The sequence below is a fragment of the Salvelinus alpinus genome, chromosome 27 (assembly GCF_045679555.1).
Source record: "Salvelinus alpinus chromosome 27, SLU_Salpinus.1, whole genome shotgun sequence".
Taxonomy (NCBI): domain Eukaryota; kingdom Metazoa; phylum Chordata; class Actinopteri; order Salmoniformes; family Salmonidae; genus Salvelinus; species Salvelinus alpinus.
Genome location: NC_092112.1, coordinates 13,611,718 through 13,729,791, shown reverse-complemented (window position 1 = coordinate 13,729,791; position 118,074 = coordinate 13,611,718). Strand labels below are relative to the sequence as shown.

Below are 118,074 nucleotides of genomic sequence, written 5' to 3'. Positions count from 1 at the left end.
TGTTGGGACAGCTTTATGTAGGCCCTAACAGTTTGTGGGCACTGTTTGTCACCGTTATAGTGCAATGAATGTATTGTTCAGTGTTGTTTTATGTAGTGGCTTTGCTGGTATGCATCCACATTTTTTTGTTTTGTTTGCCCCACCAAGATTGAAATGCTAAAATCACCACTTCAGCATACAATGACATTCTAGACGATTCTGTGCTTCCAACTTCACAAAGCGAGGTTCATTCAGAAATGGTTTGTTGAGATCGGCGTGGAAGAACTTGACTGGCCTGCACAGAGCCCTGACCTCAACCCCATCAAACACCTTTGGGATGAATTGGAACGTCAGGCCTCATCGCCTAAAATCAGTGTCCGACCTCACTAATGCTCCTGTGGCTGAATGGAAGCAAGTCCCCGCAGGAATGTTCCACCATCTAGTGGAAATCCTTCCCAGAAGAGTGGAGGCTGTTACAGCAGCAAAGGGGGGACCAACTCCATATTAATGCCCATGATTTTGGAATTACATTTTCGAAGAGCAGGTGTCCACATACTTTTGGTCATGTAGTGTATCTGTGACCAACAAATGCATATCTGAATTCCCAGTCATGTGAAATCCATAGATTAGGGCCTAATGAATTTATTTGAATTCACTAATTTCCTTATAAGAACTGTAACTCAGTAAAATTGTTTAATGTTCAATTTATATTTTTGTTCAGTATAGTTGATGGTCCGTGCCCTAGACCCTACGCACTTGTGGATGTGACAGGTGCAATCTATATGGTAATAGTTCCTACTTGCTGATAGGCTGGGTAGAAGTTTCACCCTATTACATAGACCCGTCAAATAATCTCAGATTTCTACAAGTGAATAGGTGTAGGGTCTACGGGTTGATTTGGGATTGGGCCACCGTCCTCTCTCCTCCTTTCTCCATTCTGTCTTCTTCATGACCTGGAAACTGGTTGAGGAGTGTGTGTGTACTTTCTAGCGGATCACTTTTGTCAAGCTGTTGACCAATGTTGGTCACTGCCTTTCAAAGTGTGTTGCATTATGTGCAGGGGCAAAAGTAAGGTGGCACGGTCGGGAACGGCATCCCAGCGATGTGGTTCGAAGAGAACACTGAAATTTGAGTGGCCGACACCGAGATACGCACGGCCAGAGTGGACGCATAAATTCTTTCCTAATGACAATCAGCAAATGTCTTTACACTTTTTGGTGTTTTCAAATGTCATTACACTTTTGGGTGTTTTCAAATGTCTTGCGTAACAGCTCTCTCTTTCCATTCACCACTGTTAGGAGGCTGTGAGCTCAAGGTTTTGGGACAATTACAGTTTTGTTTTGGCTCTGTACTACTACTCCAGCACTTTGGATCTGAAATCATATAATGACTATGTGATTAAAGTGCAAACTGTCAGATTTAACTTGAGGGTATTTTCATCCATATCAGGTGAGCCGTTTAGAAATTTCAGCACTTTTTGTACATAGTCCCCCCATTTTAGGGGACCAAAAGTAGTAAAAAGTTAAGTATTTGGTCCCATATTCATTGCACTCAATGACAACATCAAGCTTGTGACTCTACAAATTTGTTGGATACATTTGCTATTCGTTTTGGATGTGTTTCAGATTATTTAATGTATTAAATAATGTATTGTGTCATTTCGGAGTCACTTTTATTGTAAATAACAAAATGCTAACCTCCCCTGTTATTGTAATGGAGAAATGTTAGCATGTTTTGGGGGTATGATATTTGTGCATCTGAAACTTTCTCACAATGGTGTAAAGTACTTAAGTAGTACTTTAAAGTATTTTTACTTAAGTCGTTTTTGGCGGTATCTGTCACGTCCTGATCTGTTTCACCTGTCCTTGTGCTTGTCTCCACCCCCTCCAGGGGTCACCCATCTTCCCCATTATCCCCTGGGTACTAATACCTGTCTTCTCTGTTTGTCTGTTGCCAGTTCGTCTTGTTTGTCAAGCCATCCAGCGTTTTGCCTCCGCTCCTGCTTTTCCCAAGTCTCTCTTTTTCTCGCTCTCCTGGTTTTGACCTTTGCCTGTCCTGCCCCTGAGCCTGCCTGCCGTCCTGTGCCTTTGCCCCTACTCTGGATTACCGAGCTCTGCCTGACCTGACCCTGAGCCTTCCTGCCATTCTGTGCCCTTGCCACTACTCTGGATTATCGATCTCTGCCTGCCTTGACCTGTTGTTTGCCTTCCCCTGTTGCTGTAATAAACATTGTTACTTCGACACAGTCTGCATTTGGGTCTTACCTGAAACCTGATAGGCATCTGTAAATTACTTTACTATTTATAATTTTGACAGCTTTTACTTCACTACATTCCTCAAGAAAATAACATACTTTTAGCTCCATACATTTTCCCTGACACCCAAAAGTATTAGTTACATTTTGAATGCTTAGCAGGACAGGAACATGGTCCAATTCACGCACTTATCAAGAGAACATCCCTGGTCGTCCCTACCGCCTCTGATCTGGTGGACTCCCTAAACACACATACTTCGTTTGTAAATTAATGTCTAAGTGTTTGAGTGTGCCCCTGGCTATCAAGTGCTCAGCATATGTGGGAACTCCTTCAAGACTGATGGAAAAGTATTTCAGGTGAAGTTGGTTGGAAAAGTGTGCAAAGATGTCAAGGAAAAGGGTGGCTACTTTGAAGAATCTCAAATATATTTTGATTTGTTTAACACTTTTCTGGCTACTACATGATTCCATATGTGTTATTTCATAGTTTTGATGTCTTCACAATTATTTTACAATGTAGAAAATAGTAAAAATAAAGAAAAACCCTTGAATGAGTAGGTGTGTCCAAACCTTTGACTGGTACTGTATATAGGAGGTCCTTGAACTTTCATGAACTTTCAACTGCAGTCGACTGGAAATGTCTGCAATTGCTCCTCACCAACTGCCACTCGAAGTCGGAACCAAAGCATTGTGGGAGACGACCTTCCGTTTTCTTTAAAGCAAAAGGCACTGCATGCTCATAAATGGTTGACGTCGCCACCTATCATTGGTCATTATCAATGCATGTTTACTGTTTTGGGTCGATGACTATTTAGAGCTTAAATACATCTTCATCCTCACAACCTTTGCCTTCGGAAAATATTCAGATCCCTTGACTTTTTCCACATTTTGTTACGTTACAGCCTTATACTAAAATGGATTAAATGAAACAATTTCCCCCGCAATCTACACACAATACCCCATAATGACAAACCGAAAACATTTTTGCAATTGTATTAAAAACAAAAAACAGAAATACGTTATTTGCATAAGTATTCAGACCCTTTGCTATGAGACTCGAAATTGAGCTCAGGTGCATACTGTCTACATTGATCATCCTTCAGATGTTTCCACAACTTGATTACAATCCACTTGTGGTAAATTCAATTGATTGGACATGATTTGGAAAGGCATACACACGTCTATATAAGGTCCCACTGTTGACAGTGCATGTCAAAGAAAACACCAAGCCATGAGGTTGAAGGAATTGTCCATAGAGCTCAGAGATAGGATTGCATCGAGGCACAGATCTGGGGAAGGGTACCAAAAAAATTCTGCAGCATTGAAGGTCCCCAAGAACACGGTGGCTTCCATAATTCTTAAATGGAAGAAGTTTGGAAACACCAAGACCCTTCCTAGAGCTGACCACCCGGCCAAACTGAGCAATCAGGGGAGAAGGGCCTTGGTCTGGGAGGTGAACAAGAACCCGATGGTCACTCTGACTGAGCTCCAGAGTTCCTCTGTGGAGATGGGAGAATCTTCCAGAAGGACAACCATCTCTACAGCACTCCACCAATCAGGCCTTTATGGTAGAGTGGCCAGACGGAAGCCACTCCTCAGTAAAAGATACATGACAGCCCGATTGGAGTTTGCCAAAAGGCACCTAAAGGACTCTCTGACCATGAGCAACAAGATTCTCTGGTCTGATGAAAACAAGATTGAACTCTTTGGCCTGAATGCCAAATGTCACATCTGTAAGAAACCTGGCACCATCCCTACGGTGAAGAATGGTGGTGGCAGCATCATGCTGTGGGGATGGTTTTCAGTGGAAGGGACTGGGAGACTAGTCAGGATTGAGGGAAAGATGAACGGAGAAAAGTACAGAGAGCTCCTTGATGAAAACCTGCTCCAGAGCGCTCAGGACCTCAGACTGGGGCAAAGGTGCCCTTTCCAACAGGACAACGACCCTAAGTACACATCCAAGACAACGCAGGAGCGGCTTCGGGACAAGTCTCTGAATGTCATTGAGTGGCCCAGCCAGGGCCCGGACTTGAACCCAATCGAACATCTCTGGAGAGTCCTGAAAATAGCTGTGCAGCGACATTCCCCATCCAACCTGACAGAGCTTGTGAGGATCTGCAGAGAAGAATGGGAGAAACTCCCCAAACACAGGTGTGCCAAGCGTGTAGCGTCATACCCAAGAAGACTCAAGACTGAGTAAAGGTCTGAATACTTATGTAAATGTTATAATTAAAAAAAAAATATTTGATAAATTTGCTACAATTTCTAAAAAACAGTTTTTGCATTGTCATTATGGGGTATTGTGTGTAGATTGATGACGAAAAAACCCCCAATTTAATCCATTTTAGAATAAGGCTGTAACGTAACAAAATGTGGAAAAAGTGGGTCTGAATACTGAATGCACTGTAATTACATAGGCCTACTTGTGATCCATGTGATTTATAACATACATTCATAGACCTACTACAGTGCCTTCAGAAAGTATTCAAACCCCTTGACTTTTTTTTGTTACGTTACAGCCTGATTTTAAAATGGATATGTTGTGTCACTGGCCTACACACAACACCCCATAATGTCAAAGTGGAATTATGTTGTTTGCATTGTTTACAAATGAATACAAAATGAAAAGCTGAAATGTATTGGGTCAATAAGTATTCAACCCCTTTCTTAGGGCAAGATTAAATAAGTTCAGGAGTAAAAATGTGCTTAACAAGTCACATAACAGGTTGCATGGATTCTTTGTGCAATACTAATGTTGAATGAACACCTCATCCCTGTACCCCACACATACAATTATCTGGGAGAAAGCAGACATTGAATATTCCTTTGAGCAGGGTTAAGTTATTAATTACACTTTGGATGGTGTATCAATACACCCCAGTCACTACAAAGATACAGGCGTCCTTCCTAACTCAGTTTCTGGAGAGGAAGGAAACCGCTCAGGGATTAAATCCAACGGGGACTTTAAAATAGTTACAGAGTTGAATGGCTGTGATAGGAGAAAACTGAGGATAGATCCACACCTTTGTAGTTACTCCGCAATACTAACCTAAATGACAAAATTCACTCTGTCACATGATTTTATTTCAAGTAGGATAGCAGCCTACACAAGAAATAACTAATATTGATAACCATCTAGATGTCACCTTGATACATACAGTCTACTACTCAATGGGGAGGACATGAACAGAGAAAGCTTATCGCTGTTCTGTGTTCACTATTAATTAGGGATAGCCCCCTTTTTTTCCCAATTTTCGCCTATAATGACATACCCAAATCTAACTGCCTGTAGCTCAGGCCCTGAAGCAAGGATATGCATATTATTGGTACCATTAGAAAAGAAAACACTTTGAAGTTTGTGGAAATGTGAATTGAATGTAGAATATAACACAATAGATCTAGTACGAAAATACGAAGAAAGAAACAAACTTTTTTTTTTCTTCTACCACCATCTTTGAAATGCTACAGAAAGGCATCACTCTGGTTGTAATTCCGACAGTGTCCACAAGATGGCAGCAGTGTATGTGCAAAGTTTCAGACGGATAACTTGAAGTATGAGCAAACTATATGTCTTTTAGTGTGAAGTCACCCAGGTACATTTGGGCAAATCGTGAAGGAGACATTCACATTACATTTTTCTGCAAGAATATCGTCAAATCTGTATACTTGGACTTTGATTTATCTTTTCCAGTATTAGTAGCCATATTATAAGTTAAACATTTGCAAAACACCCAGATTTCATAACTCTGCATATTTTTATCATTTTTGTCCAAACGGAAAAGGCTTGCTGTCACACAAGGTTAGCAGCTACACTTGCGACAGATACAGGGTTCCCCAACACTCCCGTAAAGCACAGCTCATTGGCTATCTAGCTAGATTTGTTTGACCCTGATTGGTGCTTATTTGAGAAAGTTACATTCGATCAAGTGAAGACCGCCCGCGTCATTGGTGTGCCATGAAGGCGTTGCTCTCTGACCAAATTTGGTGTCCTATAGGATATACTACACCCCTAATGATACAGTGAAGTCTGGTTATGTTCTAGGATCTCTGAGGAATAAATACGAACGTGATTTGATTGGTTGAAACAACCTTTAGGGTTAGACTTTCACAGATTCCTTTCTTTGCAAATTGAACGAGTGGAAATACAAAATCGATCGTGCGTGCTATATGGACCTTTTTAGGATATGAAAAAGGATTTTATCTAACAAAACAACACTTCATGTTATCTCTGGGACCCTTTGGATGATAAATCAGAGCATGATTTCAGAATGTAAGTACACATTTCACCTTCAGAGGTGAATTTATCAAAACTATCGCGGTGAAAAAAGTGTTTTGTTGTTAGGAGCTCTCCTCAAACAATAACATGGCATTTTTTCGGAGTAATAGCTACTGTAAATTGGACAGTGCAGTTATATTAACAAGAATTTAAGCTTTCAGCCGATATAAGACACTTATATGTACCGACATTTGTTGTTTCTCTAATCGGCGCTGCATGATTTACAACTGTCCCGTTAACGGGACGCCTATCCCTGCATGTCACCACACCCCAATAGGGATTTGTTTTATCTTAATCATATCACAATCAACTTTTACCAGTTGAACGTAGACACACATGTTTTATATATATTTTTTCATCAATATTTTATACAAATATGCAAATTGGGTCTCATTATATGTGCATATTTGCATATCGCACAAATCTCTTTTTCTGGATACTGGATGGTTTCACTCCTTTACAGAGCAGATTAAAATACTAATGACATTCATTTTTTTTTTTTTTTTTTTTTTCTTTTCCAAAGAAAATGTTATCTAGAATAAAACATTTACAACATATCAACAATTCCCTCAGAGCAAGTCTGGAGAATATATCTTAGCATAACCACACACAAATTGGTGAATACAGATGCTTCTGATGCTGAGAAAAATGTGGTGGCTGAAATTAGACTACTAAACACCTACTTAGACCCAAATCACCATCTCTTCAAAGTAAGTTACTAAATATAGTCCAGTTTGTAACATTCTCTATGAAATGGGATTTTAAATGATGGGGAAATCAATGTAGTGCGCTTTGAAATTATTGATATAATTCCATTTTAAAGTGGTTAAAATTCATTCAAATGAAGGTAGTAGAATATGAGCAGCTAAAGAAAATATATATTTTCATCAAGTTTTTGAAATGTTTATGTTTTTGTTGTGTGAATATACTAATATTAATAGACCAAAATACAAAATAAATCTCAAAATTGATAGATGTAAAAATGTCAGCCTGTGATGCCTGGCCTTAAATTTAAGCTTCTTTTTTTTGGTGAGTTTTATTCAGTTGAACTTCTTGTTCAGAAAATCACTAGCTCTGTTTTCACGCTTGTTTTTGAAATTTAGCCGTTGTGTCAATCGGCTGTGGGTTTGTAATTGGATTACAATTCATGCTAGGGTGGGTGTAGCATAGGCATTAACACACATTTTAAATCAGAATATACATTTAACTTTTTTTAGTTAAAGATCATTATATTCATAAAATGATCTTTACAATAATTCCTCCAAAAGGAGGACTAGATTTTTTTTGTATTTCTTGTGGGGGAAAATAAACAAGGTAGACTTGATCAACACAGAACACTGTCATGACAAAACATTTATAATACCAGCCGACAAGGTCTCATAGACGTGTGGAATGTGTTAACCACATCACACTAATCTTGTGAATTATTCCGGAGGAGATATTCAGCCTGAAATAGATAAACACAAAAATGTAGTATTTAGAAAAAACAAAAAAAGGACAATTGGGTTGGAAGCGTCACATTTCTTTACTGTAGGCCTAGCATACTTCAGTACCTGACAACATCCATAAATAAATAATAAACCATCCGTTTATGGTTGAAGTGCAACCTATATAATTGAAGAGTAGAAGTAGGCTACTAATCTATTGAATCTATTTGCTTCTATGGAAGACATTTGTTTTGCTTATTTCACCAGCCATCAGTGCTCCGTCTACTGGTCTCTGATGTATGCGTGTGTACAGTATATTTTTTCTGTATGTCTCTTGCTGGTGACAAATCTGATTTCTCTTTGTGGGATTAATAAAGTTTTTTTTTTTTTTTAATAAAATAAAAACATTACCAGGAAGTCTACCGGGTCGTCTGGCTTGGCCTTGCAGCACTCCATCATGCCCTCAGTGAGAGAGGGCATTACGTAATTCATCAGGTAGTTCCTCAGGGGGGCGGCGCGAGCCTCCAGCAGCTCATGCTCCTGCCTCTTCACCTCAGTCACGTGACGGTTCTAGAGAAACCCACACACAACGTATGTACAGCTCAGCTAAACAGAAACTACAACTCCGGGGTTTGCGTTGTTGCTGGTGGGCCCACTCTTGCATGGTATACAAAGAGGGGTTTTAAGAGTTTATTGATCTGAGAGGACTGGATAGGGGTAAGCAATGTGGAGATGAGTCTATAAGGATTCCAAAATGGAATCAAATCTCAATGAGTAATGTGAGAGATGTTTCCTGAACTGCCATCCTATTCCCATTCTAGTATACTACTCCTGAAGCAGCCCATCTCTTACCCACTCCTCTAGCTGTGTGGCCATCTTGGCAGCAGTCTCAGCCTCCCTCCTCTTCCACTCTGCTGTCTCCAGTACCAGGCGCTGTGCTGTCTCCTCTACGGACTTCCTCTCCATCTCCTCTCTCTCCTCAGGGGTGGGTCCGTAGTTCCTGGGACGCCCCACCAGCCTGGTGATTTTGTCCATCACATCGCCGTATTCAGGATCGACGGCATTGTTCACCTCTGACAGACAGACAGACTATGAAAGACTGACAGACTTCCTCTCAATGCGTTGAGTTCTAATCAAATCACTATTTACTACAATTACTAGTTCTGATAATTACAGTTGAATATTAAGGTTTCAAAATGATCTTATCTATCACATTTTCTTTTTGGTAAATCAACATCTGCAGTCTGTCAGCCTTACCAATGTGCTCTGGGTGAATCTCCAGCTCGTCAAAGTAGTTCAGAACCGTTTCATCTTCCACGTTGACCTTTCTAAATTTCTTCAGCCGGGTAAGGTACTCGTCTTTAGAGTAGTGCATTTTCTCTGCCACACTCTCAGGTAGGTTCTGCACCCGCTCCTTTAAAAAGTCATCAGATGCCTCCAGGGAGAAAATGAACTCTGCAAAAGAGACAGACGACGGGGGGGGGGGGGGGGGGGGGTTAGTAATAGACATGCAATACTGTGCAATTCAGTTATATTAACAATTACTTACCAGGAATGATCTTCTTGTTGTAAGCAGGCATTTTGGACCTGGGATGATCCAGGTCATCTAGACAACATCAGTGTTTAAGGGAACAAGCAGGATGACAAGGTTATCTTTTTCATCACTTATTTGTAAAGTATTTTACGATATCATCAACGCTTTAATTGTAAATAATGTTAATTTGATTTATGTTTACCATAGAAGATCTCCTTGGCCTGATCGTAGGACTTGGGGAAGCCGTCGAGGACGAAGCCATGGTTCCTGCAAGGCGTTGAGTTCAACTTATCACGCATCATACGGTAAACAAGCCCGTCGCTCAGGCGACCTGCAAGAATAATGATGACATTCATGAAACCACTTAACATTGCTTCAGAAACGTTAGAAAACAAACACCTTCATAATATGAAATCAAACAAATTTTAGAGATGAGGGGCGGAGTCTAAATTCAATCTACAAAAGCTTTCAGGAACAACTCATGACTGTGTTGTGGAATATTACGTAAATTAAATCTACAAACATGCTTTCAGGAATAACTCATGCCTGTGTTGTGGAATATTACGTAAATTAAATCTACAAACATGCTTTCAGGAACAACTCATGACTGTGTTGTGGAATATTACCTACATTAAATCTACAAACATGCTTTCAGGAACAACTCATGACTGTGTTGTGGAATATTACGTAAATTAAATCTACAAACATGCTTTCAGGAATGACTCATGCCTGTGTTGTGGAATATTACGTAAATTAAATCTACAAACATGCTTTCAGGAACAACTCATGACTGTGTTGTGGAATATTGATATACCTCCATTTTGCTCCATGCTGTCCTTCAGAGAGTCCAGTTGGTCCTGAGCGTTACTGAGCGCCTCCTCACTCTCTCCCTCCTGCTCAGCCACATTCACAGCCTCCTCCTGACATATAATAAACAACAAAAATGAATACCTGGATTAATATATTGTAAGATGTTGTTTTACAAAATGGTTCACACACCTATTGATACTGTAGAGTGTACATGTATAGTACAGAGAGACACTGTAATATTAGAAAATAACAAGGGGTGCATTTCTTTTGATCGACCACAAGGGGGAGGCATTTCCTATTTTACAAGAGAGAATAAATATGAAGAGTTTTACAAGTGTCATTGCTTCGCTTTTACTGACCAGATGATGCATATTCTCATCAATGATCTCTTTGAGGTTGATGTGGTGCAGTTTGTAATGTTTACACAGTTTCTCTGCCACGGTGCTCTTCCCTACTGCTGGAGGGCCCAGGAGACAGATTCTGATGGGCTGATGGGAAAACCAAAGAGCATGTTAAATATTTTAACAATTTCTGGCTTGAATTTGAGTATATCATATCATATAAAATAATATAATGACACTATCTATAATCTATATATATCTATAAGCCTAAACACGGTGCACATTCTCTGTATTGCTGTGTAACGAAGCTTTCCTTCCAATAAGAGACAATACACATGTTCACATTCTAAATTGGTGCTGGGAAAATCCATTCAGACCCTAACTAAGAACAGAAGAGGTAAACATACAGTAGTTGGTTTGGTCCCTCACCAGTAGTAGTCTCAACAGTTTGTATTCCTCCACCACCCGGTTGATGTTATCAATGATGCCAGCCTCCGACACCCAGTGAAGGTTGAAGGTTTCCTTCAGAAAGGTTGGCTCTATCCGCAGGTTGACACTCAGGTAATCCACATCATCGTTCTGGAAAACAAGGTGAAATTGACGCTCCAACATTGACCAGACCCGGATCTACTGCTGTTCTGCCAATTTCCCCTGGACCACACAAACAGATCTGGGACCAGGCTAGTTAAGATATGCTCCAACTGACAACGGGCATTTCTGAATTAACTTTTCTAAACCTGAGACGAGGGATGGAAACAGACCGTCAGAACATTGGTGAGGTAGGCCTCCTCCTTAGGGACTTTCTTGATCTTCCCTGGACCGAGCACAAAGCTTATTATCTAGCAGGGGGAATACAGAAGAAAAAAACACCAACCATTGTGTAGATCTACAAATCTATTTAAAAAAGAAAGAAATGCAACAATTTTACCAATAAACTTGAAATGATCAACAAGATGTCTGTCTGGCTTAGCCTATTTACCTTCACAATATCCTCAAAAGTATTATTGGAATCATCCACAGCGAGGAAATAATGTATCTTTGGCTTGTGGTCGATTACATTCTGAATAACCCTTGTTGACAAAAGTAGACAATATCATAGAATTAGTTGGGGGGTTTTCACCCAAACTCTGGCAGATACCCTTAAATAAGCAATAATTGAACATCAAGACAATGGAATGGACGCATTGAAAAATACAAACCCTGCAAGGTCGTTGACATGAATGGTAGGGATAACATTTGTGCCAGGCCCAAAAACAGGAACTTGTGCAAACTCCCCCAGCCAAGACGTCTTGAGGAGTCAAGCCAGAGGAAAGAGTGAGACAGAGAACATCCATCGAAGTCTTGATAGAATAATAATGTCTCAGTTATATAGTTCAGATGTACCTTGAAGAAGTAGTGAAGGAGGTTTTCTCCCATTCCATACTGAACACCTGCTGCCACAACATAACTGGACAGCTTGGACTTTTTCTGTATGGTAAACCAAAGAGTTGTTGTTTTTGCCCTTGTTTTTGTTGTTGTTGACATTGTTGTTGACATTTGCCGAACCCTACCCATTATACTTACAGTTTTGCCCAGTTTGAGCACAGTTTTCTCTGCGTTGGTGTGCTCCTTGAAGTTAGGATGATGTCTTTTCCTCCTGTAGTCGTCCTCTGTCAGAGGAATCTCTGGGTCATTCTAAGGACAGAAAGGATATGAGGAATATTCAGAAAAGTGTATTGACACATAAATGATATAGTAGTTAGGAAACATGAGATTTGAATAGAAACTTACAGGATCGGCTGGCTTGCTCATTGCCCAGGTCATGACTGATGATATCAAAATGAATATCTTCTGAGACGCAAAACTCTCAATATCTGAGTGAAGAGCTGCAGCATAAAAGGAAGAGGAGACAGCTTCTTACCGGACATGCCGTATTTGCAATGTAACTCAAAAGGTCCAGTGAGATAATATGTCAGTCTGAGAGTAGGGCTGACAGTCAGAGAGTAGGGCTGACAGTCTGAGAGTAGGGCTGACAGTCTGAGAGTAGGGCTGTCAGTCTGAGAGTAGGGCTGACAGTCTGAGAGTAGGGCTGACAGTCTGAGAGTAGGGCAGACAGTCTGAGAGTAGGGCTGACAGTCTGAGAGTAGGGCTGACAGTCTGAGAGTAGGGCTGTCAGTCTGAGAGTAGGGCTGACAGTCTGAGAGTAGGGCAGACAGTCTGAGAGTAGGGCTGACAGTCTGAGAGTAGGGCAGACAGTCTGAGAGTAGGGCTGACAGTCTGAGAGTAGGGCTGACAGTCTGAGAGTAGGGCTGACAGTCTGAGAGTAGGGCTGACAGTCTGAGAGTAGGGCTGACAGTCTGAGAGTAGGGCAGACAGTCTGAGAGTAGGGCAGACAGTCTGAGAGTAGGGCTGTCCGTCTGAGAGTAGAGCTGACAGTCTGAGAGTAGGGCTGACAGTCTGAGAGTAGGGCTGACTGTCTGAGAGTAAGGCTGACAGTCTGAGAGTAGGGCTGTCAGTCTGAGAGTAGGGCAGACAGTCTGAGAGTAGGGCTGACAGTCTGAGAGTAGGGCTGACAGTCTGAGAGTAGGGCTGACAGTCTGAGAGTAGGGCTGTCAGTCTGAGAGTAGGGCTGACAGTCTGAGAGTAGGGCTGTCAGTCTGAGAGTAGGGCAGTCAGTCAAAGTAGGGCTGACAGTCAGAGAGTAGGGCAGTCAGTCTGAGAGTAGGGCTGACAGTCGGAGAGTAGGGCTGTCAGTCTGAGAGTAGGGCAGTCAGTCAGAGTAGGGCTGACAGTCAGAGTAGGGCTGACAGTCAGAGAGTAGGGCAGTCAGTCTGAGAGTAGGGCTGACAGTCTGAGAGTAGGGCTGTCAGTCAGAGAGTAGGGCAGTCAGTCTGAGAGTAGGGCAGTCAGTCAGAGTAGGGCAGTCAGTCAGAGTAGGGCTGACAGTCAGAGAGTAGGGCAGTCAGTCTGAGAGTAGGGCTGACAGTCTGAGAGTAGGGCTGTCAGTCAGAGAGTAGGGCAGTCAGTCTGAGAGTAGGGCTGTCCGTCTGAGAGTAGAGCTGACAGTCTGAGAGTAGGGCTGACAGTCTGAGAGTAGGGCTGTCAGTCTGAGAGTAGGGCTGACAGTCAGAGTAGGGCAGTAAGTCTGAGAGTAGGGCTGACAGTATGAGAGTAGGGCTGACAGTCTGAGAGCAGGGCTGTCAGTCTGAGAGTAGGGCTGTCAGTCTGAGAGTAGGGCTGACAGTCTGAGAGTAGGGCAGTCAGTCTGAGAGTAGGGCTGACAGTCTGAGAGTAGGGATGACAGTCTGAGAGTAGGGCTGACAGTCTGAGAGTAGGGATGACAGTCTGAGAGTAGGGCTGACAGTCTGAGAGTAGGGATGACAGTCTGAGAGTAGGGCAGTCAGTCTGAGAGTAGGGCTGACAGTCTGAGAGTAGGGCTGACAGTCTGAGAGTAGGGCTGACAGTCTGAGAGTAGGGCTGACATTCTGAGAGTAGGGCTGACAGTCTGAGAGTAAGGCTGACAGTCTGAGAGTAGGGCTGACAGTCTGAGAGTAGGGCTGACAGTCTGAGAGTAAGGCTGACAGTCTGAGAGTAGGGTTGACAAATGTTAAGAAAAGAACACATCTAGTTCATCGCAGGAATTGCTGTGATTAATCACAATGGAAAATTATGAATTTGCTCAAATTGAGATGTAATTTAAGTTTTGTTTTTAAATTTTATACAAAAAGCATTACCAGAATATTGACATCTTGATTTTGTCCAAAGTAATGGTTTGCAAAAATCAAGCAAATTGATAAAGGTCACTTTTAACCTCAATGTCAACTTGTTTTGCCATGGCATTGTTGTTTTTAGCTGTAAAGATGATGTGTATTTTGAATGCTTTCAGACTGAGGTTAAACACATTTTTTTTTTTTTAAATGAGCGCACTAAAATGACAAAAAGTTAACTCGAGTAAAACTGATTAACTCTGACAACCCTATCTGAGAGTGAATTTATCATGATGGTTTCATCCAACAGATGGACTGGTCCATAGCCTACCTGAAATTGCCCAAATTGCCTCATCTATCAGCTCTGCTGTTGCATGTTCTGAGATGTTGTAAACCACCACATCACATTCCAATAGGCTTGGCAGTAGCTGATCTCGCTTCTGTGACTGGAATGGACGTGGAAAGACGTCAATGACAGGCCTGGATGAAAATTGCATGCCATTGCATAGTGCTGAATGATAAAGTGTGTTGTTATATCAATATTATATATTTAAGAAATAAGGCAAGACGGGGTGTGGTATATGGCCAGTATACCACGGCTAAAGGCTGTTCGCACAACACAATGCGGATACAGCCCTTAGCCGTGGTATATTGGTCATATACCACAAACCACTAAGGTGCATTATTGCTATTGTAAACTGGTTACCAACGTAATACGCGCAGTAAAAATAAATGACTTGTCACCCGTGGTATAACATCGCTGTCAGACAATCAGCATTCGGGGGGGTTGAACCACCCAGTTTATAGTTGGTTATTTTAGCTATACTCACAGTATAACATTCTAATGCAAAACTGGGTTTTTCCCCCTCGTTGTTTGAGATAGTTCCAACAATTTGAAAAGTCCCATCTTGAAGTGTTTGCTCATCCTCAGCGGGACCATCTTCCTCTGCCTCCTCCAAGGAGCCGCCAACCATGCAGGTTGACAGAAACTATACAGAGTCGCAAAAAAAGTTTAAACAAAAACATCGTCAGCTACATTATGTAATATTTCGCCACATCAAACTCTGATACATAGACTTATATCGTTGCTACTTTACCTTCGCGATACATTTAGATGAATACGTATCAATATTGTTGACGAAAACTCGTTTAGTTCGGTAACTTCCTTTCTTTTCATTTGCCATGTTTGCCGTTGCTGGGGAAAGAGGGACGCTTTGGGGTTGCTAACGTCACCTCAGCCAATGAAATAAGTGCATTTGCAAAAGTGAGCAATGAGCAAAGACTTAGCACCAAAAGCGTCTTGCTTAGATACCAGTAAATAATAAAAATAGATAAAAAATACATCATTCAATGTTCATTTCATATTATAACAAATGCAATGCATAAATGTAAACTTTTTACACAGGTTATTTTGGTGGAGGTTTGTGCAGAAGATAGCACTTGTTCTCCAGTTGTGGTGTAAAATATTAGCTATTTTTGTCAGTCATAATAAAACTCTCCTCATGACTTCTACCTAGTAACTCTCTGTTGTGTCCTGTCATGTGAATGATAAATGCCTTCATCATTTCTCTTCCTCTGTGGGAAGGGTGTTGATTGTTTGGTGATTTAAAGTATGTCTTCCTCCAAAACTCACTGCAACTAGTCTTTTAAACTACTCTGTTACGAATAGTGTTGATATTAACGCAATTCACGATAGGACAGGTGATTGTAGGCTTTTATACAGTGAGCTCCAAAAGTATTGGGAAAGTGACATATTTGTTGTTTTGGCTCTGTGAATACTATGAAGTTATAGTGCAGACTGTCAGCTTTAATTTGAGGGTATTTTCATCATATCGGGTGAACCGTTTAGAAATTACAGCACTTTTTGTACATAGTCCCCCCACTTTAGGGGACCAAAAGTATTGGGACAAATTCACTTACAGTGCATTCGGAAAGTATTCAGACCCCCTCACTTTTTTTCACATTTTGTTACGTTACAGCCTTATTTTAAAATGGATTAAATGCATTTTTTCCTCATCAATCTATAATGACAAAGTGAAAAGTGTTTTTTAGAAATGTTTGCAAATGTATTCAAAATAAAAAACAGTATTCAAACCCTTTGCTATGAGAATAAATTGAGCTCAGGTGCATCCTGTTTCACCAAATAAATGACTGGGAGTTTATTTATATAGAGTGTGATACTCTCTTTATTTTTAGAGCAAAAACCAAACCATGAGGTCGAAGGAATTGTCCGTAGAGCTCCGAGACAGGATTGTGTTGAGGCACAGATCTGGGGAAGGGTACCAAAACATTTCTGCAGTATTGAAGGTCCTAAAGAACACAGTGGCCTCCATCATTCTTAAATGGAAGAAGTTTTGAACCACCAATTCTCTTCCTGGAGCTGGCCATGTTTATAAACATATTCTATTCTTATTTACAATGGAAATTACTCCAAAATGACACAATACATTATTTACCATTCATTTCTATTGGCACAAAATAATCTGAAACCAAAACAAACAGCAAATGCATCCAACAAATGTGTAGAAAAATGTGTCACTGTCCCAATACTTTGGAGCTCACTGTATGTGCAATGCAACCCATAAACACACACACACACACACACACACACACACACACACACACACACACACACACACACACACACACACACACACACACACACACACACACACACACACACACACACACACACACACACACACACACACACACACACACACACACACACACACACACACACACACCCTCCCCAACCCCCACACACCTGTAGCAGCACAGGACAACAACAGGGTTAGTTAGCGTTGACATGGAAACTTCCAAAGCACTTCACATATTTATAGAGCTGACACTATCTGACAAACTGCTGGCACAACTTTATCTGCCTTCAAACGGCTCAACTACCTACTACAGGTCTCCCTTTCAGCACACTGTAAAACACACAATGGAATGACTGTCAATGACAACACATTGTAAAACACAACCACACAATGGTATGACTGTCAATGACAGCACACTATAAAACATAATTCCAGACATGGCGCCTGGCAGTAAGTTGTAACACATTTCATAGAATAGCAAGGTAGAGTGACAGAATTAGGCAGTAGATGCCACTGGCAAACTGTTTAGATATTTCGATTGAGACCTCGGTTCTTATTCAAATAGGCAATAAACTTAAATAACTCAAATAGAATACTATAAGTCAAAATTATTTTCATCCTTTTCAAATTGCATGATTTCAAGCTCCTATCATTCACCTAGTCATTCTTTACACACTACTCAACAAGTGGTCTAACTGCATCTAAATCCTGTCTTTACACACTACTCAACAAGTGGTCTAACTGCATCTAAATCCTGTCTTTACACACTACTCAACAAGTGGTCTAACTGCATCTAAATCCTGTCTTTACACACTACTCAACAAGTGATCTAACTGCATCTAAATCCTGTCTTTACACACTACTCAACAAGTGGTCTAACTGCATCTAAATCCTGTCTTTACACACTACTCAACAAGTGGTCTAACTGCATCTAAATCCTGTCTTTACACACTACTCAACAAGTGATCTAACTGAATTTAAATCCTGTCTTTGAGAGAGTATAGAGCAGGGGTGTGCAAAGTTTTTGGCTTGAGGGCCACATCGGGATTTTGAAATTCAACAGCGGCCGCATTTTGGGGAGGACCAATTGTTTGTTAAAATCAATTTGCAGGGGCCTCTGGAGTGGCGCAGTGGTCTAAGGCACTGCATTGCAGAGAGGCATCACTACAGAACCGGGTTCGATCCCATGCTGTGTCACAGCCGGCCGTGACCGGGAGACCAATGAGGCAGTGTACAATTGGCCCAGTTAGGGGAGGGTTTGGCCGGGCCGGGATTTTTTTGTCCCATCGCGCTCTAGCGACTCCTTGTGGCGGGCCTAGCACCTGCAAGCTGACTGGTATTTCCTCAGACACATTGGTGCGGCTGGCTTCCGAGTTAAGCGAGCAGTGTGTCAAGAAGCAGGGTCCTGTTTTGGAGGACGCATGGCTCCCAACCTTTGCCTCTCGAGTCCGTAGGGAAGTTACAGTCTTGTCCCATCGCTGCAACTACCAATTGGATACCACAAAATTGGGGAGAAAAAGGGGGACTCCTGATACTCCAAACTTTTTGAATTTTTAAATGTTTAAAATCCATCAGATATTAACTGAATTATAGCACATAAAACATCTTACTGGTACGGAGTTCAGGGATTTTGGTGGGAATATTGAACGGAGTTCAGGGATTTTGGTGGGAATATTGAACGGAGTTCAGGGATTTTGGTGGGAATATTGAACGGAGTTCAGGGATTTTGGTGGGAATATTGAATGGAGTTCAGGGATTTTGGTGGGAATATTGAATGGAGTTCAGGGATTTTGGTGGGAATATTGAACGAGTTCAGGGATTTTGGTGGGAATATTGAATGGAGTTCAGGGATTTTGGTGGGAATTCAGGAATTCAATTTCTTGTCAAATTCCACTTTTTTTTTCTTAGAATGCACTCAAATATAAATGTTCCAATGATATCATTTTTTAAATTTATTTTATATTTTGAGTTAAAATAAAGATAATTATATGCACCTCAATTGCATAAATAATTTGCATATATGAATGCAAATTATTTGCTCTGTTTAGTCCTTCCTGCACTTGCCTCTGCTGTCTAGACTGCCTCATTAATTACAGTTATTGTCACATACTGTTGCATCATTCAACAAGTGTGTCAATAGCAGGATAGCCTCTGATTTAAAAATAATAATAATCAACACGCTAGGGTCTAGATTACACCTCTATACTAAGGGCGAAATTGTGGTGTAGATATTGAGAGGGATGAATATATAGACAGGGAGTTCTCCCCCCGTATCACTATAATCTGAGTGTTCATTTTCGGGAAGTTGCTTTCATTTCAGCGCGTCTAATTCGTAAACATTTCAACTGTATTGATTATATCTTTTTTAAATTCCACAGAAAATGAACACCCATTAAAACAAAGTTTTCTCTCGTCTCTTTCTTGTGATGTAAGTGTCAAGACAATGCATTAAATCCCTGACGAAGCTTTAGCATTCTTATTGTAATGACCTGACTAGATCATAAAGGTACAATTGTCCAGACAGAGGGTTGAGTTTACGAATTGACGGTTTATTAACCCAACTTCACACAGGCTACTGTTTGGCCGTAGCCCACGCCAAATAGATGAAGGATACCCTATAAAACAACCGTGACCTTCTCTTGTGAAGCCCAGACGTAAGAGAGAGAACAAAGGCTAAACCTGGTCTTATCTTCCAATGCTCCATCCCCCTGCCCAACCCCCCTCCACGCCACTCCGTCAACCACCAGGATGCCCGGCATCAGAACATTCCAGGCATTCCCGTGATTGGCAGATAGCAGGTTGATTGGCATGTCGGACCCCGCGAACACTGTGTACTGGTAAGTACAACACAACCAACTAATAGCCTAAAACATAGCACACAGCTGTCTGTGCGGGTCGCTACATTATAGATGCAACGTAAAGACAATGTGTTCCATTGAGCCCATTTCATCCATTACCAGGGTGTGTTTAACAAACATCTCCGTGGTCGTAATGTTAACGGGGGAAAAAACAACAACAGGCACAAGCAAGAGTATGAAAGAGTCTAACCCTAACTCTAAACCTAACCCCAAACCTAAACCTGAACCTAATGCCTAACCCTAACCATAACTCTAAACCTAACCCCAAACCTAAACCTGAACCTAATGCCTAATCCTAACCATAATTGTAACCCTAACTCTAAACCTAACCCTAACCCTAACTCTAAACCTAACCCCTAAGCCTAAAATAGCCTTTTTCCTTGTGGTGAGCGGCGAAATGTCCCAACTTGTCCGAATGTTCCTTGTTTTACTAAGTAAAACCCAAAACACACACACACACACACACACACACACACACACACACACACACACACACACACACACACACACACACACACACACACACACACACACACACACACACACACACACACACACACACACACACACACACACACACACACACACACACACACACACACACACAGGGCAGGGCAGGCCAGGCAGCTGTCAGAGACAGACACAGGCAGACATATCCTGGGCCTCCTGCGTTACCTTATAAGGAAAGAAGGTCCTGTAAAATGATGACCTGTTTCAGACCTATTCTGATTATCCTGTGTCAACTCTCACTGGGCTTGGTGTCACTTGACCGTGAAACAAGTTTAAAAAAAGATTTCACAATGGTGATTCAAAGGGATTTTATTTTCCATTTTCACCGCTGCTGCTGGTAACAGAATATGGTATTTGTTTAGCCTCATTATTGGAGTGGTATTCGTTGTGTATCATTCCTTTGTTGTTGATCTGTTATCTGCTAGCTCAGAATGCATTGTTTTATGTATTTATGATAAATGTAAAAAATAAAGTAGTTTGGCTATATATAGTGTCTAATCCATTCAGCTCATCCCTCCACCCTCACTACAGACAGTGATCTGTTATTCAGCTCATCCCTCCACCCTCCCTACAGACAGTAGTCTGTTGTTCAGCTCATCCCTCCACCCTCCCTACAGACAGTGGTCTGTTGTTCAGCTCATCCCTCCACCCTCCCTACAGACAGTGATCTGTTGTTCAGCTCATCCCTCCACCCTCCCTACAGACAGTGGTCTGTTGTTCAGCTCATCCCTCCACCCTCCCTACAGACAGTGATCTGTTATTCACCTCATCCCTCCACCCTCCCTACAGACAGTGATCTGTTGTTCAGCTCATCCCTCCACCCTCCCTACAGACAGTGGTCTGTTGTTCAGCTCATCCCTCCACCCTCCCTACAGACAGTGATCTGTTGTTCAGCTCATCCCTCCACCCGCTGTACAGACAGTGGTCTGTTATTCACCTCATCCCTCCACCCTCCCTACAGACAGTGATCTGTTGTTCAGCTCATCCCTCCACCCTCCCTACAGACAGTGGTCTGTTATTCAGCTCATCCTTCCACCCTCCCTACAGACAGTGATCTGTTATTCAGCTCATCCCTCCACCCTCCCTACAGACAGTGATCTGTTGTTCAGCTCATCCCTCCACCCGCCCTACAGACAGTGATCTGTTGTTCACCTCATCCCTCCACCCGCTGTACAGACAGTGGTCTGTTGTTCAGCTCATCCCTCCACCCTCCCTACAGACAGTGATCTGTTGTTCAGCTCATCCCTCCACCCTCTGTACAGACAGTGATCTGTTGTTCTTCCTCTACATGGTTCCTCATCCCTCATTAAGATCCAGACTACAGTACAACTACAGGGAATCCTGAAGGGTTGTGTTCATAGGCTCTCTATCTACTGCTGTGATAACCCCCAGTAAATATAGCCCCCTAGCCTCTCCTCAGCACGGTATCTAGTAAATATAGCCCCCTAGCCTCTCCTCAGCACGGTATCTAGTAAATATAGCCCCCTAGCCTCTCCACAGCACGGTATCTAGTAAATATAGCCCCCTAGCCTCTCCTCAGCACGGTACCCAGTAAATATAGCCCCCTAGCCTCTCCTCAGCACAGTATCAGTAAATATAGCCCCCTAGCCTCTCCTCAGCACGGTATCAGTAAATATAGCCCCCTAGCCTCTCCTCAGCACGGTATCAGTAAATATAGCCCCCTAGCCTCTCCTCAGCACAGTGCCCAGTAAATATAGCCCACTAGCCTCTCCTCAGCACGGTATCTAGTAAATATAGCTCCCTAGCCTCTCCTCAGCACGGTATCAGTAAATATAGCCCCCTAGCCTCTCCTCAGCACGGTATCAGTAAATATAGCCCCCTAGCCTCTCCTCAGCACGGTACCCAGTAAATATAGCCCCCTAGCCTCTCCTCAGCACAGTATCAGTAAATATAGCCCCCTAGCCTCTCCTCAGTACGGTACCCAGTAAATATAGCCCCCTAGCCTCTCCTCAGCACGGTATCTAGTAAATATAGCCCCCTAGCCTCTCCTCAGTACGGTATCTAGTAAATATAGCCCCTTAGCCTCTCCTCAGCACGGTACCCAGTAAATATAGCCCCCTAGCCTCTCCTCAGCACGGTATCTAGTAAATATAGCCCCTTAGCCTCTCCTCAGCACGGTATCTAGTAAATATAGCCCCTTAGCCTCTCCTCAGCACGGTGCCCAGTAAATATAGCCCCCTAGCCTCTCCTCAGCACGGTATCTAGTAAATATAGCCCCTTAGCCTCTCCTCAGCACGGTACCCAGTAAATATAGCCCCCTAGCCTCTCCTCAGCACAGTATCTAGTAAATATAGCCCCCTAGCCTCTCCTCAGCACGGTACCCAGTAAATATAGCCCCCTAGCCTCTCCTCAGTACGGCACCCAGTAAATATAGCCCCCTAGCCTCTCCTCAGCACGGTTTCTAGTAAATATAGCCCCCTAGCCTCTCCTCAGCAAGGTACCCAGTAAATATAGCCCCCTAGCCTCTCCACAGCACGGTACCCAGTAAATATAGCCCCCTAGCCTCTCCACAGCACGGTATCTAGTAAATATAGCCTCCTAGCCTCTCCTCAGCACGGTATCTAGTAAATATAGCCTCCTAGCCTCTCCTCAGCACGGTATCTAGTAAATATAGCCTCCTAGCCTCTCCTCAGCACGGTACCCAGTAAATATAGCCCCCTAGCCTCTCCTCAGCACGGTACCCAGTAAATATAGCTCCCTAGCCTCTCCTCAGCACGGTATCAGTAAATATAGCCCCCTAGCCTCTCCTCAGCACGGTATCTAGTAAATATAGCTTCCTAGCCTCTCCTCAGCACGGTATCCAGTAAATATAGCTTCCTAGCCTCTCCTCAGCACGGTATCCAGTAAATATAGCCCCCTAGCCTCTCCTCAGCACGGTATCTAGTAAATATAGCCCCCTAGCCTCTCCTCAGCACGGTATCTAGTAAATATAGCCCCCTAGCCTCTCCTCAGCACGGTATCTAGTAAATATAGCCCCCAGTGAGACTACACTGTGGTTGCATCCCAATGCCACTCTATTCAATAGCGTGCATTACTTTGGACCAGGGCCATACGGGCTTAGGGAAATAGGGTCTAGGGCTCTGGTCCAATGTAGTGCACTACATAGAGAGAATGCTCCCATTTAGGACGCAGCCAGAGAAATGCTCTCACATAATCATGATGGAACACGGTCAGGCCAATACCTCATAGGTGTTGGTTCACTGTCTGAAACGGGACATGGTGTAACACACAACACCTCGCCATCCTTCTATCCATCTCACATCTCTCCCATTCAGAGGACTAGACAGGTGTAGGTATCTATACTGTCATGATACATCTCTAAAACAATGTGACCTTTTGTACTTAAGAGAGACTCCAACAATGAGAGTTGTGAAGTAATGTTGTTGTGTGAAGAGATTCACCAGGAGATTTCTCAATATGTATTTAACCTAGCTATTATTCTCCAACATAGGTACAAGAAGAGTTGTCGGAAGCCTTGGTTTTAAACAGTTATCTTCTGGTGTAAATGCTGAGAATAGACATATTAATGCAGGCTGGCTACGGATACTCCCATTGGGTACAGCAACATCACAACACACACAGTACAGCAGCTACAAATGGAATACCGCAGTTCAAAATGGTGACGGTGGGGGGTCCTCGCATTCCAATTGGACCTTACCGGCCCAAGATTCTATATTGAACAAACCCTCTCTGTCTCCTGATAAGATACAAAGCCAGAGTGTCTGGGGGGATGGAGGGAGGAGACTCATATGGAGCTAGGGCAGAGTAGGTTACTTCCGGAAGCCACCACAATGTGCAGCCGCCGACACCTGTTACCCAGCATGCCCCTAAAAGGAGAGAGAGGAGCCAATCGGAAAGCGGCTACCACCCGGCTGCTGCCACAGGCTGCCCTCAAGACACGTTGAGCCAAGCGGACGGAGAGAGAGGAGGGTCTGGACTCTGGACGTTATGCCCCCTCCTCTCTCTTGGATTCCAACCCCCCACTCCTCTCTCTCTCTCTATCATTCTCTGTGTGTCTCTCTCCCTCTTTCACGTCCTCCCCCCTCTTAACTTCTAACACCCCCTTCCTACCCTCCTTTGCCTCCTCCTCCTCTCAGCTGTCTGGCATATTTTTGGGTCCTCACTCTAAAACATTCCACAACGGCTCTTGGCCGGCAAATATACACAGGCACTATCCCACCACAGACACTATCCCACCACAGGCCCTATCCCACCACAGACGCTATCCCACCACAGACACTATCCCACCACATACGCTACCCCACCACAGACACTATCCCATCACAGGCCCTTTCCCACCACAGGCCCTACCCCACCACAGATGCTATCACACCACAGACACTATCCCACCACAGGCCCTATCCCACCACAGACGCTATCACACCACAGGCCCTATCCCACCACAGACACTATCACACCACAGGCTCTATCCCACCACAGACACTATCCCACCACAGACGCTATCACACCACAGGCCCTATCCCACCACAGACGCTATCCCACCACAGACGCTATCACACCACAGGCTCTATCCCACCACAGGCCCTTTCCCACCACAGATGCTATCACACCACAGACACTATCCCACCACAGGCCCTACCCCACCACAGGCCCTATCCCACCACAGACGCTATCACACCACAGGCCCTATCCCACCACAGACGCTATCACACCACAGGCTCTATCCCACCACAGACACTATCCCACCACAGGACCTATCCCACCACAGGCCCTATCCGCAGACCCCCAAGGAGGTCTAACGTTACACCCCCACACCATCTACCCTCTCTGACAGACACCCCATATCTGAGCTTAGTCATTATAACGTGACTGTATATCGGTCATGGACAGGAGGACACTTTCAGTGAATGGAGCTGACATGTCAAGCTTCAAGTTTCAGTTATGCTATGTAAATAAAATACAGTGTCTGTGTTTAGTGTCTGTGTTTAGTGTCTGTGTTAAGGTGTGACTTCAATATTTCACTCCGTGTTGGGATGAGATGACAGCCACTAAGGAGTCAGTCATGATTGACGTGAATAAATAATGGTTTGGTTGTCTGTTATGAGCCAAAAGATGTGGGACAGGGTAAACAAATCATACCGTTCATCAACATAACAGACCTGACAGATAAACAAGCTTCTGTTACATTCAGTGACAACACTTGTAGGCTATTTGAGACATACATTCATATACAAAATAAAAATATCAACACTCTCAATGTATGCTTTAGTCATTTATAATCCTTATCAATATGCAAATGTATATGCAAATTATGTAAAACATGGAGATTAATTGTGTGTCCTCCATTCTTTTCACTTCATTTTCTCTCCTTTATAAACACAATAACAAACAGGGTCAAATCTGATACAGCAGTAAATTATTTTAGCTCCACCAATAGGAAGGGCCAGAAATTCCTTGACAGTTTTAATGTATCTGAATACGGTCACGAATGGTCTGAGCTAATCACAGGTCTTCAAAAGTCAGTCTGTTAACACCTACTTCATCATGACACAACTATAATCCACCGTAACACTCTAATGGAAAAAAAAATCTAGAAATAATCCCTTTCAGTTCACTCTGCCAACCAATTCTTATTTTTGTACCAGCCAGCCAGTCAGGGGCGGGACTAGAACCCTCTGTCTCCTAGGTAACAACACTCCGTTTTAAATGGCCTCCCGTCACAAAGAAGGCCCTGAGTGACACAGGATAGACTTTCTAGTGAACCGTTATCTAGCAGCTCTTATTTGGGCTACTGTGAACTCCTGGTGCCGCCCACAGGCCCCAGGCCCCCGCCCACCGGCCCCCGCCCACAGGCCCCAGGCCCCCGCCCACCGGCCCCCGCCCACAGGCCCCCGCCCACAGGCCCCAGGCCCCCGGCCACCGCCCAGGGATAAAGGGGGAATATTTAAGGGACACCTTTCACCCTCACCCTTTGTCCCAGTGGAAACTCCAGTCTTGGCGTACAACTTGGTGAGTGTCTTCCTTCTGTTATTGTTCCTGTACGGATCGGTAGCACTGTTTCTCTATTGGACTCAGTACTGTCTATAACACTGCGTCTCTACTGGACTCAGTACTGTCTATAACACTGTTTCTCTATTGGACTCAGTACTGTCTATAACACTGTTTCTCTATTGGACTCAGTACTGTCTATAACACTGTTTCTCTATTGGACTCAGTACTGTCTATAACACTGTTTCTCTATTGGACTCAGTACTGTCTATAACACTGTTTCTCTATTGGACTCAGTACTGTCTATAACACTGTTTCTCTATTGGACTCAGTACTGTCTATAACACTGTTTCTCTATTGGACTCAGTACTGTCTATAACACTGTTTCTCTATTGGACTCAGTACTGTCTATAACACTGTTTCTCTATTGGACTCAGTACTGTATATAACACTGTTTCTCTATTGGACTCAGTACTGTCTATAACACTGTTTCTCTATTGGACTCAGTACTGTCTATAACACTGTGTCTCTACTGGACTCAGTACTGCCCTGTGCTTGTAGAAGATGTATTTCACTATTGGACTACCACTACTTCAGAGAGACGACAGAGAGAGGGGAGAGGAGGATGGCTAGATGACTTGGTGGTGTTAGGAAGGATTCACACTTTTGTGAGCTACTCCTGGGAAGCATAGTGCTGCTGTGTTGTTGTGGTTTTGGAAAGGGAAGAAGGATGTTGGTTTATCAGCCGGGAGCTGCTGCTGTGGTTGAAAGAGAGAGAGCACATCACCACATGTAGAGTTAATGCCTACAACAGGATGTCTGTCTACTTCTAATTGGCTGTGAGAGAATGATGTTTTGAGGTTATTGAGAGAAGGAATAAAGGGTGGAGAAAGAGAGCTGAAATGAGCTGAATGGGGAGACAGGAAGACAGTACATGTAGTTCAGCAGTCTGCAGCAGCCAGGCTTGTTGTCATTGATTGACAGGCCATGCTGGTGGCAACACGTGTGAACAGTGATCTGTGGCTCTGGTGGATTGACCAGGGGGTCAGACAGACGAACAGATCGCCTGCTGTGGAGCGCCAGGCCTCCCGACTTCTGACCACATCTACTAATGAAGGGAGCTGTCATGCCAGGGCTGGCTGGCCGGTTGGCTGGCTGGCTGGTTGGCTGGCTGGCTGGCAGGGAAGGAGGGATGAAGTGATGGAAAGATACAGCAAGAGGATAATGGATTGAGGAATGGAGGGATAGAGGGAGAGGGGGATGTAATGGAAAGATGGACTGGAGGGACAGAAACACATGCTCTGAAGGGAGCTGTCAGGCCAAGGCTGGCTGAAGAGAGGGATGGAGAGGGACAGTAACTGGAGTATGGAGGGATAGATAGATAGATAGATTAAGAGGAGGTTGGGTGGAGGAATAGAGGGACAGTAACACATGCTCTCCAGCTCCCCTACAAAGCATACAGGAGGTACTATTGTGCCGACAATTACTTGGCCACCACTGTTACTTGTCAACAGACAAGCTACTTCAGCTGTGACATAGCTCTGTTAGAGATAGGGGAGGATGAGGAGAGAGGGGAGGATGAGGAGAGAGGGGAGGATGAGGAGAGAGGGGAGGATGAGGAGAGAGGGGAGGATGAGGAGAGAGGGGAGGGGGTAGTGTTCCGTGTGGCTGCTGTTTGGAATGACAAGGGCCATGGTTAAGAATAGAGACAGTAGTGTGGAGGGGCTCTACTATGCCCCTGTTTGGCTTTACAGGGCCGCTCTGACGAAGAGGGAGAAGATAGGTTATCAGTGGTCAGTAAGAGGACTAGGTTATTTCCATAACACTTTTGAAAAGTGATTTCTAGGAACATTTGAATTTATTTGTGCTTTAAAATACTGAAATTACGACAACATAAAAAAACAATATCATGGCATTAGGCATTATATTAAACAATAATGATAACATATTCATTCACCAGTCACCTCCTTGGAGGATGTCTTTAACGTAACTGATTCCTAAATGTACTGTACAGTGCCTTCGGAAAGTATTCAGACCCTTTGTCATTTTCCACATTTTGTTACGTTACAGCCTTATTCTAAAAAGGATTCAATATTTTTTTTTTCTCTTAGCAATCTACACACAATACCCCCTAAATGAAAAAGCGAAAACACATTCTTGCAAATGTATAAAAAATCAAATAACATATAAATACCTTATTTACATAAGTATTCAGACCCTTTGCTATGAGACTCGAATTTGAGCTCAGGTGCATCCTGTTTCCATTGATCATCCTTGAGATGTTTCTACAACTTAATTGGAGTCCACCTGTGGTAAATAAAAATAATTGGACATAATTTGGAAACGCACACACCAGTCTATATAGGGTCCCACAGTTGACAGTGCATGTCGGAGCAAAAACCAAGCCATGAGGTCGAAGGAATTGTCCGTAGAGCTCCGAGAACAGGAGTGTGTGGAGGCACAGATCTGGGGAAGAGTACGAAAACATTTCTGCAGCATTGAAGGTCCCCAACAACACAGTGGCCTCCATGATTCTTAAATGGAAGAAGTTTGGAACCACCAAGACTCTTGCTAGAGTTGGTCGCCCGGCCAAACGGAGAAATCGGGGGAGAAGGTCCTTGGTCAGGGAAGTGACCAAGAACCCGATGGTCACTCTGACAGAGCTCTAGGCTCGTCAACAGTGAAGAGGCGACTCTGGGATGCTGGCCTTCTAGCCAGAGTTCCTCTGTCCAATGTCTGTGTTCTTTTGCCCATCTTAATATTTGATTTTAATTGGCCAGTCTGAGATATGGCTTTTTCTTTGCAACTTTGCCTAGAAGGCCAGCATCCCGGAGTCGCCTCTTCACTGTTGACGTTGAGACTGGTGTTTTGCGGGTACTATTTAATGAAGCTGCCAGTTGAGGACTTGTGAGGTGTCTGTTTCTCAAACTAGACACTAATGTACTTGGCCTCTTGCTCAGTTGTGCACCGGGGCCTCCCACTCCTCTTTCTATTCTGGTTAGAGCCAGTTTATGCTGTTCTGTGAAGGGAGTAGTACACAGCGTTGTACGAGATCTTCAGTTTCTTGGCAATTTCTCACATGGAATAGCCTTTATTTCTCAGAACAAGAATAGACTGACGAGTTTCAGAAGAAAGTTCTTTGCTTCTGGCCATTTTGAGCCTGTAATTGAACCCACAAATGCTGATGCTCCAGATACTCAACTAGTCTAAAGAAGGCCAGTTTTATTTCTACTTCAATCAGAACAACAGTTTCAGCTGTGCTATCATAATTGCAAAAGGGTTTTCTAATGATCAATTAACATTTTAAAATTATAAACTTGGATTAGCTAACACAACGTGCCATTGGAACACGAGCTGATAATGGGCCTCTGTAGATTCCATTAAAGAAACGGCCATTTCCAGCTAAAACAGTCATTTACAACATGAACAATGTCTACACTGTATTTTTGATCAATTTGATGTTATTTTAATGGACCAAAAATGTGCGTTTCTTTCAAAAACAAGGACATTTCTAAGTGACCCCAAACTTTTGAACGGTAGTGTATGTAAATGTGATATTTTAGTTTTTAATTTTTATAAATTAGCAAACATTGTCATTATCGGATATTGTGTGTAGATTGATGAGGAAAAAACTATTTAATACATTTTAGAATAAGACTGTAATGTCACAATCTGGGAAACCTATAGGTGTCTGTATACTTCCCGAAGGCACTGTAGCAATAGTGCGTAAATGTAACTGTTAATGCAGTGGTAGCCTCAAGTCCAGTGATGAGCTAATGTACATGGTGTTTTCTATAGATAGATAAACTAGGGTAAATACTGTATCTATGTACATCAGTGTTAACGTGCTCAGACAGAGCTCTTACCAACGTGTCTCTCCTCCTAACAGAAGGCCACCTGAAACAAGACCAATCATGTGTGACGACGACGAGACTACCGCCCTCGTGTGCGACAACGGCTCTGGCCTAGTCAAGGCTGGGTTCGCCGGTGATGATGCTCCCCGCGCTGTGTTTCCATCAATCGTTGGACGTCCCCGTCACCAGGTATGCTACTTAAGATAAAAAACGGATAGCCGTTGGCCGTTACTAACTGATTTGTTTGTTTACTTATGTCATGACGTTAAAGATACTAGACTATATACAGATAATGTAGTGTAGTTTACGTTTGTAGCGTTGGTAATGAGACTCACGTCAGCCATGCGTAAAAGTTTGCGTAAAGTTCAATTCATGTGTTGTGCGTATGGCGAACTCTCCTGACCCGTGTTTGATCTCTATACAGGGCGTGATGGTGGGTATGGGACAGAAGGACAGCTATGTGGGAGACGAGGCTCAGAGCAAGAGAGGTATTCTGACTCTGAAGTACCCCATCGAGCACGGCATCATCACCAACTGGGACGACATGGAGAAGGTGGGTCCCAGAGACAAGACTCTACTAGAGATATTAGACACCTGTGAATGATTGGAAGAGGATAAAAGCAGAACTTCATATCTCAAGATACACATATACTTAGAGATAAGAAGCTAATGACACTTAGGATACTATCCAAAATGATGCAAAAAAGCCTTATGAAATTTAAGAATATGACGATATTTCAATAGACATAACACCACCATATTAAAACGTATAAAACACAAAAAAGGAACATAGGAAATATTTTATGGCTACATTATGCAAAACATGACTTCAACGGGACAGCTAAATCTTTCTCTATTTCACAATGTGTTGTGACCATCTCTGTCTCTGACCATCTTACTCCTCCTTCTTCCATCAGATCTGGCACCACACCTTTTACAATGAGCTGCGGGTGGCCCCTGAGGAGCACCCCACCCTGCTCACTGAGGCCCCCCTGAACCCCAAGGCCAACAGGGAGAAGATGACCCAGATCATGTTTGAGACCTTCAACGTCCCCGCCATGTACGTCGCCATCCAGGCTGTGCTGTCCCTGTACGCCTCCGGTCGTACCACCGGTGAGTTTCCACAAGACCTCCGACTATCACATGGCATACCACAATACCATATACACAATAAACAACTGGTATAATGCTACAGACACAATATTTTCTACTCCTGTGACGACATGGTTTGACATTAATAAGTGCTGTTTACATTACTCACATAATATCCTATAGACCAGGCCTGGGCAACTCCAGTCCTCAGGTGCCTGATTGGTGTCACACTTTTCACCCATCCCTAACAAACACAGCTGATTTAAACTAATTGCATCCTAAACTGAAGATCATGATTAGTTGATTATTGGAGTCAGGTGTGTTAGCTGGGACTGGGGCAAAACTGTGACGCTAATCAGGCCCCCAATAGACTGGAGTTGCCCAGGCCTGATTTAAACACTTTAAGGGTAGTGATCCATTGCAGTCTCACAAGACATCCAACCACAAGCTATAGGTGAAAAGCAGCAGATCTGTGTCTACCTCCATCCTTATCGGATAATCCATCCTCTCCTCAGGTATTGTTCTGGACTCTGGTGATGGTGTGACCCACAACGTCCCCATCTATGAGGGTTATGCTCTGCCCCACGCCATCATGCGTCTGGATCTGGCCGGTCGCGACCTCACTGACTACCTGATGAAGATTCTGACTGAGCGTGGCTACTCCTTCGTGACCACCGGTAAGATGGCCACCAAGAACCAAGATTTCTATGGACAGGATCACATTATACAGAGAGACAAGTTGAGATAACATGATCTTGGCAAGATAAAGTATAAGCCTATCTATGATATGTTATTTAGTATAAACTGGGTGGTTCGAGCACTGAATGCTGATTGACTGACAGCCATGGTATATCAGACCGTATACCACAGGTATGACAAAACATTTATCTTTACTGCTCTAATTACGTTGGTAACCAGTTTATAATAGCAATAAGGCACCTCGGGAGGTTTGTGGTATATGGCCAATATACCACGGCTAAGGGCTGCATCCAGGCACTCCACGTTGCGTCGTGGTTAAGAACAGCGCTTAGCCGTGGTATACAGTGCCTTGCAAATGTATTCATCCTGCTTGGCGTTTTTTCTATTTTGTTGTATTACAACCAGTAATTTAAATAGATTTTTATTTGGTGTTCATGTAATGGACCTCCACAAAATAGTCCAAATTGGTGAAGTGAAAAAAATTACTTGTTTAAAAAAATTTAAAAAAATTAAAAACGGAAAAGTGGTGCGTGCATATGTATTCACCCCCTTTGCTATGAAGCCCCTAAATAAGATCTGGTGCAATCAATTACCTTCAGAAGTCTATGATGCTCTATGTAGCGTCTCAGGCTCTATGTAGCGTCTATGAGGCTCTATGTAGCATCTTTGAGGCTCTATGTAGCGTCTTTGAGGCTCTATGTAGGGTCTGAGGCTCTATGTAGCATCTAACGTTGGACTTGATTCACCAACACTCTGAATCTGCCCCCTACAGCCGAGCGTGAGATCGTGCGTGACATCAAGGAGAAGCTGTGCTACGTGGCCCTGGACTTTGAGAATGAGATGGCCACTGCTGCCTCCTCCTCCTCTCTGGAGAAGAGCTATGAGCTGCCTGACGGGCAGGTCATCACCATCGGTAACGAGCGTTTCCGTTGCCCAGAGACCCTCTTCCAGCCTTCCTTCATTGGTGCGTATCTCTCTCGCTCTCTCTCCATTCAATTAAATTTCAATGTAATTTAAGGGGCTTTATTGCCATGTGAAACATATGTTTACATTGCCAAAGCAAGTGAAATAGATAATAAACAAAAGTGAAATAAACAATACAAATTTAACAGTAAACATTACACTAACAAAAGTTCCAAAATAATGAATGTCCAATGGACATTGCCATTCTGTTACTGTTAGATTCCACACACATAGCCATTTAATGTAAACATAATTTATCTATTCCTTACATGTCTAACTCCTGTTGGTCACCTACGTCCTGTCTGTGGCGGTGTCGTTGCTCACCAAGTGTCTCTTCTCACCTGCTCAGGTATGGAGTCCGCTGGTATCCATGAGACCGCCTACAACAGCATCATGAAGTGTGACATTGACATCCGTAAGGACCTGTACGCCAACAACGTCCTGTCCGGCGGTACCACCATGTACCCTGGTATTGCCGACCGTATGCAGAAGGAGATCACCGCTCTGGCCCCCAGCACTATGAAGATCAAGGTGGGGGAACATTTCTATTCAACACAGGAGGAACTAAGTTACAATGTCCACCAGGGTTAGAGTCAATTCCATTTCAATTCTCTCCTATATGCTTTTCACTTAGGAAAATGTGGATTTGATATTGGAATTTGGTGTACTTTCTGAATTGAAATGGAATTGACCCCAACCCTGATGTCCACACTAGTGTACTTCTGAATGAAGCCATGTCTTGGGCGTGTATTCTATGTGGTATGGTAGTATGAACATTGACTATTTCCAACAGTAGTACACTAGTTACTACTGAATGAATGAATAGTTACTACTACTGAATGTACACTAGTCTGAATTTCAATTCAGAAAGTACACCAAATTCCAATAGGCTGTAGGTTTACAGGAGTTGCCCCACTATCCTCCATGTTCAGCCAACTATCCTTTACTTTAAATAACAAACCATGTCTGCCTAATACTGTACACACACAACGCTGGTTCAAATCAGCAACACTGTCTGTCCACTGTGCTAGAGAGCACATAAGACTTCTGAAGAGTTCGTAACCAAACCTCTTTCCATACACTTCACTACAATAACATGCTAAATTGCATTTTGACTAGAATGACTAACTCTGTATACCCACAGCTCTGATTTAAATAAGCAACACTTGTGCACTGAGCAGCAAAGAACTTTAGCCTCTGAGTTCTTAACCAACCCTCCACCTCCTCTAGATCATCGCTCCCCCCGAGCGTAAGTACTCTGTGTGGATCGGCGGCTCCATCCTGGCCTCTCTCTCCACCTTCCAGCAGATGTGGATCAGTAAGCAGGAGTACGACGAGGCCGGCCCTTCCATCGTCCACAGGAAGTGCTTCTAAACATCCCATCTCCCCACACCTCCTCCATACACATAGACCCTCCTTCTGTTGTCTGCCTTTGTACTGTATATACATGTTCTGTTGTAATAAAATAGTTGCTTGTAACAATAAGCATTAAGTTACTTTGTTGTTGGATGTCTGTTCGGTTTGAGGGAACACATTCAGAATACATAAAATAGTGTTGTTTTATTTTCATTATAATTTGACTATCTGGGCCCTGAGGCTGTTTACACAGGCCGCCCTACTCAGACTCCCCCTCCCCACTCCGACAGCCCCCCCCCCCCCATTGGTCTTTTGACCAATCAGATCAGCTCTTTTGCCAATAATTGGGCTGCCTTTGTAAACACAGCCTAAGTAACGTGAACTGTTGTAAATAATCAATCAACCACGTGAGGAATCATAAGCATTGCTAACAAAACAAGATGACAGTAACTGTGTGCCCATGGATTTCATCGATTCCAACCCTAAACCCCACCATGACCCATTCCTGAAAGTTAGGCCACAAACCTTCTGCATCCCAGCACATCCTTGCCCTTTTCATCAAACCCTCTGACAAGCAGTACCCTTCATTTAGCCAGTTTACCTCATCTGAAATAATAGTCGGGGGCCGGATTCCCAAAAAACATCTTAAGGATAAATTCATCGTTGGAACCATAGGATCCATTGGTTCTAAGATTAACTTAGCCTTAAGATGCTTTTGGGGAAACAGGCCCAGGTTGGCTTGTATTTGACGGAACTACTTTTGAATGTGATACTACAACGCCACCCTCAGTCTGACGAATGTATTGCATCTGCCAGAGAGGCGCTTAATTGAATGGTGTTTTCAAAGTGCCACAGGTGATTCTGATGGCAATAATTAAAATAGCGACTTTTCAGAATCGGCAGCAATCGTGTTAAAATAGTTTACCTGGCAGTTATTGGTCAATGACATTTAGGAAGACTGCTTCGTTTCCACTTGCAAAAAGGTGACAGAAATATTAAGATTTCAGATAGAGCCGAACCACTTCACTATGCCTATGTTTTGCAACGTCTTCGTGTGGTTCATGGGATAAAAGCTGGAAAACTGTCGGAAGAAAGCGAGAGGAGTTACTGGTGAAACACGGGTGTTTGGCGTGCCGCTGGAGAGTTGGCCACAGTGCTGAGTATGGGCTGCTACCCTGGTAAGTACACACAGGTTACAATTTCAGAAACTATTTCAATAGACCTCCAATACCTGATTTTTAAGTGACAAATGATTCATATCCATTTCAACGTGGATTCTTGTGAACACCAACTGCAACATGCTGGTACTGATGGCCTGTTCAGAAAATCTGTCTCTGTTGTTCGTCTGAGGATCGTAAAGTGGTGTGAGTTTAACCATATGTTCTCTGGTGTAAAATGCATGGGTCATAGTAGCCCAAGATGTGCTCTTACGGAGCCCGTTACTCTTTAAGGTCCAAGGACGTCATCTTATTTTCAGAGGTAGTGTAAGAAATTGTAATGGATACTGGTAACTTGTTTTAACAACTTCTCAACACAAGCTATACTTGGCACAACATGCACCCATCCCTCACTATACCCCCACACTTTGTACCCTTATAATAACCACAGACCCACACACACTCCCCTCCCCCATGAATAGGCCCCTGTTAAAACAAACGCACATGCATTCTGCTCGAGGATGAGACTTTAAGACAAAGAACTGTGTGAAGAGCCAATGGAACGTCGACATCAGGCCCGGACAGGACTACCCACGACCCAGATCGACCAATCGGAAGGCCAGACTACAAGATCAACCTACTTTACTTGTTGCCTATATAACCAGCACAAACTGTTTAGAGCACTCTCTTTTCCGACGATTCCATACGAGTCAGACAGAAGGGCCCGTGCTGCACGATTTGCCAGATATCTTTACATTGAATAAACTGTCTTACTAAATACTGATCCACCCTGTCCAGCGTATTGACTTGGTCTCATTTCTCTAGTAACGAATCATCAACAGTAGTGGCTCTGACAGCCAAATATTCCATCTAAATGTGACTCGTTTCTCAGTTGCGATACGGTTCTAGAAATAAAGCCCTTTCATATCACATGAAAAAAATCACACATGTAAAATACTATTTTTTATTTTAAACTGGCTATCACAGTTGCAGCCAAAAGTATTTTTCAGTGACACCACGTTTCTGGCAGCCTTCTTCCATTACACCCAGGTGTGGGGAGCATGCTAGATGGCAAATTAGCACAGGCGGTCTCTGTCTTCCGTAAACGTGCCGTGTAACATGGAGATATGGTCGTGTGGGAACAGTAACCCTAGAAGTTGTATTTTTTTGTGTTTTGAAAATTATTTCACACTTCTATGAAAGATGAGGTCCTTTATGATTCCAAAACCGTACTGAAAGCAATGCTTGGTAATGTTCAGACCGAGCGTCAGGGGGCCAAGTCAAATTTCAAATTACATTTTATTCGTCACATAACAGTTACACATTTAGCAGATGTTATTGCGGGTAAACTCGCCCATACAGAAGACTCATTCATTCAATGACTCTTGTGTAATGGAACTGAGTCATGGTGGTTGGTCCACGGACTTCAACTCAAGCCTGTTTTGTTGTCTGCTACATCTATTTCACAGGCTAAGCTGGACCACTGGGAAGCCTGCCTATCCACAGCCCTGATGTGGCCAGCCTACTGAAGCTGTTCTGTCTGGCGCTTCCATAACCTCTTTTCCACCCCCTAGACATCCACTCTGCCCTGTTAAATGCCCAGCTTCTGCCCACTGTGGAGGAGAGGTCCTCGGGCCACCCAGCTGCTGTTCTGCCTACTGCCTGACAAGAACTGTGCCTTTTCTCAGACACTTTTCCCATTTCCTCTCAAAGGTCTCCGGCAGGTAATGTGTTGAGAGCAGCTCCTGTGCCATTAAGGTCTTGACCTCTTCGAAGAAGCTGTAGTATGCTTACATACTGGGAGCTAAGTTACCATTCTATTTTGGAACTCGTGTTCGGTGATATATTTGAATGCGTTTCCCAGATTGAGATGGGTATAATTTATCAGATGCTTTGATCCCAAATGTCTTGCTGTACTGTACAGTTCCTGCAGATATCATGTAATTGTTTCCTCTCTGCCTTTCTTTCCCTTTCTCAGGTGTGTTAAGAACAGATGACTAGTAGTAACCTGGCTTTAGTCTATGCCCTGAGCCACAGCCTGCTTCCCCAGGCCAGGCTCCAGTCCCTCATCCCTGTTGGCCAGGTCAGGGCAAAAATTTAATTTTGTATGCTATTCTCTTTCCTCCAAAGTGAAGGAAAACAGAGCAAGGTTGGGTCCTGCCCCACTGATGATAGGTGGAACCATGAACTCTCAACCGTTTTGACTCCCTTTCTTTACTTCCCTCAGAATGGATTCGGTGAAACGTTGGGTCTGTTTCGGCCAAAAGGCTGAGTGACGGTGTCCACCTGTCTTCTGGTCTGGGGAAAGCTGTACGACCCCCCCCCCCCCCCCCCCCTGGAAGAGCAGGAGACTTAAGACTCTAGTCTCATCAAATGGATAGAGTTCTATTCAGCACATGTAAAGGTCCATATGGCAGTTATCATTGTTTTTATGATATTTGCATTGAAGATAAAAATGGAGGCTTATCAATGTCATATTTTATTGTAAAGATGTTCTGTTATGTCTTTGGAGCCTTTTTGACTGATTATTTAATTGATTTCCCTTTACATATTACTTTTAGCCAACTGTCCAATATGTCTGTAAAACTAAATGTTTTAATAAATAGGCCTATTTACATTTTTCTTTGGAGTCAAATTTATGAAAATGTATTACTGTTTTAGCCACAGCTTAGGCTATTGCATGTTGGTCTACTAATTTTGTAAGTCACACGAAAACGCCACCCTGATGCGCTAAATTATTGACATTGTTTAATGACATTCACGGAGATGCCAGGGATTGTTTTGTTTTTTGGTGCCTGACAAGAGCCAGTAAGGTAATGATCCGTGGAGCGAAGACTGCATCCTCCGTCAGCATCACAAGCTCTTACCGCATCCAGGATACACCGTAAGGAAAACGATACATCGTAAAGTCTGATAAATATCGTGTAGGCCTTTTCGATATGGGTAACAGTAGCCTATGAGATTAAAAATATTGCATCTCTTGAATGTCGTTTATTGGTATATCCAGAATATGTATGACTGTCGCGGCCTCTAGTATATTTGCCCGATGGCGCACATTTTTGTTTTCACAGAAAAGAGGCGAAGGCTCGTATGCCTTAATTCCAGATATAGGTTGATATGATTTATATGGCTAATTAGGATTACGCATGCTACATTTTGCAATGTATTGGGCTATATTACATGTTTGTGTTCTAGACATGATTTACAAATAAACACTTAGCGTAATGTATTTATTAGGTTCTAGGTTATGCCCATGTCAACATTTAATTTGGACATAAAGCGATTCCTATGGCCGAATGGTGTGATATTATTAGCCTACGTGGGGAAGGAACAACAAGTGGCTACCTGCCTTCTGTTAGTCAACCGTTTATATATGGGTTAATGATGGTTTCTGTCAGGTGGACATCCCTCTGAAATATAATTAGAACGACATATTTAGTAGAAAATGCAACTGAAAACATGATTGATAAGTAACGTTATATTTTTGCAGACCGAGATGGGTTCGACGGTCAGGTTGAGTAGAACCGTGTTGCTGAGCGTTCTGGTGTGCATGGCGGAGCTGGCATCGGCCCGGAGCCCCCGCACGGCAGACCAGGTATCTGAGGCCGACATTCAACGCCTCCTACACGGCGCCATGGAGCAGCTTGGCATCGCTCGGCACAGGGTTGAGTACCCCGCTCACCAGGCCACCAATATCGTGGGTCCCCAGAGTATCCAAGGTGGGGTCCATGGTTTATAATAATAATAATCTATGAGTTAAAGGAGTTGTCTGTTTTAGACATAGTGCTGTGGTAGTTGGCTTGACATAAAGTATATTTCAGGCTTGTTGTTAATCTTAAATTTTTTTGTTGTCAATGAAGCAAAAAGTACAGTAACTGGATTGTATCTGACAATTTGGTTGACAACTTGTTTAGTAATCAAACACTATACCTATAAAACAGTATGACGCGTAAGACCACAAGCCCAGTCTGTATATCTGGGGTGTGTCATGATTTGGCCCATGGGTTATGTCTAAGAAATATACTCTACACTCTATTACAGGCAATTTTCCATTGTGAAATTAAATTACATCTGTTTTGAAATGTTCCCTACCAGTAATTACACCACAGATCTGTCTTGTGTCCAGTTCATAGCCTTGGATAAATCACTCAGCGACATCCCATATGGTCAAAAGTAGTGCACTTCATAGGGAATAGGGTTATGGGCCCTGGTCAAAAGTAGTGTACTTTATAGGGTTCCATTTTGTACATAGCCATAATGGAGTTTAATAACAGGTCTATATCGATGTGGACGCGGCAAGTAAGCTATTTTATATTACACCAAAGCTCCTGCCAAATGTTCAAGAGAATTGAGGGGATATATTCTGTGGGAGAGAGGGCATGCATCTCGGGGGGAGAAAATGTTTTGCCAATGGTTATAGTTCCCAGTACCATTGTGGAGATCACATTTTACATTTCTGGCCTTGTGTTTCTGTACTTGGGATTGTGTTTGGAGATTGGACATGAACAGTGAATTTGTAAAGTAATTCAGATTCCTTGACTTTTTCCACATTTTGCTACGTTACAGCCTTATTCTAAAATTGATGAAATATAGTTTTTCCCTCATCAGTCTACACCATAATGACAAAGTGAAAACAGGCTTTTAGATTACATTACATTTTTACAAATGTATTCAGACCCTTTGCTATGAGACTTGAAATTGAGCTCAGCTGCATCCTGTTTCCATTGATCAGCCTTGATGTTTATACAACTTCATTGGAGTCCACCTGTTGTAAATTCAATTGATTGGACAAGATATGGGCTCCCGAGTGGCTCAGCGGTCTAAGGCGCATCTCAGTGCTTGTGGCCTCACTACAGACACCCTGGTTAGATTCCAGGCTGTATCGCAACCGGCCGTGATTGGGAGTCCTATAGGGGGGTGGCGCACAATTGGCCAAGCGTCATCCATGTTTGGCCGGTGTAGGCCGTCATTGTAAATAATTTGTTGTTAACCTAGTTAAATAAAGGTTACATTTTTTTAAATTCACAAAAAAAATGTGAAGGCACACACCGTAGAGCTCGGAGACAGGGTTTGAATACTTTAACGAATGCACTGTACAGAAATAACATGTCTAGGCTTAGTATTGTATTCTGATATTGATTTTACTTTTGACTTGTGTTAATCAAATTTTTAAAGCAGCAGTCTGGGATCTTAAGCACAACAAATTTTTAACATATCATATGAATTGGCTGACGTCGTACACAATTGGATGACATGCTACACAAAAAACGGGGACCTGTTTAGGCTCGTGAGCACCACTTTCAAAACTACTGGCTGAAATTAAACACGTTCTGGAGCATCACTATAAAATGTAAGAATGGTAGTTAACATGCCCCCTCTGTCTGTCATGACAAAAAATATATATCCTTGTTCTGTTTCCTCCACTAGGTGGGGCCCATGAGGGGCTGCAGCATCTGGGTCCCTATGGAAACATCCCCAACATCATAGCTGAGCTGACAGGGGACAACATCCCCAAATACTTCAGTGAGGACCATGGCTACCCCAACCCTTCCAACCCATGTCCACTAGGAAAGACGGGTAAACAAATAGCTATATTTCTGTCTGTAACAAGGATTTCTCCTTTAGGCTTGGTGTTTAACTTTCAGTACCATTACAGTCTTGCAAGACATCAAGTTAGCTAAAGCAGGAACAGGCTTGCACTCAGCGAGGCTTTATCCTTTGTTTCTGTGTGGTTGGTTCTCTGTCCCTGTATCAAATGTTATTTGTCACATGCGCCAAATACAACAGATGTAGACCTTACAGTGAAATGCTTACTTACAAACCATTAACCAAAAATGCAGTTTTAAGAAAATACCGACACCGTCTGGTATTGAGGTCCTGGACGGCAGGAAACTTGGCCCTGGTGATGTACTGGGCTGTACGCACTAACCTTGCGGTCGGAGGCTGAGCAGTTGCCATACCAGGCAGGGATGCAACCAGTCAGGATGCTCTCGATGTTGCAGCTGTAGAACCTTCTGAGGACCAATGCCAAATCTTTTCAGTCTCCTGAGGGGGAATAGGTTTTGTCGTGCCCTCTTCACGACTGTCTTGGTGTGTTTGGACCATGTTAGTTTGTTGCTGTTGGGGCGGCAGGTAGCCTAGTGGTTAGAGCTTTGGACTAGTAACCGAAAGATTGCAAGATCGAATCCCTGAGCTGACAAGGTAAAAATCTGTCGTTCTGCCCCTGAACAAGGCGTTAACCCACTGTTCCTAGGCCGTCATTGAAAATAAGAATTTGTTCGTAACTGACTTGCCTAGTTATTAAATAAAGGTAAAAAATAAATAATTTGTGGACGCCAAGGAACTTCAAGTTCTCAACTACAGCCCCGTCGATGAGAATGGGGGCGTGCTCGGTCCTCCTTTTCCTGTAGTCCACAATCATCTCCTTTGTCTTGATCACATTGAGGGAGAGGTTGTTGTCCTTGCACCACACGGTAAGGTCTCTGACCTCCTCCCTATAGGCTGTCTCATCGTTGTCGGGGCACATCAGCAAACTTAATGATGGTGTTGGAGTCGTGCCTGGCCGGGCAGTCATGAATGAACAGGGAGTACAGGAGGGTACTGAGCACGCACCCCTGAGGGGCCCCTGTGTTGAGGATCAGCGTTGTGGATGTGTTATCTACCCTTACCTTACCGGCGTTCTGTCAGGAAGTCTAGGATCCAGTTGCAGAGGGAGGTGTTTAGTCCCTGGGTCCTTAGCTTAGTGATGAGCGTTGAGGGCACTTTGGTGTTGAACGCTGAGCTGTAGTCAATGAACAGCATTCTCACATATGTGTTCCTTTTGTCCAGGTGGGAAAGGGCAGTGTGGCGTGCAATAGATTGCATCATCTGTGGATCTGTTTGTGCGGTATGCAAATTGGAGTGGGTCTAGGGTTTCTGGGATAATGGTGTTGATGTGAGCCATGAACAGCCTTTCAAAGCATTTCATGGCTACAGATGTGAGTGCTACGTGTCGGTAGGCAGGTTACCTTTGCTTCCTTGGGCACAGGGACTATGGTGGTCTATTTGAAACATGCAGATATTACAGACTCAGTCAGGGACAGGTTGACAATGTCAGTGAAGACGCTTGCCAGTGCATGCTCGGAGTACCCGTCCTAGTAATCCGTATGGCCCTGCGTTCTTGTGAATGTTGACCTGTTTAAAGGTCTTACTCACATCAGCTGCGGAGAGCGTGATCACAGTCATCCGGAACAGCTGATGCTCATGCATTTTTCAGTGTTACTTGCCTCGAAGCGAGCATATACAGTTGAAGTTAGAAGTTTGCATACACCTTTGCCAAGTACATTTCAACTCAGTTTTTCACAATTCCTGACACTTAATCCCAGTAAAAATTCCCTGTCTGAGGTCAGTTAGGATGACCACTTTATTGAGAATACAGGGGGTGCTATTTTCCCATTAGCATAATTTGCTCTACAGATTAAACTGCCTCTTATTCAATTATTGCTCTTACTATATGCATATAAATAATACCATTGGAAAGAAAACAATCTCTAGTTTCTAAAACCGTTTCAATTTTGTCTCTGAGTGATACAGAAGTCATTTGACAGCACTTTCCATGACCAAGAAGAAAAAAGCAAGATGTGTATGCCAGCTTCAACGCTCTGCCTATATATGGTCGTGCCCCCTATGACCCGAAACACACCTCATTGGCCTTCCTCTGGGTGTCAAGAGGACGTCAGAGGAAAAATATCTTGTTTATCTGGGACTGACGTGAAATGAGAGCTAATTCTTTGGCGTGACCGACAACTTCCGGTTGTCTAAATCGTGCGACTTATAGCTGCGATTGTCTTCTGTTGTGCGGCCATTATGGATGAAAACTATCTCCGTCTCGAAGTTTGTTTGATACATGTGACCAGATCATCGTAATGTATGTTTTTTCAATATAGTTTAATCAGATTATTTGAATTTTTTCGGGAGTTTTGTGGTGTTCCGTTGTCTGAATTTATTTACGTTTGAGATCCGTGCCACTCGACCGGTACCTGTGCTAAATGGAGTGGGCAAGGAACAATTCTGAACGGAACCAACGACTCATCTTGACAAAGGACACTTTGATCAACATTCTGATGAAAGATCAGCCATAGTAAGACCCAATTTACGATGTTATATCATATCTGTTGTGCATGTGAACTGGCCGTGGGCGCCTAGCCGAATCTGCCTGGTATAGCTATGCTAATTTAGCGCTACATTTTGTTTTCGTTATAAAACATTTCATAAATCTGAAATATTGTTTGGATTCACCAGATGTTGGGCTTTCAATATCTGTACGCTGTGTATTTTTCTGAAATGTTTTAAGATGAGTAATTCGTTATATGACGTTGGTCTCTGTAATTGTTCTGGCTGGGTCAGCACTATTTCAGATTGCAGCTGCAATGTAGAACTGTGATTTATACCTGAAAAATGCACATTTTTCAAAAAAAAAACTATGCTATACCATAAATATGTTATCAGACTGTCATCTTATGAAGTTGTTTCTTGGTTAGTGGCTATATATATTTTTATTTAGTCGAATTAGTGATAGCTACTGACGCAGGAAAAAGCTGTTGGGAGTAAAAATATCGTGTCCTTTGCTAACGTGGTTAGCTAATAGATTTACATATTGTGTCTTCCCTGTAAAACATTTTAAAAATCTGAAATGGTGGCTTTATTCACAAGACCTGTATCTTTCATCTGGTGTCTTAGACTTGTGATTTAATGATATTTAGATGCTACAAGTTACTTGTGACGCTATGCTAGCTATGCTACTCAGTGGGGTGGGGGGTGGGGGGTGCTACCGGATCAGGGTTGGTGACTCGTGAGAAGTTAAGAATGTGAAATATCAGAATAATAGTAGAGAATTATTTCAATTTGTATTTCTTTCATCACATTCCCAGTGGGTCAGAAGTTGACATACACTCAATTAGTATTTGGTAGCATTGTCTTTAAATTGTTTAACTTGGGTCAAACGTATCAGGTAGCCTTCCACAAACGTCCCACAATAAGTTGGGTGAATTTTGTCCCATTCCTCCTGACAGAGCTGGTGGAACTGAGTCAGGTTGTAGGCCTCCTTGTTCGCACACTTTTTATTTATTTTTTCAGTTCTGCCCACAAATTTTCTATAGGATTGAGGTCAGGGCTTTGTGATGGCTACTCCAATACCTTGACTTTGTTGTCCTTAAGCCATTTTTTCCACAACCTTTTGAAGTATGTTCGGGGTCATTGTGCATTTGGAAGACCCACGCTTAAACTTCCGACTTCAACTAAGTTATTTAGCTCGTCTGGTAGGCTCGTGTCACTGGGCAGCTCTCGGCTGTGCTTCCCTTTGTAGTCTGTAATAGTTTGCAAGTCCTGCCACATCTGACGCGCATCGGAGGCGGTGTAGTACGATTCGGTCTTAGTCCTGTATTGACGCTTTGCCTGTTTGATGGTTCGTTGGAGGGCATAGCAGGATTTCTTATAAGCTTCTGGGTTAGAGTCAAGCTGCTTGAAAGCGGCAATTCTACTCTTTAGCTCAGTGCGAATGTTGCCTGTAATCCATGGCTTCTGGTTGGGGTGTGTACGTACAGTCACTGAGGGGACGCTGTCCTCGATGCACTTATTGATAAAGCCAGTGACTGATGTGGTGTACTCCTCAATGCCATCGGAAGAATCCCGGAACATATTCCAGTATGTGCTAGCAAAGCAGTCCTGTAGTTTAGCATCTGCTTCATCTGACAACTGGTGCTTTACTTTTTGCTAGTAAGCAGGAATCAGATTTGCCAAATGGAGAGCTTTGTACACGTCTCTGTGTGGAGTAAAGGTGATCTATATATTTTTTTTGCCCTCTGGTTGCACATTTAACATGCTAATAGAAATAAAAACTGATTTAAGTTTCCCTGCATTAAATTCCCCGGCCACTAGGAGCGCCGCCTCTGGATTAGCGGTTTCCTGTTTGCTTATGGCGGTATACAACTAATTGAGTACGGTTTTAGTGCTAGCATCGGTCTGTGGTGGTATGTAGACAGCTACGAAAAATACAAACTCTCTCTAGGTAGATATTGTGGTCTACAGCTTATCATGAGATGCTCTACCTCAGGCGAGCAAAACCCTGACACTTCCTGAGATATCGTGCACCAGCTGTTGTTCACATGCATCTGCCCCGTGTTTTACCAGAGGCTGCTGTTCTGTCCTGTCGATAGTGTATAACCCGCCAGCTGTATGTTCTTAACCTCTAATTCCTCCCAAACCCGGATCCGGGAGCACCCCCCACAGTAAAAAAGCTGACTAGCATAGCCTAGCATAGCGTCACAAGTAAATACTAGCATCTAAATATCATTAAATCACAAGTCCAAGACACCAGATGAAAGATACACATCTTGTGAATCCAGCCATCATTTCTGATTTTTAAAATGTTTTACAGGGAAGACACAATATGTAAATCTATTAGCTAACCACGTTAGCAAAAGACACCACTTTTTTTACTCCACCAGTTTTTTACTCCATCAGTAGCTATCACAAATTCGACCAAATAAAGATATATATAGCCACTAACCAAGAAACAACTTCATAAGATGACAGTCTGATAACATATTTATTGTATTGCATATGTTTTTTTTGAAAAATGTGCATATTTCAGGTATAAATCACAGTTCTACATTGCAGCTGCAATCTGAAATGGTGCCGAAGCTGCCAGAATAATTACAGAGACCAACGTCAAATACCTAATTACTCATCTTAAAACATTTCTGAAAAATACACAGCGTACAGCAAATGAAAGCCCAACATCTTGTGAATCCAGCCAATATGTCAGATTTTTAAAGTGTTTTACAGCGAAAACACAATATAGCATTATATTAGCTTAGCACAATAGCCAGAAACACAAGCAATTTACCAGCAGCACAGGTTAGCGATCGTAACAATACAGCAAAAGATATATAATTTTGGACTAACCTTGATATACTTCATCAGATGACAGTCCTGTAACATCATATTACACAATGCATATAGGTTTTGTTCGAAAATGTGCATATTTAGCAGCACAAATCGTGGTTATACAATGTGATCAGTGGCAACAGGTCATGCATTCTGGCCGGCGCCATCTTGGAAAGGCACCTAATCTAATCAATAAATAATCGTAAACTTGACTAAAAAATACAGGTTGGACAGCAAATGAAAGATGCATTAGTTATTAATGCAACCGCTGAGTTAGATTTTTAAAATTAACGTTACTAGACATACAGTGTGCGTTACAGCCAGACTAGTGCCGCAATAATGGCGGACAAATCCGTTTACATTTTTCCACATAAATACGGAATAACATCATAAATAGCTCTTACTTTTGGACGAGCTTCCATCAGAATCTTGGGCAAGTGGTCCTTTGTCCAAAAGAATCGTTGCTTGGTTGTAAAACGTCGTCTTCAACTTCGGAATTAGCAGCTAACAATAGCTATGTGGCCACAACATGCCCAAATGTTCAAAACGCAATACTAAGGAAATTCCGAAAATAGCAATATACTCGCATAAACTGATATAACTCGGTTTAAAATAACTTCGTTATGATGTTTCTAACACCTATATCGAATTAAATTACAGACGGATATATCTAAGGTCGATAACTGAGCGTTTCAAAATGCCATCCTGAGGTCTTGCTTTGCGCAATGACGAACGTCGAAAAGAGAGCTCCCTTCGTTCCTTGGCCTTTTATAAGCTCTGAGAACTACGTAGAAACTCCATTCCACTTCTCATTGGTTACTGACATCCAGGGGAAGGCGGGTGCAGTTCATGTCGACCCATAGGATACATACAGAGCTTTAAACTGATCTGAGAACAGAGCCTCGTTTTCAGACCTTCGCAGTTCCTGTCATGGATTTCGCTGCAGAAAGAGTTCTGGTTCACCCACAGACATAATTCAAACGGTTTTAGAAACTAGAGATTGTTTTCTATCCAATAGTAATAATAATATGCATATTGTACGAGCAAGAATTGAGTATGAGGCAGTTTAATTTGGAGACAATATTTTCCAAAGTGGAAACAGCACCCCCTATATTGAGAAAAGGTTAACCTCTCTGGTACAAGTGGGACGCTAGCGTCCCACTTCACCAACAGCCAGTGAAATTGCAGGGCGCCAAATTCAAAACAGAAATCTCAATTAAAATTCCTCAAACATACAAGTATTATACACCATTGTAAAGAAACTTCTTGTTAATCCAGCCACAGTATCTGATTTCAAAAAGGCTTTACGGGGAAAGCACACCTTGCGATTATGTTAGGTCAGCGCCAAACATCCGGTGAAAGTGCAGAGAGCCACATCAAATTATAGAAATACTCATCATGAACATTGATCTAAGATACAAGTGTTAAACATACGATTAAAGAATCGTAATGTCCACAGAAACATGTCAAACGTTTTTTATAATCAATCCTCAGGTTGTTTTTAAAATATATAATCGATAATATATCAACCGGAACTGTATTTTTCAGTAGGAGAGGGAAAGGCAATGGCTGCCCAAACTCTGTTGCGTGAGCAAAACTCATGGGAACACCTGACGCGATGTTATCTTTCTGGCTCATTTTTCAAAATAAAAGCCTGAAACTATGTCTGAAGACTGTTGACACCTTGAGGAAGCGATAGGAAAAGGAATCTGGTTGATATCCCTTTAAATGGAGCAAAGGCAGGCTATGGAACATGGAGTTTTCAAAATAGAAGCCACTTCCTGGTTTGATTTTCCTCAGGGTTTTGCCTGCAATATCAGTTCTGTTATACTCACAGACAATATTTTGACAGTTTTGGAAACTTTAGAGTTTTCTATCCAATACTAATAATAATATGCATATATTAGTGACTGAGGCCGTTTACTCTGGGCACCTTTTCATCCAAGCTACTCAATACTGCCCCTGCAGCCATAAGAAGTTAATGTCGTCGTTCAGCCACGACTCGGTGAAACATAAGATATTACAGTTAATGTCCCGTTGGTAGGATATACGTGCTTTCAGCTTGTCCCATTTATTTTTCAAGCGATTGAACATTAGCTAGCAGGACGGAAGGCAAGGACAGATTAGCCAGTCATTGCCTGATCCTCGCAAGGCACCCTGATCTTTTTCCACAATCTCCGTTTCCTTCTCCAGTGAATCACGGGGATCTGGGCCTGGTTGGGTGTCTGTAGTGGTATATCCCTCCTGTCTGACTCATTGAAGAACTCTTCATCCAGTTTGAGAGGAGTAGTCGCTGTTCTGATGTCCAGAAGCTCTTTTCGGTCATAAGAGATGGTAGCAGCAACATTATGTACAAAACAAGTTAACGAACATCGCAAAAAAAACTAACTAAACAGCATGGTTGGTTAAGAGCCGATAAGACGGCAGCCTTCCCCCTCCAGCGCCATCGACGTGTATGTTCTATCTGAGGAATCCTCCTAGTACTTGTCCCTGACTCGTTGTAGCTGCAGAACAGTGGCGGCCAGTGCCGTTTGTGATGGAGTATAATTATTATTATTTTTTATCAGCATGGCCTTATTTCTATTACAGCATGTTGGATGACTGTCATTCATATTCCATTCACCCAGTTTAATGTAACATCGATAGGTTTAGGCTACTACATGATACTCACATTTTCCCTGTACCCATCATGAGGTTGCTACAACAGCCTACAAATGAAAGTTTACAACGTAGGTGCACACAGGTCGAGAGAAATTCGAGATGACAATGACACATGGACATACAGTGAAACATTCAATACCGCCTTGCACACTCTTGTCTGCGTCTAGCTTATCTAGGGTGTAATCATTATTGCAACAGTTGCAAACGAGTTTTGCTTGGACAAATTTTGAGTATTTTTATCCCTGTTTCATTTGCTTCGGTTTAAGAAACGTTTTTCAACAGTTGGTGGAATGAATACACGCATAAACAGTCACTTTCATAGCAGCCACTTTGTATTCATTCTAGCCTCTATGCACTCTCCTCCTCTCACTTTCTCCCTTTTTGTTTGTGGACTTCAATGAACAACACATCAGCTGTATGTGACCAGGTGAAAAAAAACTTTCCAAGCCAAACCGCTACACACAGCCTACGTCGTTGTCTCCATATTAACTAAAGTAACGTCTTAGTCAACATAGCTAATAGAATTAACGCGTTAGTAAACCCGCTACAATCATGCAGTAACATTAGTGTATAGTCAGTAAGCAGTTACACCGGCGGACCCCGGGGCAATAAATTAATAAAACCAAAAGCTTACCTTGACTTGGAGTTCCAGTGTTGTTGGATAGTCATAGCCAGCTAACTAACATAGCATCCCTCTGTTTGAGCAGGGTGTTTGAGTAACTAAACTAGTCAGCTGCATGTGTTAGCTAATTAAGTGAGAGGAAAAAAATGACTCTTGCTTCGCCTTCATTTTTGAAAAATAATTTGTTCAACTATTGTCTGAGTCAACTACTCACAACATTTTATGCACTGCAGTGCTAGCTAGCTGTAGCTTATGCTTTCAGTACTAGATTCATTCTCTGATCCTTTGATTGGGTGGACAACATGTCAGTTCATGCTGCAAGAGCTCTGATAGGTTGGAGGACGTCCTCCAGAAGTTATAATTACGGTGCAAGTCTATGGAAGGGGGTGAGAACCATGAGCCTCCTAGGTTGTGTAAGGAAGTCAATATACCAAGAGAAGGACGGAAACTAGCTGTCCTCTGGATACATGGTGCAGGATACATGGTGCAGCACCCTATAGAGTGCTGTTGAGGCTACTATAGACCTTCATTGTAAAAGTGTTTCAATCAATTATTTGGTGAGGTGAATATATTTAGTTTTATCTAAAGGATGACTTTATCCACGTTTTACAATAAATAAATGAAATTCACTGAGGAGGATGGTCCTCCGAGGAGCCCCCACTGCTGCAGACGAATCTAGGGTTTGCCTTGTCTATGTCCTTTCCTCATTTGGGAAAAAATCCATCCTCCACCCCCTCTCCTCCGTAGCCCTAGAAACCGATGAGTTGTCAAGGCGATGTCAGTTTGTTAGTGTCCTCCCCTCTAACCATGTGCCATCAGGATAGTCGTGCGTGTCCTACCGGAGTCCTTCACCGGAGGAGTTTTGATATCTGCCACACCCTCTTTGAATCAGCTGTTTTATCGGAGGAGAGAATCTTGCACACGTTTAAAAGGAAAAAGTAGCATATTGTTTTTATCTATAAAATGTCTTGAACAACTTCATTTGTTTTTGACTTTACACTTATTTTGTCGATCCTACCCCTGTAAACGTAATTTGCCTGACGACGCGAGTGGAGGAGTCATTTCATACAAGTGCATTTTTGTCCACATTCCCTCTCCTCGCCGCCTCCTCGATGACCTTTAAAAATATATATAAATAAATAAAAAATATTACAAAAAGGTGAGGGTGGATGCAGGAGTTACACACATCCAATTTTGAAAAAGCTTGACTATTTCCTCTTTGCTTGTACTGTAGCTGCAGATGGTTGTCTGGAGAACGTCCCGGACACAGCAGAGTTCAGCACAGAGTTCCAGAAGCATCAGCACTTGTTTGACCCAGAACATGACTACCCTGCTCTGGCTAAGTGGGTGAGTGACTAGGGCAACTTGGTAAAATTGCCTTCAGAGTGTACGGGCAACTTCACCCTACTCCACTAGGCTCGGGTGGATACAACAAAACTGTGCCCTCTGCACTATTGAATTAGTCCATGTCCTTACCCTCTTTTAGTAAAGGTTTTTCCGTTTGTATTAACTGACACCACACCCCATCTGTGGACACTAGACAAGTCAACCATGGAAAGGTCTTTGTTCCCTGAAAAGGCTCAAGCTATGTGTTTATGATTACACAACATAAAATATTTTTCTCTAAAACAATAAACATTCTTTGTCACTAAACTTACATTGTCATTTCAGAACAAGGAACTGTTGTACCAGAAACTGAAGGGAGGACCCAAAAGAAGACAAAGGGTTATAACTGCTTTTTAAGTTTTTAGTTTAAGCTTTTGTAGAAATTGTTTCTGTGAAACCACATCACCACCACTGAGTTGTTATACCCTGAAGGGGATAATGCCCTTTTAAACTCACATTTCTGGATTAAGTTGCATGTTGACCGACCAATGTCAATTTTGAATCCGGACTATATTGTCTTTCATTTCTCCGTCAATGATCACAAACACCTCTGGAACACCTATAGCTTACCTCTTTATCCACACCTTTTTCAAGAATGCAATAAGATTTTATTTTCACCACAACACAATGTCATATTTGCTCCCTTTTTTATTCCAGAGTGTCAATAACCCCTATCTGATGGGTCAGAAGCTGGACAATGTTGTGGCCAAGAAGTCGGTTCCCCATTACCCAGAAGAGGACTATAGAACATCCACCTGAACACACCCCACTGTTCTAACGTTACTAACCCCACCATGTCACATCACATCACTAAAACTAAAGTATATTCAAAACTGCATCACAAAAGTATTGGGAGTGTTCTCTAAAATCGACTTTATCACCAAGACATTTTGTTGAACTACGTAGCCTACTAACAACGTTACATGCAGTAACAGCGGTATATTGATATGTACAACTTGTGTAACAAATAAGGTATTATACTCTGCTATTTTCAGTTCTCAATCAATAATTGTTCTATCCAAATTATTGATACTCTATTTGTGTGCCTGTGGTGTATGATTCAACCTTGATGTTTTGATATACATTTAATCAAGTTGCTATGGTTTTGCTTTCTTTTTGTGGCTCAAGCTTTAACTAAGTCTCTTGCTGTTTTTCTGATCATTTTCTGTTCATCTAAAATAAATGATTTACTCTGCAAGTTTCCCAGGTTTGAGTCATTTTTACGTAGGATCTATCAGAGAGGATGACGGGCGTTGGAGGGGGCGGGTACATCCCTCTACTGTACTTAAATCTGAGACAGTACAGCTAGACAGCAGTTTGTTTTGCCTCTTCCAAGAAGAGATCATACAGGAATACTTCTATTTAAGCAATATCTTAATCCCGCAGGGAATCTTTCTGTCGTGTCGTTTGTGTAGGACACAGGTGAGTCAATCTAGCTATTTATCATTTTCGCTCTACCAAATACAATGTTGAAATTATTCTTATCAGTCTGTTAACTGTACGCTATAACCACTTGGAAATGTATTTGGTTTGACATTACTGCATAAACCTTGCTAAAAGTTATACGTAATCTGTTCTGTTGATTTCCACGACGGCTTTAAATGTAATTATTTAATATTCTATAGATCAGGATGAAGACGTCAGTCTTTGCCATGGTGTTGGGACTATTCTTCTGTCCGCTGAGGAGCGCAGCGGGAGGTGGCTTCCAGGGTGCCTCTCCGCACCCATACAAATACAACTCCAGTCCCAACCAGTCTGAGCGCTCACCGCAGCAGCCACCACCACAGAACGGATTTGTCTCCCGCCAAATGGGGCCAGTAACTGCCAATGACGAGGTTCTAGAATCCAGCCAAGAAGCCTTACACGTCACGGAGCGCCGGTACCTCAAACTGGACTGGTGCAAAACGCAGCCGCTGAAACAGACGATCCACGAGGAAGGATGCCTCAGCCGCACTATAATCAATCGTTTCTGTTACGGGCAGTGTAACTCCTTCTACATCCCCCGACACATCTACGAAGATGACGGGGCTTTCCAATCGTGTTCCACCTGTAAACCGAAAACATTCACCACTGTCACCTATACCCTCATATGTCCCGGCCAGTCACCCAGCTCCCGGAAGAAACGCGTCCAGCGCGTAAAGACGTGCCGCTGCGCTTCCATAGACCTGGATTAGGCCTATTTAAAACCATAGATGGACACTGTCTCTGTTGGTTTGCTTTCCACGGGCAGAATTAAAAAGTATACAATTAAATGTGCTTCCATTGCAAAAAACCGAATATGCATGAGGGAGAGAATGTCCAATCTAAATCCTGAAAGGGGAGATCAAAAGACAACGAAACCAAGGGATGGAACTGTTCAAAACCATTCCAAAACCCTAAACTGGTAGCTATGCCAACCCCAACAGACTCCCCAGTGTAATGTATGGGACTATAATGACTGGTTTGGCATAATTGACTGGTTTGGCACATTGTAAATGGCTTATAGCTTCGAGCGTAATTGTTTTTTAATGATATTGCTGGCTTGCGCCTAATACAAATATAACAGTATCACCGTGGATACCAGAAGGTTTGCGCATGTTTGCCATTTAAAATAAGGCGAAAAAGCCACAGTGTAAGAATTTGACAGACTATTTTTGTAAACCGTTAAGAGAGCATATATTGTTTCCACTGTGTGGAATATGAGTTGTTGGATGCGTTCACTTCCGGGGCGCTAGACGAGTGTGATGTTCATGAATATTGGCTTTTCTTTTTAAACTTTGCCCTGTTTGTTAGACGTCACTTAATGTACTTGTTATTGTATTAATCGTGTATATAAAGTGGTTGCTGAATAAACTCATGATTGTACACCTTGAACTAGGTTGTGTTGTTGGCGTTGTAATAACAGACTGACGGCAAGATACAGTACATAGATGATATATATTAATATGATTGACAGTGGAAATGTAAGATTATAAACTTAAATGTGTTATAAAACATACACAACTTCTGATATTTAATATCAGAAAACAGACAACTGAATTTCAAATCTACATGATCAAATCTATATTTCATAAAAAGTTTACCATACAATCTAGATACATTGCCTTATTAATTTGTCCAGTTATTAATAAGCTATTAGCCTTTTTTTATAAATATGTTTTTTTTTAACAGGGCAGTGCTAGGATGAGGTGCAGAATCAAAAAATCAAAACGAACATAAATATTTATCGTCCTATTTCCAGTATCCCGTTGGTCAGTGAATGTATCTGCAACTTTGTGACCTCCGAACCATTGTATAAGGGGTTTCCTCTAATGTCCAGCGAGGGCAGGGTCAATGGGCATCCAGGACAGTACAGTATTCCAGGCTTGGTCCATAACAGGGTGGGCAGGATCAGAGACTAGTGTGATCCTGATCACCCCACCCCCCATGTGTGGGTGGCTAAGGGGCGGTGACGGGAGAAGGTGGGAGAAGTCCCCAGTCCTGTGTGGGTGGCTAAGGGGCGGTGACGGGAGAAGGTGGGAGAAGTCCCCACTCCTGTGTGGGTGGCTAAGGGGCGGTGACGGGAGAAGGTGGGAGAAGTCACCACTCCTGTGTGGGTTGCTAAGGGGCGGTGACGGGAGAAGGTGGGAGAAGTCACCACTCCTGTGTGGGTTGCTAAGGGTTGGTGACGGGAGAAGGTGGGAGAAGTCACCACTCCTGTGTGGGTTGCTAAGGGTTGGTGACGGGAGAAGGTGGGAGAAGTCACCACTCCTGTGTGGGTTGCTAAGGGGCGGTGACGGGAGAAGGTGGGAGAAGTCACCACTCCTGTGTGGGTTGCTAAGGGGCGGTGACGGGAGAAGGTGAGAGAAGTCCCCAGTCCTGTGTGGGTTGCTAAGGGTTGGTGACGGGAGAAGGTGGGAGAAGTCCCCAGTCCTGTGTGGGTGGCTAAGGGGCGGTGACGGGAGAAGGTGGGAGAAGTCCCCAGTCCTGTGTGGGTGGATAAGGGGCGGTGACGGGAGAAGGTGGGAGAAGTCCCCAGTCCTGTGTGGGTGGATAAGGGGCGGTGACGGGAGAAGGTGAGAGAAGTCCCCAGTCCCCTCACACATCAACTCATCACTCTTCTCATTAAAGTCATGTCTTCTCTGTCCTGTTCTTCTCTGTCCTGTTCTTCTCTGTTCTGTTCTTCTCTGTCCTGTTCTGTCTCTCAGCTTGTGGCCACCATGTTTGCTTCTTTCTGGCGCAGTCTCTCTTTCTGTCAGGGCAGCGAAAAGCGGTTATTGTTTTTCATTAGGGACAGTAAGCAAATTGTCTCCACATGCTGTACTGTACTGGCTTTTAAGTTAGCCTTGTCCAACTAAGTCATTAAGTTAGCCTTGTCCAACTAAGTCATTAAGTAAGCATTGTCCAATTAAGTCATTAAGTAAGCCTTGTCCAATTAAGTCATTAAGTAAGCCTTGTCCAACTAAGTCATTAAGTAAGCCTTGTCCAACTAAGTCATTAAGTTAGCCTTGTCCAACTAAGTCATTAAGTTAGCCTTGTCCAATTAAGTCATTAAGTTAGCTTTGTCCAACTAAGTCATTAAGTTAGCCTTGTCCAATTAAGTCATTAAGTAAGCCATGTCCAATTAAGTCATTAAGTAAGCCTTGTCCAACTAAGTCATTAAGTAAGCCTTGTCCAACTAAGTCATTAAGTAAGCCTTGTCCCAGCCAGAACAGCCCATAGGGGGAGGAGAATTTCACACTTTTGAGGCCCAGTGGAAGTTATGCATGGAACAGTAATTCAATCAAAACCAGGTTCCTGAGATAGATCAACAATATAATTGCACTGTTTTGCCTGAATCCAAACATCTATAAACTGGATGATGCTTATAACTTATCCCCAAAACCTGGTTAGCATGACAGATGATTGATTATGATCCTATCTATCGCACTGTGCAGTGCAATGGTGTTGCTTTAAACCCATAGAATTACATAACTGTAATATATCACTATATACACTGAGTGTACAAAACATTAAGGACACCTGTTAAGTCCACTTCGGTGAGGAGACGGGTTATAGATGTTTAAGCCTTGAGACAATTGAGACATGGATTGTGTATGTGTGCCATTCAGAGGGTAAATGGGCAAGATTTAAGTGTCTTTGAACAGGGTATGGTAGTAGGTGCCAGGGGCATCGGTTTGTGTCAAGAGCTGGAACGCTGATGGGTTTTTCACACTCAACAGTTTCCTGTGTGTATCAAGAATGGTCCACCACCCGAAGGACACTTGACACAACTGTGGGAAGCATTGGAGTCAACATGGGCCGGCATCTCTTTGGAATGCTTTTGACACCTTGTAGAGTCCACGCCCTGACGAATTGAGGCTGTTCTGATGGCAAAAGGCAGCAACTCAAAATGGGAAGGTGTTCCTAATGTTTTGTCCACTCAGTGTATATCTCTATACTCTCCCCAGACTGTTAGGGTGTACTTCATATCTTTATACCACAGCATTGTTGAACAGTCGTTTCTGATTGGCTTGAAGGGCATCCTTGAGTGTGCATTATTTCTCTTTATAAACTGGGTGGTTCGAGCCCTTATGCTGATTGGCTGACAGCCGTGGTGTGTCAGACCATATACCACGGGTATGACAAAACATTTATTTTTACAGCTCTAATTAGGTTGGTAACCAGTTTATAATAACAATAAGACACCTCAGGGACTTGTGATATATGGCCAATATACCACGGCTAAGGGCTGTATCCAGGCACTCTGCATAGCGTCGTGACTAAAAAAAGCACTTAGCCGTGGTATATTGGCCATAATGTTTATCTTGCCAATGCCGCTCTGTCATTGCTCTTCCATATATTTATATGTATATGTTCTTATTCCATTCCTTTACTTAGATTTGTATTAGGTACTGTAGTTGTTGGGAATTGTTAGATATTACTGCACTGTCGGAACTAGAAGCACAAGCATTTCACTACACTCGCATTAACATCTGCTAACCATGTGTATGTGAGCAATAACATTTGATTTGATTTGATATACCACACCACCTCATTCTTTATTGCTTAAGTAATGCACGGCAATAACCAACAGCTATGAAATTCATTCTAACACGTTTTCTGTTTGTGTTGAGTTGAGTGGTAATGTTTCCCTGAGCCTCACCACACTGTTAGGGTTAATCAGATGTGATGGATAGTGGATAGTGGTGCTCAGAGCTCTATACTGTATGCAGGGGCGCAGCTTTCACTGGGGACGGGGGGAACATGACCCCCCCCCCCCCCCCCCCATATTCTGAAATTGCATTTTTGCCCCCCCCCCCAGTTTTATCATTGGAATGTGATACAAAACGAGGCAACAGTGTGCTTTAGGACCATGTGGACGCCTCAGAGCGGTTGGATTGGCTGTTTGGAGTATTTATCCAACCGGATAAAAAAATCTATGTCCCTCCCACTTCTAAAACCAAAGTTGCGCCCCTTTGTCTGTATGTCTATCTTAAGTTTGAGTTGTGTTGTTCTCACCAGACTGTTAGGGTTGATCTTCCTAGTCTCCACCTTCTTGTCTGCTGTGATCTTCTTCACCGACAGCTGAGCCTCTTTCAGTCTGCGAGAAGGAGGGAAGGATGGGGAAAAGAGCAGGTTCACATCAGATTCATAGTGAGAGTGTTGACCTAGGATCAGCACCCCCCCCCCCCCCCCCCATCCCCCCCATCCCCATCCATGTAATCTTAGGCACTGTGATCTGAATTGATCCTAAATCAGAGCTATGAGACACTTCATACGTACGCCCCCCCCCCCCAGGAGACAAGTTCACATCAGCCTCGGACCCAGTAACATACAGGAGATTCAACCGATGTTCGAGATAGAACAATGTTTTCCACAAGATCACAATCTTCAGACAGACAGTCTCAGTCAGTCAGTCAGTCTGGTCCCGTGTAGCTCAGTTGGTAGAGCATGGCGGTTACAACTCCAGGGTTGTGGATTTGATTCCCACTGAGGGACGGGTATGATGAAAATGTGTACACTCACTACTGTAAGTCGCTCTGGATAAGAGCGTCTGCTAAATTAATAAAATGTAGAACAGTGTTACTCAACCGTCAGTCCGTGGCCCGGCAGCGTCTTTGTGGGATGTAGCAGATGGGTGATGGCGGCCATCTTAGATAGCCATCTTCCTGATTTAGTCAATTCTCAAAGGGATATAGTTATATAAGCAAAATAATACACAGTCAAATCCAAGTAATTATTATTGTATATGTCAATTAGATGTTTTTATCTAGTGACTTACAGTGAATACATATGTTTTCAGAATGTGTAAGTGATCCCTGTGGGAATGAAATTACTCTAGTCTTGGAGCTACAGTAGTTCACTGTGTTTGTAGCCGTAACTGACCAGGGTTTTGAACCCGGGTCTTCTGCACGCCACAAGACTGCGCTTAGGGAGCTAACGCAAGTCATCAGTTCTCTGGCAAGGTTACATCACACAAGGGTGGTTCCAAATGACCTCTTTTACACGCACGCACGCACGCACGCACGCACGCACGCACGCACACACACACACACACACACACACACACACCTCTCTTTGGAGATATTCTTGTTCTCTCTCCTCCACCTGGTCATGAAGTCGGTACAGAACTCAAACCACAGCATAAAGAAGTGACCTGTCGCCACCTCGGTCTCTCCTGTCTTGGGCTTCAGCCCCAAGAACGTCACCAGCTCGTGGAAGCTGAGGAACAGACAGAGATAAGGGAAGATGGCGTTGGAACTTCAGGTCAAGTGAATCTCTCGTATAATAATTGAATTACTGTCGACGGCAGTATCGCCTTGTGGAGCTCTTCAGTGAAACTTATTTCGTCATACTACAAACGCTATGCAGAAAGAGAGAGGTGTGTTTTCAAACCTTTTTTGTGCAAACATCAACTGGGCATGCACTTCATCTTGCTCTTTATGCGCTGCAAATGAAATATACACAATTGTATTACATTTAAATGAACTACATACACCGGCATGCAAAGACAAGCACTGAGAAGGTACTGTACTGTACAATGGTCTTGACAAATGCAAGTTAAATGGAGTCAGACAACCTTTTTCTTCTTAAAAACACACATTTTACACACAATTCTCCCACAAAGGGGCTGTTTTGCTGCCTTAATTGTAACACGCCCTATCCTTCGGTGTTTCTGTAATGGTCTATGATTCTATTTCAATCCAAAGACTTAAAGCCATGCAGAACAGAAGTATCTCTCTCTCGCTCTCTCTCTCTGAACAGTTTCTCCCACCGAACTTTCCTCCTATCTGTCTCTCTCCAGAGTCCCAATACGCACTGCCTGATCCCTATCTGTGTGTCTAGCCTCTGAACTTCACCGTAAGCTGTCTATCTTCCCCTCAGACCCATATCAAACCTCTAAAAAAGACAGATAAGAAATTCGCCATGGCAACAGGATGTATGCGTTCCTTATCTGAGAGCTAGAGACAATTGAATAATTATGATAGGAGCAACGTGAGGAGGGAGGGAGAGAGAGAGATAGAAAGCAAAAGAGAGCGATATATATATATAGAGAGAGAAAGAGATAAACAGAAAGAGAGAAATTAAAAGAGAGCGAAAGAGATGAAGAGGTCTATACAGTTGAAGTCGGAGGTTTACGTACACCTTCGCCAAATACATTTAAACTCAGTTTTTCACAAATCCTGACATTTAATCCTAGTAATAATTCCCTGTCTTAGGTCAGTTAGGAGCACCACTTTATTTTAAGAATGTGAAATGTCAGAATAATAGTTCAGAGAATGATTTATTTCAGCTTTTATTTCTTTCATCACATTCCCAGTGGGTCAGAAGTTTACATACACTCAATTAGTATTTGGTAGCATTGTCTTTAAATTGTTTAACTTGGGTCAAACGTTTCGGGTAGCCTTCCACAAGCTTCCCACAATAAGTTGGGTGAATTTTGGCCCATTCCTCCTGACAGAGCTGGTGGAACTGAGTCAGGTTTGCAGGCCTCCTTGCTCGCACACGATTTTTCAATTCTGCTTTGTGATGGCCATTCCAATACCTTGACTTTGTTGTCCCTAAGCCATTTTGCCACAACTTTGGAAGTATGCTTGGGGTCATTGTCCATTTGGAAGACCCATTTGCGACCAAGCTTTAACTTCCTGACTGATGTCTTGAGATGTTGCTTCAATATATCCACATAATTTTCCTCCCTCATGATGCCATCTATTTTGTGAACTGCACCAGTCCCTCCTGCAGCAAAGCACCCCAACAACATGATGCTGCCACCCCCGTGCTTCACGGTTGGGATGGTGTTCTTCGGCTTGCAAGCCTCCACTTTTTTCCTCCAAACATAACGATGGTCATTATGGCCAAACAGTTATATTTTTGTTTCATCAGACAAGAGGACATTTCTCCAAAAAGTCCGATCTTTGCAGTTGCAAATCGTAGTCTGGCTTTTTTATAGCGGTTTGGAGCAGTGGCTTCTTCCTTGCTGAGCGGCCTTTCAGGTTATGTTGATATAGGACTCGTTTTACTATGGATATAAACTTTTGTAACTGTTTCCTCCAGCATCTTCACAAGGTCCTTTGCTGTTGTTCTGGGATTGATTTGCACTTTTCGCACCAAAGTACGTTCATCTCTAGGAGACAGAATGCGTCTCCTTCCTGAGCGGTATGACGGCTTCGTGGTTCCATGGTGTTTATACTATTGTTTGCACAGATGAACGTGGTACCTTCAGGCGTTTGGAAATTGCTCCCAAGGATGAACCAGACTTGTGGAGGTCTACAATTATTTTTCTGAGGTCTTGGCTGGTTTCTTTTGATTTTCCCATGATGTCAAGCAAAGAGGCACTGAGTTTGAAGGTAGGCCTTGAAATACATCCACAGGTACACCTCCAATTGACTCAAATGATGTCAATTAGCCTATCAGAAGCTTCTAAAGCCATGACACCATTTTCTGGAAATTTCCAAGCTGTTTAAAGGCACAGTCAACGTAGTGTATGTAAACTTCTGACCCACTGGAATTGTTTCCTAATCGACTTGCAAAACTATGGTTTGTTAACAAGAAATTTGTGGAGCGGTTGAAAAACGAGTTTTAATGACTCCAACCTAAGTGTATGTAAACTGCCGACTGTATATATATATATATATATATATATATATATATATATATGTGTGTGTAGAGAGAGAGAAAGATATAGAAAGACAGAGAAAGAGAGAAAGAAAGATATATAAACATATATAAAGAGAGAGAGAGCGAGAGAGAAAGTGTCAAGGGTGTGTACGGGAGGCGAAGTCCGGTGCAGGAGAGCAGAGTGTAGTGAACAGGCGCACTTTAATTCCGTTCCAAAAATGACAGCACATAAAAACAATAATGTGCCAAAAACACAGAACATAGCAAAAGTAAAGCGCCTGACAATAATCCACATAACAAACAAACAATTACACACAAAGACAATGGAGGGGAACAGAGGACTAAATACATGCAGTAATTATGGAATGAAAACCAGGTGTGTAATGGAACAAGACAAAACCAATGGAATATGAGAAATGGAGCGGCGATGGCTAGAAAGCCGGTAACGTCGATCGCCGAACGACGCCTGAACAAGGAGAGGAGCCGACTTCGGTGGAAGTCGTGACAGAAAGAAAGATATATAAATATATATATAGAGAGAGATAGAGAGAGAGAGAGAGAGTGAGAGAAAGAGAGAGAGAAAGAAAGAAAGAAAGAAAGAGAGAGAGAGAGAGAGAGAGAGAGAGAGAGAGAGAGAGAGAGAGAGAGAGAGAGAGAGAGAGAGAGAGAGAGAGAGAGAGAGAGAGAGAGAGAGAGAGAGAGAGAGAGAGAGAGAGAGAGAGAGCGAGAGAGAGAGAGAGAGAGCGAGAGAGAGAGAGAGAGAGAGAGAAAGAAAGAAAGAAAGAAAGAAAGAAAGAAAGAAAGAGAGAGAGAGAGAGAGAGAGAGAGAGAGAGAGAGAGAGAGAGAGAGAGAGAGAGAGAAAGAATAGATAGGCGAGGAAAACAAGGACAACCCATGGACACTGGAAGGCATGTTGAGATGCTGGCTTTGTGGAGGACCTTAGTACATGCTGATGAAGAAGGCCTTGTACAATGGAAGTTTAGGAATATAAGAATTTGACTGAACAAACTATTGTGAAAAGTTGGTTGGTAGTTCAAGGCTAAGAGATGTTCTATGATCTACATGTATCTGAGACAGCTCAAATAGCCTTTTTCATCTCTGTTGTTGTGTCCCTATACTACTAACTACTGTTGTTATGTCACTATACTACTAACTACTGGGGACTACTGTTGTTATGTCACTATACTACTACCTACTGTTGTTATGTCACTATACTACTAACTGCTGTTGTTATGTCACTATACTACTAACTACTGTTGTTATGTCACTATACTACTAACTACTGTTGTTATGTCACTATACTACTAACTACTGTTGTTATGTCACTATACTACTACCTACTGTTGTTATGTCACTATACTACTACCTACTGTTGTTATGTCACTATACTACTAACTACTGTTGTTATGTCACTATACTACTAACTACTGTTGTTATGTCACTATACTACTAACTACTGTTGTTATGTCACTATACTACTAACTGCTGTTGTTATGTCACTATACTACTAACTACTGTTGTTATGTCACTATACTACTAACTACTGTTGTTATGTCACTATACTACTACCTACTGTTGTTATGTCACTATACTACTACCTACTGTTGTTATGTCACTATACTACTAACTGCTGTTGTTATGTCACTATACTACTAACTACTGTTGTTATGTCACTATACTACTAACTACTGTTGTTATGTCACTATACTACTAACTACTGTTGTTATGTCACTATACTACTAACTGCTGTTGTTATGTCACTATACTACTAACTGCTGTTGTTATGTCACTATACTACTAACTACTGTTGTTATGTCACTATACTACTAACTACTGTTGTTATGTCACTATACTACTAACTACTGTTGTTATGTCACTATACTACTAACTACTGTTATGTCACTATACTACTAACTACTGTTGTTATGTCACTATACTACTAACTACTGTTGTTATGTCACAATACTACTAACTACTGTTGTTATGTCACTATACTACTAACTACTGTTGTTATGTCACTATACTACTACCTACTGTTGTTATGTCACTATACTACTAACTGCTGTTGTTATGTCACTATACTACTAACTACTGTTGTTATGTCACAATACTACTAACTAATGTTGTTATGTCACTATACTACTAACTACTGTTGTTATGTCACTATACTACTAACTACTGTTGTTATGTCACTATACTACTAACTACTGTTGTTATGTCACAATACTACTAACTACTGTTGTTATGTCACTATACTACTAACTACTGTTGTTATGTCACTATACTACTAACTACTGTTGTTATGTCACTATACTACTAACTACTGTTGTTATGTCACTATACTACTACCTACTGTTGTTATGTCACTATACAACTAACTGCTGTTGTTATGTCACTATACTACTAACTACTGTTGTTATGTCACTATACTACTAACTACTGTTGTTATGTCACTATACTACTAACTACTGTTGCTATGTCACTATACTACTAACTGCTGTTGTTATGTCACTATACTACTAACTGCTGTTGTTATGTCACTATACTACTAACTACTGTTGTTATGTCACTATACTACTAACTACTGTTGTTATGTCACTATACTACTAACTACTGTTGTTATGTCACTATACTACTAACTACTGTTATGTCACTATACTACTAACTACTGTTGTTATGTCACTATACTACTAACTACTGTTGTTATGTCACAATACTACTAACTACTGTTGTTATGTCACTATACTACTAACTACTGTTGTTATGTCACTATACTACTACCTACTGTTGTTATGTCACTATACTACTAACTGCTGTTGTTATGTCACTATACTACTAACTACTGTTGTTATGTCACAATACTACTAACTACCTTAGTTATGTCACTATACTACTAACTACTGTTGTTATGTCACTATACTACTAACTACTGTTGTTATGTCACTATACTACTAACTGCTGTTGTTATGTCACTATACTACTAACTGCTGTTATGTCACTATACTACTAACTACTGTTGTTATGTCACTATACTACTAACTACTGTTGTTATGTCACTATACTACTAACTACTGTTATGTCACTATACTACTAACTACTGTTGTTATGTCACTATACTACTAACTACTGTTGTTATGTCACAATACTACTAACTACTGTTGTTATGTCACTATACTACTACCTACTGTTGTTATGTCACTATACTACTAACTACTGTTGTTATGTCACTATACTACTAACTACTGTTGTTATGTCACTATACTACTAACTACTGTTGTTATGTCACTATACTACTAACTGCTGTTGTTATGTCACTATACTACTACCTACTGTTGTTATGTCACTATACTACTACCTACTGTTGTTATGTCACTATACTACTAACTACTGTTGTTATGTCACTATACTACTAACTACTGTTGTTATGTCACTATACTACTAACTACTGTTGTTATGTCACTATACTACTAACTGCTGTTGTTATGTCACTATACTACTAACTACTGTTGTTATGTCACTATACTACTAACTACTGTTGTTATGTCACTATACTACTACCTACTGTTGTTATGTCACTATACTACTACCTACTGTTGTTATGTCACTATACTACTAACTGCTGTTGTTATGTCACTATACTACTAACTACTGTTGTTATGTCACTATACTACTAACTACTGTTGTTATGTCACTATACTACTAACTACTGTTGTTATGTCACTATACTACTAACTGCTGTTGTTATGTCACTATACTACTAACTGCTGTTGTTATGTCACTATACTACTAACTACTGTTGTTATGTCACTATACTACTAACTACTGTTGTTATGTCACTATACTACTAACTACTGTTGTTATGTCACTATACTACTAACTACTGTTATGTCACTATACTACTAACTACTGTTGTTATGTCACTATACTACTAACTACTGTTGTTATGTCACAATACTACTAACTACTGTTGTTATGTCACTATACTACTAACTACTGTTGTTATGTCACTATACTACTACCTACTGTTGTTATGTCACTATACTACTAACTGCTGTTGTTATGTCACTATACTACTAACTACTGTTGTTATGTCACTATACTACTAACTACTGTTGTTATGTCACTATACTACTAACTACTGTTATGTCACTATACTACTAACTACTGTTGTTGTGTCACTATACTACTAACTACTGTTGTTATGTCACTATACTACTAACTACTGTTATGTCACTATACTACTAACTACTGGGGACTACTGTTGTTATGTCACTATACTACTAACTACTGTTGTTATGTCACTATACTACTAACTACTGTTGTTGTGTCACTATACTACTAACTACTGGGGACTACTGTTGTTATGTCACTATACTACTAACTACTGTTATGTCACTATACTACTAACTACTGGGGACTACTGTTGTTATGTCACTATACTACTAACTACTGTTGTTATGTCACTATACTACTAACTACTGTTGTTATGTCACTATACTACTAACTACTGTTATGTCACTATACTACTAACTACTGTTGTTATGTCACTATACTACTAACTACTGTTGTTATGTCACAATACTACTAACTACTGTTGTTATGTCACTATACTACTAACTACTGTTGTTATGTCACTATACTACTACCTACTGTTGTTATGTCACTATACTACTAACTGCTGTTGTTATGTCACTATACTACTAACTACTGTTGTTATGTCACAATACTACTAACTACCTTAGTTATGTCACTATACTACTAACTACTGTTGTTATGTCACTATACTACTAACTACTGTTGTTATGTCACTATACTACTAACTGCTGTTGTTATGTCACTATACTACTAACTGCTGTTATGTCACTATACTACTAACTACTGTTGTTATGTCACTATACTACTAACTACTGTTGTTATGTCACTATACTACTAACTACTGTTATGTCACTATACTACTAACTACTGTTGTTATGTCACTATACTACTAACTACTGTTGTTATGTCACAATACTACTAACTACTGTTGTTATGTCACTATACTACTACCTACTGTTGTTATGTCACTATACTACTAACTACTGTTGTTATGTCACTATACTACTAACTACTGTTGTTATGTCACTATACTACTAACTACTGTTGTTATGTCACTATACTACTAACTGCTGTTGTTATGTCACTATACTACTACCTACTGTTGTTATGTCACTATACTACTACCTACTGTTGTTATGTCACTATACTACTAACTACTGTTGTTATGTCACTATACTACTAACTACTGTTGTTATGTCACTATACTACTAACTACTGTTGTTATGTCACTATACTACTAACTGCTGTTGTTATGTCACTATACTACTAACTACTGTTGTTATGTCACTATACTACTAACTACTGTTGTTATGTCACTATACTACTACCTACTGTTGTTATGTCACTATACTACTACCTACTGTTGTTATGTCACTATACTACTAACTGCTGTTGTTATGTCACTATACTACTAACTACTGTTGTTATGTCACTATACTACTAACTACTGTTGTTATGTCACAATACTACTAACTACTGTTGTTATGTCACTATACTACTAACTGCTGTTGTTATGTCACTATACTACTAACTGCTGTTGTTATGTCACTATACTACTAACTACTGTTGTTATGTCACTATACTACTAACTACTGTTGTTATGTCACTATACTACTAACTACTGTTGTTATGTCACTATACTACTAACTACTGTTATGTCACTATACTACTAACTACTGTTGTTATGTCACTATACTACTAACTACTGTTGTTATGTCACAATACTACTAACTACTGTTGTTATGTCACTATACTACTAACTACTGTTGTTATGTCACTATACTACTACCTACTGTTGTTATGTCACTATACTACTAACTGCTGTTGTTATGTCACTATACTACTAACTACTGTTGTTATGTCACTATACTACTAACTACTGTTGTTATGTCACTATACTACTAACTACTGTTATGTCACTATACTACTAACTACTGTTGTTGTGTCACTATACTACTAACTACTGTTGTTATGTCACTATACTACTAACTACTGTTATGTCACTATACTACTAACTACTGGGGACTACTGTTGTTATGTCACTATACTACTAACTACTGTTGTTATGTCACTATACTACTAACTACTGTTGTTGTGTCACTATACTACTAACTACTGGGGACTACTGTTGTTATGTCACTATACTACTAACTACTGTTATGTCACTATACTACTAACTACTGGGGACTACTGTTGTTATGTCACTATACTACTAACTACTGTTGTTATGTCACTATACTACTAACTACTGTTATGTCACTATACTACTAACTACTGTTGTTGTGTCACTATACTACTAACTACTGTTGTTATGTCACTATACTACTAACTACTGTTGTTATGTCACTATACTACTAACTACTGTTGTTATGTCACTATACTACTAACTACTGTTGTTATGTCACTATACTACTAACTACTGTTGTTGTGTCACTATACTACTAACTACTGGGGACTACTGTTGTTATGTCACTATACTACTAACTACTGTTGTTATGTCACTATACTACTAACTACTGTTGTTATGTCACTATACTACTAACTACTGTTGTTATGTCACTATACTACTAACTACTGTTGTTATGTCACTATACTACTAACTACTGTTGTTGTGTCACTATACTACTAACTACTGTTGTTATGTCACTATACTACTAACTACTGTTGTTATGTCACTATACTACTAACTACTGGGGACTACTGTTGTTATGTCACTATACTACTAACTACTGATGTTATGTCACTATACTACTAACTACTGTTGTTATGTCACTATACTACTAACTACTGTTGTTATGTCACTATACTACTAACTGCTGTTGTTATGTCACTATACTACTAACTACTGTTGTTATGTCACTATACTACTAACTACTGGGGACTACTGTTGTTATGTCACTATACTACTAACTACTGGGGACTACTGTTGTTATGTCACTATACTACTAACTACTGTTGTTGTGTCACTATACTACTAACTACTGGGGACTACTGTTGGTATGTCACTATACTACTAACTACTGGGGACTACTGTTGTTATGTCACTATACTACTGGCGACTACTGATGTCCTCATTATTGCCCAGTGCTATAGGCTACTCACCATTCAGAACGAACGCCTCCATCTTGTCCTTAAAAGGCTGGAGGTGTTCGTCTGGAGAGCTGGAACACACCTTCTGAACATCTTTCTCACACACTGGAAAAACAGGAAAAACCTATATTGTTAGACTTCTCTCCAACACTTTTTCCAAATCAACACACAGAGAGACAGACGGACAGACAGAGAGGTAGCTTCAGTCAGCTCCACCTGTACCAGCGGCGAAGGTTATCGTTATGGTTTCCCTTTTTGATAACAACTGTTTAGACGCACCGATGAACATACAGCTGGCGGCAGCCGATATCTCTCTCTCTCTCTCTCTCTGTGGCTCCTAGACCTGTCCCTGTTCTGTTTGTTCCCTCTGGCTCACTGTTCGTCCAATCAGGGCATCACAGTAGAGCCAAAGGAGCCAGTCTCCAGGCCCAGTCATAATACAGCCTGCTGGGAGTCACGGTAACACACCCCCTCCCTCCTGTCCCCCACGCCACGCTCCATCATCACCACCCAGATAAAATTACAAAGAATACTGTTTTCATTGAGGATTTGTGTAAACTGTGGAGGCGGGTATCTTCATTGTGGCGAGTCTTTCTTTGCTTTGTTTGTTTTTCTCTCTTTTGTGCTGGAGAGGAGTTTGTTCTTGTCAGACTTGAAGAGGGTAATTCCGTCTCAGGTAAACAGAGGCCACATGCCTACTTGACATTAAAAGTGTACTGTAACTACGGCGTAGTAGTGAAACAACTGTTTGATACAGCAAAACCAACGTAGCCTCTTCACACAGCCAACGTGGCAAAGTGAGACTAAATCAAACCCACTTTTTTGAGTTGTGTTTTTGGGTGATTTGTTTCAGGTTACAATTCTTCTGTGATAGGGCAGTCCCTCTTAGAGCTCTTGACCTGTGTGACCAATCAGTGCTGCCACAAATATGTGATTTCCTTCCTGACAATGGAACAGCTTTTATTCAACACCCTAGGTATTTGACATGCTCGGTAAGGGTTGTTTTGACACTTAATGGAAACTCCTTCAGGAAAATATAACAACTACATTCAGAAATGTATTTTGCATGGGCACACACCCACGCAAAGTGAGTCATTCGTTTTGCTACGACAGTTCATATTTCCCAGCATAATGCTCTGGGATAAACGCCACCACCAAAAACCACTGTCCAACAACAATACAAGAAGGTGGAGAAGAGAGTAACACACACACACACACACACACACACACACACACACACACACACACACACACACACACACACACACACACACACACACACACACACACACACACACACACACACACACACACACACACACACACACACACACACATACACACACACACACACACACACACACACCGAAGCAAAACAAAAGCACGGTTCAATCCAGGCATGAGGGAGGTTCAAACAGCAGGACAAAAGGATCCTGAGATAGATGGAGAGATGTCACGGTGGTTGAGCGTCTCAGTGATAAGCCCTAGTCGTGTTGAGAGGTAGAGAAAGGAATCTGTGACACACATCTGGGGGCCACAGGGGATGCCGGGTGATACGGAGAAGCAGGGTAGAATAGCGTATCTCTGCAGAGCCCCAAACAGAAGATAAGGGGTGTGTGTAGGGTGCTCCGAGTGTGTGTGTGTGTGTGTGTGTGTGTGTGTGTGTGTGTGTGTGTGTGTGTGTGTGTGTGTGTGTGTGTGTGTGTGTGTGTGTGTGTGTGTAGGGCAGTCCGATTGGGTTGATAAGGAGTACCCCCCTCAGATTACATACGGACAGAGCAGCAATGTGAAGCCGTTCAGCTGGCAACATACAGTACAAAGACACGCAGGAGCAGGAGGAGGAGGAGGAGGAGGATGAGGAGCAGGATGGGGAGCAGGATGAGGAGGATGAGGAGCAGGATGAGGAGCAGGATGAGGAGGATGAGGAGCAGGAGGAGGAGGAGGAGCAGGAGGAGGAGAAGAAGATCAGGAGGAGGAGCAGGAGGAGGAGAAGAAGATCAGGAGGAGGAGCAGGAAGAGGAGCAGGATGAGGAGCAGGAGAATTAGGAGGATGAGGAGCAGAAGGAGCAGGCGGAGGATGAGGAGCAGGAGGAGGAGGAGGAGGAGGAGGAGGAGGAGGAGGAGGCACAACACAGAGACAGATCTGATGGGCAGGATAAGAGCTGTATCTGAAAGGCGCCAGGGCAGTATCACAGAGACTCCAAGAGAGACTCCAAGAAGTCTCCACACGACACTCATGCAGACTTGTACGTGTGTTCACACACGCATGCACATAAACAGTAACCTGAGAAATGTCCAAGCACACACACACATGGCAGAGAGAGTGAGCCATACATTGTCCTCAGGGCGACCATAGTTGGGGCAGGTTGGCTGGCATATGGGCTCACTTAAAGACATTCCAGGATGACTGAGATGGAATAAAAGAGAGGAGGAGGAGAGGAACTCTTATGTTCTGAAGCTGGGTGGACTGTGAGTCGGTCAAAGATGGTACTTTAGCATTCAAATAGGGTTTTTAAAATGGCTGCTGTGGCCAGTGATGGCTGACGGGAAACCATCCTTATTGTTGTGTGAATGAATGAACGAGGCCTGAGGAGAACAGAAGACTGCCATGCATGGACTGTGTCTGAGGTTGCGGCTGTGAGGAATCTGAAGCAGCACTAACTACAGAGATAGAGTTACAGAGGCCGAAGGAGGCTCTCAAACACTAACACATAACACACTAACCTCAGAGTAACACCATTCCATTCACATAAATACAAAAAACATGCTGTCACACTTTCAATCAGTTATTCAAGTGGGTATTGTGATGCCTAAAAGACCTCTCACCATTGGTGGTGGATGAGGGGAGTTACTCTCTTACAATAGTGAGTTGAATGCCTGGAAAAGGACATTATCATCCAATCAATAATGAATAATGTATCATGATTCCACCACCTGTCAGGTCCCGTCTCAGCTGACTCAGCTCCTTGGTGATGTCTTCAAACTTGAACTGGGCTGACAGGAACACATCCTGAGGCTCGGGGAGAGGGAAGACACTTCTCTCTGTCCCAGCGTTCTGGAGGAAAACAACAACGTCAGAGTGACAACAACAACATCAGTGACAACAACAAAAAGACAACACCAGAATGACCATAGACCAACCAAACCACCATAGATCAACTTTGTGTAAAAACGTCCATCACAATAAAGTGACATTACCTCATCCAGGTTGCGGAGATAGTATGACACCACGTAGTCAACCAGACTGATTCGATTGTCCTGAAAAGAGCAAAGACACGACACATCAAAACGACATCAAACAGAATGTTAAAACAAACAACGCACATAATCAAAAGAAAGAGCACTGCAAACAAACTCCACATTTGTCTGTCTTCTGCCTCAGGAAGAGCAGGTAGCCTAGTGGTTAGAGCAGGTAGCCTAGTGGTTAGAGCAGGTAGCCTAGTGGTTAGAGCAGGTAGCCTAGTGGTTAGAGCAGGTAGCCTAGTGGTTAGAGCAGGTAGCCTAGTGGTTAGAACAGGTAGTCTAGTGGTTAGAGCAGGTAGCCTAGTGGTTAGAGCAGGTAGCCTAGTGGTTAGCGCAGGTAGCCTAGTGGTTAGAGCATGTAGCCTAGTGGTTAGAGGCAGGTAGTCTAGTGGTTAGAACAGGTAGCCTAGTGGTTAGAGCAGGTAGCCTAGTGGTTAGAGCAGGTAGGCTAGTGGTTAGAGCAGGTAGCCTAGTGGTTTAGAGCGTTGGACCAGTAACCGAAAGGTTGCTAGATTGAAGCCCTGAGCTGACAAAGATAAAAATCTGTCGTTCTGCACCTGAACAAGGCAGTTAACCCACTGTTTCTATGCTGTCATTGTAAATAAGAATTTGTTTTTGAATTTGTAGTTAAATAAAGGTCAAATAAAAAATGATGCTATTGGATGGTACTGGGGAGGGACAGCATTTAGCTGTGAATGTGTACAAGACGAACTAATAATAAAACCTTGGTATGTGTGTATACTGGGTTACAATGTACACTAATCTGATTGCACACTATTCTGTGATTATGATTGTCAGTCCAACACGCCATTACACCAAGGGGTTTGAACCTTTTTACATGAGGTTGTTAGGAATAAAGTCACTACAATACTGTAGAGTTGAGACTTCATTACCCTGCTCTTGACGTCTTTCAGTTTGGGCAGGATCTCCAGTCCAAAGCCGTCAGCCTGTCCTCTGGTCCCGTTGCCCCCGTTCATGTGGTTCCCCAGAGCTAGAACCAGACCCATTACTTCCCTCACACTGGAGGTCTCCAACAGATCCTACATTCAGAGATACCAACCTCCTGTTAACTTAGAGACTTTTGACTGCACTTCAGAACACTACAGATTCTTTTGAGCCTTTTGAACAATGCGGTGTACAGTACACACGCTTCCTGTGGTTACTCTGTTACCGAGCCACCGAAATAGACCATGGAAATGAGGCCTGACACTTAGGCTTGAATGTTGTTTAAATGAGCACAGCAAGCTCCTCATTATATCTGGTAGGGAATCTCTTAATATTCCTTATTATCTTGCAACTACCTTGCAGACGCGAGAGACGATGTCAACCTTGCGCTGTACGGAGGCGATGGCGTCTATGAAGACAGACTGGAAGATGATACATGAAGCTCTGCCTGGGAAGTCTGGTATCTGAGATAACTCATAGAGGAACCTAGAGACAACACAGGGAGACAGGAAGAAGACGTGATGGAAGTTACTTTGATTCTACAACCATCTTTGTTAAGTCATTTTCCTACATTTGAGTTTAGGGCACAATTACCGTATAACCGACGGTTACGGATGAAGACCATCCTGAAAATGAAATAACTGTCATTACCGTTTAAGCTAAACTTCCCCTAAAGTAAATTGAATTACATTTGCCAAAATTATAGAGCTTAAATAGCCTATACAGAAATAAATACAATCATTCAAATTAGGCTACTACACCAGAAAGCCTGATTTAGACACAGAGGATCATTAGCTTCTTTAATAAAATAAAGCTGTTTATTGTGTTAAATCACATAGTCTGAAGGACCCGCAATTTGGGCCGCGCACGGCAAAAACCAGACGATTGTTGAGTTGCGACTGTCAGTGAAAAGTAGAGAGGTCCAGTCAGGCATATCTCAATATTTTAAAATACAATCGCGGGAAAATATAGTTTGGAAAGCAAATGGCTATTGATGTAAAAAGATGACAATGAAAAGACTCCAATCTGTATTTTAGTTATCAAAATTCTCAACTTAATTGAATGAACAGTAGCCTGTCTTATTGGCACCAGCAGAGAGCATCGGCCATATCCCTGGTGAGTGGACATCTTCACTGTCTTTATCATCGTTGGTTCAGTGCTTCTTGAAGATTTGTTTTTGGATTACAATGTTCTCCTCCAGGTTAGGTCACATGGTATTTGTGTCTCCCCTTCACATATGCCGATTATATGGATCCGACAGCGTTGTTTTAATTGACCTGTGGGTCAGTGTCAGCAGAGTAGGCTACCCTGTCATTCTTTTGTCATATTAAAAATGATTCTGCTAATGTCTCCTGTCATATCAACTACAGTAGAATTGAAAGAAATTCAAAGAAAGGAGAGGAAACATATGTGATATAGCTTAGACCTACTCTACATCACGACGTGCTGCATTGAACAGTAAATTAGTTATATTATTGCCCTAAATTATGACTATCCAGTCTGTTCATCACATTAGGAATAGTAAGCTACACTATATATACACACAAGTATGTGGACACCCCTTCAAATTAGTGGATTCGGCTATTTCAGCCACACCCGTGGCTGACAGGTGAATAAAATCGAGCACACAGCCATGCAATCTCCATAGACAAACATTGGCAGTAGAATGGGCTTACTGAAGAGCTCAGTGACTTTCAACGTGGCACCGTTATAGGATGCCACCTTTGCCAAAAATGTCTGCCATGCTAGAGCTGCCAATGTAAGTGCTGTTATTGTGAAGTGGAAATGTCTAGGAGCAACAGCGGCCCAGCCGCAAGGTGGCAGGCAACACAAGCTCACAGAACGGGACCGCAGATGGCTGAAGCATGTTGAGTGTAAAAATCGTCTGTCCTCGGTTGCAACACTCACACAAACTGCCTCTGGAAGCAACGTCAGCACAAGAACTGTTCATCTGGAGCTTCATGAAATGGGTTTCCATGGCCGAGCAGTCGCACACAAGCCTAAGATCACCATGCGCAATGACAAGTGTCAACTAGAGTGGTGTAAAGCACGCTGCCATTGGACTCTGAAGCAGTGGAAACGTGTTCTCTTGAGTGATGAATCACGATTCACCATCTGGTGGACGAATGTGGGTTTGGCGGAAGCCAGGAGAACGCTACCTGCCCGAATGCAAAGTGCCAACTGTAAAGTTTGGTGGAGGAGGAATAATGGTCTGGGGCTGTTTTTCATGGTTCGGGCTAGGCCCCTTAGTTCCAGTGAAGGGAAATCGCTACAGCATACAATAAACTTCTAGATGATTCTGTGTTTCCAACTTTGTGGCAACAGTTTGGGAAGGCCCTTTCCTGTTTCAGCATGGCAATGCCCCTGTGCACAAAGCAAGGTCCATACAGAAATGGTTTGTCGAGATCGGTGTGGAAGAACTTGACTTGCCTGCACAGAGCCCTGACCTCAACCCATCGAATGCCTATGGGATGAATTGGAACACCGACTGCGAGCCAAGCCTAATCGCCTAACATCAGTGCCCGACCTCAAAAATGCTCTTGTGGCTGACTGGAAGCAAGTCCAATGTCCCAACATCTAGTGGAAAGCCTTCACTGATAAGTGGAGGCTGTTATAGCAGCAAAGAGGGGGACCAACTCCATATTAATACCCATGATTTTCGAATGAGATGTTTGACGATTAGGTGTCCACATACTTTTGATCATGTGGTATATCTTACATACAGTAAGTCTGTAAATGCGAGGATGCATAGAATGCTTTATTATAAAGGGGAATTGCAGAATTGCTGCCTGGTATTGTGATGCAATCATTTTCATGGTCAAATAGAATTTTCATTCAAATGATGCCAACTGATGTGGCTCATGAAATTAAATGTATATTTTGGAATGTCAGTTGAGTTGAACCAACAAATCACAGCACATATTGATTGGTACACTTCCTACTTTTACTTCTCGTTTTGTTCCTATGGGTACACTTACAATCAAATCAAATGTTATTTGTCACATGCTTCGTAAACAACAGGTGTAGACTAACAGTGAAATGCTTACTTACAGGCCCTTCCGAACAATGCAGAGGAATAAATACACAATGAGATACGATAACTTGGCTATATACACGGGGTACCAGTACCGAGTCGATGTGCAGGGGTACGAGGTAATTGAGGTAGATTCAGTATGTACATATAGGTAGGGATAAAGTTACTAGGCAACAGGATAGATAATAAACAGTAGCAGCAGGAAATGGGATGAGTCAAAATAATTAGTGCAAAAAAGGTCCATGCAGATAGTCTGGGTAACTATTGGTTAACTATTTAACTAACTATTTCTTAAGGCTTGGGAGTAGAAGCTGTTCAGGGTCCTGTTGGTTCCAGACTTGGTGCATCGGTACCGCTTGCTGTGCGGTAGCAGAGAAAACAGTCTATGACTTGGGTGGATGGAGTCTTTGACAATTTTTAGGACCTTCCTCTGACACCACCTGGTATAGAGCTCCTGGGTGGCAGGACGCACTACCCTCTGCAGCGCCTTGTGGTCGGATGCCAAGCAGTTGCCATACCAAGTGGTGAGTCAAGATGCTCTCAATGGTGCAGCTGTATAACTTTTCGAGGATCTGAAGGACCATGCCAAATCTTTTAAGTCTCATGAGTGGGAAGAGGCATTGTCGTGCCCTCTTCACTACTGTGTTGGTGTGTGTAGACCATGATAATTCCTTAGTGATGTGGACACCGAGAAACTTGAAGCTCTCGACTTGCTCCACTACAGCCCCATTGATGTGGATGGTGGCGTGCTCGGCCCTCCGTTTCCTGTAGTCCACAATCAGCTCCTTTTTCTTTTGACTGGTACTATATAAAAATGTGGAGATGGTGCCCTGACGTGGAAATGGTGCCTTGAGGTGGAGATGGTGCCTTGAGGTGGAGATGGTGCCTTGAGGTGGAGATGGTGCCTTGAGATGGAGATGGTGCCTTGAGGTGGAGATGGTGCCTTGACGTGGAGATGGTGCCTTGACGTGGAGATGGTGCCTTGAGGTGGAGATGGTGCCTTGAGGTGGAGATGGTGCCTTGAGGTGGAGATGGTGCCTTGACATGGAGATGGTGCCTTGACGTGGAAATGGTGCCTTGAGGTGGAGATGGTGCCTTGAGGTGGAGATGGTGCCTTGAGATGGAGATGATGCCTTGAGATGGAGATGGTGCCTTGACATGGAGATGGTGCCTTGACGTGGAGATGGTGCCTTGACGTGGAGATGGTGCCTTGAGGTGGAGAGGGTGCCTTGAGATGGAGATGGTGCCTTGAGGTGGAGATGGTGCCTTGAGATGGAGATGGTGCCTTGAGGTGGAGATGGTGCCTTGAGGTGGAGATGGTGCCTTGAGATGGAGATGGTGCCTTGAGGTGGAGATGGTGCCTTGAGATGGAGATGGTGCCTTGACATGGAGATGGTGCCTTGACGTGGAGATGGTGCCTTGACGTGGAGATGGTGCCTTGATGTGGAGATGGTGCCTTGAGATGGAGATTATGCCTTGAGATGGAGATGGTGCCTTGAGGTGGAGAGGGAGCATTGACATGGAGATGGTGCCTTGACGTGGAGATGGTGCCTTGAGGTGGAGATGGTGCCTTGAGGTGGAGAGGGAGCATTGGCATGGAGATGGTGCCTTGACGTGGAGATGGTGCCTTGAGGTGGAGATGGTGCCTTGAGGTGGAGATGGTGCCTTGAGGTGGAGCTACGCACAAGGTTTTCCCCAGCTATCACCCTCCACAGAAAGTTAAAAAGGTGATGAGAAGGGAAAGGAGAACACTCACTGTTCAGGTTTGTCCAGCAACTTGACCAGTTCCTCCTCTGAAGTGTGGTAGTGTCTCTTTATCCGCTCCAGCTCATCGGGCTGGGCTCTCTGGTAGGGGCATCAAACAACACTCAACAAACTGAAGAGAGCTCAAAATGCTAAAAAGGACAAGACAAAGACAGGAGTTGTACTCACGTTTTCGTATAAAGCCTGGATGGTTTCCAGGTCCACTACGGAGTTGTCCACCGTCAGCACAGCTACAGGAGTAAACAGGTTCATTGAGTCATGCAGGTAGTGCATGGATGGAAACACAGTATACAGTGAATTGCATCTCTACAGGCCTGTGGGGTCACATAAGGGTATTTCTACAACTGGCGGGAGGCTGTAGGTGTAATTGTAAGATTTTTTTCCATAATCACACCAAAAAAACAAAGCCAACTCTCCTACACGATTCCCAAAGGTGTACTTTCACAGAGCTGAAATCCAACAGGACTGGATCAGATTAAACATTTCAACCTGAACATGGATGTTACCCTGTTCTTAAAGTTTCTGCTGAAACTGATATATCCATGATATCCCAGTGGACAAGGTCTGTCAATGTTGGGCTGGTGAGATGTGTGTGAGGGCCAGATGCGCGCACACACACAGACAGACAGACAGACAGACAGACAGACAGACAGACAGACAGACACACAGACACACACACACACACACACACACACACACACACACACACACACACACACACACACACACACACACACACACACACACACACACACACACACACACACACACCAAATCTAAAACTCTCCACTTCTGGGAAACTAATTGCTCCCTGCCACAGAAACCAAAGAGACCCACAGTGTAGATTCCTTCCCCTTAAGGTACTGTCTTTCCCAGCTCAAATGGTAACTCTCAGAATCTGTTCCAAATGGCACACTATTCCCTAGATAGGGTGCCATGTAGTGCACTATTCCCTATATAGGTCAAAAGCAGTGCACTACAGTGCATTTGGGAAGTATTCAGACCTCTTGACTTTTTCCACATTTTGTTACGTTACAGCCTTATTCTAAAATGGATTCAATAGTTTTTTCCCCCAACACAATACCCCATAATGACATCACAATACCCCATAATGACATCACAATACCCCATAATGAAAAAGCAAAAACAGGTTTTTAAAACTTTTTGCAAATGTATTCAAAATAAAAAATGGAAATATCACATTTACATAAGTATTCAGACACTTTACTCAGTACTTTGTTGAAGCACCTTTGGCAGCGATTACAGCCTTGAGTCTTCTTGGGTATGACGCTACAAGCTTGGCACACCTGAATTTGGGAAGTTTCTCCCATTCTTCTCTGCAGATTCTCTCAAGCTCTGTCAGGTTGGATGGGGAGCGTCGCTGCACAGCTATTTTCAGGTCTCTCCAGAGATGTTCGATCGGGTTCAAGTCCGGACTCTGGCTGGGCCACTCAAGGACGTTCAGAGACTTGTCCCGAAGCCACTCTTGCATTGTCTTGGCTGTGTGTTTATGGTCATTGTCCTGTTGGAAGGTGAACCTTCGCCCCAGTCTGAGGTCCAGAGTGCTCCGGAGCAGGTTTTCATCAAGGATCTCTCTGTACTTTGCTCCATTCATCTTTCCCTCGATCCTGACTAGTCTCCCAGTCCCTGCCACTGAAAAACATCCCCACAGCATGATGCTGCCACCGCCATGCTTCACCGTAGGGATGGTGCAAGGTTTCCTCCAGACGTCAAGCTTGGCATTCAGGCCAAAGAGTGCAATCTTGGTTTCATCAGACCAGAGAATCTTGTTTCTCATGATCTGAGTCCTTTAGGTGCCTTTTGGCAAACTCCAAGCGGGCTATGAGCCTTATACTGAGGAGTGGCTTCCGTCTGGCCATTCTACCATAAAGGCCTGATTGGTGGAGTGCTGCAGAGATGGTTGTCCTTCTGGAAGGTTCTCCCATCGCCACAGAGGAACTCTGGAGCTCTGTCAGAGTGACCATTGGGTTCTTTATCACCTCCCTGACCAAGGCCCCCGATTGCTCAGTTTGGCCGGGTGGCCAGGTCTAGGAAGAGTCTTCGTGGTTCCAAACTTCTTCCATTTTAGAAAGATGGAGGCCACTGTGTTCTTCGGGACCTTCAATGCTGCAGACATTTTTTGGTACCCTTCCCCAAATCTGGGCCTTGAAAAATTCCTGTCTCGGATCTCTACGGACAATTCCTTCGACCTCATGGCTTGGTTTATGCTCTGACAAGCACTGTCAACTGTGGGACCTTACATAGACAGGTGTGTGCCTTTCCAAATCCTGTCCAATCAATTGAATTCATGACAACTTATAGAAACATCTCAAGGATGATCAATGGAAACAGGATGCACCTGAGCTCAATTTCAAGTCTTATAGCGAATGTCTGAATAATTTAAAAATAGAAACTGTTCGCTTTGTCATTATGGGGTATTGTCTGTATATTGATGTGGAAAAACATTTATTTAATTAATTTTAGACCAAGGCTGTTAAGTAACAAAATGTGGACAAATTCAAGGGGTCTGAATACTTTCCGAACGCACTGTTTATAATGATGTTGCATTTGTCTATTACTGATCATATATCCTGCTGTTCCACTTGGTCTGACTAGATCAGATATGACAGTATTACAGTACAGCTGAATGGAGATTTGGTGGTGGTTGGAGTTAGGCTCCGTCTGTCTGTCTGTCTGTCTGTCTGTCTGTCTGTCTGTCTGTCTGTCTGTCTGTCTGTCTGTCTGTCTGTCTGTCTGTCTGTCTGTCTGTCTGTCTGTCTGTCTGTCTGTCTGTCTGTCTGTCTGTCTGTCTGTCTGTCTGTCTGTCTGTCTATCTGTCTGTCTGTCTGAAGTCAAATACAGGGTAGAGGGGTCCAGAGTCAGACTTTAAGTTGTGGTTCAGATGACTCACTTGGTTGGAACATAGACTAGTGCTTGAGTGTGGGTTTGAGTCCTACACGGACCACACATATTGAATATGCTGTATGTGTAAACTGTTAATTGTGTCATCTTAGATTAAGTTGTGAGTTCGCATCCTACATGGGCCACATAGGCATGCAGCTACTATTTATGTAATAGCTTTGGATAAAGGCCTCTATTGAATCTCTGGATTACGTTTTTTCTTTTAAAGAGGGTAGAGAGAGTATGCATCCTTCTTCTCAGAGATGATTTTAGGGGCACAGTACATGCCAGGGTTTTCAAACCTCACCGCAGGAACGCCAGACATGTCAAAATTATGCTGTAACCCTGAATAAGATCACCCGATTCACCTAATCAAGGGCTTGATAATGCCACTCACCTTGCTGTATGTCATTCATCTCCAGGTGCAGACTAGAGATGAGTATCCCTACGGCCTGGGAACGCTTCCCATCCAGCAGCTTGATGACCTGACCAGGGAGAAGAAGACAACACAGTCACCATGACAACAGTGGAGCTCAGCTGACCATCAGATTAGGTAAGAGGAAGGGAGGTGGACTAATGGAAGACTAATGGAGGTGTTGATCATTAATGGAGACCAGAGCCTCTCTCTCTTCTCTGTCCACCCTCTCTCTTTCTCTCTCTCCACCCCCTCTCTTTCTCTTGCCCCCCCCCCTCTCTCACTCTCTGATGGAGACCAGAGCCTCTCTCTCCTCTCTCTCCACCCCCTCTGTATTTCTCCCTTTCTCTTGTCTCCCCCTCCCTCTCTCCCTCTCTCTCTCTCTCCTCTCTCTCCATCACATCTCTCTTTTATCTTTCTCTTGTATCCCCCTCCCTCTCTCTCCCTCTCTCTCCTCTCTATTCACCCCCTCTCTTTCTCTTGTCTCCCCGATCCTCTTCACTCTCTCTCTTCTCTCTCCACCCATCATTTCCCCCCTTTCTCTCTCTTTCTATCTCTGATGGAGAATTTAAGCTAGTCAAAAGGGGTACAAGCACAGTGTAGGTCACAACATGGTGTACAGTACCTATTAAAGTGGAACAATGTGTCTGGAGGAATGTAATTTTCCATGTATCATGGCTGACTATACTATAGATAGATGACCATGGAGACTTCATCATGGCTGACTATACTATAGATAGATGACCATGGAGACTTCATCATGGCTGACTATACTATAGATAGATGACCATGGAGACTTCATCATGGCTGACTATACTATAGATAGATGACCATGGAGACTTCATCATGGCTGACTATACTATAGATAGATGACCATGGAGACTTCATCATGGCTGACTATAGATAGATAGATGACCATGGAGACTTCATCATGGCTGACTGTAGATAGATGACCATGGAGACTTCATCTTGGCTGACTATAGATAGATGACCATGGAGACTTCATCATGGCTGACTATACTATAGATAGATGACCATGGAGACTTCATCATGGCTGACTATAGATAGATAGATGACCATGGAGACTTCATCATGGCTGACTATACTATAGATAGATGACCATGGAGACTTCATCATGGCTGACTATACTATAGATAGATGACCATGGAGACTTCATCATGGCTGACTATACTATAGATAGATGACCATGGAGACTTCATCATGGCTGACTATAGATAGATAGATGACCATGGAGACTTCATCATGGCTGACTATACTATAGATAGATGACCATGGAGACTTCATCATGGCTGACTATACTATAGATAGATGACCATGGAGACTTCATCATGGCTGACTATAGATAGATGACCATGGAGACTTCATCATGGCTGACTATACTATAGATAGATGACCATGGAGACTTCATCATGGCTGACTATAGATAGATGACCATGGAGACTTCATCATGGCTGACTATACTATAGATAGATGACCATGGAGACTTCATCATGGCTGACTATACTATAGATAGATGACTATGGAGACTTCATCATGGCTGACTACAGATAGATGACCATGGAGACTTCATCATGGCTGACTATACTGTAGATAGATGACCATGGAGACTTCATCATGGCTGACTATACTATAGATAGATGACTATGGAGACTTCATCATGGCTGACTACAGATAGATGACCATGGAGACTTCATCATGGCTGACTATACTGTAGATAGATGACCATGGAGACTTCATCATGGCTGACTATACTATAGATAGATGACTATGGAGACTTCATCATGGCTGACTATACTGTAGATAGATGACCATGGAGACTTCATCATGGCTGACTATAGATAGATAGATGACCATGGAGACTTCATCATGGCTGACTGTAGATAGATGACCATGGAGACTTCATCTTGGCTGACTATAGATAGATGACCATGGAGACTTCATCATGGCTGACTATACTATAGATAGATGACCATGGAGACTTCATCATGGCTGACTATAGATAGATAGATGACCATGGAGACTTCATCATGGCTGACTATACTGTAGATAGATGACCATGGAGACTTCATCATGGCTGACTATACTGTAGATAGATGACCATGGAGACTTCATCATGGCTGACTATACTATAGATAGATGACCATGGAGACTTCATCATGGCTGACTATAGATAGATGACTATGGAGACTTCATCATGGCTGACTATAGATAGATGACCATGGAGACTTCATCATGGCTGACTATACTATAGATAGATGACCATGGGGACTTCATCATGGCTGACTATACTATAGATAGATGACCATGGAGACTTCATCATGGCTGACTATACTATAGATAGATGACTATGGAGACTTCATCATGGCTGACTATAGATAGATGACTATGGAGACTTCATCATGGCTGACTATACTATAGATAGATGACCATGGAGACTTCATCATGGCTGACTATAGATAGATGACCATGGAGACTTCATCTTGGCTGACTATACTATAGATAGATGACCATGGAGACTTCATCATGGCTGACTATACTGTAGATAGATGACCATGGAGACTTCATCATGGCTGACTATACTATAGATAGATGACCATGGAGACTTCATCATGGCTGACTATACTATAGACAGATGACCATGGAGACTTCATCATGGCTGACTATACTATAGATAGATGACCATGGAGACTTCATCATGGCTGACTATAGATAGATGACCATGGAGACTTCATCTGGCTACTACTATAGATAGATGACCATGGAGACTTCATCATGGCTGACTATACTATAGATAGATGACCATGGAGACTTCATCATGGCTGACTATACTATAGATAGATGACCATGGAGACTTCATCATGGCTGACTATAGATAGATGACTATGGAGACTTCATCATGGCTGACTATACTATAGATAGATGACCATGGAGACTTCATCATGGCTGACTATACTATAGATAGATGACCATGGAGACTTCATCATGGCTGACTATAGATAGATGACCAAGAGACTTCATCATGGCTGACTATACTATAGATAGATGACCAAGAGACTTCATCATGGCTGACTATACTATAGATAGATGACCATGGAGACTTCATCATGGCTGACTGTAGATAGATGACCATGGAGACTTCATCATGGCTGACTATACTATAGATAGATGACCATGGAGACTTCATCATGGCTGACTATACTATAGATAGATGACCAGGAAGACTTCATCATGGCTGACTATACTATAGATAGATGACCATGGAGACTTCATCATGGCTGACTATAGATAGATGACCATGGAGACTTCATCATGGCTGACTATAGATAGATGACCATGGAGACTTCATCATGGCTGACTATACTATAGATAGATGACCATGGAGACTTCATCATGGCTGACTATACTATAGATAGATGACCATGGAGACTTCATCATGGCTGACTATAGATAGATGACCATGGAGACTTCATCATGGCTGACTATACTATAGATAGATGACCATGGAGACTTCATCATGGCTGACTATACTATAGATAGATGACCATGGAGACTTCATCATGGCTGACTATAGATAGATGACTATGGAGACTTCATCATGGCTGACTATACTATAGATAGATGACCATGGAGACTTCATCATGGCTGACTATACTATAGATAGATGACCATGGAGACTTCATCATGGCTGACTATACTATAGATAGATGACCAAGGAGACTTCATCATGGCTGACTATACTATAGATAGATGACCAAGAGACTTCATCATGGCTGACTATACTATAGATAGATGACCATGGAGACTTCATCATGGCTGACTATAGATAGATGACCATGGAGACTTCATCATGGCTGACTATACTATAGATAGATGACCATGGAGACTTCATCATGGCTGACTATACTATAGATAGATGACCAGGAAGACTTCATCATGGCTGACTATACTATAGATAGATGACCATGGAGACTTCATCATGCTGACTATAGATAGATGACCATGGAGACTTCATCATGGCTGACTATACTATAGATAGATGACCATGGAGACTTCATCATGGCTGACTATAGATAGATGACCATGGAGACTTCATCATGGCTGACTATAGATAGATGACCATGGAGACTTCATCATGGCTGACTATACTATAGATAGATGACCATGGAGACTTCATCATGGCTGACTATACTATAGATAGATGACCATGGAGACTTCATCATGGCTGACTATACTATAGATAGATGACCATGGAGACTTCATCATGGCTGACTATACTATAGATAGATGACTATGGAGACTTCATCATGGCTGACTATACTATAGATAGATGACCATGGAGACTTCATCATGGCTGACTATACTATAGATAGATGACCATGGAGACTTCATCATGGCTGACTATACTATAGATAGATGACCATGGAGACTTCATCATGGCTGACTATACTATAGATAGATGACCATGGAGACTTCATCATGGCTGACTATACTATAGATAGATGACCAAGGAGACTTCATCATGGCTGACTATACTATAGATAGATGACCAAGGAGACTTCATCATGGCTGACTATAGATAGATGACCATGGAGACTTCATCATGGCTGACTATACTATAGATAGATGACCATGGAGACTTCATCATGCTGACTATAGATAGATGACCATGGAGACTTCATCATGGCTGACTATACTATAGATAGATGACCATGGAGACTTCATCATGGCTGACTGTAGATAGATGACCATGGAGACTTCATCATGGCTGACTATACTATAGATAGATGACCATGGAGACTTCATCATGGCTGACTATACTATAGATAGATGACCATGGAGACTTCATCATGGCTGACTATAGATAGATGACCATGGAGACTTCATCATGGCTGACTATACTATAGATAGATGACCATGGAGACTTCATCATGGCTGACTGTAGATAGATGACCATGGAGACTTCATCATGGCTGACTATAGATAGATGACCATGGAGACTTCATCATGGCTGACTATACTATAGATAGATGACCATGGAGACTTCATCATGGCTGACTATACTATAGATAGATGACCATGGGGACTTCATCATGGCTGACTATACTATAGATAGATGACCATGGAGACTTCATCATGGCTGACTATACTATAGATAGATGACCATGGAGACTTCATCATGGCTGACTATACTATAGATAGATGACCATGGAGACTTCATCATGGCTGACTATACTATAGATAGATGACCATGGAGACTTCATCATGGCTGACTATACTATAGATAGATGACCATGGAGACTTCATCATGGCTGACTATAGATAGATGACCATGGAGACTTCATCATGGCTGACTATACTGTAGATAGATGACCATGGAGACTTCATCATGGCTGACTATAGATAGATGACCATGGAGACTTCATCATGGCTGACTATACTATAGATAGATGACCATGGAGACTTCATCATGGCTGACTATACTATAGATAGATGACCATGGAGACTTCATCATGGCTGACTATAGATAGATGACCATGGAGACTTCATCATGGCTGACTATACTGTAGATAGATGACCATGGAGACTTCATCATGGCTGACTATAGATAGATGACCATGGAGACTTCATCATGGCTGACTATACTATAGATAGATGACCATGGAGACTTCATCATGGCTGACTGTACTATAGATAGATGACCATGGAGACTTCATCATGGCTGACTATACTATAGATAGATGACCATGGAGACTTCATCATGGCTGACTATACTATAGATAGATGACCATGGAGACTTCATCATGGCTGACTATACTATAGATAGATGACCATGGAGACTTCATCTTGGCTGACTATAGATAGATGACCATGGAGACTTCATCATGGCTGACTATACTATAGATAGATGACCATGGAGACTTCATCATGGCTGACTATACTATAGATAGATGACCATGGGGACTTCATCATGGCTGACTATACTATAGATAGATGACCATGGAGACTTCATCATGGCTGACTATACTATAGATAGATGACCATGGAGACTTCATCAACTCCTTTTAAAACAAGCATTTTCTGATCAGGTTTCTGGAGCAAAAGTTATAAAATGACTCTCCAGCTTCATGTTTTCACATCATTGTCAGTAAAGTAATAGTGTTCACATCCAGAACTATCACGTTCATTCGAGGAGCAAATGCACAGACACGTTTTGGCGTCCAGAAATAAACCATGAATACATTACATTTTGGACTACAACCATAGTATCAGCTAGCCTGGGAATCCAAACTGAATTCACAGTTAATTTAGTGAAAACACGAAACAATAGTGGAAGTGAATTCAATGTGGATTTCCAGGCTACATTTCAGCTACTGTAAATCCAGACATCAGCCCCCTCTAGAGGTCAACAGACACATTGACACTCCATATTGTGCTACATAGGGAAAGCGTAAACCTAGTGAGCTGCACAACTGAATTCACTCAACCGAAATGTGTCTTTCGCATTTAACCCAACCCCCCTGAATCAGAGAGGAGCCTCACAGTACCTTCTTGGCCTTGGCTTTCTTCTCATAGGACTCTGACAGAGTTTTTTTCTTGGTCTGTAGGGTGGTCTTGGAGAACAGATCTTCAAACTCTGTGGTGTTGATGATGTCTGGTTCCACAAGAGAGTTCCACAGTGTGTCCTTACTGAGAGAGAGAGAGAGAGAGAGAGAGAAAGAGAGAGAGAAAGAGAGAGAGAAAGAGAGAGAGAGAGAGAGAGAGAGAGAGAGAGAGAGAGAGAGAGAGAGAGAGAGAGAGAGAGAGAGAGAGAGAGAGAGAGAGAGAGAGAGAGAGAGAGAGAGAGAGAGAGAGAGAGAGAGAGAGAGAGAGAGAGAGAGAGAGAGAGAGAGAGAGAGAGAGAGAGAGAGAGAGAGAGAGTGGTAGAGAGACGGGGAGAGAGTGATACAAATAGAGGAATATACAAGGTCTGATGTCATCTGCCTTTGGCCCGAAGTGAAGGAACTCAGACTTCATCAAAGAAATTGGAAATACAAACATTGTCATCCTACAAGAAACATGGTATAAAGGAGACGGACCCACTGGTTGCCCTCTAGGTTACAGAGAGCTGGTAGTCCCATCCACTAAACTACCAGGTGTGAAACAGGGAAGAGACTTAGGGGGTATGCTAATTTGGTATAGAGCAGACCTAACCCACTCTATTAAATTAATCAAAACAGGATTTTACATCTGGCTAGAAATGAAGAAGGAAATTATTTCAACAGGGAAAAATGTCCTCATGTGTGATACCTATATCCCCCACTAGAATCCCCGTACTTTAACGATGATAGCTTCTCCATCCTAGAGGGGGAGGTCAACAATTTCCAGCCCCAGGGCCATGTACTAGTCTGTGGTGACCTAAATGCCAGAACTGGACAAGAATCTGACTTCGAGGGGACTCCTACGGTAGGTAGACCTATAGCTCATCTCTTGGCAGTAGACTACTTTATAAACTGACCTCAACCCAAAGTCTCTTAGAGAGTTCAGAGTCAGTCCACTGATACCCCTATCAGATCACAGCAAAATCACAATCATGCTCAATCATGAGGCATCAAAGCCAGGGGAACTTAATAATATTAAGAAATGCTATAGATGGAAGGAAAGTAGTGTGGAAACATACCAAAAACCAATTAGGCAACAACAAATTCAATCCCTTCTGGACAATTTCCTGGACAAAATGTTTCACTGTAATAGTGAAGGTGTAAACTTAGCAGTAGAAAACCTAAACGGTATATTTGACCTCTCAGCTTCCGTATTAAATCTAGAAATTCCAAGCAGACAACCTAACAAAATTAACAACAATGACAAATGGTTTGATGAAGAATGCAAAAACCTAAGAAAGAAATTGAGAAACCTGTCCATCCAAAAACATAGAGACCCAGAAAACCTGAGTCTACGCCTTCACCATGGTGAATCACTAAAACAATACAGAAATACACAACGGAAAAAGGAGCAACAGCACGTCAGAATTCAGCTCAATGTAATTGAAGAATCTATAGAATCTAACCACTTCTGGGAAAATGTGAAAACACTAAACAAACAACACGAATAGCTATCTATCCAAAACAGAGATGTATGGGTAAACCACTTCTCCAATCTATTTGGTTATATAACAAAGAACAAACAGCAAAAGCATATACATGATCGAATTCAAATCGTAGAATCAACTATTAAAGACGACCAGAATCCACTGGTTTCTACAATTACATTGAATGAACTACAGGACAAAATACAAACCCTCCAACTCAAAAAGACTTGTTGATGGTATCCTGAATGAAATGATACAATATACAGACCACAAATTCCAATTGGCTATACTTAAACGTTTTAACAACATCCTCAGCTCTGGCATATTCCCCAATATTTGGAACCAAGGACTGATCACCCCAATCCACAAAAGTGGAGACAAATTTGACCACAATAACTACCGTGGGATATGCATCAACAGCAACCTTGGGAAAATCATCTGCATTGTCATTAACACTGTACTGAGCAAATGTCAAATTGGCTTTTTACCAAATTATCGTACGACAGACCATGTATTCACCCTGCACACCCTAATTGACACACAAACAAATCAAAACAAGGGCAAAGTCTTCTCATGCTTTGTTGATTTCACAAAAGCTTTCGACTCAATTTGAAATGAGGGCCTGCTATACAAATTGAGGGAAAGTGGTGTGGGGGAAAAAACATACAACTTTATAAAATCAATGTACACAAACCACAAGTGTGCGGTTAAAATTGGCAAGAAACACACTTTTCTTTCCACCGTGCGGGGGGTGAGACAGTGATGCAGCTTAAGCCCCACCCCCTTCAACATACACTACCGTTCAAAAGTTTGGTGTCACTTAGAAATGTTCTTGTTTTTGAAAGAAAAGCTATTTTTTGGTCCATTAAAATAACATCAAATTGATCAAAAATACAGTGTAGACATTGTTAATGTTGTACATGACTATTGTAGCTGGAAACGGCTGATTCTTTATGGAATATCTACATAGGCGTACAGAGGCCCATTATCAGCAACCATCACTCCTGTGTTCCAATGGCACATTGTGTTAGCTAATCCAAGTTTAGCATTTTAAAAGGCTAATTGATCATTAGAAAACCATTTTGCAATTATGTTAGCACAGATGAAAACTGTTGTTCTGATTAAAGAAGCAAAAAAAAAAGGCCTTCTTTAGATTAGTATCTGGAGCATCAGCATTTGTGGGTTCGATTACAGGCTCAAAATGGCCAGAAACAAAGAACTTTCTTCTGAAACTCGTCAGTCTATTCTTGTTCTGAGAAATGATGGCTATTCCATGTGAGAAATTTCCAAGAAACTGAAGATCTTGTACAACGCTCCCTTCACAGAACAGCACAAACTGGCCCTAACCAGAATAGAAAGAGGAGTGGGAGGCCCCGGTGCACAACTGAGCAAGAGGACAAGTACATTACAGTGTCTAGTTTGAGAAACAGACGCCTCACAAGTCCTCAACTGGCAGCTTCATAGTTCCCGCAAAACACCAGTCTCAACGTCAACAAGTGACTCAGGACTTTTAAATTTTATTTATTTAACTAGGCAAGTCAGTTAAGAACAAATTCTTATTTTCAATGACAGCCTAGGAACAGTGGGGTAACTGCCTTGTTCAGGGGCAGAACGACAGATTTGTACCTTGTCAGCTCAGGGATTCGATCTTACAACCTTTCAGTTACTAGTCCAATGCTCTAACCACTAGGCAACGCTGCCTTCTAGGCAGTTGCAAAGAAAAAGCCATATCTCAGACTGTCCAATTAAAATAAAAGATTAAGATGAGCAAAAGAACACAGACACTGGACAGAGGAAGATGGTAAAAAGTGTTATTGGCAGATGAATCTAAGTTTGAGGTGTTCGAATCACAAAGAAGAACATTTGTGAGAAAAAAAGAAAAGATGCTGGAGGAGTGCTTGATGCCATCTGTCAAGCATGGTGGAGGCAATGTGATGGTCTGGAGGTGCTTTGGTGGTGGTAAAGTGAGAGATTTGTACAGGGTAAAAGGGATCTTGAAGGAAGGCTATCACTCCATTTTGTAACGCCATACCCTGTGGACGGCGCTTAATTGGAGCCAATTTCCTCCTACAGCAGAACAATGACCCAAAGCACAGCTCCAAACTATGCAATAACTATTTAGGGAAGAAGCAGTCAGCTGGTACTTTCAATTTCAAATTTCAATTTCAATTTAGAGGCAGATTATTAAGGTTTTTTGGAGTGCAATGTTCAACCCAGTGTCCAAATACTGTATCTCTGTTGAAGGTTGTGGATCTTCCAGCGGGACAACAACCCCAATCACACATTAAAAAGCACCCGGGCCAGCGAAGTCCAGATCTGAATCACATCTAAAACCTATGGCGAGATCTGAAACTGATTTTGTCCATGCCATTTGTTCTTATTTTCTAAATAAACAATTTAAATCTGTTTACAATAATAAATTGGTTCTACAATGTTGAAAATCCATTAACATGGTGTGGAGACCAAAGGTTTTCTTCAATTTCAACTTATTTTTGAAGAAATAGGGAATTATTTATGAAAAGTGCAAAGGTGACAATATATTTGGCAGCAACAAATGTTGCGCTATTTTCTCTCTTCCTTTCTCTCTGGCAATCACCACCAGGATGAAAGACCGTCCAGGGAGGCTGTTGGTGCAACAGCAATTTAACAGAGTCACACCCATAACATAACAGTTTGCAGTTGTCTACATTGGCTGGATGGAGAGCTGTGAGTGGGTACAAGTTCGTTCAAAAGGTTTCAGATTAAAGTGCAACAGTAGAGAGGATGGCCAATGGATTGGACGACACACAAATCAATGCCTGCTGTACAACTGGCAGACGACACTAAATTGTCTAGTGTACAGCCACCCAAGACGTTTATACCAGGCTCTTATGAGCCAAACCTAGAAAAAGGTTGGAAAAAGGTTGGGATGGAAGCAATTTGTCAATGGACCCCATATCCCACAAGGAATGAAAAGGCTTAACAGGAACCAAAATATGGTTGAACAAAATAGTGCAAGATTGCTAGCTTGGTCCTAGGTCTGTTTGGCATGAAAACGACCATAGAAGTTGGCTATACTATACAGCACTAACAGACCTGGGAACAGGCTAAGTGATCCGATCTAGACCGGGTTACTGTAAAGTGCTGTGACAACTGCTGATGTAAAATGGCTTCATACACTGAACAAAAATATAAACACAACATGTAAAGTGTTGGTCCCATGTTTCATTATCTGAAATAAAAGATCCCAGAAATGTTCCATATGCAGGAATGTCCACCAGAGCTGTTGCCAGAGAATTGAATGTTGTTTTAGAGAATCTGGCAGTACGTCCAACCGGCCTCACAACCGCAGACCACATGTAACAACGCCAGCCCAGGACCACCACATCCGGATTCTTCACCTGTGGGATCGTCTGAGACCAGCCACCCGGACAGCTGATGAAGCTGAGGAGTATTTATGTCTGTAATAAAGCCCTTTTGTGGGGGAAAAACTAATTCTGATTGGTTGGGACTGGCTCCCCAGTGGGTGGACCTGGCTCCCCAGTGGGTGGGCCTATGCCCTCCCAGGCCCACCCATGGCTGCACCCCTGCCCAGTCATGTGATATCCATAGATTACGGCCTAATGAATTTATTTAAATTGACTGATTTCCTTATATGACCTGTAACTCAGTAAAATCATTGAAATTGTTGCACGTTGCGTTACATTTTTTTGTTCAGTATACATCTGATTTATTTTACTCAACATATATTGTATTTGCTTGATAATAAGATAACTGACAAATGTCCTATCCCACTGGGCCAAAACTGCTTGAATCAACGTTGTTTCCATATAACTTAAAAACAAAAATGAAGTGTGATCACGGTGAATCAATGTGGAAAACTGATTGGATTTGCAAAAAATCATCAATATCTGGGATTTTTTTTATTTTTTTTATCACCCAACGTTTAACCTACATTCAATGACATGGTGACAGTTATTGTTGATTTCCTGTCGTATTCACATGAGTTGACAACTCAAACAAATGTAAATCAAAACTAGACGCTGAAATGACGTCTGTTTCCACTGGGATGGAGTTGTACATACTTAGGGAACTTTAGGAAAAAGGACCGCAGGATGTGGGTGTTAGGGGATATAACCTTGGGAAATATCAACTGTTTTTTGCTGCTACTGCAGGTAAAATGTACATCTTATCAAAATGGAAATCAAAACCTGCTCTATCAGCATGACAATGGTGGAACTAGGTATTCTAGTATTCTATATATGGGGGCGGGATCAGTGATACATGTGAACATCGAGGTGGCCGGGATCAGTGATAAGTGTGAACATCGGGGTGGGCGGGATCAGTGATAAGTGTGAACATCAAGGTGGGCGGGATCAGTGATAAGTGTGAACATCGGGTTGGGCGGGATCAGTGATAAGTGTGAACATCGAGGTGGGTGGGATCATTGATAAGCGTGAACATCGGGGTGGGCGGGATCAGTGATAAGTGTGAACATCGAGGTGGCCGGGATCAGTGATAAGTGTGAACATCGAGGTGGGCGGGATCAGTGATAAGTGTGAACATCGGGGTGGGCGGGATCAGTGATAAGTGTGAACATCGAGGTGGGCGGGATCATTGATAAGCGTGAACATCGGGGTGGGCAGGATCAGTGATAAGTGTGAACATCGGGGTGGGCGGGATCAGTGATAAGTGTGAACATCAAGGTGGGCGGGATCAGTGATAAGTGTGAACATCGGGGTGGGCGGGATCAGTGATAAGTGTGAACATCAAGGTGGGCGGGATCAGTGATAAGTGTGAACATCGGGGTGGGCGGGATCAGTGATAAGTGTGAACATCGAGGTGGGCGGGATCATTGATAAGCGTGAACATCGGGGTGGGCGGGATCAGTGATAAGCGTGAACATCGGGGTGGGCGGGATCAGTGATAAGTGTGAACATCGGGGTGGGTGGGATCAGTGATAAGTGTGAACATCAAGGTGGGCGGGATCAGTAAATAGTGTGAACATCAAGGTGGGCGGGATCAGTGATAAGTGTGAACATCGAGGTGGGCGGGATCAGTAAATAGTGTGAACATCAAGGTGGGCGGGATCAGTGATAAGTGTGAACATCGAGGTGGGTGGGATCAGTGATAAGTGTGAACATCGGGGTGGGCGGGATCAGTGATAAGTGTGAACATCAAGGTGGGCGGGATCAGTGATAAGTGTGAACATCAAGGTGGGCGGGATCAGTGATAAGTGTGAACATCGAGGTGGGCGGGATCAGTGATAAGTGTGAACATCAAGGTGGGGTGGATCAGGGATACGTGTGAACATCGAGGTGGGCGGGATCAGTGATAAGCGTGAACATCAAGGTGGGCGGGATCAGTGATAAGTGTGAACATCAGGTGGGATCAGTGATAAGCGTGAACATCGGGGTGGGCGGGGTCAGTGATAAGTGTGAACATCGGGGTGGGCGGGATCAGTGATAAGTGTGAACATCAGGGTGGGCGGGATCAGTGATAAGCGTGAACATCGAGGTGGGCGGGATAAGTGAAAAGTGTGAACATCGGGGTGGGCGGGATCAGTGATAAGTGTGAACATCGGGGTGGGCGGGATCAGTGATAAGTGTGAACATCAAGGTGGGCGGGATCAGTGATAAGTGTGAACATCGAGGTGGGCGGGATCAGTGATAAGTGTGAACATCGAGGTGGGCGGGATCAGTGGTAAGCGTGAACATCAAGGTGGGCGGGATCAGTGATAAGCATGAACATCGGGGTGGGATCAGTGATATGTGTGAACATCAAGGTGGGCAGGATCAGTGATAAGTGTGAACATCGAGGTGGGCGGGATCAGTGATAAGTGTGAACATCGAGGTGGGATCAGTGATAAGTGTGAACATCAAGGTGGGCGGGATCAGTGATACGCGTGAACATCAAGGTGGGCGGGATCAGTGATAAGTGTGAACATCGAGGTGGGCGGGATCAGTGATAAGCGTGAACATCGGGGTGGGCGGGATCAGTGGTTTATCTGCTGTGTTTTGCAAAGTAAAAAACAACAACTTTACAATGGTGATTACGATGTAAAAATGGAAGAGCAATAACGATTTTGTTACCTTATACAAGAAAGATAAAAACTTGGGGGAAAGAAACATTTGATTGAGTGATTGATTGATAGTTAGATGTAACACCTACTTGTCCTGTATCTGTATCCTGGTCCAGTAGAGAGGCTTCATGAGACAGGCTGGTTCCACAGCAGGCTTCCTGTGGGGTTTATCCACCAACGCATTGTAGTTAAAACCTCCTGGAGGGGGAGGGGGGACACAGCCTGGTGGCGGTGGAGGGGGTGGAGGAGGGCCGTCAAGTCCCTGGGTCTGTTTTGGGAAAGGAGGAGGAGGTGGAGGAGGAGGAGGGAGAAGAAGGGGGGAAGAAGAGGGAGAAGAGGGAGAGGTAGCCTGTCCAGACAGATTTAGACTGATAGAAGCCAGGCCCAGTCTCTTAGGCACGTTGAGGGTGGGTTGGAGGCCCAGCCTGACACCTCCCTCCTCATCCTCAGGGGTTCTGATGAAGGTCTGGCGGTCCGTCTGGACGCACACGTTGTGGACGGTCCGGGGTGAGAGGTCATCTCCCGTGGATACGGCCACGTCTCGGAGGTCTTCACGGCGGTGGTGGGCACCCAGGACTAGGTCGCTCTGTAGCCGGGCCAGGTTGCACTCCAGGTGGAATACACGCTCCTCATTGTCCCCTCTCATCTGGCGCAGCAGCTTTCCAAAGTCCTCCTGCAGTTAAGGTTAGGGCTGTGTTAGGGTTGTGTTACGGTTGTGTTGGGGTTAGGGTTGTGTTGGCGTTCTGTTAGGATTGTGTTAGGGTTAAGGTTGTGTTAGGGTTGTGTTAGGATTAAGGTTGTGTTATGGTTGTGTTAAGGTTGTGTTAGGGTTAGGGTTGTGTTAGGAGTGTGTTAGGTTTAGGGTTGTGTTAGGATTGTTAGGAGTGTGTTAGGTTTAGGGTTGTGTTAGGAGTGTGTTAGGTTTAGAGTTGTGTTAGAGTTGTGTTAGGATTGTGTTAGGATTGTGTTAGGGTTGTGTTAGGGTTGTGTTAGGGTTGTGTTACGGTTGTGTTAGGGTTGTGTTACGGTTGTGTTAGGAGTGTGTTAGGGTTGTGTTAGGAGTGTGTTAGGGTTGTGTTAGGAGTGTGTTAGGGTTGTGTTAGGGTTGTGTTAGGGTTGTGTTAGGGTTGTGTTACGGTTGTGTTACGGTTGTGTTAGGGTTGTGTTAGGAGTGTGTTAGGGTTGTGTTAGGGTTGTGTTAGGGTTGTGTTAGGGTTGTGTTAGGGTTCTGTTAGAGTTGTGTTAGGAGTGTGTTAGGTTTAGGGCTGTGTTAGAGTTGTGTTAGAGTTAGGAAACTAATTTTTGCATATTATGTAAAGGAATAGGAAAAACAGCTGTATGACCTACAGGTCGGTGTCTGGGTCGCAGTTAGCAAAGGATATGTAGTACTGTGCTTTACTGACCTGTATCTTCTCCATGTCCTCGTTGCATTCTCTCTTCAGCTGCAGGAGGGCTGCCTGGTGTTCTGGAGGACAAGCAGACCGTGATGAAATATACAACTTAACCACAAGGTGGCAGTAAGTCTGTATAATCACAAAATACATTTCCATATGGTTACCGTACATCTTTATATGTGTTCTCCTAAACATTCTCATGACAACTATTTATAGATGTACACTGCCACTCAGTAGTCTGGACACACCTACTCATTCAAGGGTTTTTCTTTATTTAGACTATTTTCTACATTGTAGAATAATTGTGAAGACATCAATTCTATGAAATAACACATATGGAATCACGTAGTAACCAAAAAAGTGTTAAACAGATTAAATATATTTCAGATTTTAGACTCTTCAAAGTAGCCACCCTTTGCCTTGATGACAGCTTTGCACAATCTTGTCATTCTCTCAACCAGTTCATGAGGCAGTCACCTGGAATGCATCTCAATTAACAGGTGTGTCTTGTTAATTTGTGGAATTTATTTACTTCTTAATGCGTTTGAGTCCATATTATGGCAAGAACAGCTCAAATAAGCAAAGAGAAACGACAGTCCATCATTACTTTAAGACATGAAGGTCAGTCAATCCGGAAAATGTCAAGAACTTTGAAAGTTTCTTCAAGTGCTGTCGCAAGAACCATCAAGCGCTCTGATGAAACTGGCTCTCATGAGGACCGCCACAGGAAAGGAAGACCCAGAGTTACCTCTGCTGCAGAGGATAAGTTCATTAGAGTTAATTGCACCTCAGATTGCAGCCCAAATAAATGATTTACAGAGTTCAAGTAACAGACACATCTCAACATCAACTGTTCAGAGGAGACTACGTGAATCAGGCCTTCATGGTCGAATTGCTGCAAAGAAACCACTACTAAAGAACACCAATAAGAAGAAGAGACTTGCTTGGACCAAGAAATACGAGCAATGGACATTAGACCAGTGGAAATCTGTCCTTTGGTCTGATGAGTTTGGTTCCCACTGTGAAGCATGGAGGAGGAGGTGAACGGATGAACTCCGCATGTGTGGTTCCCACTCTGAAGCATGGAGGAGGAGGTGAACGGATGAACTCCGCATGTGTGGTTCCCACTGTGAAGCATGGAGGAGGAGGTGAACGGATGAACTCCGCATGTGTGGTTCCCACTGTGAAGCATGGAGGAGGAGGTGAACGGATGAACTCCGCATGTTTGGTTCCCACTGTGAAGCATGGAGGAGGAGGTGAACGGATGATCTCTGCATGTTTCGATCCCACGGAGGAGGTGTGATTGTGTGTGGGTGCTTTGCTGGTGACACTGTTCGAGCTTAGTGGCACTATCATTTGTTTTTCAACAGGACAATGAACCAACACACCTCCAGGCTGTGTAAAGGCTATTTTACCAAGAAGGAGAGTGATGGAGTGCTGCATCAGATGACCTGGCCTCCACAATCACCTGACCTCAACCCAATTGAGATGGTTTGGGATGAGTTGGACCGCAGAGTGAAGGGAAAGCATCCAACAAGTGCTCATCATATGTGGGAACTGCTTCAAGACTGTTGGACAGGCATTCCAAGTGAGGCTGGTTGAGAGAATGCCAAGAGTGTGTAAAGGTGTCAAGGCAAAAGGTGGCTACTTTGAAGAATGTAAAATATTAAATATATTTTGATTTTTTAAACACTTTTTTGGTTACTACATGATTCCATGTGTGTTATTTCATAGTTTTGATGTCTTCACTATTATTCTACAATGTAGAAAATAGCAAAAATAAAGAAAAACCCCTTGAATGAGTAGGTGTGTCCAAACTATTGACTGGTACTGTGTATTTCTATGATAATCAGCTGGTGCCTGTGTGAGCACAAGGAGTGGCCCCTGCCAAACACACCTGATGTGTTATCGGATGGATAAGAATTTAAGAAGTGAACGTAACAGTTCCTGGCACCACTGTACACACAGCTCTGTCCCAAAACAATGTCCTTGTGACATCAGTCATCTAGAGACCAGGCAGCCTTCTGCTGTGGACAATCACAGGGACAGGGTGGAGGAGTGTTTACCATCCCATTAGTATAGTATGAGTATTTACCTTCCCGTTAGACTATGGGATTTTACATTTACTACAGAGATACTACAGAGACAACATTGACTCTCTCTCTCTCTCTTGTAGGATGACAATGTTTGTATTTCCAATTTCTTTGATGAAATCTGAGTTCCTTCACGTTGGGCCAAAGGCAGATAACCTCAGACCTTGTATATCTATCTCGCTCTCGCTCTCGCTCTCGCTCTCTCGCTCTCTCTCTCTCTCTCTCTCTCTCTCTCTCTCTCTCTCTCTCTCTCTCTCTCTCTCTCTCTCTCTCTCTCTCTCTCTCTCTCTCTCTCTCTCTCTCTCTCTCTCTCTCTCTCTCTCTCTCTCTCTCTCTCTCTCACTCACTCACTCACTCACTCACTCACTCACTCACTCACTCACTCACTCTACCTATCTACTGTTCTGTCTCTATTGCATACTGTAACTTTCAGACAGGGTTCATTTCATTTAAATTCCAGCCAATTCAGGAAGTACATTGTAATTCCAATTATTTTCAATGAGGCAAATGTGGAATTGGAATCGACTGTAATATAAATGGAATTGAACCCATAGAGCTCAGTTAGACACAGCAAAGAGCTGGCCTGGCTGGCTGCATGGGTCAAGGCCTGAATCCTAACTTGAGACCTGTACACAGAACTTGAATTTCCATGCAAATCTCTCTTTGACATCATTAAATATGTTATATAATCAGAGGTATCTCACACACATACCTCAAGTTACCGTAGGGTTCCACCCATAGTGAATATTTGTTTACTATAAGTTGCTTTTTGTCCTTTGGGTCCTTACCGGCTTCTGTGTATTTCAGTCCCACTTTCTCCTCCTTAGTTGGTGGCCAGATGGCCTGCAGACGGCCTGGGGTGGACCGGTCCTCTCCATCACCTGGGGTCGACGCCCGCGACTGGCGGGCAGAGGCACAATATTTAAAAAATATTTCAAGACAGTCTATATTTCAGGCATTAAGCACTTAACACAGAAATGAATGTCCCAGCAAACTGTGAAAGTTCCTACAACATTAGGGAACTCTTCAACAACGTTAAATAACGTTCCAACTGATTACCCCATTCACTCATATCAGACGATAGAGAGAAATCATGGTCAGATCAAGACAACATACTTTTGAATCAGTTTTCTTTTCAGGAGTCTTGAAGGTTCTCTCAAAGATCCAGGCCTTCCTCTTCACTGCATCCTGGTCCCGCCTCAGGGGCCTGGGGACGAAAAAGGCCTTGAACGCATCAAATGCCACCTCCGCACTGGAGGGAGGCTTCTGAGGTTCCTTAGGTTCTGAGGGTTCTAGAGTCTCAGAAGGTTCTGAAGATTCCGGAGGCTTTATCACAGACCGTTCTTCAGTCGTCTCTTTCTCTGTATCCTTCTCTGTCTTTTCTGTCTCTGTATCATTCTCTGTCTTTTCTGTCTCTGTATCCTTCTCTGTCTTCTCTTTCACCTCCCTCCCTTCCTCAGGTTCATCGCTGAATTCTTTAGACTCTTCTGACGGCTCGGACTCCCTCCTCTCCTCTCCTGTAGACTCCTTCCTCTCCTCTCCTGTAGACTCCCTCCTCTCCTCTCCTGTAGACTCCTTCCTCTCCTCTCCTGTAGACTCCCTCATCTCCTCTCCTGTAGACTCCCTCATCTCCTCTCCTGTAGACTCCTTCCTCTCCTCTCCTGTAGACTCCCTCCTCTCCTCTCCTATAGACTCCTTCCTCTCCTCTCCTGTAGACTCCCTCCTCTCTTCTCCTGTAGACTCCTTCCTCTCCTCTCCTGTAGATTCCCTCCTCTCGTCTCCTGTAGACTCCTTCCTCTCCTCTCCTGTAGATTCCCTCCTCACCTCTCCTGTAGACTCCTTCCTCTCCTCTCCTGTAGACTCCCTCCTCTCCTCTCCTGTAGACTCCCTCCTCTCCTCTCCGGTAGACTCCTTCATATTACTGTTATCATCCTTCTCCATGTTCAGGAACTGGGAGAGCTGGTCTAAGAAAGTCCCCTGCCTCCTGCGAACCGTCTTCTGCTCTCTCCTCACAGGCTTGTTCACACCCAGGTCTGATGGTGATGGTGGTTTGATCAAGGCCACTATGTCCTGATCCGGCCCTGCCGCTCCCTTCTTTAGGACCCTCAGACCACTGAAGAGGGCAGGCAGCTGGAGGGGCTTCTCCTCCGGAGAACCGAGGGAGAAGGTGGCTCGGATGGCGGTGGTGCCAGGGGGAGGGCCACTGGTTGGACCTGGGGTTGAGGTTGGCCCCTGGGGACTTGTTGGGTGAGAAAGCCCGGCGGTAGACTTTGCCTCTGCAGGTGCTCTCTCTATCACTTCAGAGGACAGCATAGTTTCAGAAGGACAAGACACCACCCTGTCATTCCCAGTATCGGTCTCTCCTGTCTCCACTACTGCCTCAGTGAGACTGTCTGAATCTGAGTGTGGGTAGGTCTCCCCTTTCACCTTCACCTCAATGCTAGACCCACATCCTGGCTCCTCAGTCTGTCCTGTAGTACCAACAACAGTCTCCGTTTCAGCGAATGTATGCTGCTGTTCCTCAGAAACATGTTCAGTCCCGATCATGGTTAGAACCACAGTTCTGTTGTTTGAAGATGGTGTTCCACTGGTGCCAGGTTTACCAGCTCTTACTGCAGAAGGGTTAGCAAGGTCTCTGGTCACATCATCATCAGGTGTTGGTAAGTCTTGAGGTTTACCAGCTCTTACTGCAGAAGGGTTAGCAAGGTCTCTGGTCACATCATCATCAGGTGTTGGTAAGTCTTGAGGTTTACCAGCTCTTACTGCAGAAGGGTTAGCAAGGTCTTTGGTCAAATCATCATCAGGTGTTGGTAAGTCTTGGATTTGATTATCATCTGTACATGTTTCCTGTTTAGTGCTGCTTGCTGGATTGGTTTCACTGTCTGTTAACCAGGTCAGTATGTTGTGCTTGTCTGTAGATTCATCTGTGTTGTTGGGAACATCCTTGACGGTGTCTTTGTCATCAGTGTCACTGATTTCATCACTTTTTAACATATCTTGATGAATTTTGTCTGTGGCTCTGTACAGACGTTGCTGGTCAGTTATCTCTGACTGGTCTGTACTGGGACAGTCAGTGGCTACGTCCTGATTGGTGCTGCCTGTAGCACACTGTGTGTCTGTGTCTATAGGCTCCTTCCTACTGCAGTCTTCTGATGCTCCACTGTTCCTATGTTTGTCTATGGACACTCTCAGTTCATTTTTTAAAGAATCCATTGGCCCCACATATCCTTGTAAGTGAGATGTCCTTTCTGGAATGCAGCCATCCGATTGGTCTGTTGACCCACCATATCCTTGCAAATGGGTCTTCTTATCTGCGATGTAGTCTTTTGACTGGACAAGACATCTACCATTTGCATCTTTCTCCTCTAAGTCCATGATGTCACTCTGTGCTTCTGGAATCCATTGAGCCAGACCTCCATTCCTGTCACAATCCACAGAACAGCTAGTCCCTGGTGGCATCCAATCCACAGACTCCAATTCCCTGCAGCCCTCTGTTCCACATACTTCCTCTCTCTCATTGGCCCGTACAACTGTGGTGGGGGTGGTGGATTCTCCATTCTTCTGAACCACACCTACTGCACTTGAATCCCCTCCTGTCCTCTCGTTTCCATTGACTTCAACAGATGTTCCATGACTGCTGTTGACGTTCCCGGGAGAAGTGTCTGTCTCTTCAGAGAGAGCCCGGAAGAACTTCAGGACCGGTGTCTCGACATCAGGCCGCAGGGACTCGGACCAGTCGGAGCGGGTGAAGATGGTGGAGTTGGAAGAGGCCTTCCCCTGAGCAGCATCACTGTTGCCGTTAGCATTCATGTTTACTCCGTCCATGGTTGAGATCTTTATCCAGGTTTAAATCATCAAAAAATAACTAATAACTAATATGATTCAGGCCCAAAGCATATCCAGCGATCTCCCCACAAACCGTTCACTTTAATGCATGTAATGTACTTGAATCTGTCTCTAATCCAGGTAATACTGTGTTAGTCCAACACAATGTGGCCATTCAGTGTTGACGGGAAACAGTACATCCGTACACCTCCAGAAACACATGCTGCGTCTGCTCCAGAGGAAATTAACTAGAAAATAAGAATGGGATCTCAATCCAACTATTAAAACAAAATATTCAAACAGATTTTCCTCTTTTTTTAGCCACTCTAACAGTTGATGGAAGTTTGAGTAATAATATTCTTTTAAAAGTCCTCCAAAAGTTGAAGGTGTTGATGGAGATACCATATGTCACCAAAATGTTTTGTGGGGAAGAAACATCAGCATGGAAAAAATAACCAGAAGTGGTACTTAGTCACGCAGTGAGTTACCAGTACTTTTTTGCAACACATTCATGAGCTCTACCATTTAGCTTTAATAAAGACTCTATCACCAGTCTCATCTTCTCCTTCTCTGTTCAGATCCCTCTGTCTTCTGTTCAGATCCCTCTGTCTTCTGTTCAGATCCCTCTGTCTTCTGTCCAGATCCCTCTAGAAATTTCTCCAACTAGAATGTAGCAGACCTCATCCAACTCTCCAGCTTCGTCACCTTCTCTCTTCACTGACAGTCTGTCTGCAGCAGCCACAGTATCAGACAGTTGGTCTGGTTCTCTCCTCCACAACCGACCCTGACGCTTCTCCTCCTTCCTTCTCTCACTAAAAAACAATCCTTCCCTGCAGTAGGCTTTAGCAGTCCTCCCTTTCCAACTCTCCAGCCTCTCCTTTCCTTCCCTCTTCACTGAATACTCTGTCCACAGCAGTAGTAGCCACAGTGTTCGAGTGAATCAGACTACACCCTAAGACTACACCCTTCTTTATTTCTCCCCTTTGGAGTGGTACTCTGGTGTCCACCCAGACAACAGTACAACACAGAACACCACACCCAGATTGACGTGCTGACTGACTGTAGGTTAAACAGGGCTGATGCAGTAGGATCTGGAGTAGGTGAGCTATTCTATTCTACTTCCGTGGTGCCCCTTCAAGCATGGCTGGATCTACATCCACTTTGTGTGAAGTAGAGAGAGAATTCTGTCTCCCGGAACTCAGAGATTGGTAGCCTATTTAATAAAAAGTAGATGTGGAGGGTCTCCACTCTCTCTTGTGAACTGACTGACCAACCACAACACGAATCAGCTGCTTACTGTTCAATTTGATTTACATAGAAAGTTACTCTTGTTTTCTTACGTGGTAATATAAAGGTGTAAAGTAGCGGTGAATAGAAACGTTTAAGAGCTATGAGGAAACAGACACAATCAATTAACAAGGTACATATTATGGTAGGTATTAGCCTAGCGGTTAGGGTATTGGGTGCAGTGACCCGAAAAGTAGCTGGTTTGAATACCAGAGATGACAAGGTGAACAATGTATTTGTTGTGCACTTGAGCAAGACACACACAGTCTAATCGCTCCCGTAAGTCACTCTGGATAAGAACGTCCAATATGTAATAGTTGTCCGTTGTATTTGAAAAAGCACCTCTTTTCCAATGACTCTATACATATCACTTCTCATACTTGATTTGCCATGCTGTCGCCGCATGGTGTAGTTACAGGCCAAATTTATACAGTATCAATGATGTAACTTGGGTTGAGACTTACAGTATAGTCTCTAAGACTTCTGCCTAACCTAGACTGCTGTACTGCTGATGATTAGGGTTTAAATTACATTTTAGTCATTTAGCAGATTGCTCTTATCCAGAGAAATTAGGGTTAAGTGCCTTTCTCAAGGGCACGTTGACAGATTTGTCACCTAGTCAGCTCTGGGATTCGTATCAATAACCTTTTGGTTATTGGCCCAACACTGTTAACCACTAAGCTACCTTAGTCATAAGGGATTAATGGAAGAAAGAGGTTTATGGTTCCAAGTCGATGAGTCAGTGTGTGTGTTAGTAGATCTTGACTATTGCTAAACTCTTGGTGCAGATTTTCAGGCTCTCACCTTCTGTCACTCTAATGTTTTAACCAGCAAAACTCCAAACCTAACAAACATTGTAGTCTACTACAAATTACGTAGCATTTAAAGTTACTTCATTAGTTACTCTCGAAAAAGACATGGCCATTAAGAGATTAACTGGGATACTCTAGAAACAGACATGGCCATTGAGAGATTAACTGAGATACTTGGTGTGGTGTGACCGGTACAGAGCAGGCCAACAACACCCCGCCCTGCTTAAACAGTCACACCAGGAGCCTGTCAACAGGTAGCTGCTAGGAAAGATAGCTGGTGGCTAGCAGAAATACACACACACACACACACACACACACACACACACACACACACACACACACACACACACACACACACACACACACACACACACACACACACACACACACACACACACACACACACACACACACACACACACACACACACACACACACACACAGTCACGCCCTGGCCATAGAGTGGCTTTTATTCTCTATTTTGGTTAGGCCAGGGTGTGACAAGGGTGGGCATTCTAGTTTCTTTATTTCTATGTTTTCTATTTCTTTGTTTTTGGCAAAGTGTGGTTCCCAATCAGAGGCAGCTGTCTATCGTTGTCTCTGATTGGGAATCATACTTAGGCAGCCTTTTTCCCACCTGTGTTTTGTGAGTATTACAGTTATTTTCTGTTTAGTCTCTGTTACCTGACAGAACTGTTCGCTTTAGTTTTGTTACTTTGTTCGAGTGTTTTTTGATAATAAATAAAATCATGAACACTTTTCACGCTGCGCTTCCGACGACAGGCGTTACACACACCAACTATTCATCAGTGGTGGGGGTAATGAGTTCTATCTCGTTAGTTCACACACATCACGTAAAATAATACATAAATAATACTAATCAATAAATCCCTTTTAGATGTAATAGAATTTCCATTACTAATAGTTACTATCACTCACCGCATATGAAGAGTTTCTTTCCAAAACGCTATATATTCATTTTTAGAAATGTTGGTAAATTATATTTTATTGTTTAAAGACATTTTTCACCATCTACTCAAGGCATGGGGTTGTTCAATGATAGACATGTACAGTGACTTTGGAAAGTATTCAGACCCCATCCCTTTTTTCACATTTTGTTACATTACAGCCTTATTCTAAGTTGGATTCAATTGTTATTTCCCCTCATCAATCTACACACAATACCGCATCATGAGACATTTTTAGAAATTACAGCCTCAAGTCTTCTTGGGTATGACGCTACAAGGGGAGTATTTGGGGAGTTTCTCCCATTCTTCTCTGCAGATGCTCTCAAGCTCTGTCAGGTTGGATGGGGAGCGTTGCTGCACAGCTATTTTAGGTCTCTCCAGGGATGTTCAATCGGGTTCAAGTCGGGGCTCTGGCTGGGCCACTCAAGGACATTCAGATACTTGTCCCGAAGCCACTCTTGCGTTGTCTTGGCTGTGTGCTTAGGGTCGTTGTCCTGTTGGAAGGTGAACCTCAAACCCCAGTCTGAGGTCCTGAGCGCTCCGGAGCAGGTTTTCATCAAGCATCTCTCTGTACTTTGCTCCGTTCATCTTTCCGTTGATCCTGACTAGTCTCCCAGTCCCTGCTGCTGAAAAACATCCCCACAGTATGATGCTGCCACCACCATGCTTCACTGTAGGGATGGTGCAAGGTTTCCTCCAGATGTGACGCTTGGCATTCAGGCCAAAGAGTTCAATCTTGGTTTCATCAGACCAGATATCTTGTTTCTGAGAGTCCTTTAGGTTCCTTTTGGCGAACTCCAAGCGGGCTGTCATGTGCCTTTTACTGAAGAGTGGCTTCCGCCTGATTGGTGGAGTGCTGCAGAGATGGTTGTCCTTCTGGAAGGTTCTCCCATCTCCACAGAGGAACTCCGGAGCTCTGTCAGAGTGACCATTGGGTTCTTGTTCACCTCCATGACCAAGGTCCTTCTCCCCCGATTGCTCAGTTTGGCCGGTCGGCCAGCTCTAGGAAGAGTCTTGGTGGTTCTAAACTTCTTCCATTTAAGAATGATGGAGGCCACTGTGTTCTTGGGGACCTTGAATTATCCAGAATTTATTCCCCAGATCTGTGGCTAGACACAATCCTGTCTCGGATCTCTACGGATAATTCCTTCGACCTCATGGCTTGGTTTATGCTCTGACATGCACTGTCAAATAGTCTTATATAGACAGGTGTGTGCCTTTCCAAATTATGTCCAATCAATTGAGTTTACCACAGGTGGACTCCAATCAAGTTGTTGAAACATCTCAAGGATGATCAATGGAAATAGGATACACCTGAGCTCAGTTTCGAGTGCCATTGAAAAGGGTCTGAATACTTATGTAAATAAGGTATTTCTGTTTGTCATTTTTTATAAATTAGCAAACATTTCTAAAAACCTGTTTTCGCTTTGTCATTATGGGGTATTGTGTGTAGACTGATGAGGAATTATTTTTACTTAATCCATTTTAGAATAAGGCTGTAACGTAACAAAATGTGGAAAAAGGGAAGGGGTCTGAATACTTTCCGAATGCACTGTATTTGTTTGAAATCTATCACGAGATGATTTCATTTCAGAGAGACAAATAATCATGTTTTTTTGCAAAATGCTATACAGTTGAAGTCGTATGTTTACATACACCTTAGCCAAATACTTTTAGTCTCAGTTTTTCACAATTCCTGACATTTAATCCTCGTACATACACTCAATTAGTATTTGGTAGCATTGCCTTTAAATTGTTTAACTTGGGTCAAACGTTTCAGGTAGCCTTCCACAAGTTTCCCACAATAAGTTGGGTGCATTTCGGCCCATTTTTCTTGACAGAGCTGGTGTAACTGAGTCAGGTTTGTAGGCCTCCTTGCTCACACGCTTTTTCAGTTCTGCCCACAAATGTTCTATAGGATTGAGGTCAGGGCTTTGTGATGGCCACTCCAATACCTTGACTTTGTTGTCCTTAAGCCATTTTGCCACAACTTCGGAAGTATGCTTGGGGTCGTTGTCCATTTGGAAGACCCATTTACGACCAAGCTTTAACTTCCTGACTGATGTCTTGAGATGTTGCTTCAATATATCCACATAATTTTCCTGCCTCTTGATGCCATCTATTTTGTGAAGTTCACCAGTCCCTCCTGCAGCAAAGCACCCCAACAACATGATGCTGCCACCCCCGTGCTTCACGGTTGGGATGGTGTTCTTCGGCTTGCAAGCGCCCCCCTTTTTCCTCCAAACATAACGATGGTCATTATGGCCAAACAGTTATTTTTTTGTTTCATCAGACCAGAGGACATTTCTTCAAAAAGTCCGATCTTGGTCCCCATGTGCAGTTGCAAACTGTAGTCTGGCTTTTTTATGGCGGTTTTGGAGCAGTGTCTTCTTCCTTGCTGAGCGGCCTTTCAGCTTATGTCGATATAGGACTCGTTTTACTGTGTAGTTTTGTATCTATTTCCTCCAGCATCTTCACAAGGTCCTTTGCTGTTGTTCTGGGATTGATTTGCACTTTTCGCACCAAAGTACTTTTATCTCTAGGAGACAGAATGCGTCTCCTTCCTGAGCAGTATGATGGCTTCGTGGTCCCATGGTGTTAATACTTGCGTACTATTGTTTGTACAGATGAACGTGGTACCTTCAGACGTTTGGAAATTGCTCCCAAGGATGAACCAGACTTGTGGAGGTCTACAATTATTTTTCTGAGGTCTTGGCTGGTTTCTTTTGATTTTCCCATGATGTCAAGCAAAGAGGCACTGAGTTTGAAGGTAGGCCTTGAAATACATCCACAGGTACACCTCCAATTGACTCAAATGATGTCAATTAGCCTATCAGAAGCTTCTAAAGCCATGACATCATTTGCTGGAATTTTTCAAGCTGTTTAAAGGCACAGTCAACTTAGTGTATGTAAACTTCTGACCCACTGGAATTGTGATACAGTGAATTATAAGTGAAATAATCTGTCTGTAAACAATTGTTGGAAAAAGTACTTGAGTCATGCACAAAGTAGATGTCCTAACCGACTTGCCAAAACTATAGTTTGTATAACAAGAAATGTGTGGAGTGGTTGAAAAACTAGTTTTAATGACTCCAACCTAAGTGTATGTAAACTTCCGACTTCAACTGTATATCCTCCACACTCTCTGAGAAACAAGTAGTACTGCTAGGTTTTACACAGTCTAATGTAACAAATAACTTTAATAAATAACGATACAAATGATACATTTCTGATGTCAATATTGTCAATCTAAAATAAATATTGAAATAAAATGAATCGGTAAAGTAATATGAGATCCGGGGGCCGATTGGCCATCTGGCAATTCTAGCAAATGCCATACGGGCTGGACAATTTGGGTTGGGTTGGCTTTGGAAATTGACACACAGGGTGCCTATAAACACAGACAGAGCACATTGTCACCTCAATCAAACCTTCCTGTTTTTTGGGCATTAAAACCATGATTTGGTCAAACAGTAAAGTGCATTATCCTCATGATTCCTGTAATGAAAGCGTCTGCCAAGCCCCTCTGCCTGTTTCATTGGGGCCTGGTGCTGGGATGAGCAAGCCACTCTCCTCTACCCCGATGCGCTCAAGAGAAGAAAGAAAAACATTTAAAAACGCAATTACTGGAAAAACACAGCTTTGAAAGCTTCGTCCATATGACCCTGTCGAAGCGAAGAGGATCGCAGCTTTCTGTGAGTCAATATTCAGCTCAATAGAAACTATTTTACAACCAAGATATTTGATATGGCTTTGCGATATGGAACAACGCAGATGCAGAATGTGCACCAGCCATTGCGAGGGCATATACCTATAGGTCTATAACTACTTAGAGTTAATATGTTTTGAGTTAAGCAATCATTTCTCTTTTTTTTTTTACACAAATGTGAAAAATTCATGGATATAGCGTTTTGGAAATAAACTTCTTCACACTCCTCTAAGGGAAATATCTACCACATCACTGACACTCACTCGCAGTGGGGAGAAAGGTGAGTCGATGGTGATGTCATCTTCCAGGGGTGTGATCCTGAGGAAGTCAACGTGTTTGGGGCGGGAGAGGCAAGATGGAAGGGAGAGAGACCGGCAGTAGGACAGAGACTCTTCCACCTCTCTCTGCCAGATCTCTTCCTGTCTCCTCAGGAACTCGTCTCTCTGCCAGATCTCCTCCTGTCTCCCCAGGGACTCGTCTCTCTGCCATATCTCCTCCTGTCTCCCCAGGAACTCATCTCTCTGCCAGGTCACCTCCTGTCTCCCCAGGGACTCGTCTCTCTGCCAGATCTCCTCCTGTCTCCCCAGGGACACGTCTCTCTGCCAGATCTCCTCCTGTCTCCCCAGTGACTCGTCTCTCTGCCAGGTCACCTCCTGTCTCCTCAGGGACTCGTCTCTCTGCCATATCTCCTCCTGTCTCCCCAGGAACTCGTCTCTCTGCCAGGTCACCTCCTGTCTCCCCAGGGACACGTCTCTCTGCCAGGTCTCCTCCTGTCTCCTCAGGGACTCGTCTCTCTGCCAGATCTCCTCCTGTCTCCCCAGTGACTCGTCTCTCTGCCAGATCTCCTCCTGTCTCCTCAGGGACTCGTCTCTCTGCCAGGTCACCTCCTGTCTCCTCAGGGACTCATCTAAAGAGAAGAGACAACCGGAACATCCGAGTTGGTAGAAGTTTAAATTTGGGATACATTTCATTTTAAATTCAATCAATTCAGGAAGTGACTTGAAATTCAATGAATGAATGGAAACCCCCACATAGAAACCATTCCTCTTAAGCTGGGTAGAAGTTGGTATTGTGTAATGTGCTTAACAAGTCCAGTTCCACCTTCTACTACAGTAATGCTTATTGGCCAAGGTTGACATCACCAGTTAATACTTCAACCTTCTGTAAGGCCATATCTTTCCCTAAGTTTCCTAATGCATTTCCTAATGCAAAAGAATTCATACAAATGAACTCTGACTGAGTGTAATAACCAGGGCACTACAGCACCCACAATACTGTATGGTTCTGTATAAAGTTAAGCTGTGGCGCCATCTTGAGAATGAGTTCTTCATGACCTTCTGAACATCACCTCAGTAGCCCCCAGTGGTGGAAAAAGTACTAAACAGTCATACTTGAGTAAAAGTAAAGATACCTTAAATAGAAAATGACTCAAGTAAAAGTGAAAGTCACCCAGTAAAATACTACTTAAGTAGAAGTCTAAAGGTATTTGGTTTTAAATATACTTAAGTATGGAAAGTAAATGTAATTTCTAAAATATATATTAAGCACACCAGACGGCACCAATTTTTATTTATTTTTATGGATAGCCATGGGCACACATCATTTACAAATAAAGCATTTGTGTTCAGTGAGTCTGCCAGATCAGAGGCAGTAGGGATGACCAGGGATGTTCTCTTGATAAGTGTGTGAATTTGACCATTTTCCTGTCCTGTTAACAAATGTACTTTTGGGTGTAAGGGAAAATGTATGGAGTAAAAAGTACAGTATTTTCTTTCGGGATGTAGTGAAGAAAAAGTAAAAGTTGTCAAAAATAAAGTACAGATACTCAACAAAAAAAATGACTTAAGTAGTACTTTAAAAGTATTTTTGACTTTACCCCACTGGTAGCCCCAGCCCATATAACAGCATGGAACTGTACTGATATTGTAAATAATCACAAGTCTAATCAGCTCATGTCCTTCCTGTTAACCTGTAATGAGATGTGAATGACTGAGATACACTACTTCACCAAAGGTTTGTGGACACCTGCTCATCGAACATCTCATTCCAAAATTATGGGCATTAATATGGAGTTGGTCCCCCCTTTGCTGCTATAACAGCCTCCCTCCACTCTTCTGGGAAGCGTTTCCACTAGATATTGTAACATTGCTGCGGGAACTTGCCACAAGAGCATTAGTGAGGTCGGGCACTGATATTGGGTGATTAGTCCTGGCTTGCAGTTGACGTTTCAATTCATCCTAAAGGTGTTCGATGGGGTTGAGGATCAGGGCTCAGTGCAGCCAGTCAAATTCTTCCACACCGATCTCGACAAACCATTTCTGTATGGACCTCTCTTTGTGCACGGGGGCATTGTCATGCTGAAACAGGAGAGGACCTTCCCCAAACTGTTGCCACAAAGTTGGAAGCACAGAATCGTCTAGAATGTCATTGTATGCTGTAGCGATTTCCCTTCACTGGAACTAAGGGACCTAGCCCAAACCATGAAAAACAGCCCCAGACCATTATTCCTCCTCCACCAAACTTTGCAGTTGGCTCTATGCATTGGGGCAGGTAGCGTTCTCTTGGCATGTGCTAAACCCAGATTTGTCTGTTGGACTACCAGATAGTGAAGCGTAATTCATCACTCCAGAGAACATGTTTCCACTGCTCCAGAGTCCAATGGCAGCGAGCTTTACACCACTCCAGCCGACGCTTGGTGTTGCGCATGGTGATCTTAGGCTTGTGTGCGGCTGCTCCGCCATGGAAACCCATTTCATGAAGCTCCTGACAAACAGTTATTGTGGCAACATTGCTTCTAGAGGCAGTTTGGAACTCGGTAGTGAGTGTTGCAACCGAGGAGAGACAATTTTTACGCACTTCAGCACTCGGCGATCCCATTCTGTGAGCTTGTGTGGCCTACCACTTTGCGGCTGAGCCGTTGTTGCTCCTAGACATTTCCACATCACAATAACAGCACTTATAGTTGATCGGTGCAGCTCTGGCAGGGCTTGTTGGAAAGGTGGCATCCTATGACGTGACTGTGTGCTCGATTTTATACACCTGTCAGCAACGGTTGTGCCTGAAATAGCCGAATCCACTAATTAGAAGGGGTGTCCACATACTTTGTATATATATAGTCTATGTGTGTGCCAGGTAGGATGATAACAGAGGGCTCAGCTGGTGAGGCTGTCTGGATAAAGATGTCTGGTTGGCAGGAATACCAGGGTGATGGACACTGTGTTAATTGGTCAGCCACATCGTGTGTGTGGCCGATGGCCATGCGGGAGCCAAAATCACCAGACGGCCTGTCTGCACATTGCTGTTATTCAACAGGCAGCGCCCAGCCAAAGAGACAGAGAGCAAAGACAGAGAGCAGAGAGAGAGAGCAGAGAGAGAGAGCAGAGACAGAGAGCAGAGACAGAGAGCAGAGACAGAGAGCAGAGACAGAGAGCAGAGACAGAGAGACACAGAGAGATAAAGAGATAGAGGGAGAGAAGGAGAGAAAGAGATAACATCCTCAATTCGTCGCGTCATGGACTCTACAAGGTGTCGAAAGCATTCCACAGAGACGCTGAGCCATGTTGACTCCAATGCTTCCCACGGTTGTGTCAAGTTGGTTGGATGTCCTTTTGGTGGTGGACCATTCTTTGTTTTCTTTTCTTTAAGGGGGGGGGGATCAGCTTAATATTGCGGAGAGATTGTTGTTTCCATCAATGTAATTGTCTGCATCATTTCCAATCCCCCATATCTTTTTTTGTAAATATATCCATATACATACACATATGCATACATATACACATATAAACATACACATACCTATATTGATATACATACTTTTTTAAATAATATACCTTTATTATTCCCCCCAAACCCTACCACCCTTCCCCCAATTGGAGTAAACTAATAAACAATAACACTTAGGCTTCTACCTTCAGTTTATACATCTTATACACATTTTACAGACACAATCTATTTTACAGTAGTTATATTTTGTTTGTTTTTAGTCCTTCCTCTATTTATGATGTTCATCCAGTGTGATTTCTATTTGTAACTGTGTTATTCCACAACATTTCTGAACCTATATACATTTTACAAACCCCGTATGTTTTATCTTGTTGTTATCTTATTGTTGTTATTGTTATTAGTCCCACTCTTCAGCTCCATTCAACCCCTCCTCCCATCTATCTCTCAACACCATCCATTTTGGATTTCTATTTGCCATGTATTTTCAACTGTGCTGTGATGCTTGACAAAAGTACTACACCTTTCTATTCCCATAGCTTCTACAGATTGTAAATTAAAAATACAAATTTTTTGCTAAAATAATTATTATATTATTGATTGATTGACTATGGCTTTTCAAATCCCCCAGTATTGCTATCTGCAGCGTTAGTTCTAGGCAAATGTTGCAATTCTTCAGCCATTCCTGGACCTGTGACCAAAAACGAGCTACATACGGACAATGCCAAAATAAATGATCTAATGACTCTGCCTCCTCACAGCAGAATCTGCAGAGCTGGGAAGATTGTATCCCCCATATATATAACATTCTATTGGTTGCACCTTCTACTTGCCTCTTCCATTTTTGTGGTAATGCTGCAATTAGTTGGTTGTAATTTTGGGTAGAGCAGACATTTCCATATGTCTGTGTTAGCTGCATGTGTGACATAACTCCACCAGTCCTATTTATGTTATCATTCACAAAAATTATACTTTTAAAACCTTTTTTTTTTATCAATTACTATATTTGAGTTTAACCACAATATTTGGTGTATTATTTGTTCTGTCTTTTCAGGTGGATTAAACTGAAATTCCAACCAACTTTCTAAGGCTTGTATAAAAAATAAAGATATTTTGGAGATTATTTCCTTTTCAAACAACCGAAAGTGAGCAGGTGTAATCTGAATAAAGGGGAAAAGGCCATTGTTGAACATAGGATGAGACATTCCTACCAATTGGTGGATCATTCTTGATACACACAGGAAACTGTTGAGCGTGGAAAACCCAGCAGCATTGCAGTTCTTGACACAAACCGGTGCGCCTGGCACCTACTACCATACCCCGTTTAATGGCACCTACTACCATACCCCGTTTAATGGCACTTACATCTTTTGTATTTCCCATTCACCCTCTGAATGACACACAATCCATGTCTCAATTGTATCAAGGTTTAATAATCTTTCTTTAATCTATCTCCTCCCCTTCATCTGCATTGATTGAAGTGGATATAACAAGAGACATCAATAAGGGATCATAGCTTTCTCCTGGATTCACCTGGTCAAGAGCAAGTGTTCTTAATGTTTTGTATACTCAGTGTAGATAGACAGCTGCTACTTTGGACCTGTGATTCTGTTAGTTTTCACACACGAGAGCAGAAGATGCTGTTACCAGTAACCACCTCTTATGCAAAAACTTGAATTCACTCCATTGCATAATAGTGGAGGGTGCATAAGATGGTGGCCCACAATGCACTTACCACACATTCCTTTTTTTGTTAAGTTCCTCCGTATTGTACATTTCTCTCCGTTCCATTTTGTTTTTGTATGGTCATTAGCAGAGTATACATGATCCCAATTTTAGCGTCAATACACCGGCAATTAATTTTTTAACAACTCAGTGGATAGCGCTAAAACAATTACATTATATCTGAATTCTTCCACCTTTATGAACGTTCGCCATTGGAGTTTATTTCAAACTTTGGGTTGTAACGACTAGTTTAAGACTGTAACCACCATTAGACACCTGGCCTTTGATAACTATACCTATAAGACCTTGAAGCTCCGGCTCAATCACACTGAACCATGCTGATTAACCCTGGGTTGCACTCATGACTGTTCCTTCCCATTGAAAATACCTCTGCTTTTTTTGTTCACACAAACACTAGTCCTTAATCCTGAACCTTGGATTGACTCCGGTCACTGCACATTCTATCGTGGCCTCCAGAGAGAGCTGATATCAGGTGCCCACTGACCCCATGCGTGAACACACACACACACACACACACACACACACACACACACACACACACACACACACACACACACACACACACACACACACACACACACACACACACACACACACACACACACACACACACACACACACACACACGCACCTCTGGTGCACTAAACATGGGTAGAGAGGATTGATGGTACAGATGTATGATCTGCATTTGAGACAGTTTGATACAACAGGACAATAATCCTGCAGCAACAGGAAATGTGAATTATTATGTGGATTATAATTAATGGAAAAATGTTTGTGTTTGATACATTTTTTGTAAGGGAAAATCAAGTCTGAAATTTCAAAGTGGAAATTACAAACTTCAGAAGTGTTTTTAAAACCTCAAATACACTTCAAGTTTAACATTTCCTGCATCAAATTAGGATCCTACATCTGTACTCTGGAAATGATGGCTCCATGCTGGTTGATGAGAGTTAACGGCCTAAAACGGAGTGTGATAAATTGGAAAGTAAAAAAGGCCCAGCATCCGTGTGTGTGTGTGTGTGTGTGTGTGTGTGTGTGTGTGTGTGTGTGTGTGTGTGTGTGTGTGTGTGTGTGTGTGTGTGTGTGTGTGTGTGTGTGTGTGTGTGTGTGTGTGTGTGTGTGTGTGTGTCAGAGACGTTTGTGTGTCAGAGACCTGCTGAGAAGCCTTGGCCCCTAACAGTCACCTGACTATAGAGAATGCAGAGTGGTTGAGGCAGAAACAGCAGATCACTAAGCGATGTGTAAACCTGACTGTCAGAACCTATGTAGAGCATCATAGAGCTCTGCTTTCCACTTATTCACCCCATCTATCTATCTGTCTGTCTGTCTGTCTGTCTGTCTGTCTGTCTGTCTGTCTGTCTGTCTGTCTGTCTGTCTGTCTGTCTGTCTGTCTGTCTGTCTGTCTGTCTGTCTGTCTGTCTGTCTGTCTATCAAGGGAGAGAAGCAACTTTTATTGTTTAAGGGTCAGTTAATTAACCTGTGCAGCTCAGTATACATCCTCAAAGACAAGAACACTGGATATTAGTTACGTAACAGAATGTGTCTTACTCCATTCTACGCAGTATGTTTTCCCCTTCTGTAAGCTTATTTTTCTTGTTATAATTTGGACATGATGAATTGCATAAGGTGACCACTCACCTGAAGACAGCACAGCGGACAAACTGGAAACACCTGGCTCAGCCCAACTGTAGTCGCCTTGGCTCTGGCTGTCATTCTGGTTCTGCTCATTCAGCCTCAAGTCCAGCCATGCTACTCTCTTCCTGGTCCCCTTTTTGTCCCCTACCTGTCCTCTGTTGACCTTAAAGTCACTGTTGTCACCTCTATTACTACTCCCACCTTGCAGGACAAGATGGCCTGGTGCCGAGTTCTTCGTCCTTCTCTGACCTTCCCCATCTCTCATTCTTCTTTCCTCGCTCATCTCCTCATCAGGCTGGGAGAGGGACCGAGGCAGGGGACAGCGACTGAGCCGGGGGCTGGAAAATAGGGAGGACAGAGGAGACAGGATGGGGGACATCATAGGGGACATGCTGTCAAAGCTACTGGAGGTCCTCGGGGACTCGATGTCCAAGAGAGAGGGCGAGGAGGGACGCTTCCATTCTCTCATAGGGTCAAAGGTCATGGTGTTGCCGTTGGAGAGGTCAATGGGATCCCATGACGATTCTGGAGAGGTTTGCTCTAAGTTGAAGTTCCAGGTTGTTTCTCTGAACTCTTCTCTACACCTCACTGCCTCCCAGTCCTCGTCTTCCCCCAGACCCTCCATCCTCAGGGCTCTCCGCAGGCTCTGGCTCAACGCCTCACCCAGGGAATTAATCTCCTCAGCTGGGAGAGGATCTTCCAGAGTAGTCCCCCAATCCTGGTGCTCTGGCTGGAGCTGGAGAGAGGATTCATGTTTGGTCTCAGACACTGACTCTTCTTCAGACACATCTGGCGTAGAGGTAAATAGTTCAAAAACACTCCCCTCTCTCCCTTCTTTGATCCAGTCAGCGCTGGTGAGACTGACCCTCCATATGATCCCCTCCACCTCCTCAATCTTCTCCATCACCCTCCAGGCTGCTTTCCTCCTCTCCATCTCTATCTCCTCACACCGTCGCTGGGCTGACCTCTCCATCCTCCACCCCTTCTCTGCTCTGCCTCCCTCCTGGCTGGGGCTCAGGGCCTGGTTGGTCCCCCCCTCTGGAGACTGCCTGGTGCTGTCCTGTGAATCCTCTACCTCTTGAGGTTTAGATGGGAAGGGAGAGGTGTTACAGAATTCGTTGTCGTACTCTGAGAGCTCCGTCTCTGAGTCAATGTGAACAGGCTCTTCTTTCAGAGTTACAACTTCTCGGGGCGTGTGAGAACTGTAGTGGTACTCAAATGGGAGAACTTTGTTCGGAGAACAAGAGCGGTTCTCAGAGAGTAGAACCCCCCTGAGGGAGTCCAGAACAGCGCTGGAGGGACCGGTGCATGGCCTCTTTGCTCCCCGTGTCATAGTTGGACTCTTAGAACATTTCTCCCTCTCTCTGCCTCCCTGGACAGTGTCCGTCTTCTCCTTGTCTTCTCCTCTCATGACTGTATTCCTTCTCTCTGTGAAATTAGAGTTGGAGACACCATCAGAAGGATAGGCTGGACTCGACTCCACTGCACCCCACTGAAGCGTCTCCTCGGCTGGGTGAGCGCTCGTCTTCCACAGCCTCTTCAGCCTCATTCCCCTGGAGGTCGCTGCTGTCCGTGGGGTCCCAGGGGACAGGGTGAGGGTGTGCTGGAGGCTACTGGTGCCGTTCAGCCCCTCAGTCCTCCTTCTCCTGGTCGCCTGGGGGTCTGGTGGTAGTCTGGCTGAGCAACCATCTTGGCTCTCCAGAGAGCCCAGGTGCCTGAGCTTACCTCCCTGGTTCCCCATCCCAACCCTGGCCTTGCACTCCGAACAGAGAGGTAGCAGGTGGAGGTCAGCCAACCAGTTGAGCTCAGAGTCTGACGATGATCCTAAACCATCCGCCTTGCTGTTCTCCTCAAAACTCTGTTTCTGTTTTTTAAACCCAAGTTCTTCTGACTGATCCCCCTGCACTGTCTCAACTGGCCCCTCCTCTGTTGGATGGTGGGAAATGATTGGTTGAGCCCTAAGAGAGGCGGTCTTGTGAAGGGAGGAACCGGGGCCCCTTCGGATAGGGGTGGGGGTGAGGATGAACGGCCTCACAGAGCTCCTCTCCCTGATGGGTTGGTATAGACGCAAGGTGCTGTGGGTCCCTTCCATGATAACACCTGCTGTAGTAGTAGTTGGCATGTAAACTGGCTGAAAAGTGTCTTGAGGTGTCTGAACAATGTAGTCTAGAAGCTCGTCAAGGGACTTTCTTCCGTTTCCTTTGGAATGGTTTCCTCCTAATGAAAA

The 118,074-nt window shown here is 43.0% G+C and overlaps 5 protein-coding genes and 1 pseudogene across 5 annotated transcripts; 3 read left to right on the top strand and 3 right to left on the bottom strand.

Moving 5' to 3' along the window:
- Positions 1 to 5,295: 5,295 nt before the first annotated feature.
- On the bottom strand, positions 5,296 to 15,525 carry ak7a (adenylate kinase 7a). Its single transcript, XM_071369425.1, has 18 exons — positions 15,405 to 15,525; positions 15,138 to 15,296; positions 14,639 to 14,753; positions 12,392 to 12,486; positions 12,185 to 12,295; positions 12,005 to 12,088; positions 11,821 to 11,909; positions 11,601 to 11,691; positions 11,383 to 11,460; positions 11,051 to 11,200; positions 10,640 to 10,768; positions 10,285 to 10,390; positions 9,673 to 9,801; positions 9,486 to 9,542; positions 9,194 to 9,391; positions 8,789 to 9,009; positions 8,348 to 8,506; positions 5,296 to 7,956 (listed from the first exon to the last, which is right to left on the bottom strand). Exons 1-18 carry the CDS (start codon positions 15,489 to 15,491, stop codon positions 7,921 to 7,923), a joined length of 2,094 nt encoding a protein of 697 aa, XP_071225526.1. The 5' UTR covers positions 15,492 to 15,525; the 3' UTR covers positions 5,296 to 7,920.
- A 10,630-nt stretch (positions 15,526 to 26,155) lies between these two features.
- Positions 26,156 to 34,349, top strand: LOC139555985 (actin, alpha cardiac muscle). Its single transcript, XM_071369423.1, has 8 exons — positions 26,156 to 26,266; positions 30,135 to 30,288; positions 30,524 to 30,652; positions 31,017 to 31,212; positions 31,707 to 31,868; positions 32,663 to 32,854; positions 33,203 to 33,384; positions 34,084 to 34,349. Exons 2-8 carry the CDS (start codon positions 30,160 to 30,162, stop codon positions 34,225 to 34,227), a joined length of 1,134 nt encoding a protein of 377 aa, XP_071225524.1. The 5' UTR covers positions 26,156 to 26,266; positions 30,135 to 30,159; the 3' UTR covers positions 34,228 to 34,349.
- A 3,708-nt stretch (positions 34,350 to 38,057) lies between these two features.
- On the top strand, positions 38,058 to 52,159 carry LOC139555987 (neuroendocrine protein 7B2-like; annotated as a pseudogene).
- Positions 52,160 to 52,250: 91 nt separating this feature from the next.
- Positions 52,251 to 53,814, top strand: LOC139555986 (gremlin-1-like). Its single transcript, XM_071369424.1, has 2 exons — positions 52,251 to 52,383; positions 52,587 to 53,814. The coding sequence occupies exon 2, from the start codon at positions 52,593 to 52,595 to the stop codon at positions 53,133 to 53,135; it is 543 nt and encodes a 180-aa protein (XP_071225525.1). The 5' UTR covers positions 52,251 to 52,383; positions 52,587 to 52,592; the 3' UTR covers positions 53,136 to 53,814.
- On the bottom strand, positions 53,527 to 102,231 carry LOC139555984 (formin-like). Its single transcript, XM_071369422.1, has 17 exons — positions 99,259 to 102,231; positions 98,931 to 99,042; positions 96,059 to 96,120; positions 94,745 to 95,328; positions 87,075 to 87,216; positions 80,491 to 80,578; positions 77,361 to 77,422; positions 77,185 to 77,273; positions 72,751 to 72,880; positions 72,343 to 72,489; positions 71,405 to 71,464; positions 71,141 to 71,261; positions 68,219 to 68,311; positions 58,798 to 58,849; positions 58,474 to 58,623; positions 57,421 to 57,502; positions 53,527 to 55,171 (listed from the first exon to the last, which is right to left on the bottom strand). The coding sequence occupies exons 1-17, from the start codon at positions 101,965 to 101,967 to the stop codon at positions 55,124 to 55,126; spliced, it is 4,731 nt and encodes a 1,576-aa protein (XP_071225523.1). The 5' UTR covers positions 101,968 to 102,231; the 3' UTR covers positions 53,527 to 55,123.
- Positions 102,232 to 108,961: 6,730 nt separating this feature from the next.
- On the bottom strand, positions 108,962 to 117,939 carry LOC139555798 (uro-adherence factor A-like). The gene is made up of 2 exons (XM_071369199.1): positions 115,851 to 117,939; positions 108,962 to 109,650 (listed from the first exon to the last, which is right to left on the bottom strand). The coding sequence occupies exons 1-2, from the start codon at positions 117,937 to 117,939 to the stop codon at positions 108,962 to 108,964; spliced, it is 2,778 nt and encodes a 925-aa protein (XP_071225300.1).
- Between the last annotated feature and the right edge of the window lie 135 nt (positions 117,940 to 118,074).

What these genes read in the sequence shown, in the direction of transcription:
- ak7a (XM_071369425.1), bottom strand. Translation starts at nt 15,491, where the DNA reads ATGGCAAATGAAAAGAAAGGAAGTTACCGAACTAAACGAGTTTTCGTC. An exon ending in CAACAAGAAGATCATTCCTG is followed by an intron (nt 9,392 to 9,485) that starts GTAAGTAATTGT and finishes TCTCTTTTGCAG; the next exon opens with AGTTCATTTTCTCCCTGGAG. An exon ending in ACGACCCGGTAGACTTCCTG is followed by an intron (nt 7,957 to 8,347) that starts GTAATGTTTTTA and finishes TATCTATTTCAG; the next exon opens with GCTGAATATCTCCTCCGGAA.
- LOC139555985 (XM_071369423.1), top strand. Translation starts at nt 30,160, where the DNA reads ATGTGTGACGACGACGAGACTACCGCCCTCGTGTGCGACAACGGCTCT. An exon ending in ACTGGGACGACATGGAGAAG is followed by an intron (nt 30,653 to 31,016) that starts GTGGGTCCCAGA and finishes TTCTTCCATCAG; the next exon opens with ATCTGGCACCACACCTTTTA. An exon ending in CGCCTCCGGTCGTACCACCG is followed by an intron (nt 31,213 to 31,706) that starts GTGAGTTTCCAC and finishes TCCTCTCCTCAG; the next exon opens with GTATTGTTCTGGACTCTGGT.
- LOC139555986 (XM_071369424.1), top strand. Translation starts at nt 52,593, where the DNA reads ATGAAGACGTCAGTCTTTGCCATGGTGTTGGGACTATTCTTCTGTCCG.
- LOC139555984 (XM_071369422.1), bottom strand. Translation starts at nt 101,967, where the DNA reads ATGGACGGAGTAAACATGAATGCTAACGGCAACAGTGATGCTGCTCAG. An exon ending in GATGAATGACATACAGCAAG is followed by an intron (nt 77,423 to 80,490) that starts GTGAGTGGCATT and finishes TTACTCCTGTAG; the next exon opens with CTGTGCTGACGGTGGACAAC. An exon ending in GGAGGCGTTCGTTCTGAATG is followed by an intron (nt 58,850 to 68,218) that starts GTGAGTAGCCTA and finishes TTTCATTTGCAG; the next exon opens with CGCATAAAGAGCAAGATGAA.
- LOC139555798 (XM_071369199.1), bottom strand. Translation starts at nt 117,939, where the DNA reads ATGGAAGGGACCCACAGCACCTTGCGTCTATACCAACCCATCAGGGAG. An exon ending in GTCCGCTGTGCTGTCTTCAG is followed by an intron (nt 109,651 to 115,850) that starts GTGAGTGGTCAC and finishes TCTTCTCTTTAG; the next exon opens with ATGAGTCCCTGAGGAGACAG.